This window comes from Eucalyptus grandis, chromosome 10 (assembly GCF_016545825.1).
Source record: "Eucalyptus grandis isolate ANBG69807.140 chromosome 10, ASM1654582v1, whole genome shotgun sequence".
Classification (NCBI taxonomy): Eukaryota; Viridiplantae; Streptophyta; class Magnoliopsida; order Myrtales; family Myrtaceae; genus Eucalyptus; species Eucalyptus grandis.
In genome coordinates this window covers 26,867,219-27,009,317 of record NC_052621.1, presented here as the reverse complement: position 1 = coordinate 27,009,317, position 142,099 = coordinate 26,867,219, and the positions used below count along the sequence as shown (strand labels likewise).

The window sequence follows — 142,099 nt, the reverse complement described above, 5'->3', positions numbered from 1 at the left end:
ATCAATACATTTATACGAGAACACATTTTCGACTTTTTGCGAAAGAAAAAGTCGAGATATATGAGCAGTGAAAATTACAAGAAATAGTAAATAAAAATAGAAGTCGCTCCAAGCCATTTGGATCTACTTATGAATTTGATTCCATTATAAGATGTTCAAGATGGGGAACAGCATTTTATGAACAAGTACTGCTAAGACTTATAATTAAGCCATTAATCCATCAATTGAATGAAAACCAATCCTCGTCATCGCCTCCTGATTACCACCATCATCGCCACCGCTGTCCCGAGTCGCCATCCACTAACTGGCATCGGCTTTGAGAAGTATTGTTTTGTATAAGTCTAGAATTCTTACAATCCAAACAATTGAAAAGGGATTTAGGATACCTTCTCTTACAACCAAACGTGGCCAATTTTTAATCTTGACTCTTGGTGAAAAGAAGTAAAGAGAGTATTAAGGTCCTTTTTATGGACAACTGTCAAAGGCTTCTTTGTTTCGCAAAACGAAAAAGAATTATTCGAAAAATATTTTTCTAATTATAATAACTCATATCGCTTATAAAAATGAATGAATAAGACATAGATTGTTATAAATAATGCAAAATTGACTAATTATTTCAAGCAACACAATCGGCCATTTTTAGAAAAATATTTTATAAATCATTCATTTTTCACGAAATAAATGAAACTTTAATAACATTGTTTTCTAAGCTCAACCTTTTTAAGTACCCATGAAGTAAAGTACTTTAAGGTGTGATTTTTCAAATGACTTGGATTTGGACACCAGGAATGGGATTTTCATGCTTGAGCATAAAGTTCCGGATTCAAACACAAATTCTTAGTCGTATTTTAGAAAATGATTATTTTTCTGAATTTAAGTATAATTTGAGATTAAGAAAATCATTAGCAATCACTTGTCAAAATGATCGATAATTTTGTATTTCATGAATGATCCAGGTTTTCAAACTCCCGATCAAATTCAGTTGTGGAGGGTTGTGATTTGATTGAGTCTTCTCTATCTCTCTCTCTCTCTCTCTCTAAAAGGTCAAAACACTTGTTGGCAAGAGTCTGAATACAATCGTTTCCTAGAAATTCATAGGTTTGATCCGGTCCACTAGCCAACCGATCAAGAAGAATCAAGGGCCTCCTCAATTAATCAGTCTGTCAAGAGGACCCCAACCAACATTTTTGGATTTGGATATGAAAATGGCAAACATGAACTTACCTAGATAAGGAAAAGAGAAGGGGAACTTATGACGTCATTCACGAGCCTAGCTCCTGATGTTCACATTGAGCACGTGGAAAATTCTATTTGGAGTATTGAGTTTAGGAGTCGTCACATGCTCTTCACGAGGCGGTTTTACTCAATATCAAGTCCCCGTTTTCTTTTCTTTTTTTTTCAGGATACGTGCTTTCTCCCACTTGTTAAAAAGATTAAACGGTAAGTGGTCATAAAAGTTTATCCTTACTCGAAATTTCAAAGTGTCATCATTCTAATCGATTTAAAGTATCTTTAAATATGCCTTGATATAGTAAATTCTCGCGTGTATGATTCATTGTTAAAACGTGACACGTAAACTTTTATATGAGTTCCTAAGTCAATATTATCACCCTAATCTTTTTCTCTATTTTGATAAAGACAGGCACCTCACAATGAGGTCCGACGGATGGCATGAGTTAGCTGATGTGGCTTTTTGCTGCATGCGGTACGTACGTGAATTTGATTTTGAAGAGAGCATCCTTCTTGGAAAGGACTGTCGGCCAGCAGAAGTCCAGCGTAAAGTGGACTCCCGCGCAAGTCATGACTCAGCTATTGTTGATTTAGTACGACCCATTGCTGATTTGAGGGGAAGCAAAAACAGGAGCGCGATGGTGATCATGTCTCTGATGTGACAACAACAGTAAATTCATCATACATATGCCCAAAAACTAGGAATAATATAAAAAATCATAAAATAAAAATTTTAATTTAATCAATTTAGTGTTAATCATTTTAACAAATTAAAAACGAAGTTCATATGGTTAATTTTAACCAGAAAATCTGATGTATACGTCAGCTCTCCTACGTAACACGCCTAATAAGCTGTCAACATAAACAATTTTTAATATTTTTATCTTTCTTCCCCTTTTCTTTTTTTTTCTTACTTTTTTTTTTTTTTTTTTTAAAGGAGGCTATCAACTCTTACCAATGATAGTGACTTGCATTAGCTATCATTGAGCCAGTGATCTGGCCAAGAGAAATAAGAGAAAAGAAGTAAAAAATATATATATATATATATATATATATATATTAAAAATTGTTCCCATCATCACTAATAATGTCACGTAGGACAATTAACATTTACATTTGTGATTTTGGGCCAAAATTGGCCAAATGGACTTTATTGGCTATATGTTAAAAGATTTATAACTAGATTGGTTATATTAAAATGTTTAAGGCTAAATAGACATAAATATAATAGATTTAGATTTTTTTTAGTAATTTTCTCTGTATTAATTCATATCCCAAATAGTATAATTTCCATCCCGTATATTAGTCAAGGATGTCCAAACCTTTTGAACACGCTTAATTTGTCTCTCCGTTAAAAGGTTCCACAGAATTTTGAGAACGACCATCGGTTTAACTTTCTCGTGCGCGGACTTTTTTCTTCATTAAGCTTTAGTTAACTAATCTACAAACAGGTTTCTCACTTGAGAAAAAAAGGCATAGGACTTTATCGTGCATTAAGATTCGTTTGTTTCGTAAAAAATAATTGATTTGAAAAATATTTTTGTAAAAAAAAAAAAAAAAATCATTTGTATTAATTCAAATAATCAGGTAATTAAAAAATTTCATTGTCAATAATAATTCATATCTTAATATTTTTGTGGATAATGAAGATATTGTTTGTTCATTTATTTTTGTAAGTAATACAATCATATTTTCAACAATATATTTTAAATTATTCATTTTTCGCTAAATAAATGCATTGATTGTGAAGAGTTGGTCACTACTACCAAGAGACGAGGGAAAAGATTAGGATACCATTAGCTGTAGATTACAGGGGTTGGGCTTTCACCTCGTATTGCTCCAACAACTACAATTTCTGCATGGTCTTTGTTGATGACCACTTGTCCCTTTCCTCTTAGCTTGACTACCTAACGCACTTTCTTAATCTCAATAGGGACGGACACCTCGCAACGATGTCGAATGAATCACATGAATTAAATTAAATTATAGGAAACTCGTTGAAGCGCACAAAAATTACTTATAAGATAACAGTGTTTGTAACAAGAATTTAACTTTTTGTTACAATTTGAATTTCAAGAGAGCATTTTGCACAATAAGAAAAGAATATTCAGCTAGCAGAAGTCAGTCTAGTCTGCACTCTCGCACAAGTCAACAACTTAGATAGTGTTCACTTGGACAACATTTGGATGTTGCCACTTATGTGACAATAACGGTAAATTCTCTACTTCATCAAATACAAATATAATTTAATGTTTGAGCCACTTCCCTGAATTTATGACTTGCCTTTTGAGATAGCTAGTATAAGCACCTAGAGGGGGTGAATAGGTGCACAAACAAATTTTCGAGATACGGAAGCGATTCTAGGCAATCGATAGAAAATAAAATACGATCAAAGTAAAGTAAAGGTTAGGGAAGAGAAAATTGAACACAAGATTTATAGTGGTTCGGCTTATCCCAAGCCTACGTCCACTCTTCCACACCGACAGCCCACCGGCTGGATTTCACTATGAACAAAAGAGAAGTTACAAGCACAGCTTTTCCTTGATTCCACAAAGTGTAGATGTTCTACCACACTTCCTCAAGGTTTCTCACGAATATAGACTCTCTTTTGTTTACACGATTTTGCTCAACAAGTGAATTGACTAAGAACAAGGAACTTCAGACTTTGGAATTCTTTTATCGTGCACACACTCGAACAACTAGAACGTCTTCCTTATATACTCCTTCATGCCATCATACCCGTTGGCACTTACCAAAGGAATTCCTCCAATCTACCCGTTGGACGGAATCAATTAGGAAGATCATTCGAGCTATTAAAGGAACATGTCGATAGCCCATCAATCATGTTCGCCCATACAATCAGGATCTCGGTTTCTATAAGTAAAACCTTCCAAGTATACTTTGCCAATCATCGAATCCTTAATCTTCGAATCCATTATGATCAAATAAAGGATTCCGTTATGTCATATCCAGCCAAGAGATCTTCTCCAGTCGATAAGGCCACATCCTTAATGAAACATCCAGTTCGGATAGCCTTTCTTCAACGGATTAGAAACCGTGTAATGAGGATAGACTTTGAGTCTTGAGTCTAGCTGTCCGGAGGTCTTCAGACTTTAAATAGCAGAGTCTGCAAGCCTTCAGACTAGACTGATGGAAACGTTTTGTCAACTTCAAAACACTTCAAGAGGATTTCTCCAACAATCTCCCCATTTTTTATGGTGACAAAACTTTTCTGCAGATTTGGAAAACTTTGACCTGCAAAACATTTCTCAAACACATATGCATATCTTATAGAGATGAATGGCTAAATGAATAACACTAGAATCTGCAACCACAGAAAATAGGTTAGTCCAGTATGCAATAAAGCCATCCATAAGATATCAATAGTAGTTAATAAGCAGTCAAATCAAAATCCCAAATTTAGTCCACATCCAGACACACATGACTCACAAGTCAAGTCAAAACAAACCACAAACCAAACAAACAAAAGATTGACAAATTTAAGTTCAAAGTTTTTCAAGTCTCACAACTTTCAAGTCTCGCAACTCTCGCAACTCTCCCCCTTTTTGTCAGCATAAAAAAGATTGAGATGAAAATGGAGTCAAGAATGCTTGGGAACACGAACAAGCTGGAAATCTCCCATCGACGAACGATGCCTTCTAGCCTTTTCAAGTCTTCCTTCAGTTGTGCAACATCCTCACCCTTAGCATTAGCCTGAATCTGAAGAGAAAGGGCTTGGATTTGATCATTCAATGAACCCGAAGAAACTTGACCTGCATTCTGCAATTTCTGAACTTCGCATCCCAATGCATATATCTGTCCTTGCATCTCCAAGAGAAAATCCATCACTCTGCGAAAGTCTGCTGAATTGTCGGTCTGCATACTGGCGTTGGCACGATCTGATGGAGTAAATGTAGACGATGGTAGATCAGCATAATCACGCAAATTTGGCGAAGAAACATCATGACCTTCCTCAGGAAACTGAGAGGCATAAATATCCTCTGGATCTGCTGGGGATCGACTAACTCCCTCACTGGTTGCAGGATTTGAGGTCATTCCTCTTTTCTCTTGGTCTCCCCCTATGTTCATGCCTTCAGGTGGAGAGTGCTCCTCATGTTCTCCTTCTTCTTGATCTCTTTTCTCTTCTTCTTCTTTTTCAACTCTCTCTTTCTCAGCATCTCTTTCTTCTTCTTCTTCTCTTTCCTCCGTTTCTTTTTCCTCTGCTTCTTTCTCTACTCTTTCTTCTGTCTGCTGTTCTGACTCTTTCTCTGGAACAGATCGACTAAGATTCTTCAAAGAAAAAATAGTGATGTTTTCCTCATCATCTTCATCCCCAACGATGAGAGCTCTTCTTCTCTTGGATGGAGCATCCATGGGCTCCTTCCCTTTTCTTTTTCCTGCAGAAGAGAATTGATGAGATTTGACTGGAGTCTTCTCCTTAAATTTCTCCAATGCCTTGCTTAGTTCCTTCGAGACGCATCTTGGTCACCATTTTCAGTCCTACCACCATATGATCGCATGATCGAGCACAAAGAATTTGCGGAGGTTGAATGTTCGGATGTCCGAATAACTTCGTCACAAGACTGGATAAGGAAGTTGACCTCTGTCCTTCATCACAGCTCTATACATGTGGAACATAACAGTGTGAGGAAGTGAAAACCTTTTCCCAGTGATGATTGCATACATTAGCTTTGCCTCTGAACTTGAGACATCGTCTTGGAAGTTGATTTCGGTCTGAGGCAATTGATTACAATTTTGTGCAGCAAGATGTTGAATGCACTCATCCTTGAATAGGAAATCTTTTCCTCTGTTCTCTTGTCCTTAACCAATTCCAATGTAGTACGAGCAATAGAAACTTTGATCCGTTGATATCTTCATCTCTCAACTCCTAACACATCTGCCAGCATATCCATATCCACTACAAAGTCTTGATCTTTGACACTGAAGGAGAATCTATTCGCATGCAAGAAACTAAGATTTGAATAGAAATATGCAATTAGTTGAGGATAGGCCTCTGTGGTGTCAGAGCAGAATTTTTCAAGTTGAAGATGACCGAACTTTTCCCTCAAGTTCACATTCACAAAGATCCGAAAAGTCAAAATCCACACTCCTAGGGTTTATCACCCCACGCTTCAGCAATTTTGAATATAGATCCTTATGTTCCTTCGATCTAAACAACTCTCCCATTTTTCCTCGATTTTCAGCCGCAACTCCCATTCTTGGTTGAAATTGGCTGTATAATTTGTCATCATCATTTCCATCTACCGGATTAAATCCCCAATCACGAGGATCACTTGGGATATTCGCAAGGGTTTCTTCGCCACCCCTTTACGAGCAATTCCCAAACTTTCCATTTTTCGCAAAAAGATATATTCATTTCCATATCCTTTGTCCTTAAGAAAATCATCGACATAGTTCAATGGAGTACCGGTCCCTTTTAAAGCACGATACATCTTATAAATAAAAGAGGGCCTTTGAACTCTTACAGGTCTCGCATCTTCAATGATTTCTTCATTTTGATTATGATCAACATCTTGAGGACTAGATGGAGGAGAATGACGCTGTTGAGAATGTTGTGGGCTCTGCTGCTATTTGGAGACACTTCTTCTTCAGTGAGATCGAAGTGCGTAGGCCCCTCACTCATTCGCCGTGGTCCCCTGCTTGCGATCCTCGAAAACTTTCTTGAAGACGACATCTTTCTTAGTCTTTGAAAGATTCCTTGCTTGACTTTCCCAAGAAAGATGACAACTTTTTCGAAGATTAAATAAGAGAGGAAAACAGAAATGGAAGATTGGTGCTTTTTAGGGTTTTGGAGTTAAGCGAAGAGAAACTGACTGTATATAAGACAGTCGAAAGGAGGGGATACCAATCGTCGTAATGGAAAGTGAAAAGATGCCTTTAAAAAAATAACTGCCTTTTTCGAAAAATGGTCATTTCAAAATAACTCATTTTTCTAAAGGAAACGTTGCAATAATCTCGTCAATTAAAGATAGCGGTTGAGATACCAATAATCAACACGGTTGATGAACGTACCTTTTCAAGATGAGATTAGAGAGAGAGAGAATAACTTACAGTCAAAGTCTTGCAGTCAAAGTCTTAATTGCCTAAGTCTAAGAGTCTCTAGACTTTAACTTCTTCAAACCTCAAAATGTTGAGTCTGGAACGGATAATTTCAAATTGATTTTTCTCCAAAGGCTTTGTAAATATATCCGCCAGTTGGTTCTTTGAGTCAACAAACTGAATCGAGATTTCTCCATTTTGAACATGATCTCTAATGAAGTGATGTCGAATCTCTATATGCTTTGCTCTTGAGTGAAGAATTGGATTTTTGGTGAGATTGATTGCGCTAGTGTTGTCACATTTAATCTCCGTGCATGAATCTTCAATTCCAAAGTCTCTTAGCTGTTGTTTTATCCACGTAATTTGTGAACAACAACTACCAAGAGTTACATATTCTGCTTTTGCTGTAGAGAGAGCTACTGTACTTTGCTTCCTTGAAAACCAAGACACTGTCATGCCTCCAAGTAATTGACAAGTACCTGAGGTGCTCTTTCTATCAACTCTGCATCCGGCTAAGTCTGCGTCTGAGTACCCAAGAAGAGTAAAGTCTCCCCTTTTAGGATACCAGAGACCAAAGCTTGAAGTTGATGCAATATATTTGATAATACGCTTTGCAACATTTAAATGTGATTCTTTAGGGTCTGCTTGAAATCTTGCACAAATGCAAACACTAAACAAAATGTCAGGTCTAGAAGCAGTAAGATAAAGAAGTGAACCGATGATACTCTTGTATAACTTTTGGTCGACTTTCTTTCCTCCTTCATCTTTATCTATCTTCAAGGAACTTGACATTGGTATATCGGCCTTTTTGCAATTGTCCAGACCAAACTTTTTCACAATATCATTAGCATATTTTTCTTGATAAATAAAAGTTCCTTCATTCAGTTGTTTCACTTGAAGCCCAAGAAAGAAGGTTAACTCACCCATCATGCTCATTTCAAATTCATCATGCATAGTCTTAGAGAATTTCTTGCACGTAGACTTTCATTAGAGGATCCAAAAATAATATCATCGACATATATTTGAACAAGTAGAAAACTCTTGCTTTCTCTTTTAATGAAAAGAGTAGTGTCTACTTTACCTTTAACAAATCCATTTTCAATTAAAAACTTACTCAGTCTGTCGTACCAAGCTCGAGGTGCTTGTTTTAAGCCATATAAAGCTTTTTTGAGTCTAAATACTGAGTCTAGTTTCCTTGGGTCTTCAAACCCAGGAGGTTGTTCCACATAGACTTCCTCTTGGATGAATCCATTTAGGAAGGCACTTTTGACATTCATTTGGAATAACCTGAAATTCTTATAATAAGCAAAAGCAAGTAATAATCGAATTGCTTCTAACCTTGCTACTGGTGCGTAAGTCTCGTCATAGTCTATCCCTTCTTCTTGTGTGTATTCCTTGGCCACGAGTCTTGCCTTGTTTCTTATAACTTTTCCTTTCTCGTTCATCTTGTTCCTAAAAACCCATTTAGCTCCAATAACAGATTTACCTTTTGGTTTAGGAGTCAATTCCCAGACATCATTAATGCTGAATTGCTCGAGCTCTTCTTGCATAGCTTCAATCCAGCTTTCATCGATAAAGCTTCTTCTATGCTTTTGGGTTCTATTTCGAAACAAGAGCCACAAAGACTAGACTCTTCGCGCCTTTTGGATCTTGTGTGAATTCCTTCATTGATGTCGCCAATAATGAGATCTTTGGGATGACTGGACTTATGTTTCCAGTTGCTGGTTAATTTATCAAATTGATGGTCACTTCCTTCACTTGAATCTTCAACAGTCACTTGTTGCTGGTCCTTCAAAGTCTAAGCTATTTTAGACTTTGTAGAGTCTGGAGCAAGTTCAAATTCTTCAAGATGAGTCTAAATGGATTCATTTTGCATAGAATCTTGGAATTTAACATTCATTGATTCTTCCACTGTTTGAGTCTTCTTGTTGTAGACTCTGTACGCTTTGCTTGTGGTTGAATATCCAAGGAAGATGCCTTCATCTGACTTTTCTTCAAACTTACTAACTCGATCATTTGCATTTTTCAGTATAAAACATTTGCATCCAAATACATGAAAATATGAAGTAATAGGCTTCTTTTCTTTGAATAGTTCATAGGGGGTTTTTTCCAGAATAGGCCTTAGACAAACTCTATTTATAATGTAACATGCTGTAGAAATTGCTTCAGCCCAAAAACGTGAAGAGATGTTACTTTCAATTAAAAGAGTTCTAGCCATTTCTTGAAGTGATCTATTCTTTCTTTCCACAACTCCATTTTGCTCTGGAGTATATGGAGAGGAGAATTCATGCTGAAAACCAGATTCATCACAGAATTTTGTAAAATCATGATTTTCAAACTCACCTCCATGATCTGTTCTTATACTCGAGATAACATACCATTTTTTTTTCATTTTAACATTTTTAGCAAACTTTTCAAAGTAAGAGAAAGTTTCAGACTTACTTGCCAAGAAATATACCCAAGTAAATCGTGAGTAATCATCCACAATTACTAGGCAAGTATTTCTTACCTCCAATGCTTTATGTTCGGTTGGTCCAAAAAGATCCATATGCGAAGCTGCGAGTACACGGTTAGTGGAAACTTGATTTATTGGTTTAAAGGAATTTCTTACATGTTTTCCCAATATACATGGTGTACATAGATCAGACTTTTGGTATGATAAATTGGGTAGACCATGAACAAGCTTCTTTGCTGAGATTTTGGCTATTTGCTTCATATTGATGTGCCCAAGCTTTCTGTGCCATAAGTTTGCTTCGTCTTGGATTGAGATTAGACATTGTGATTCATCTGGTTTCACATCCAAGAGGTAGATATTTCCATGTCTTCGACCCATGAATGACAGAGTAGAATCTTTACTAATTCTGAACATATTCTCTCTTGAAAGTTGATTTTGAAACCGGTATCACATAGCTGACTAATACTGAGCAAATTGTAATTAAGCCCTTCCACTAATGAAACATTGATGATTGTGAGATTTCCAATCTTTACAGTTCTAAATCCCACGATTTTTCCTTTGCTGTTTCCTCCAAAAGAGACTTTTCCACCATTTAATCGAACAAGCTTTATGAAGTAATTTGAGTCTCCTGTCATGTGTCTTGAGCATCCACTATCCAGATACCATTTTACATTTTTCTTAATAGTGACCTGCATTTAAAAAAGAAACTCAAACCTTCTTTGGTACCCATATTTTCTTAGGTCCATTGGTGTTAGTATGATATGCGGTTTTTGTCCATACCTTTTTAACAGGTTTCCAAATCATATGACATTCTTTTTCAAAATGATCTGCACTATTGCACTTTGAACATCTGAGAGCATTGCGACCTACTGGTTTTACAAAGATCCTTTTAAAATGATTTTTGTAAGCATCTCTTGTGGGTCTTTGTTTGATTATTTCCTTCACTTTAGGAAAATCAATTAAAGGAATGGTTTCAGCAGTCATTCCCAAACCAGATTTATTGAAATAAGGTCTTTGAACAGAGAATTTTTTCCAATTTCTTAGATCCTATAGAAAATCTTTTGGAAATATTTGAGATATCACTTTTCAAGAATGCATTTTCTTTTAAAAGATTATCTTCATTTTCTTTAAGAGAAGAAACATTCTTGTCTAAACAATTCACTTTTTCTTTCAAAATATTTTCCTGTTGTTTTAGAGCAGAATTTTCCTTCTTGAGTTCGGAAATTCTTTTAAGAGAAGTCTTAAGACTAAAACACAATTCATCAATATATTTTGAAACCTTAATAGGGATTTTGAAGTTACTTACCTCAAATTCGCTTTCGAATATGAATATGTCTCGGAATTTGAATCAATCCGATTGTGCCATCGACATATATTGGCATAATCATCATCACTTTCTTCACACTCGTATCACTCCATGTTTCAGCTTTAAGAGCTTTTCGGTACTTTTCAGTTTTTCCTTTCTTCTTCCTCGAAGAGGACAATTGGGTCGATGTGTCCATTTTTCTTACATTCAAAGCGGACTACATCTTTGTTTGATTCATCATCCTCAACAGACTTAGTGTGTTGCTTTTGAGAACTTTTCTTTGGATTGAATCTTCTTCCTTTTCTGTTTAGCTTTCTGAATCTTCTTATCATGAGAGCAAGTTCCTCATCATCCATATCGTCTTCGAATCAGTAACATCGAATCATCATTAGATTTTAATGCAATGGATTTCTTACCTTTAGGGTCTTCGTCTTCATTGATTCGTTCCACTTCATAAGACCAAGAGTCCCAACCAACTCATCAACGAGATAGAGGCATGATTCTTTGGGTCTCTCTGATTAAGGTCTTTATGTGATTCCAATCCTTAGAGAGTCCACGCAGTAGCTTATTTACTTTCATGGGATCAGAAATTGGTTGACCTTGATTTTCAAGACCATTCACAATATCTGTAAAACGACTAAACATATCAGTTATAGATTCGCCTAGTTTCATTTTGAAGGCTTCATATTGGCTGAGGAGAATGTTGATTCTAGTCTCTTTCACTCGATCGGTTCCTTCATAGGTAATATGTAATCTATCCCAGACTTCTTTGGCTGTAACACAAGAAGATATTCTGTTATATTCAAAAGGGGATAAAGCACAATATAAGGAATAAATTGCTTTTGCATCAAGAGCTTGTCTCTTGATTATCTCTTCCCGAGTCATTTCGCTAGACTCAACAGATCTTTTCCTCTTTCGAGACAGATGCAGCTTTAGGAATGATTCCTTTTTCTACAACGTCCCATTCCGAGGATCATTTGATCTTAGGAACGCTTTCATCTTGTTTTTCCATATGTTGTAATCATTTCCATCAAAGTAAGGTGGTATGGTATTGTTTTGCCCTTCTACCAGCCCTGGAGACAACATACTAACCATGGATCTTTAACTCTGAAGTAAAACACTTCAAACAAAGCGAGTACACAGGCTCTGATACCAATTGAGATAGCTAGTATAAGCACCTAGAGGGGGTGAATAGGTGCACAAACAAATTTTCGAGATACGGAAGCGATTCTAGGCAATCGATAGAAAAGAAAATACGATCAAAGTAAAGTAAAGGTTAGGGAAGAGAAAATTAAACACAAGATTTATAGTGGTTCGGCTTATCCCAAGCCTACGTCCACTCTTCGGCACTGACAGCCCATCGGCTGGATTTCACTATGAACAAAAGAGAAGTTACAAAGACTTTTCCTTGATTCCACAAAAGTATAGATGTTCTACCACACTTCCTCAAGGTTCTCACGAATATAGATTCTCTTTTGTTTACACGATTTTGCTCAACAAGTGAATTGACTAAGAACAAGGAGCTTCAGACTTTGGAATTCTTCTATCGTGCACACACTCGAACAACTGGAACGTCTTCCTTATATACTCATTCATGCCATCATACCCGTTGGCACTTACCAAAGGAATTCCTCCAATCTACCCATTGGACGGAATCAATTAGGAAGATCATTCGAGCTATTAAAGGAACATGTCGATAGCCCATCAATCATGTTCGCCCATACAATCAGGATCTCGGTTTCCATAAGTAGAACCTTCCAAGTATACTTTGCCAATCATCGGATCCTTAATCTTCGAATCAATTATGATCAAATAAAGGATTTTGTTATGTCATATCCAGCCAAGAGATCTTCTCCAGTCGATAAGACCACATCCTTAATGAAACATCCAGTTCGGATAGCCTTTCTTCAACGGATTAGAAACTGTCAATGAGGATAGACTTTGAGTCTTGAATCGGCTGTCCGGAGGTCTTCGGACTTTAAATAGCAAAGTCTCGCAAGCCTTAGACTAGATCGATGCAAACGTTTTGTCAACTTCAAAACACTTCAAGAGGATTTCTCCAACAATCTCCCCATTTTTTATGGTGACAAAACTTTCCTGGATTTGGAAAACTTTGACCTGCAAAACATTTCTCAAACACATATGCATATCTTATAGAGATGAATGGCTAAATGAATAACACTAGAATCTGCAACCACGGAAAATAGGTTAGTCCAGTATGCAATAAAGCCATCCATAAGATATCAATAGTAGTTAATAAGCAGTCAAATCCAAATCCCAAATTTAGTCCACATCCAGACACACGTGACTCACAAGTCAAGTCAAAACAAACCACAAACCAAACAAACAAAAGATCGATAAATTTAAGTTCAAAGTTTTTCAAGTCTCACAACTTTCAAGTCTTGCAACTCTCGCAACTCTCCCCTTTTTGTCAGCATAAAAAGATTGATATGAAAATGGAGTCAAGAATGCTTGGGAACACGAACAAGCTGGAAATCTCCCATCCACTGAATGATGCCTTCCAGCCTTTTCAAGTCTTCCTTCAGTTGTGCAACATCCTCACCCTTAGCATTAGCCTGAATCTGAAGAGAAATGGCTTGGATTTGATCATTCAATGAACCCGAAGAAACTTGACCTGCATTCTGCAATTTCTGAACTTCGCATCCCAATGCATATATCTGTCCTTGCATCTCGAAGAGAATATCCATCACTCTGCGAAAGTCGGCTGAATTGTCGGTCTGCGTACTGGCGTTGGCACGATCTGATGGAGTAAATGCAGATGATGGTAGATCAGCATAATCACGCAGATTTGGCGAAGAAACATCATGACCTTCCTCAGGAAACTGAGAGGCATAAATATCCTCTGGATCTGCTGGGGATCGACTCCCTCACTGTTGCAGGATTTGAGGACATTCCTCTTTTCTCTTGGTCTCCCCGTGTTCATGCCTTCAGTGGAGAGTGCTCTTCATGTTCTCCTTCTTCTTGATCTCTTTTCTCTTCTTCTTCTTTTTCAACTCTCTCTTTCTCAGCATCTCTTTCTTCTTCTTCTTCTCTTTCCTCCATTTCTTTTTCCTCTGCTTCTTTCTCTACTCTTTCTTCTGTCTGCTGTTCTAACTCTTTCTCTGGAACAGATCGACTGAGATTCTTCAAAGCAGAAATAGTGATGTTTTCCTCATCATCTTCATCCTCAACGATGAGAGCTCTTCTTCTCTTGGATGGAGCATCCATGGGCTCCTTCCCTTTTCTTTTTCCTACAGAAGAGAATTGATGAGATTTGACTGGAGTCTTCTCCTTAAATTTCTCCAATGCCTTGCTTAGTTCCTTCAGACGCATCTTGGTCACCATTTTCAGTCCTACCACCATATGATCGCATGATCGAGCACAAAGAATTTGCGGAGGCTGAATGTTCAGATGTCTGAATAACTTCGTCACAAGACCTGGATAAGGAAGTTGACCTCTGTCCTTCATCACAGCTCTATACATGTGGAACATAACAGTGTGAGGAAGTGAAAACCTTTTCCCAGTGATGATTGCATACATTAGCTTTGCCTCTGAACTTGAGACATCAGTCTTGGAAGTTGATTTCGGTTTGAGGCAATTGATTACAATTTTGTGCAGCAAGATGTTGAATGCACTCACCCTTGAATAGGAAATCTTTTCCTCTGTTCTCCTGTCCTTAACCAATTCCAGTGTAGTACGAGCAATAAAAACTTTGATCCGTTAATATCTTCCTCTCTCAACTCCTAACACATCTGCCAGCATATCCATATCCGAGAGAAGGTAGAAAAAAGAGAGCACAGGGGCTTTCAGGCATGCAGGTCGTCGTGATGAGCTGGTCGACGCGACAGCTACAGACAAATGGCTGGGAAAGATGGGCGAATCATTAGCAGTACCCTGTAGGCGGTAACTATCTCAACGATGTACTAGTCCATTAAAAAAGATCCCCTTTAAGAAATGCTGCCCCAGTTGCACCTAATATTTTCTTGTAGAGCTTTCTAGAATAATAATTTTTGGGCCATAAATTGTTCAAGGAACGAACCCTAATTGTTATGGGTCTGCTTCATTAACTATTTCTACTGCTGATGATTTTCCCATCTTTCCAGCCATTTCTCAAGAAACACGGTTTAACGACTGTCACCCAATTCTCTCTCTAATCTGCACAGTTCATAGGAGCTGATAAAAAGACATCGATTTACACACATCAAAAGTAGTAACACCAGACATGCTGAGAAAAGGAAAGAGGACCAGCTTCTTCAAGCCATCGCCCTCCAACTGTGCCGTGAGGCCTGCTACAGGCAGCGAGCCTTTCGCCGACACGTTAATGGAGGAGCGGATCGCTAGCCTGGAGCCTTTGATCAAGAAGTGGGCCGCCGACTCCTCCAGCAACTCCGGATATGCTGCCGCCGCTTTTCTCTTCCATGAAGGGCACCACGAAGCCCCGCTCTACCTGAGCCACGTCAAGGACCTGCACTCCGCAATGATGCGCTGCACCGGTGAAGTCTCGAACTCGGGCGTGATCATGCGAGCTCATAAGCTGTTGCAGACCGCAGTGAGGCGGCTCTCCCTAGAATTCCACCAGATCCTGTCGTCGCATCTCCCGTATCCTGACCACGCCGAATCGTTGTCAAGCCAGTCTTCACGATCCTCTACCCTATCGAGCTTCTCGGACTTTGAATACGAGTTGGAGGGCAAGTTATCGACGAAGAAGTTCGCAGCCGAGCCAGTAATGCAGGAAGAGGAGCGAGTTCCTAATGCAGCGGTTTTCGATGTAAAGACCATCGCAGACTGCAAGATTGCTTGCGGGTACGGCAAAGAGTGCATGGATATCTACAAATTCGTGCGAAGATCAGTCGTCGACGAGGAACTGTATCATCTAGGGTTCGAGAGGCCGATAGACTCTTAGCAGATGCAGAAGATGGATTGGAAGGTTTTGGAAGCGAAGGTGAAGAGCTGGCTGAAAGCTGTGAAGCCGGCGGTCCAGACGCTCTTCTATGTTGAAAGGATGCTCTGCGACCGGGTCTTCACCATTGCGCCCCCCTCGGTCGGGGAGTCCGTCTTCTCCCACGTTGCGCGGGACGCCGCAGTTGCGCTGTTTGGGTTCGCAGAAGGGGCGGCGAAGGCTATCAAGAGGTCTCCCGAGAGAATCTTTTGCCTGCTCGACCTCTACGAGGCCATTGCCAACCTCTGGCCGGGCATCAAGGCCACCTTCTCCTACGACGCAACATCCGCCGTCAGATCACATGCGATCAATTCACTTATCAAGCTTGGCGAGGCGGTCCGCGTGACGCTCAGCAACTTTGAGGCGGTCATCCAGAAGGACTCCTCCAAGAAATCAGCAATCCGCAGTGGCGACATCGACCCGCTCACGGTCAACGTCATGAACTACCTCGCCTTGCTCGCGGACTATGGCGGTGTCCTCAAAGACATACTCGTCAACTGGCCCGTTGATGGCAGCCCCAAGCACCCGGGGTTCCCAGACTCCTACTTTCCCAGCTGTGACCCTGCCACCTCCATCACTGCCGGAGATAGCGATGCGTCGGCGAAGTTCGCACGGTTTGCACAGCTCGTTGACGTCCTACTGTGTAAGCTCGACGTGAAGGCCAAGCGGTACAAGGACGTGGCTCTCTATTACCTCTTCCTCGCCAACAACCTCCAGTACGTCGTCAACAAAGTGGCTCAGTCCAGCCTGAAGCACCTCCTCGGCGAGCACTGGGTGGCGAACCACGAGACCATGGTGAAGCTCTACGCTAGCAACTACGAGCGGAAGGGATGGAGCAAGGTCTTCGCTTCCTCACCCGGTCCGAGTGTTGAGATTTCTTTGGGCCAGGCGAAGGAATCGCTGAGGAGGTTCGACGCGGCCCTGGAGGAGGTTCAGGCCAAGCAGGCGAGATGGGCCGTGACCGACCAGAAGCTGAGGGACGACATCGCGCTGTCACTGGCGGAGGAGCTCGTGCCTGCTTATCAGCGACTCTACGACGGCTGTCCGAGGGGAGATCCGGTGGTCAAATTCACTCCTGATGATTTGGATAATTACTTGGCTGGCATGTTGCGCGCCACTGGCGGTGGCTCCGCGACCGTGTCCGAGGCGGCATCGCGGTCATCCAGCCGCTGGAATGGAAAGAGCATTCCATGATATTTTAAAAAAATCAGCTAAAGTATTGTACAGTTATATGCTTTGGAGATTCGAACATGTTTGCGAACGTTCCGCGTTTCTTCCAGATTTTTGCGGCGGGATGCTTGGATTCTAACTGCTGCCTGGGTCCCTTCAAAGCACTTGATGGAATATTAAGGTTGTTGGGTGTATTCGATGTACTACAGAACGGGAGTTTAACATGGCGTGACGACGAGCTCCTGTTTCTTTCGAGACACTATATAGGACACACGACACCAATCTTCGGCACTCGAAGTCCTTTTAGGGGCGGAGGGTGACGAGAGATGAAGCGATGGCTGCCGGGGCAAATAGCATTTGAGGATTTCTCGTCATGGAACGGTCTCGTTAATAATCTCGACTCTTGTAGAGGAAATTAAAGGAAGTAGCGTGTTAACGTTTAATATTCTGCTATGGACAGTGGACATCCATAAGAAGTATTGAATTAAAGTGGAGTGCACTTGATTACTTCTTATAAGCTCTAACTCTTGGGTTACCCCATAGTACTCATGAAGCAAAGTAATTTAGGGTGTTTCCCTAACGACTTTCATTCTTTTTCTAACTCGCTTTTTTCATTTTAGCGTTTGACATCGGATTATTGTGCATGCCTGTACAAAGTTCCTCAAATATCAAAAGATTTGTAAATATTTATGAAATTTTACGGCACTCATTTAAAGGGAAGAATTGACCCGAATGATTATATTGGAATTTCGAGCAAAAATTTAATACTAAAGTGGAAAAATCGAAAGATTTAGGATTTTGTTAACCTTTGTACAACTTGTCTAATGCACTATTTAATTTCACTTACCATCAAATTAAGGGTTGATAAAAAGGCTAATGGAAATTTTTGTTTATTTGGAATGGGTTAATTTTACTTTTCCAGAAACAAATGAAAACGAGTTTTGTATTTTGATAAGAGTTTAGCGCCGCCCCCTGCCTTGATCCTTGTTTCGCTTTATTGCGTGTATTTTATAAATCATGTCGTCGTCCATGGGTCCTTTTACAATCCCGTCAGAGAAAATGGACCGGATCTTGCTTAATTGATTGTAACTTTCCTTTGGCATTCGTAATCTCCTCACTAATAGTGATACCCGTTACATATCATATCATAAACAGTATATAACTTCCCTTTTTCTCTCGCAAGTTCCTTGGATCATATAGATCGCAATATTCCAAGGAAAAAAAAATCTGCCTAAGTCCATAGTGAATTTCTTTCCCTATTGTTAGTAAATTACCTAATGAATCATACCTCGGTGTAGTAATTAATTTGCTTCGTAACTTTTCTTTAGAGGACATAATTTCCATGTGCTAGTCATCAGTTTTCTGAATTCTATGATTCGTAATATAAAAGAATAAACACTAATCTATCTAAATTAATAGGGAATCTATTCTTAATTGTTAGTATCTCAAACGAACAATGGAAGTGAAATATGCTTGCCCTGTTCAGAAAGTGAAGCTACCGCTTTTTACTTGAAATAATAAAAAAAGTTGTTCCAATATTACGTAATAGGTATGATTCATAATGTATATATATTTTGATCCTTGATTGATTCCTAATTGTGATTCCAATCTCATAAATAATATAGTACATCGTGGGCACAAAATATTTCAAGGAAGACGATATTATGTATATTCTTTCCATTTTTCATTTCTTGTATTATAAATACAGTCTTAGGCTTGTATAATTTACAGATCAATAGAAATACAAATACATTTTCCTTATTGTTCCACGTTTCCTGTCATGATATCAGAGCATCGATTCTGACCTAACTTCCACAAATATTTTTCCGAGTTGCCCCCAATTGTCTTCTAGTTTGTTGCTGCAAATCCCATCCTGCAAACAAATTATGGGGCTGTTTGGTTGGGCATTCCCAAGGGGCTTTGGGCCCCCAAAGCCCCTTGGTGAAAAATTTTAGCGTTTGGCAAATTTTTTGGAAGCTCCTTTGCGCAAATATGAGCATTTGGAATGTGCTCAATGCTCAAAGTTGGGGAGGGGCAGCATTCGGCATTCGGCATTTAGGAAATGCCACGATTATTGTTCATCATTTTTTCCCCGTTCTTCTTCTTCTTCGTCTTCTTCTTCTTCTTCCCGACCACCGGGCTTCTCCGGCAGCCACCATCGCTACCGCCTTAGGGTCGCACATCGCCGGTGACCACCGTCTGGGGGTGTCGCGACACGCGACGACGCGGACCTCAAGTGGCGTCGACCGGTTCGCTCGGTTCACTCGGAACTAGTCGACGCCGCCTAGGTCCGCGCGACCTCGAGCCACCAAATCTGGCGATCCGAAGGCCGATCTAGCCGCCGACGGCCAGATCTGGCCTCTACGACCTCAGTGCCTGAGGTCGCACCGCCCGCACAACCTAAGGTGCCGCGCGCGACCTCGAGCCGCCGCCGCCAGATCTGGCAGTCCGGAGGCCAGATCTAGTCGCCGAACGGCCAGATCTGGCCTCTACGCCTCCAGGCGCCTGAGGTCACGGCGACGGCGTCGCCTGAGGTCGCGACCTCAGGCGGCCAGATGGCCAGATCTGGTCGTCCGGCACGCCGGCCGCCGGATTCGATTTTCAGATTTTAAAAAAAAAAAATTAAAAGCAAAAGCCCATTTGGAATAAGTTTTGCCAAACGGTATTTTTGCACAAGCAACTTTCCAAAGTGCGTAATTTGCCAAACGGCCGAGCATTCCGGAAAACCCCTTTATCCTAAAGATATTTGCATTTGGCCAAAGGCATTTCCCCAAAGCCGAACATCACCTCGGGTTGGAATTCGATTTTGTTCAATATGCAAAATCCAAACAACAATTGAGGCAAAGATCCGACCCTACCTACAAGGGAGGAATCGTCCAACCACATCCGAACATATTGATCACGCACAAGAAGAGAGAGAGTCTGACCAACCTCTACTCCAACCACGTCGTATTTCCCTGTCTCAGCCCAATGGCCATTCATACCATGGATTCCAATCCAAGGCCCATGGATTACCGGCCTCAGTTAATAGTGTGCGAGTTACGGCCCACCAGGACAAGAAACCAATTCAAGGCTCTACTCGAATGGAGATCCAAACCCAAATTTTCCGGGTCACAAACCCGAATTAGAGCCGAGAGGAACGAATCCCTACGGGAGTCTTCAACCTGATTTCGTGCTGTTTGCTTTTCCAGCCATCAGCAGCCGACCAAAACCGAGAGACCCTCTTTACACATTGCCGACGAATAGACCGAAGCTATGGTTGATAAAACTTCAACTCACAAGACCTAACCACTATATTTTTAGGGTGAGAGACTTCTGGCGAGCTCTCATGACTAAGGACAATGATGGGTTCCTCAATGGAACTATCCCCTTTTGGGCCAACAATCAAATGTAGTGACATAGTGGTCGATTAGGCACAAGAAGAGAGAGAGAGAGTTTGTACCAACCTCTACTACAGTCATGTCGTATTTCCCTACCTCAGCCCAATGGTTATTCATACCATGGATTCTAGTCCTGGGGCCATGGGCTGACGGCCTCAATCAACAATGGGCAAGTTACGGCTCACCAAGACAAGAAACCAATTTAGGGCTCCACTTGAATGGAGATCCAGACCCGAATTTGCCGGGTTACCAACTCGAATCAAACCCAACAGGAACGAATCCTTACCCGAGTCTTCAACCCGGTTTCGCGCCGTTTGCTTTTTTGACCATCAACGGCCGACCAAAACTGAGAGAGCTTCTATACACATCACAAGCGAACGAATCGGAGCTATGACCGATAACACTTCAGCTCACTGGACCTGACCACTTTGCTTCAACTCACTGGACCTAACCACTATGCTTCTTGGACGAGAGACTTCTGGTGAGCTCTCATGACTAAGGATAAGGACAGGTTCCTCGACGGAACCTTTCCCTTCCCAGCCGATGAGCAAATGTGGCAACATTTGCGCAAATGCAACCAACTTGTCCTGATGTGGATTGGGAATTGCATGGCCCCAAGGTCGCGGTCGGCCTCCCTCCAACCGAATGTTCCTGAATATCTCCTGCATGAAATAAGAGAATTAGTGATTTTTTTTTATTTACAATGTTTATAAGGTGAATTAGGTTTTGGAGAATCCTTCCTTGCTTTCCACGCTAAGATCAGTGAAGAAGGGAATCGTCCCTGCCCATTCAATGCCGGTCTACGCTTTCCACGGCCACCGTGTTCATTTTCAATGGAGAGATTTTTATGAACGTACCGATCGTGGAAGAAAGAATATTAACAACGGTGATTTGTACATGATCAACGCGTTTCTCCATCCCCGATACAGGGTAATTCCCTTCAACCATATATTAAACATCGTTCATTTTTAGCGAGATGTCAATTTTTGCACATGGACGATATGCACAACATGTAACCAACAGTATAATTGACAAGATTGGAGGAAAATACGGCTCTATATTGATTTCAGAATTGTCCATAATTAATTTGGTCTTAAGAGTGTCATAAAATAACGCGGGAGTTCTTTCTTGTCTCATAAAATATGTAGTCATTTGACATGGATTGGTTTTCATTCAATCGACGGATTAATGGCTCAATATATTCAAAGCCCAAACCATATGGGTCATAAGGCTCAAATAGTCATAATGGCTGAAATTATAGTGGATGGCTTTCAGGAACATACTAAAGCATGGTCTATTCACACTTTAAAATAGTCCTAAATCTAAACGTGGAAAAAGAAAAATTAACTCATGTCTTAAAAAATCATGAGAAAAACATGTATGATTTTACATATTAATATATTTACATGAGAATACGTTTTTGAATTTTTACAAGAGAAAAAGTCGAGATATACGAGTGGCGAAAATTACAAGAGATAATAAATAGAAATAAAAGTCGCTGCAAGCCGTTTGTATCTACTTGTGAATTTGACTAAATTATAAGATATTCAAGGTGGGGAACACATTTTGCAAAGAAGTACTGCTAAGGCTTATAATTGAGCCATTAATCCATCAATTGAATGAAAACCAATTCATGTCGCCATTGGCCCCCACCCCACCCCAGTCGCTGCCGCTGCCCCAATTCGCCATTCGTTGACCACCGTCGGCTTTGAGAAGTATTCGTTTTTACAAAGTGCAAAAATTCTTATAATCCAAGCAATTGAGAAGGGATTTTCATTTTTCCATTCGAGGATTCCTTCTCACGGAACCAAACGTGGATTCCTTCTCATGGAAGTAAACGTGGCCAAATTCTAATCTTGACTCTCGTTGAAAAGAAGTAAAGAGAGTAATGTGTTAACTTGTAATATTAAATAAGATCCTTTTACACACAACTGTTAGAAGTTTTGAATGAAAGAGGGGTTGCACTTAGGCTTTGTTTGTTTTGCAAAAACAAATGAATAATTTGAAAAATATTTTCCTAAATATAATCACTTGTATCGGTTATAAAAGTGAGTGAACAAAAATATTTTCATCATTCACAAAAATATTAAAACATAATTGTTATAAATAATGCAAATATTTTTTTATTAACTAATTATTTGAAGCGATACAATTAATCATTTTTAGGAAAATATTTTATAGATCATTCATTTTTTCGCAAAATAAATGGAGTCTTAATATGATTGTCTATAAGCTCTACCTCTTTGGTAAGTACCCATGAAGTAAGTGCTTTAGGTTCTTTTCAAACGACTTGGTCATCAACACCGGAAATAAGGTTTCATGCCCGAAGCATAAACTATCAAATCCAAACATGGATTTCTAGTCATATTTTATTTAAAGAGGAAATCGTTTTTTAAAATTTAAATATAGATTTTTTGTTAACTCATTTTCTTAAGCTAACGAAAAATGAGGAAAATATTTTTTATCGCAAAACAAATAGATATAACCAATAAGTTACCGATAGAAAATCTCAAAGTAGAACGAAATGAACATATTTCCCCACCCCCCCCTTCCCCCTTCCCCCCCTTTATCATAACAGTTCACGTAGAGCGCGGGGACCGTAAAAATTACTGATAGAAAAACGAGAAAAATATTTTTCTCGTGAAACAAAGAGATATAGCCAATAAAAGTTATTGATAGAAAATCTCAAAAGTAGAAATAACCAACCATGTCCATGTCCCCTCCCCCTCCCCCTCTGCCCTTTTTATACAGGGCGTAGAGCGCAGGGACCATAAAAATTTAACGTGAATAAAATATTTTTAAAAATATTTTTTTTCTTAAAATAAATCGATAATGCTAATAAAGTTTACTGATGGAAAGTCTCAAAGGAAACCTAACCCAATGGAGTTTGTCCCCCACTTTTTCGTACCGGTTTAGAAGTTGACGTCAACCCATACATAATGTTGATTCTATAGTTTTGATCAGCGCAACTTGGGATTAAAAGAAACATCAGCAATAGCTTGTCAAAAAGGCCGATATTCTACTAGAATGGTCCCAAATCTGAACGTGGGAAAAGGAAAAATTATCTCATGTCTTGAAAAATCACAAGAAAAACATATATGATTTTGCATATTAATATATTTAGAGGACATAATTTCCATGTGCTAGTCATCAGTTTTCTGAATTCTATGATTCGTAATATAAAAGAATAAACACTAATCTATCTAAATTAATAGCGAATCTTTTCTTAATTGTTAGTATCCCAAACGAACAATGGAAGTGAAATATGCTTGCCTTGTTCAGAAAGTGAAACTACCGCTTTTTACTTGATATAATAAAAAAAAGTTGTTCCAATATTTTGTAATAGGTATGATTCATAATATATATATATATATATATATATATATATATATGTGTGTGTGTGTGTGTGTTTTGATCCTTGATTGATTCCTAATTGTGATTCCGATCTCATAAATAATATAGTAAATCGTTGGCACAAAATATTTCAAGGAAGACGATATTATGTATATTCTTTCCATTTTTCATTCCTTGTATTATAAATACAGTCTTAGGCTTGTATAATCTACAGATCAATAGAAACACAAATACATTTTCCTCATTGTTTCACGTTTCCTGTCATGATATCAGAGCATCGATTTTGACCTAACTTCCGCAAATATTTCTCTGAGTTGCCCCTGATTGTCTTCTAGATTGTTGCTGCAAATCCCGTCCTACAAAACAAATTATCACCTCGGGTTGGAATTCGGTTTTGTTCAATATGCAAAATCCAAACAACAATTGAGGCAAAGATCCGACCCTACCTACAAGGGAGGAGTCGTCCAACCACATCCGAACATATCGATCAGGCACAAGAAGAGAGAGTCTGACCAACCTCTACTCCAGCCACGTCGTATTTCCCTGTCTCAGCCCAATGGCCATTCATACCATGGATTCCAGTCCAAGGCCCATAGATTACCGGCCTCAGTTAATAGTGTGTGAGTTACGGCCCACCAAGACAAGAAACCAATTCAAGGCTCCACTCGAATGGAGATCCAAACCCAAATTTTCCGGGTCACAAACCCGAATTAGAGCCGAGAGGAACGAATCCCTACAGGGGTCTTCAACCTGATTTCGTGCTGTTTGCTTTTCCGGTCATCAGCAGCCGACCAAAACCGAGAGACCCTCTTTACACATTGCCGACGAATAGACCGAAGCTACGGTTGATAAAACTTCAACTCACCAAACCTAACCACTATACTTCTTGGGTGAGAGACTTCTAGCGAGCTCTCATGACTAAGGACAAGGATGGGTTCCTAAATGGAACTGTCCCCTTTTGGGCCAACAATCAAATGTAGCGACATGGTGGTCGATTTTTTTTTTTTGGTCGAAACATAGTGGTCGATTAGGCACAAGAAGAGAGAGAGAGTTTGTACCAACCTCTGCTACAGTCATGTCGTATTTCCCTACCTTAGCCCAATGGCTGTTCATACCATGGATTCTAGTCCAGGGGCTGACGGCCTCAATCAACAATGGGCAAGTTACGGCTCACCAAGACAAGAAACCAATTTGGGGCTCCACTTGAATGGAGATCTAGACTCGAATTTGCCAAGTTACCAACTTGAATCAAACCCAACAAGGACGAATCCTTACCCGAGTCTTCAACCCGGTTTCGCGCCGTTTGCTTTTTTCACCATCGGCGGCCGACCAAAATTGAGAGAGCTTCTATACACATCACCAGCGAACGAATCAGAGCTATGACTGATAACACTTCAACTCACTGGACCCGACCACTATGCTTCTTGGGTGAGAGACTTCTAGCGAGCTCTCATGACTAAGGATAAGGACAGGTTCCTCGACGGAACCGTTCCCTTCCCAACCGACGAGCGAATGTGGCAACATTTGCGCAAATGCAACCAAGTTGTTCTGATGTGGATTGGGAATTGCATGGCCCCCGAGGTCGCGGTTGGCCTCCGTCCGACCAAATGTTCCTGAATATCTCCTGCATGAAATAAGTGAATTAGTGATTTTTTTTAAATTTATTTACAATGTTTATAAGGTGAATTAGGTTTTGGAGAATCCTTCCTTGCTTTCCACGCTAAGATCAGTGAAGTAGGGAATCGTCCCTGCCCATTCAATGCCGGTCTACGCTTTCCACGGCCACCGTATTAATTTTCAATGGAGAGATTTTTATGAACGTACCGATCGTGGAAGAAAGAATATTAACAACGGTGATTTGTACATGATCAACGCGTTTCTCCATCCCTGATACAGGGTAATTCCCTTCAACCATATATTTAACATCATTCATTTTTAGCGAGATGTCAATTTTTGCACATGGACGACATGCACAACATGTAACCAACAGTATAATTGACAAGATTGGAGGAAAATACGGCTCTATATTGATTTCAGAATTGTCCATAATTAATTTGGTCTTAAGAGTAAATGCGGGAGTTCCTTCTTGTCTCATAAAATATGTAGTCATTTGACATGGATTGGTTTTCATTCAATCGACGGATTAATGGCTCAATATATTCAAAGCCCAAACCATATGGGTCATAAGACCCAAATAGTCATAATGATTGAAATTATTGTGGATAGCTTTCAGGAACATACTAAAGCATGGTCTATTCACACTTTAAAATAGTCCTAAATCTAAACGTGGAAAAAGAAAATTAACTCATGTCTTAAAAATCATGAGAAAAACATGTATGATTTTACATATTAATATATTTACATGAGAATAAGTTTTTGAATTTTTACAAGAGAAAAAGTCAAGATATATGACTGGCGAAAATTACAAGAGATAATAAATAGAAATAAAAGTCGCTGTAAGCCGTTTGTATCTACTTGTGAATTTGACTAAATTATAAGATATTCAAGGTGGGAACACATTTTGCAAAGAAGTACTGCTAAGGCTTATAATTGAGCCATTAATCCATCAATTGAATGAAAACCAATTCATGTCGCCATTGGCCCCCCACCCCACCCCAGTCGCTGCCGCTGCCCCAATTCGCCATTCGTTGACCACCGTCGGCTTTGAGAAGTATTCGTTTTTACAAAGTGCAAAAATTCTTATAATCCAAGCAATTGAGAAGGGATTTTCATTTTTCCATTCGAGGATTCCTTCTCACGGAACCAAACGTGGATTCCTTCTCATGGAAGTAAACGTGGCCAAATTCTAATCTTGACTCTCGTTGAAAAGAAGTAAAGAGAGTAATGTGTTAACTTGTAATATTAAATAAGATCCTTTTACACACAACTGTTAGAAGTTTTGAATGAAAGAGGGGTTGTACTTAGGCTTTGTTTGTTTTGCAAAAACAAATGAATAATTTGAAAAATATTTTCCTAAATATAATCACTTGTATCGGTTATAAAAGTGAGTGAACAAAAATATTTTCATCATTCACAAAAATATTAAAACATAATTGTTATAAAAATGCAAATATTTTTTTTATTAACTAATTATTTGAAGCGATACAATTAATCATTTTTAGGAAAATATTTTATAGATCATTCATTTTTTTCGCAAAATAAATGGAGTCTTAATATGATTGTCTATAAGCTCTACCTCTTTGGTAAGTACCCATGAAGTAAGTGCTTTAGGGTTCTTTTCCAAACGACTTGGTCATCAACACTGGAAATAAGGTTTCATGCCCGAAGCATAAACTATCAAATCCAAACATGGATTTCTAGTCATATTTTATTTAAAGAGGAAATCGTTTTTTAAAATTTAAATATAGATTTTTTGTTAACTCATTTTCTTAAGCTAACGAAAAATGAGGAAAATATTTTTTATCGCAAAACAAATAGATATAACCAATAAGTGACCGATAGAAAATCTCAAAGTAGAACGAAATGAACATATTCCCCCCTCTCATTTTCTTAAGCTAACGAAAAAATGAGGAAAATATTTTTATCACAAAACAAATAGATATAACCAATAAGTTACCGATAGAAAATCTCAAAGTATGAACATATCCCCCTTCCCCCTTTATCACAACAGTTCACGTAGAGCGCAGGGACCGTAAAATTACTGATAGAAAAACGAGAAAAATATTTTTCTCCTGAAACAAAGAGATATAGCCAATAAAAGTTATTGATAGAAAATCTCAAAAGTAGAAATAACCAACCAATGTCCCCTCCCCCTCCCCCTCCGCCCTTTCTATACAGGGCGTAGAGCGCAAGGACCATAAAAATTTAACGTGAATAAAATATTTTTAAAAATATTTTTTTTTCTTAAAATAAATCGATAATGCTAATAAAGTTTACTGATGGAAAGTCTCAAAGGAAACCTAACCCAATGGAGTTTGTCCCCCACTTTTTCGTACCGGTTTAGAAGTTCACGTCAACCCATACGTAATGTTGATTCTACAGTTTTGATCGGCGCAACTTGGGATTAAAAGAAACATCAGCAATAGCTTGTCAAAACAGCCAATATTCTACTAGAATGGTCCCAAATCTGAACGTGGGAAAAGGAAAAATTATCTCATGTCTTGAAAAATCACGAGAAAAACATATATGATTTTGCATATTGATACATTTACACGAGAACACATTTTCGACTTTTTGCGAAAGAAAAAGTCGAGATATATGAGTAGTGAAAATTACAGGAAATAGTAAAAAAAATAGAAGTCGCTCCAAGCCATTTGGATCTACTTATGAATTTGATTCCATTATAAGATGTTCAAGACGGGGAACAGCATTTTACGAACAAGTACTGTTGAGGCTTATAATTAAGCCATTAATCTATCAATTGAATAAAAATCAATCCATGTCATCGCCTCTTGATCACCACCATCATCGCCACCGCTGTCCTGAGTCGCCATCCGCTAACTGCCATTGGCTTTGAGAAGTATTGTTTTGTATAAGTCTAGAATTCTTACAATCCAAACAATTGAAAAGGGATTTAGGATACCTTCTCTTACAACCAAACGTGGCCAATTTTTAATCTTGAATCTTGCTGAAAAGAAGTAAAGAGAGTATTAAGGTCCTTTTTATGGACAACTGTCAAAAGTATTGAATGAAAGGGGGGCTTCTTTGTTTCGCAAAACGAAAAAGAATTATAACGAAAAAGAATTATTCGAAAAATATTTTTATAATTATAATAACTCATATCACTTATAAAAATGAATGAACAAAAATATTTTTATAATTCACGAACTATTAAGATATAGATTGTTATAAATAATGCAAAATTGACTAATTATTTCAAGCAACACAATCGGCCATTTTTTGAAAAATGTTTTATAAATCATTCATTTTTCACGAAATAAATGAAACTTTAATAACATTGTTTTCTAAGCTCAACCTCTTTAAGTATCCATGAAGTAAAGTACTTTATGGTGTGTTTTTTCAAATGACTTGGATTTGGACACCAGGAATGGGATGCTTGAGCATAAAGTTTTGGATTCAAACACAAATTCTTAGTCGTATTTTAGAAAATTATTATTTTTTTAATTTAAGTATAATTTGAGATTAAGAGAATCATTAGCAATCACTTATCAAAATGACCGATAATTTTGTATTTCACGAATGATCCAGGTTTTCAAACCCCCGATCAAATTCAATTGTGGAGGGTTGTGATTTGATTGAGTCTTCTCTATCTCTCTTTCTAAAAGGTCAAAACACTTGTTGGCAAGAGTCTGAATACAATCGTTTCCTGAAAATTCATAGGTTCGATCCGGTCCACTAGCCAACCGATCAAGAAGAATCAAGGGCCTCCTCAGTTAATCAGTCTGTCAAGAGGAACCCCCCAACATTTTTGGATTTGGATATGAAAATGGCAAACATGAACTTACCTGGATAAGGAAAAGAGAAGGGGAACTTATGACGTCATTCACGAGCTCAGCTCCTGATGTTCTCACTGAGTACGTGGAAAATTCTATTCGAAGTATTGAGTTTAGGGGTCGTCGCATGCTCTTCACGAGGCGGTTTTATTCAATATCAAGTCCCCATTTTCTTTTCTTTTCTTCGGATACATGCTTTCTCCCACTTGTTGAAAAGATTGGACGGTAAGTGGTCATAAAAGTTGATCCTTACTCGAAATTTCAAAGTGTCATCATTCTAATCGATTTAAAGTATCTTTAAATATGCATGTATATAGTAAATTCTCGTGTGTATGATTCATTGTTAAAACGTGGCACGTTAACTTTTATATGAGTTCCTAAGTCAATATTATCACCCTAATCTTTTTCTCTATTTCGATATAGACAGGCACCTCACAATGAGGTCCGACGGATGGCATGAGTTAGCTGATGTGGCTTTTTGCTGCATGCGGTACATACGTAAATTTGATTTTGAAGAGAGCATTTTTCTTGGAAAGGACGAGAAAATATTGGGTGGTCCGGGACCACCACGTCAGCGTGGTCCCGGACCACTCATATGGCGCCACATATGAGGGGAGGGGGACAAAAGAGAGAAAAAGGAGAGAGAGCGTCGGAGAAGTGGGCCCCGGTTTTCGTCCTTTGTCTGCGCTCCCCATACACGTGGCGCCGTGTGAGTGGTCCGGGACCACGCTGACGTGGCGGTCCTGGACCACCCAATATTTTTCCGGAAAGGACTGTCGGCCAACAGAAGTCCAGCGTAAAGTGGACTCCCGCGCAAGTCATGACTCAGCTATTGTTGACTTAGTACGACCCATTGCTGATTTGAGGGGAAGCAAAAACAGGAGCGTGATGGTGATCATGTCTCTGATGTGATAACAACGGTAAATTCATCATACATATGCCCCAAAATAAGTATAAATATAAAAAAAATCATAAAATAATTATTTTAGTTTAATCAATTTAGTGTTAATCATTTTAACAAATTAACAATGAAGTTCATCTGTTAATTTTAACGTCACGCCTATCCTACGTAACATGCCTAATAAGCTAGCAACATGAACAATTTTTAATATTTTTATCTTTCTTCACCTTTTCTTTTCTTTTTCTTTCTTTCTTTCTTTTTTTAAAGGAGGCTATCAACTCTTACTAATGATAGGCGAGGGCATTGCAACTCTAACCAACTTTGGGCAATGGCCAAAATGCCCTCACAAGATCTAGGGCAAGTGAGGGTGTAGTAGCTCTCGCCTGTGGCTAGTGACTTGCATTAGCTATCATTGAGCCAGTGATCTGGGCAAGAGAAATAAGAGAAAAGGAAGAAAAGAAAGAAATATATATATATATATATATATATATATATATAAATTACTAAAAATTATTCCCATCATCACTAATAATGTCACGTAGGACAACTAACATTTACATTAGTGATTTTGGGCCAGAATTGGCCAAATGGACTTTATTGGCTATATGTTAAAAGATTTATAACTAGATTGGTTATATTAAAAGGTTTAAGGCTAAATAGACATAAATATAATAGATTTAGATTTTTTTAGTAATTTTCTCTATATGAATTCATATCCCAAATAGTATAATTTCCATCCCGTATATTAGTCAAGGATGTCCAAACCTTTTGAACACGCTTAACTTGTCTCTCCGTTAAAAGGTTCCACAGAATTTTGAGAACGACCATCGGTTTAACTTTCTCGTGCGCGGACTTTTTTTCTTCATGCAGAAATTACAGATAAAAATAGAGTTTCCTCGTCCTTCCAACATAGTCGTCATCATGTGCCTTCATTGAGCTTAGTTAACTAATCTACAAACAGGTTTCTCACCTGAGAAAAAAAGGCATAGGACTTTATCGTGCATTAAGATTCGTTTGTTTCGTAAAAAATAATTCATTTGAAAAATATTTTTGTAAAAAAAAATCATTTGTATTAATTCAATAATCAGGTAATTAAAAAATTTCATTGTCAATAATAATTCATATCTTAATATTTTTGTGGATAATGAAGATATTGTTTGTTCATTTATTTTTGTAAGTAATACGATCATATTTTCAATAATATATTTCAAATTATTCATTTTTCGTGAAATAAACGCATTGATTGTAAAGAGTTGGTCACTACTACCAAGAGACGAGGGAAAAGATTAGGATACCATTAGCTATTGATTATAGGGGTTGATCACCACTTGTCCCTTTCCTCTTAGCTTGACTACCTAACGCACTTTCTTAATCTCAATAGGGATGGGCACCTCGCAACGATGTCTAATGAATCACATGAATTAAATTAAATTATAGGAAACTCGTTGAAGCGCACGGAAATTACTTATAAGATAACGGTGTTTGTAACAAGAATTTAACTTTTTGTTACAATTTGAATTTCAAGAGAGCATTTTGCACAATAAGAAAAGAATATTCAGCTAGCAGAAGTCAGTCTAGTCTACACTCTCGCACGAGTCAACAACTTAGACAGTGTTCACTTGGACAACATCCGGATGTTGCCACTTATGTGACAATAACGGTAAATTCTCTACTTCATCAAATACAAATATAATTTAATGTTTGAGCCACTTCCCAGAATTTATGACTTGCCTTTTACCTAATCCATGAAGGTTATAAGGGTATTCGATGAGTGCTAAACCATCTAAATTATAAATCTCATTTTCATCTATCAACGTAAATTTTTATAATAGCTAGCAGCAATTCCATAAAAAAATTCACATGGTATTAGAATAGAGAGCCACTAGTAGAATATTCATACTATTTTGTGAACATATGTGATTTTCAAAGGCAACTTCCATCTCCTACACATTTTCTAGAATATACAGAAAAATGCACGTACTCTTGGAGCGAGGTAAATACACGCACATTAGTTCATACCTTCTCATTAATCAATCAATGAAGTAATATGTCGATGATTGTATATATGCCTAGAAACATGACCGTTTTAATTCATTTACTCATGAATGTAGTTACAACTATTATAATTTCTCATTGAATTGTAAGAATTAGTATCTAAATTCTATCTCGAAACACAATGGTTTAGTAAAATCTTGTGATTAAAATGGTCCTCTTACAATACAATAAGCTTTTCTTGATTTAATTACAATCGATATAAAGATTGTAACGATTCCCAATTTTACTATACTAAAGCCGCACTTTCAAGGAAAATAATAATACATGCCAAGCTACATCTCATATTGTATGAACTCAAACATCTTTGAAAGTCCCTTAATCTGTCTCTACATAGAAAGGTACTCACGAAATTCTACAAACGAGCTTCCCATGTGATATTTTCTCCCGCCCCACATCTTTAGACAGCTTTTCTCGCTTTACGGGGTGAGATCAACGCACGAGCTTTGGTGGGGGTTGTGCCTCGGAGAGAAGGTAGAAAAAAGAGAGCACAGGGGCTTTCTGGCATGCAGGTCGTCGTGATGAGCTGGTCGACGCGACACCTACGGACAAATGGCTGGGAAAGATGGGCAAATCATTAGCAGTACCCTGTAGGCGGTAACTATCTCAACGATATACTAGTCCATTAAAAAAGATCCCCTTTAAGAAATGCTGCCCCAGTTGCACGTAATATTTTCTTGTAGAGCTTTCTAGAATAATAATTTTTGGGCCATAAATTATTCAAGGAACGAACCCTAATTGTTACGGATCTGCTTCATTAACCATTACTACTGCTGATGATTTTCCCATCTTTCCAGCCATTTCTCAAGAAACACGGTTTAACGACTGTCACCCAATTCTCTCTCTAATCTGCACAGTTCATAGAAGCTGATACAAAAGACATCGATTTACACACATCAAAAGTAGTAACACCAGGCATGCTGAGAAAAGGAAAGAGGACCAGCTTCTTCAAGCCATCGCCCTCCGACCGTGCTGCGAGGCCCGCTACAGGCAGCGAGCCTTTCGCCGACGTGTTAATGGAGGAGCGGATCGCAAGCGTGGAACCTTTGATCAAGAAGTGGGCCACCAACTCCTCCAGCACCTCCGGATATGCTGGCGCCACTTTTCTCTTCCACGAAGGGCGCCACGAAGCCGCGCTCTACCTGAGCCACGTCAAGGACCTGCACTCCGCAATGATGCGCTGCACCGGTGAAGTCTCGAACTCGGGCGTGATCGTGCGGGCTCATGAGCTGTTGCAGACCGCAGTGAGGCGGCTCTCCCTGGAATTCCACCAGATCCTGTCGTCGCATCTCCCGTATCCTGACCACGCCGAATCGTTCTCAAGCCAGTCTTCGCGATCCTCTACCCTATTGAGCTTCTCGGACTTCGAATACGAGTTGGAGGGCAAGTTATCGACGAAGAAGTCCATTGCTGAGCCAGTAATGCAGGAAGAGGAGCGAGTTCTTAATGCAGCGGTTTCCTATGTAAAGACCATTGCAGACTGCATGATTGCTTGCGGGTACGGCAAAGAGTGCATGGATATCTACAAAATCGTGCGAAGATCAGTCGTCGACGAGGAACTGTATCATCTAGGGTTCGAGAGGCCGATAGACTCTTGGCAGATGCAGAAGATGGATTGGAAGGTTTTGGAAGCGAAGGTGAAGAGCTGGCTGAAAGCTGTGAAGCCGGCGGTCCAGACGCTCTTCTATGTTGAGAGGATGCTCTGCGACCGGGTCTTCACCACTGCGCCCGCCTTGGTCAAGGAGTCCGTCTTCTCCCACGTTGCGCGGGACGCCGCGGTTGCGCTGTTTGGGTTCGCAGAAGGGGCGGCGAAGGCTATCAAGAGGTCTCCCGAGAGAATCTTCTGCCTGCTCGACCTCTACGAGGCCATCGCCAACCTCTGGCCGGGCATCAAGGCCACCTTCTACTACCACGCAACATCCGCCGTCAGATCACATGCGATCAATTCACTTAGCAAGCTTGGCGAGGCGGTCCGCGTGACGCTCAGCAACTTTGAGGCGGTCATCCAGAAGGACTCCTCCAAGAAATCAGCAGTCCCCAGTGGCGGCATCGACCCGCTCACGGTCAACGTCATGAACTACCTCGTCTTGCTCGCGGACTATGGCGGTGTCCTCAAAGACATACTCGTCAAATGGCCCGTTGATGGCAGCCCCAAGCACCCGGGGTTCCCAGACTCCTACTTTCCCGGCTGTGACCCTGCCACCTCCATCACTGTTGGAGTCAGCGATGCGTCGGCGAAGTTCGCACGGTTTGCACAGCTCGTTGACGTCCTACTGTGTAAGCTCGACGTGAAGGCCAAGCGGTACAAGGACGTGGCTCTCTACTACCTCATCCTCGCCAACAACCTCCAGTACATCGTCAACAAAGTGGCTCAGTCCAGCCTGAAGCACCTCCTCGGCGAGCACTGGGTGGCGAACCACGAGTCCATGGTGAAGCTCTACGCTAGCAACTACGAGCGGACGGGATGGAGCAAGGTCTTCGCTTCCTCGTCCGGTCCGAGTGTTGAGATTTCTTTGGGCCAGGCGAAGGAATCGCTGAGGAAGTTCGACGCGGCGCTGGAGGAGGTTCAGGCCAAGCAGGTGGGATGGGCCGTGACCGACCGGAAGCTGAGGGACGACATCGTGCTGTCACTGGCGGAGGAGCTCGTGCCTGCTTATCGGCGACTCTACGACGGCTGTCCGAGGGGAGATCCGGTGGTCAAATTCACTCCTGATGATTTGGATAATTACTTGGCTGGCATGTTGCGCGCCACTGGCGGTGGCTCCGTGACCGTGTCGGAGGCGGCGTCGCGGTCGTCCAGCCGCTGGAATGGAAAGAGCATTCCATGATATTTTTAAAAAAATCAACTAAAGTATTGTACAGTTATATGCTTTGGAGATTCGAACATGTTTGCGAACGTTCCGCGTTCCTTCCAGATTTTTGCGGCGGGATGCTTGGATTCTAACTGCTGCCTGGGTCCCTTCAAAGGACTTGATGGAATATTAAGGTTGTTGGGTGTATTCGATGTACTACATAACGTGAGTTTAACATGGCGTGACGACGAGCTCCTGTTTCCTTCGAGACACTATATAGGACACACGACACCAATCTTCGGCACTCGAAGCTCCTTTTAGGGGCGGAGGGTGGCGAGAGATGAAGCGATGGCTGCCGGGGCAAATAGCATTTGAGGATTTCTCGTCATGGAACGGTCTGGTTAATAATCTCGACTCTTGTAGAGGAAATTAAAGGAAGTAGCGTGTTAACGTTTAATATTCTGCTATGGACAGTGGACATCCATAAGAAGTATTGAATTAAAGTGGAGTGCACTTGATTACTTCTTATAAGCTCTAACTCTTGGGTTACCCCATAGTACTCATGAAGCAAAGTAATTTAGGGTGTTTCCTCTAACGACTTTCATTCTTTTTCTAACTCGCTTTTTTCATTTTAGCGTTTGACATCGGATTATTGTGCATGCCTGTACAGAGTTCCTCAAATATCAAAAGATTTGTAAATATTCATGAAATTTTACTGCACTCATTTAAAGGGAAAAATTGACCCGAATGATTATATTGGAATTTCGAGCAAAAAATTTAATACTAAAGTGGTAAAATCAAAATATTTAGGATTTCGTTAACCATTGTACAACTTGTCTAATGCACTATTTAATTTCACTTACCATCAAATAAGGGTTGATAAAAAGGCTAATGGAAACTTTTGTTTATTTGGAATGTGTTAGTTTTACTTTTCCAGAAACAAATGAAAACGAGTTTTGTATTTTGATAAGAGTTTAGCGCCGCCCCCTGCCTTGATCCTTGTTTCGCTTTATTGCGTGTATTTTATAAATCATGTCGTCGTCCATGGGTCCTTTTACAGTCCCGTCGGAGAAAAATGGACCGGATCTTGCTTAATTGATTGTAACTTTCCTTTGGCATTCGTAATCGCCTCACTAATAGTAATAGCCGTTACATATCATATCATAAACAGAATATAATTTCCCTTTTTCTGTCGCAAGTTCTGTGGATCATATAGATCGCAATATTCCAAGGAAAAAAAGAAATCTGCCTGTGTCCATAGTGAATTTCTTTCCCTATTGTTAGTAAATTACCTAATGAATCATACCTCGGTGTAGTAATTAATTTGTTTCGTATCTTCAGGGGACATAATTTCCATGTGCTAGTCATCAGTTTTCTGAATTCTATGATTCGTAATATAAAAGAATAAACACTAATCTATCTAAATTAATAGCGAATCTTTTCTTAATTGTTAGTATCCCAAACGAACAATGGAAGTGAAATATGCTTGCCTTGTTCAGAAAGTGAAGCTGCCGCTTTTTACTTGAAATAATAAAAAAAATTGTTCCAATATTACGTAATAGGTATGATTCATAATGTATATATATTTTGATCCTTGATTGATTCCTAATTGTGATTCCGATCTCATAAATAATATAGTAAATCGTGGGCACAAAATATTTCAAGGAAGACGATATTATGTATATTCTTTCCGTTTTTCATTTCTTGTATTATAAATACAGTCTTAGGCTTGTATAATCTACAGATCAATAAAAATACAAATACATTTTCCTCATTGTTCCACGTTTCCTGTCATGATATCAGAGCATCGATTCCGACCTAACTTCCGCAAATATTTTTCTGAGTTGCCCACGATTGTCTTCTAGATTGTTGCTGCAAATCCCGTCCTTCAAAACAAATTATCACCTCGGGTTGGAATTCGGTTTTGTTCAATATGCAAAATCCAAACAACAATTGAGGCAAAGATCCGACCCTACCTACAAGGGAGGAGTCGTCCAACCACATCCGAACATATCGATCAGGCACAAGAAGAGAGAGAGTCTGACCAACCTCTACTCCAACCACGTCGTATTTCCCTGTCTCAGCCCAATGGCCATTCATACCATGGATTCCAGTCCAAGGCCCATGGATTACCGGCCTCAATTAATAGTGTGCGAGTTACGGCCCACCAAGACAAGAAACCAATTCAAGGCTCCACTCGAATGGAGATCCAAACCCAAATTTTCCGGGTCACAAACCCGAATTAGAGCCGAGAGGAACGAATCCCTACGGGGGTCTTCAACCTGATTTCGTGCTGTTTGCTTTTATGATCGTGGAAGAAAGAATATTAACAACGGTGATTTATACATGATCAACGCGTTTCTCCATCCCTGATACAGGGTAATTCCCTTCAACCATATATTTAACATCATTCATTTTAAGCGAGATGTCAATTTTTGCAATTTTTGCACATGGGCGAGATGCACAACTTGTAACCAACAGTATAATTGACAAGATTGGAGGAAAATACAGCTCTATATTGATTTCAGAATTGTCCATAATTAATTTTGTCTTAAGAGTATCATAAAATAAATGCGGGAGTTCCTTCTTGTCTCATAATATATGTAGTCATTTGACATGGATTGATTTTCATTCAATCGACGGATTAATGGCTCAATATATTCAAAGCCCAAACCATATGGGTCATAAGGCCCAAATAGTCATAATGGCTGAAATTATCGTGGATAGCTTTCGAACATACTAAAACACGGTCTATTCACACTTTAAAATAGTCCTAAATCTAAACGTGGAAAAAGAAAAATTAATTCAAGTCTTCACAAATCATGAGAAAAACATATATGATTTTACATATTAATATGTTTACATCAGAATACATTTTTGAATTTTTACAAGAGAAAAAGTTGAGATATACAAGTGGCGAAAATTACAAGAGATAGTAAATAGAAATAAAAGTCGCTCCAAGCCATTTGTATCTACTTATGAATTTGAGTAAATTATAAGATATTCAAGGTGGGGAATACATTTTGCAAAGAAGTACTGCTGAGGCTTATAATTGAGCCATTAATCCATCAATTGAACGAAAACTAATTCATGTCACCACCGGCCCCCACCCCACCCCGTCGCCACCGCCGCCCCAATTCGCCACTTGTTGACTACCGTCTGCTTTGAGAAGTATTCATTTTTATAAGTGCAAAAATTCTTATAATCCAAGCAATTGAAAAGGGATTTTCATTTTTCCATTCGAGGATTCCTTCTCACGGAACCAAACGTGGCCAAATTCTAATGTTGACTCTCATTGAAAAGAAGTAAAGAGAGTAATGTGTTAACTTGTAATATTAAATAAGATCCTTTTATGGACAACCGTTAGAAGTATTGAATGAAAGAGGGTTTTTTTTTTTTTTTTTTTTTTTACTCTATGCCTACTCTACACTCACTCGCGACTTGTGCCCTGTCTCGTGCGGGGCATGGGAGTCGCAACCCACTCGAAACTTACGCGTCCCTACCCCTCATCCCCCGAAAAGGTGGGGATTTAAACCCCTCACCTCCCCTTCCATGTTGGAAGTTGTTGCCAGGTTGCGGGCGAACCCCCAGCCAGTGGTTATGAAAGAGGTTTTTGTACTTAGGCTTTGTTTGTTTTGCGAAAAAATAAATAATTTGAAAAATATTTTCCTAAATATAATCACTTGTATCGTTATAAAAGTGAACAAACAAAATATTTTCATCATTCACAAAAATGTTAAGACATAAATTATTATAAATAATGTAAATATTTTTTATTAACTAATTATTTTAAGCAATACAATTAATCATTTTTAAGAAAATATTTTATAAATCATTCTTTCTTTTTTTGCAAAATAAATGGAGTCTTAATATGATTGTCTATAAGCTCTACCTCTTTGGTAAGTACCCGTGAAGTAAGTGCTTTAGGGTGCTTTTCCAAACGACTTGGTCATCAACCCTGGAAATAAGGTTTCATGGCCGAAGCATAAACTATCAAATCCAAACATGGATTTCTAGTCATATTTTATCTAAAGAGGAAATCATTTTTTTAAAATTTAAATATAAATTTTTCGTTAACTCATTTTATTAAGCTAACGAAAAAATGAGGAAAATAGTTTTTTCTCACGAAACAATCGAGCGCACGGACCATAAAAATTACTGATGGAAAAACGAGAGATATATTTTTCTCATGAAACAAAGAGATATAGCCAATAAAAGTTATTGATAGAAAATCTCAAAGTAGAAATAACCAACCATGTCCCCTCCCCTCCCCCTCCGCCCTTTTATACAGGGCGTAGAGCATAGGGACCATAAAAATTTAACGTCATCCCTTAAGTAAGGTGTGATCTACAATTTTGATTAACGCAAACTTTGGATTACGAGAAACATCAACAGTTGCTTGTCAAAAAGGTCGGTAATTTCTTGTTTAATGAATTATTAAGCTTTTCGAACCACATTAAATTTGATGGTGGGGGGCCACGGCCATGATTCGACCGAGACCACTTTCTCTCCTTATCTCTCTATCTAAAAAGGTCAAAACACTCAGAGAGAGAAAATTATCATTTTCTTAAATTTAAGTATGATTTTTCTGCTAACTCATTTTTCTATAAAATAAACCGATAATGCCAATAAAAGTTACTGATGGAAAGTCTCAAAGGAAACCTAACCCGATCGAGTTTGTCCCCACTTTTTCGTACCAGTTTAGAAGCTGACGTCAACCCATACATAATGTTGATTCTACAGTTTTGATCGGCGCAACTTGGGATTAAAAGAAACATCAGCAATAGCTTGTCAAAAAGGCCCATAATCTCATGTTTCACGGACAATTGAGCTTTCTGCCGAACCTGATTAACCTCATGATTTGATTGACACCACTCTCTCTCTCTCTCTCTCTCTCTCCCCCCTTTTCTGAAAGGTCAAAACGCCCGTCATCAAAGACAGTCTGAACACGATCGTTTCCTGGAAATTCATAGATCCGTTCCAGTCCTGCCAATCAGACAAGAAGAGTCAAAAGGCCGCCCAGTGAGAACTCGCGGTCCACTTGAGACCAACTTTAAGATTTGGACCGACTGATTTATGACAGTGACTCGCGAGTCAGCTCTTGGTGTTCACACGAATATAATTACCTGGAAATTTCTGTCCCCTTCCCATGCGGCGCTTTGCTCTTTCTCCGTCAAGAAGAACGTATCTGCTTCACGTTAGAAAAGTAAGTACAAGATTTGGCTGTCATAACAATCATTAGGCTACGGTTTAGAATAATGATACGATTTTGTAAGTCATAAATTTTTTAAAAAATAAACCTCGTGATAATTTTAATCTATTATGAAAATAATATATGTTATTAATCACAAAAAAACTAAATAATCAATAATTATAAATTATTATGAGATCCGTTCTTTCAATGAATTATTATTCTTAGAATGACTTAAAGATTGTTATGCTAATAAAGCATTTTCTTAAAAGTATATCACATAAAGGCATCTTATTTGGAGTGTAAGGGTGTTTTTTTTTTTTTTTTTGGTCGAAAACGGGTGATTTCTTTCATTCATTCATCCGAGAATTACAAGACAAAGGTAAATAAACTTCAGAACATAGAATATCCCTAAGAGTCTGGGGATGGTAAGACATCCAATTGAGGGGGAGTTTTTTGGTTCGATGTGCTTTTGCTATCCAATCGGCGGCTCGATTTCCTTCCCGAGGGCAATGGGTTGTCTTTGCTTGGCTGAATTGGGCTAGAATGCTTTTTCCTTCCTGGACTAGATTCCTCACTTCCCAAGATGCCTCTTCACGGCCCAATAGGCTCTCCACTACAGTTAAGTTGTCACTTTCACATACGTAATGTACCGTTTCCTTTTGCCTTCCCCACACGTGAGTCTCTTGGATTTGCTTCAGAAATTTCAGACCCTTTACAGCAGCTAGGATTTCAGCTTGAAGAGGAGTTTCCGCTCGAATCTCGCACGCGAAGCCTGCCACTCGAGTTTCTGAGTATTCCAGCAATCGAACTCGGGATTTCGCCCCCCACCCATGACGCATCTACGTTTAATTTCAGGTTTGGGTTTGTTGGGGGCAACCATCCTGTATCTTCCTTTCTAGATCTGGATCTTGATTTGCTGTTGTGTGGGTTCCATTTGATGTAGGTGGTGACGTGGGCTCTCACCTCCTCTAAGATGGCTATGGGATTCGGTTGAAGTCCTCGGAAGACGGCGTTATTTCTCGCTTTCCACATAGACCAGAGGATTGTAGCAACTTCCTCTGTTTCTGGTGAGATTCCGGTTGCTGCTATTGGAGTTCGGTTGCTGTCTTCGAAGAGATCAAGCAGCCACTTGTCTGCTCTGGGGACATTTTGTGAGCTGTTAAGGTGTTGCAAGGCTGGGTCAACCCATATTCCTTCTGTCCAGCCGCATGAGAAGAGCAGGTGTTCAATTGTCTCCGTGTACTTGGCGCAGAGCGGGCATATTGGGTCCGGTAAGACTTTTTTCTTGTAGAGTTTTTCACGCGTTGTTAGGGCGTCTTGACACATGCTCCATAGGAAGGTGCGAATTTTGGGGGGTGTTCGGATATTCCATAAGCTCATCCATAATTTTCTCGGTGGTTGGAATGATGTTGAGGCTGTGTTTGTGGCTGCCTTGAATGACTTGGATCGCTCTTTGTTATAGCCGCTCTTGACTGTATAGCCCCCAGTTTTGTTTGCTGTCCAGTGTAGGGCGTCTGCCTTGGGGAAGGGACTAATGGGGGTTGCTAGTATCTCCTCGACAACCTTTTCTGCATAGAGGTTCTGCAAAGTTTGCTCTTTCCACGTTCTTGAGTCAATATTTATTAGTTCAGCCACTTTGTGCGGCTCATCTCTATTTGCAGGCCCTCCAATGATGCCAGAGGGTAGCCACTTGTCTTCGCGGATTTTTATAGTATTGCCGTCCCCCACAACCCATCTAAGCTCGGGTTCGATAACTTCTCTCCCAGTTACTATACTCTGCCATCCCCATGACGGTCTAAGCCCTTTTTTGGCTTTCCAAAAATCCCCATCTGGGAAGTATAAACCTCTGAAAATCTGACTCCATAAAGCTGAAGGATTCTGATGTAACCTCCAAGCTTGTTTACCCAACATGGCTCTATTCAAGGTTTGCAAATCTTTAAATCCTAAGCCTCCTTCATCTTTTCTGAGTTTCATCACTTCCCATTTTTTTCAGTGCATGCCTTTCCTGACGTCGCTTTGTTTCCACCAAAATGATGCCATTCTTCTCTCTATAGCATTACAAATAGAGTTTGGTATCTTAAAAATCGACATGGCATACTGGGGGATGGCTTGCACTACGCTCTTTATCAATGTTTCTTTTCCTGCTTTTGAGAGAAATTTTTCTTTCCATCCTTCCATCTTCATGTTGATTCTAGCCAAAATCCAGCTAAACATGTTTTTCTTAGATTGACCCCAGTCCGATGGTATTCCAAGGTACTTCCCGGTCTTTTCTATAATTGGAACACGTAGTTCTTGGGCCATATTCCCCTTCAAGCTTTGTGGACAGCCACTACTAAAAGCGATTCCAGATTTGTTTAGGTTGACGGCTTGACCAGTTGCATAGCAATATTGGTTTAGAATTGCTGCCAGCTTTGACATTCTCTAACCGTTCCATCCAGAAAGAAGATTGCATCATCAGCAAATAACAAGTGGGATAATGTTGGGCAGTGCCTGTTTAGAGTGATTCCCTTTAGGCTTCCATCCGCTTGTGCTTTGTGCATCAACCATGATAACACATTTGCCACTAATATAAATAGGTAAGGTGATAGTGGGTCTCCCTATCTAATGCCTCTTGTGGGGGTAAAAACCTGCGTGGGTTCTCCATTTACTTTCACGCAAAACGACACCGTTGTGACACACTTCATGATTAGATTGACCCATCGTTCGCAAAAGCCCATTTTCAGCATACAAGCTCTCAAGAAGTCCCATTCAATCCTATCATATGCCTTCTGCATGTCTAGTTTAAGAATGGCTTGGAACTTCTTTCTTCTCTTTTTAATCTTCATTTGGTGCAATACTTCCTGTACGATGAGGATGTTGTCTTGGATTTGCCGGCCTTGAACAAATGCGCTTTGTTCTGTCGCTATTAACTCATGGAGCCATGGTTTTAGTCTATTTGCCATCACTTTTGAGATAATCTTGTAGTTGAAATTGCATAGACTAATAGGCCTAAACTGGCTGATTTCCTCAGGATTTTTAACCTTAGGAATTAGAGAGATATGAGTCAAATTCAAGTTTGGGTCCAAAGTACCTATGTCAAAGAAATTCTGGACCATGTGGAGTGCATCTTCCTTATTTCTGCCCAATAGCTCCTGTAGAATTGCCCATTCATTCCATCCGGCCCCGAGGCTTTTGTTGCTCCTAGTTGGAATATAGCTTCTTTAACCTCCTCCATTGTGATGATGGCCATCAATCTTTCATTCGCCTCTTCTCCGATTGGGCTCAAGCATTGATCAAGGATAGGTTGGAAGTTCCGGGGTCCTACCGATTCATATAGGTTTCGATAGAAGTCCCTTATATGATTTTTGAGAGAATTTGGTTCTCTACACCAACTCTCTTCATCTGTCTTTAGCATTGTTATCCTGTTGCGATGCCTCCTCTGGATTGTTGTTGCGTGAAAATATTTGGTATTTTTGTCGCCCCACTTCAGCCACTCAATACGTGATCTCATCCCCCAGTACATTTCCTCTTGTTTCCATAGCTTTTCAATTTGTTCCACTATCTCCTTGCTTTCTTCTTTGCTGGTTTTAGTTCCTGGTTTGTTGTTTATCTCTGTCAGTTTCCTTTTCAGCCCTTTTATCTGGTATGATGCATTGGAGAATTTCCCCAGACTCCATAATGCTAGTTTTTTTTATACTTCTAGGAGTTTTCCTGGGAGACTTAGCTGCTAATACTTGTTCCTCTTGCCATGTGCTTCTTATTATTTCTCCACATTCCTGTTCTTCCAGCCAATAGGCTTCAAACTTGAAAGCCTTTTTCCTTTTGTTTTGCAACGGGTATAAGCGGAGCAATAGCGGGCTGTGATCAGATCCCACGGCAGGTAGCGCCACCACTTCGCATTCGGAAAGGCCACCCTCCACTCCATGGTACATAAGACTCTATCTAGCCTTTTCCTTACTAGTGCATCGCCTTCTCTCTTGTTTGTCCACGTGAAGGCGCATCATTTGCTTTCCATGTCCATGAAGGAACAGTTGTTTGTGAACTCCCGGAAAGCCGTAATTCTGTGATGATCAGCCTCTCGCCTTCCTTCTTTCTCCCAATTATACATAATTTCGTTAAAATCCCCCATACATATCCACGGGAGTTGGTTCACAATATGAAAACTTTTTATTTGTTCCCAAAGTGCTAACCTTTCTTGAAAATTCGTGGATGCATGGAGGAATGTGATTCTCATATGTTTCCCGCTTTTCGGTTCTATGCAATCTAAATCAATGAGTTCTTTTGAGCTGAAATTCACATGGATTTCTACCTCTTCTAGCCACATAATAAGCAAGCCTCCTGCAATTCCTACCGGCTGTACAAGATGGGAGTATGGGAACTTGAGCCGTCTTCTTACCCTTTCCACCAGCAACTCTTTGTTTTTTGTTTCCATTAGAAAAACTAGGTTGGGCCTTTCTTGAGCCACTAAGGCTCGAAGCTCTTGAACCGTCAAGGGATTGCCCAGCCCTTGACAGTTCCAGCTCAACACCCTCATGTCGTTGTCGGTGGCTTATTCGGGCTAGCCACCAGAGCCCATTCCTTTCCTTCTCTAACCACCTGAACAGGGGTCTCTAATAGATCCTTGTCGCGACCCAATTTTTCGGGGTGTGAACCACCTAGGGTTTGGCTAATGGATTGTTAAGCCTAAACTTAACTCGGGCTCTCCCAAGCCCATACCAATTCGCGACTTTAGGTTCAAGTTTTTTTAACATGCAATTGATTTTTAATTAGGAGTCGCCACTAATCTATTTTTGGTGGGTCGATTAGAAACCCAAGTAAAGTAATGGGAGATTTACTTTACTCCTACGAACCAGAGATTTATGAGTTCGGGGACTTGGTTACGCTAGATTTCTCTAACGCCCTTTCGGTACCTTTTCTTTTATTTTTGAAAAAATGTTTGGCAAGCAACTTGAATTGATTTTAAATCTATTTTCCTAACATGTGATGTGATCATGCGGGTGTGCAAACCACCAATTTAACACCCAAGAAAAGCAATGAATAAATTGCAGGACTTACCTCATAGCAACGAAAGCATCTGCGTTGTTAGATCAAATTCACATCATCAACCCTAGATATGATTTCTAATTAACACGCAATTTCTTTTTTGGTTTTCACTTTATTTAATGTGAATCATGCTTTATGCAATGCATGCCACTAATTTAACATGAAATGATATGACATGGCAACATGACTTTAGCTATATGACCTAAGCGATATGACATAAATAAGCATGTAATCTATCCTAAAGCATGAGATGGATTTATTCTAAAAATAATTTTTTTTTGTATTTTCCATGAGATTCAAAATTAAAGAAATGCAACACTTAAATATGCAATCTAAATTAATCTAATGACCTAATTCTAATGACGGGCAATTTCTAATGAACCTAACAAAAATTACTAAATGACGTGCATTGTATGAACCTAATTCTATACGACGTGCACATGATTTTTATTTTCCTATTCTAAACATGCAAGATAACCCTAAAACGAGGAATATTCTAAAATGAACCTAATCTAACTCAGTTTTTTTTCTTTTCTTTTACGGGAGCAATCAAAATAAGACATCAAGAACAGCACGGCAACAAATCAGGCAATATATCATCCATGTCCATTTTGGAAATAAATTGACGAATCGTATCTCGTGCATGAGATCGGATTGGCCAATTTCAAATAAAATCGCGAATCGTATCTCGAGCGTGAGATCGGATTGGCGATTTTTCCGTGCGATTGCAAGTCGTATTTCGAGCGTGAAATCAGACTGTCAATCATATGCACGTTGCGAAATTAGGAAAATTTCCTAATTCATGAGGGATCAAGAGATCTTTTGGATATAGCAATATCGATCAAACATTCAAAGAAAGATTGCGATATTACGAATTAGGCAGCGAGATATATGAAAATCAAATTGATCAAGAGTCTTACCTAATTCAAGGATATTCTTTCCAAATTTGGACCAAGCGCAATTGGACCGGGATCGCAACTGGCTCCTTGACAGTGAATGGCGGCAAGCGTTATGTGCATGGTGACGATGCTTCACGGTGGTATGGTTGGTGGCGACGACGGACGGCTCACGGACTAGGACAGCAAGGCATGGCTGGACTTTCGCTGCTGCTCATGGCATGGCTTATAATGACGTTGCGAGGATGGCGGACAAATATAGTGTGGCTATTTTTCTTCACTGAGATTTGCACATAGCCACGTGCCCAAGCTGCTCACGCTCATCTGGCCAAAGAAGATTCTTTTGCATGCATGAAGTAAAATCACAAAGAATCACACGTTTTATTGTCCAATCCGGACAACATGCAAAAGAAGATAAATTCACCACTTGGAATTATTCAATCGAGATTCTAGTAATTCTTTTGATCATGAACTTTAGGCTCGCCAAACGGGTCAGCGAATTTGGCACAGCAAGGGGCTGACCAATTACCTACAAAACAAAACAAAAACTCATTCGTCTGGCTCGATCTGGGGACGGGCTCAATAGTGGTGCAAAAATCAGCAGGTGCTCGACGGTTGCGTGGCCGCTCGTCGAGGACAGCAGATTAGTCATGAAAGAGCAACGGCAACGTCACGGCATCAGGCCTGAACCACTACAGAATTGTCGCAGGGGACTCCACCAATGTTGGACAACGACTGACTTTGACTGTGGACTGAATTTTGCTGGACCGTGGCAAGATCGTTTGAAAACCTGCAAAATTTGGTCAAAGAAAATTTGTTTGGACTGCCTTCAACAGATCATGCACGAGAGAGACCACATCTTGTGCTTTTTATCATAAGCTCGTGTTCAGCCTATAAGGGCTCCCTTTGTGCACGTCCACTCTTCTCCCTCTAGGTGAAAGTGCTTGACTTTGTGGACAAAAATTGCAGAGATTGAAAAAAATTCCCCCTTTTAATATATGGCCGTCTCATGGCTTAACAGCGAAGCTCCATGGCTTCGGATGAAGCTCGCCACGAAATCTTGATCTTGTCGAGTAGTGATTGGGCTTTGCTGAGGATTGCTTAATTGGACGAAGACCTCGATGGAATTGCTGGAACTTAAGAGTATAGGGCTCGTGGCACGTCTGGGCAGCAGCGACGGCAGTAGTTGGGGTAGCGGTAGGTGGTGGTCGATCGCGAGACCGAGCTTCACGCTTGAAGATCCCCACTTCTCCCCTTTTCGTGAATGTTCTTCTAGCGTCCGCGAGAGAGGTGGAGCTGTGTATCCATTGATGAGGGGATGAGATCATGAACAAATATTGGAGAGAGAGAGAGAGCTCTCCCTTGCGAACGTGTTCTCTTTTCCTTCGAGTGGTGGCCGTTTGTATCGATTGTGTGGCCTCCTAAACTTCGTGGTTGTTGATCAAGGCTTGACTGGAAGTGAACGCTGTTGCTCTATCATCGGGGAAGATCACTGGAAAGCTGGTCGTTGTCAATGCAACAAACGATCGGCAGCAAGATCGGTGTCAAGGTGCGGCCACGAACTCAGCAAAGTCACGGCCGTGAAGAGCTTCTGGCGGAGCTCCCTCTCCGCTCTCGATTCTCACGTGTTTTCTCTCTCGTATGAAGAATGCCCCCTCTCAAGACGTCCCATTGTCTTTCCTTTATATTCATGAGAAGATTGAGCTCCAAGACAAAAATTGAACTTCCACTTTCCTTTACTGAATTATGCACGATTCCCCTCTATTTCTTTCCACCTTTGACCATGCAAAATATATTCTCCTTTTTTGGCCTTACGTAGTCAGGCCATATGTAACCCATCCGCATCCTTTTCTTTCCTTTTTTTTTCTTTCCTACAAACAAGAGAATCGGCCGCTGCAATATTCGAAGAATTATGGCCATATGAAATATTATGCTGATGATAGCCTAATTAATTTCCAAGTTGAGCACAATGTAATTTTCAGTTATGGACTCAGCTTAATTAATCTCATTTCATGGACTCAAACATGGTAATTAGGCCCGAAACCATACCTGCACCGATCCAATTATTTCAATAAGCTCAGAACTATTTGCTCAAGCTCATATACCTAAATCCACCTCTCGCCAGTTCAATTTATATGCAAAATGTATTTAATACTCTTAAAAACTATATGCTATGCAATTTAGTATTTTTTTTTAGGGGTTAAAATTAATCCCTAATTTTTAATGCAATAAATAAATGACTGGGTCGCCAAAATTTAGGTGTCAACAATCCTCCTCATCTATCAGTTCTATGGCAGATTCTTGGATCCTCTTTTGTTTCTTTGTTCTTTTAAAAGTTTGGTTTTTCTTGACTCTTGGCACCTTGGCCTTGTTGGCTTCAGCGACAGATGGTTCAAATATAGTTATTTGCTTGCCTTTGGTTGCTTCTTCTTCTGCATTTGGGGTTGCACTTTCCACGTTCTCAGCTAGTACAAGGCATTCAGAACGTTTTTTCCTTCTAAGTAGATCTGGCATTTGAACTATTTCCACGTTCTCAGCTTCTACAATTTCCATGCCCTCTGATTGGAATTGCGTTTCAGGGACCGATTCCTCTTCTTCTTGCTGCAGGTTAAGCGCTCCATAGAAAGCCTCCCAATGTGGACTTTTCTCTCTTACTTCAGCCTTCAGCCAAGGTCCATATTTCCCTGGTTTGTTCTCAGCCCATTTTGTCGTCTCATATGGGATTTCTTCACAATCCGATGCAAAATGGCCTATTCTCCCACATGAATAACAGTAGTGGGGTAATCGTTCATACTTAAATTCCACCCACAGCATTTTTCCTCCTAATTTCACAATGGTTCCAGATCTCAAGGGAGCCATTAAGTCCACTTCCACCTTCACTCATCCTGTTTTGTAAGTTACTCCCTTTGATTGGAGTTGAATTTCTAGGACCTTTCCTATTTTCGCAGCCAAATCAGAGTAAACCTCTCTTATGATCCATCTTGGGGGTATCCCTACTATTTGAACCCAGAATGCACACTTGGTAAACTCATAGCAATGCTCTGGTATATCAGCCACACACTGTTTCAGCACCAGTAAGTTGTTAGCAAACAACCACGGTCCTTGACTTAGGACTTTTTCTTTTTCAGCTTCTGTTTTAAACAAAAACGAGTAAAACCCTGGTGCTTTTTGGTTATAGGTTACTGTGTCGGTCTTCCAAGCCTTCTTCATGGTATTTTGGAGAGCCTTGGAAGTTCACATTTGGCTTGGAAAATTTTTTGCCATAGAGGGTCAGCGTACATTCTCTTCTTTTTTCAACTGGCATTTCACATCTCACATTTACAATATCATCTTCCGACCACAAATGGCCCAAACTTCTACAAAGCGCTGCTAGACGTAGCTCAGTTTCATTTTCCTTCTCCATATTTCTTTCTTGTGGGCGATAAAGGGAGGAGACTTACTGTTGAGATTTATGTTTACAATTTGCTTTGAGGGGAGCTCTTGGGGCAAAGTGTCGCTGAGATGCTGCAGCCAGCGCTCAAGAGGATTTCCGGTGTGGGTTTGTACAGTCGCTCAATGGAACAGTGCCACTTGCCAACCGAAGTCTTGGGGTGTCGTATTCTGCTTTCTGGAGAAGCTCAACTGGGTTTTGGAGATTTCCTTCCAACCACGATCGTGATGCTTTCACTTCGTAGGAGCAAAAGGTGCTGGTGCAAACAGAGGAGGGAGCAATTGGTATTTGTGCGTTAGGGTTTGGGGTTTTGGGGCTTCACGAGTTTTGGATGGGAAAAAGGTTTCCCTTTTTTGATGAGGGTGATGTTTCTCTCCATTGGAAAGAAGGTTACGGAAGATCAGGAGGGTTCTTGAGGTTTGTTGATACTATCACCCATTACAGGGATAGGGATGTTACTCTGCCCAGGTGGAGAGGGAAGAAGCTCTTCCGAGAGAAGAGAGAGTTTTTGCCCACCACGGTACGAGTGTAAGGGTGTTCATAACAAAAATTTTGGAACAGAAATCAATTTTTGACTAAAAATAAATTTTTTAATTTCTATTCCCTAGATGAGTTTCTGAATAAAGGAACATATTTGATAACGACTTAAAATTTATATTTCTTGAACAAATTTTTTTTTAATAACAAAATAAAATTTCTATTTCTAAGAGAGCAGCAATCGGTGGGCGATCGACGTCCGAAATCTGGCATTCGACATCCGACAACAAGCAAACGATGGCGAGCATTTGGTGTCCAACGAACGACGGGTGGGCGACGAGTAGTGACAAGAGTGAACAATAAAAAAAAAAAAAAAAATTCTCACTTTCATTCCGGATATAAAAACGCTACAAATTTTAACTTTTGATTTTTGCTCAAAATCTCTATTTCAAAAATAGAAAAATGAAATTGTCTTGTTAAGCAAATTTTTGTTCCAAACATATTCTGAAAAATAAAAAAATAAAAAATATATAAAAACGGAAATTTTGTCGCACCATAAGAGTTCAAAGGTCTTACCTGCCTTTCAATACAAGGTTTTATTTAGTGCCAAGTCCCAGTTTTTTTTTCTTTTTGCGAGTGCTTTATTTGATTAGTTAAAAAGACTCGATGGTAAGTGGTAACGAGAGTTGATTCTTACTTGAAATTTCAAAGTGTTTCCACTCTAATCAACTTAAAGCGTCTATATGTAGTAAATTCTTGTGCGTATGATTCATTGTTATAAATACTCACTTATGATAAGACGCGTTAGCTTTTATAAATTCAATATTATCTCCCTATTCTTTTTCTTATTTTCGATAGAGATGGGCACCTCGCGATCGTGTCGAACGAATTGCATAAGTTAACTGATGCGGCTTTCTGCTGCGTTGGGTATGTATTTAAATTTGATTCTTAAGAGAGCATTCTTCCTGGAAAGGTTAGTCGGCCAGCAGAAGTCACTGTAATGTGGACTCTCGCACAAGATTCATGGCTTGGATACTGTTGACTTACTTCGATCCATTGCTGATTTTTTGAACAGACGATCCACTGCTGATTTGAAGGAAAGCAAGCAAAATAGAGGAGTGTGATGGTGCTCCCTCCCTCCATATGTCCAACAATAAGGATTATGTCTCTGATGTGACGACAACCGTAAATTCATCATATATATATGCCCAAAAACAGGGGTAATTATAAATAATAATAATAATTCATATATTTATTACGTCATGAATATTTTAATTTGACTAATTTAATCCTAATTTTTTGTATTAAATTGACAACGAAGTCCATCCAACCAATCTTAGTTAGAAATTACTGACATATATGCATGTTATCCTATGAGGACATCGCGGCCTCTACTAGCTTTGGGCAAGGACCGCAACACACCTCGCTGGCCATTGGGCGAGGGCTTGTGGCTCCTCACACAGCTCATAAGGGCTGCGGTGCCCTTGCAAGATCTAGGCCAGGTGGGGACGCTGTAGCCCTCACCTATGGCTAGAAACCTTCACTAGCTATCGTCAATGCAGCGATCTGGCAGAGAGAGATAAGAGAAAAAGAAAAAAAAAGGTAAATATATATATATATATATATAGAAAAATGATTAATAATTATCCATGCTATAGAATGGTTGGCGTTTGCGCTAGCGATCTCGGGTTAAAATTAACCAAATGGACTTTATTAGAAAATTGTTAAAAAATTTGAGACTAACTTGACTAAATTGGATAGCCTACGACTAATTGAGATAAGCACAATAAATTAAAGATTTTTTTGGTAATTTTCTCTATACTCATCCGTATCCTAAACCATATTACTCACGGAGGTCCTAAATCTTTTCTAAGCCCTTGACTTGTCTCTCCATAAGAAGGTTAAACAGAATTTTACGAATGAGTATTGGTTTAACTTTCTCCTACACGGACTTTTGTCTTCATGCAAAAATTACAAATAGCAGTAGAGTTTCGTCGTCCCTCCGACATGGTCGTCATCATGCCCGTCATCGCGCGTCTTCATTAAGTTAAGTCAAGTAACCTACAAGCGGGTTTCTCACTTGAGAAGAAAAGCATAGGACTTTATTGTACATTAAATTTCGTCTGTTTCGTGAAAAAAAAAATTAAAAAAATCATTCATACCACTTAAAATAATCAAGTAATTAAAAAATCATTATCAATAACAATTTATATCTTAATATCATCGTGAACAATAAAGATATTATTCACTTATTTATTTTTATAAGCAATACAATCATAATTAAGAAATTATTTTCAAATTATTTATTTTCTATAAAATAAACGCACCAATTATGACAAGATTGTCACGGCTATCCTAGATTCGTAGGTCGCTCTTTCACCTCGTATTGCTCTGACCCACAGCGATTTCTGCCGTGTCTTCGTTGATGACCACTCGTCCCTTTCCTCTCGGCTTGACTGCTTAAGGGGCTTTCTAAATTTCAATAAAGATGGACACCTCACAACGATGTCAAAAAATTACATAAATTAAATTAAATTATAGGAATCTCGTTGAAATGCACGTGAATTACTTTTAAGATAATGGTGTTTGTAGCAAGATTTAATTTTTTGCCACGTAACAAATACATATTATACACGTAAATTTGAATTTTAAGAGAGCATTTTTCATGGTGAGAATATTCAGCTAGCAGGAGTCAATCTAATATGAACTCTCGCCCGAGTCAACAATTCAGACTGTTGACTTAGCATTATGCATCGTTGATTTCAAGGAGCACAAAAATAGGGATGTTGCCTCTAATGTAACGAAAAGGGTAAATTCTCAATATCATTGAATACAAATAATTTCATACAATCAAGTTCTAAAACTTTGAAAAAGTGCATTCAAGTTCTAAAATTTATCATAAAAATGAAATCAAATCCTAAAATTTTTTATAAAAAAAAAAAAAATTGCATTCAATGAAAGGACTTGATTGAACTAATTTGATAAATTTTATAACTTAATTGTACTTTTTAAAAATTTAATACTCAATTGCACTTTTATGACAAGTTTTAGGACTTTCGGTGCACTTATTCCTTGATCAATTAAGATGTAAGATGTTGAGAATCGTATATATGCCCAAAAACACAACCGTCGTATTTCATATACTCATTAATGTAGTTAATAGTTTAATCCTATTATGATTCCTCATTGAATAGTAGGAATTAGTATCTAAGCTCTCTCGTAAAAGACCATCGTTTAGTAAAATCTCATAATTAAAATGGTCCTCTTACAATACAATCACATTTTCTTGTTTATAGCACGATTAATATAAAGATCGCATCGATTACTTTTAACAAAAATAACGGTACGTAGCAATCTGTATCCCAGATCGTATAACTTCCTTCTCATATATTATTAACAGAAACACAAAGCATCTTCAAAGTCCCTTAATTCGTCTCTCCATGCGAAGGTCCCGCGTAATTCTACCAACGAGTTTCCGTTCACGTGCCTTTTGCGAGGGCTTTGTCGTCACGCGAGCATTACAAACGTGGATACCAAAGAGGTATCGGTCGCGCTTCCACCTTCAGTCGTCGCTCGTCGTGACGACCGTCGTCGCAGGTTCTTTTTTGAATGAGTCGACTGTTATCTTCGGACAGCTTTTCTCACTTCATGGGGTGCTACCCGGGGACGGGGCTTTTCTCGAACGTCAGGCGCGCGAGTCGTCGTGCCGAAAGCATGTCGCACGCAGCTACAAGGAAATGGAAGGAAGAGCATTTTTATTGTTTCGTTCGTTTCTGTTTTGCTTAATTAAAAACGAAACAAAGATTTAGAAAAAAAACAATAAGAAGAACTTATTAGACTTTGAAATCGATATTAGAACCAATGACAGAATAAGTTTCAAGTTCCAAAAATATGAGAAACGTGTACTCACGGATAGGCGGCCGGTTCTAGGTGAAACCATTAAAATGCTCACCCCATAGTGATTTATGTCAAGTCTTTGATAGCGACCACTCATCCCTTTCCTCTTGGCTTGACTGCTTTATTGGCTTTCTTAATTTCAATAGAGACGGCCACCTCGCAATGATATTGAATGAATTACATGAATAAAATTTAATTACAAGAAACTCATCAAAGTGCACGTTAATTACTTAAAAGATAAAGGTGTTTGTAACAAGAGTTAACCTTTTACTATGCAGTAAATACATATGTAAACAAGTAAATTTGAATTTTCAAAGAGCATTTTTCATGGTAAGAATACTCAATTAGCAAAGGTTAATCTAATTTGAACTCTCACTCAAGTCAACAATTTGTCCATTGTTAATTTCAAGGAACACAATAATAGAAGTGCGTGAGTCCTTATCAGGCTCCAAATAAAGAAATAGGAATGAGATTTGCTTTAGGATTGAAAGCCCTGCAATGTCACCAACGTATTTCTACTCAATCGGGAAAAAATAGATTGACTGAGAATTAGAGGACCCATCAAAGTTTCAATCTTGGCTACTATCAAGTAAGTAGGTATAATATTAGCTTCCTCTTAGGCAAGTCAAAAATTAACCGAATACTAGTTCTTGTGCGCCCAATTAATTTGACTTGCCCTACAAGCAAGTCATGATGTCACTGATGTGACTAAGAGGGTAATTCTCTGCATCATCATATACAAATAATTTCATGCTTGAGCCACGTCCCTCAGTGACTTACTTTTAACATAATCCGTGAAGATTAAAAGAGTATTCAGTAAGCATTAAGCCATCTAAACTGTAAATCATATTTTTATCTACCAACTTAATTTTTTATAATATTTAGTAGCGATTCCATCAAGTTTTCACACGATACTAGAGCATGGAGTATTTGTTCATGTCTCTATTAGTAGAATACTCAAACTATTTCGTAAACATCCGTCATTTTCAAAGGAAACTCCCGTCTTGTGCACATTTTTTGAATATACAAAAAAATGCATATACTTTATTTCATACCTTTTCATTTATCAATTAATGATGTAAGATGTGAAAGATCGTATATATGCCAAAAAAAAAACATGACTGTGATATTCCGTATACTCATAAATGTAATTAATACTATTATGATTCCTCATTGAATAGTAGGAATTAGTATCTAAATTCTCTCATAAAACATTATCGTTTAGTAAAACCTTGTAATTAAAATGATCCTCTTACAATGCAATAAGCTTTTCTTGTTTATAGCACAATCAATTTAAAGATCGTAGCGACTCCCGATTCTATTATACTAGAGCCTCACTTTTACCGAAAATAACAATACGCACCAATCTATATCCAGGATCGCATAATTCCCTTCGTACATATCATTAGCAGAAACTCAAATACATTCAAAAGTCGCTTAATACGTCTCTCCACAGAACAATACCCATAGAATTCTACAAACGAGCTTCCCACGTGGCGCCATGAGTCATCCATCGATTGGCCCGGGTGCTGTGACTTGGCATGGCCTGATTGGTCCACTTAATATTTTCTTCCGTTCACATTCCTTTTCAAGTGGACATTGTTGTCGTCGCGCTCTGGCTACAACATTAAATGTACCAAGTAGGGATTGGTCAGAGTCGTCGCTCGTCATGACCGACCGTCGTCGCGGGTCTTTTTCTTAATTAAGTCTACTCTCGTCTCACTTTACGGGGGGAGATCAACGCGCGGAATATGGTGGGGGATGTGCCTTTTTTTTTTTTTTTTGAACAGGGGGGGGACGTGCCTTCGAGAAGGTGAAAAAGAGCACAGGGGGCTTACTCGGAAATCGCGGAAATCGCGCACGCGGGTCGTTGTGATGGGCGCGCGGGTCACGCAACAGCTACAGAGAAATGGACGGAAAAGATGGGGAGATCAAAAATAGTACGATTTCGCTACCATAACAATTTTTTGGCCATGGATTCTTAAAAATGTAAATCTCATAATTAGTGAATTTTGATAGCATAATAGTCTTTACATAATCATGTGAAATAGCAGCTTGTTGTGAATCGAGCACAGGGGCTTACTCGGAAATCGCGCACACGGGTCGTTGTGATGGGCGTGCGGGTCACGCAACAGCTACAGAGAAATGGACGGAAAAGATGGGGAGATCAAAAATAATACGATTTCGCTACCGTAACAATTTTTTGGCCATGGATTCTTAAAAATGTAAATCTCATAACTAGTGAATTTTGATAGCATAATAGTCTTTAAATAAACATGTGAAATAGCAACTTGTCGTGAATTGCAAATTTTTAAAGGAATGAACTCATAATAATTTATATTTGACTTTTTATAATTCTATTTTAAAAATCGTCACCTAAGATTTTGTCAATATAACAGTTCTTTTGTTATTTTTGTGAAAATAACGGTTTGTTGTGAATCATAAATTTTTCACTCCCATTTGGTTTATTGTAGATCTCAATAAATTAAAAAATTCACCCAATTATTTCTTTTTATAAATCATTTATATTAGAAAAATAATTGTGTGATAGTTTTTAATAAGAATAATAGTCTATTATAGATTGCAAATAATTATAAATTATTATAACACCACTTTTCAAGAATTTATGACTCACAAAATATTATTATTTAGTTGATACCCAAAAATTATTATGCTAACAAACTCTTTTATACTATTCTCACCATCCCCCAATCATTTCTCTTGGGTGCAAATTAACGCGGGTCGGGGCTTTTTGTGTCTGTTCGCGGAAGCTTTTCAGGCCTTTTGGAGGCATAACACCATGCCAAAACGACACAGTTTATGCAGTCGTTCCGCGTGTCCAGTCCACACGATTCCCAAGCAGAGACACACGTCTCAAGTCAAACTTCACTCGCCCCGCTCCCTCTGCCTCTGCTCCTCTGCAATTTCCTGAGAAAATATTGGGTGGGTTTAACCCAACACGTAGGCGGTGGGTTAAACCATTCAGCGGTCGACACGTGGCTCCACGTAGGCGACGGTGTCAGACGTTCAAAAGCGCTCCTGGGCCCACCACTCTGACGCCCCTCCATCTTCTGCGCTTCTATCTCTCTCCTCTCTCTTCTCGCTCTCTCCGAAATAAATGGCTGGTGGCTCGGCTCGGCTCGGCTGGCAGAAGAAAGGACGGATCAGAAGGGTAATGAATGCGCTGCGCTCCCGCTAAATTTTCTCTCTCCCCACTTGAATTTTTTTGGGTTTTGTCTCTCTCTCTCTTCGTCAAAGAGCAGACAGAGAACGAGCTGCACTTCCCTCTCAGCGCATCCCACCACTCCGCCTCCGCCTCCGCCTCCGCCTCGCCGGTCATCTACCTCTGGCACGTCGCCTCCTCCAAGAGCCCCGCCTGTTGCAGCTGGTTCCCGACCGCCTTCGCCTCCCACTGTTTCCAACGCGTAAGGTTTGTGCTCGCGTTGGTCTCTCGGCAACTTCGGGCCTCCGTCCGATTTCCTCCCTCCGACGAACTCGTCATCAACTCCGACTCCGAGCCACCGCGCCGCCGAAGAATCCGCGCGCGCTGCTTCGGGAGGTCGAAGAAGTCTCTGGAGCCTCGCTAGACCGTCGATCTTTCCCTCGGCTATTATGCTCTGACGGCGCCGGGCGTCGAGGTTTGTTCTTAGTCACGTTCGCGACGGCTCTGTTTCCGGGATGTACGGAATGAATAGGTTCGTGTTCTGTCGCGCAGGATGTCGCGGCGGCGGAGTCGAGGCCGAAGCACATATCGCCCTCGGACGTGAGCCGACTCGGGTTCACGGACGAGTCCGTGGAGGAGATAGAGCCTCGGTTCCAGCCACGTTCAAGGTGATGGAGGAGCCGGGGAAGAGTGCGATCGCAAACCCTGCCCAGACGAGGGCTGCATGGTCGGGCACTACTGGTTGAGGAAGTCGGAACTCGCGCCGGCCCGGTTCCTGAAGGCGCAGATTGAGAGCACGCTTGACGCCGTCTGCAATTTCGCTGCCGACGTGGTGAGCGGTAAGGTCAGTTCTGGAATTCCGGTCGTTGTTGCTCTGTGTGGTAAGAGAGTCTGTAGTTCCCTGCGTTTTTTTTTCTTGGGAATCGGTTTGCTGTTGTAAATGCCTGTGTCTGTTTTTTAGTAAATGCCAGCATTGTCTTAGTCGCTCGAGGAAGCGCGAGCCGAGAATAAATTGAATCGGTTTCGGTCAAAGAGATGGAGAGCTCGTTTACATATTATTCACTTGAAATGACCATGTATGGAAATTTCTGACTCCAAGATGTAGTAATTTCAAAATTTTCTTCAGGTTTTCCGATTAATGTCATCATGAAATTCAGTTTCTGATCGTTGGTTTTCATTTAGTGTGCTTAACTGATTGCATTGGACACGGAAGGATTGATTGACTTGATTATGTTTGACGCATAATTTGCAGATTAAGCCCCCTTCTACTTCTCCCTTGGATCGCTTTACTCAAGTACCTTCGCTGGAATTAGATGTTCAGCTCTTGGGCCACGGTTTGTTGCAGAGGCATTGGCCAAGTGTAAGGAGTGCTACAAGACCAGGAAGATCTTTGTTTCTGTATGTGTTTGCCTCTTTGTACTTGGGCTAACATTTTAGTCTGACAGTCATGGATGTTGAGTACACTAAGGATTGCAGTTGTGTCTGAAGAATCTATACTGGGTAAATGTGTTGATGCTAAGTGGCAACTGGGCAGGTTGAGTTGCGATAAACTGCTTGTGATGTTAAATTAACAGATTGATCTTTGTTCTCTTGTGATAGGAAGCAAGATGCATGGCTTTTCTATTTATCTGGTTTAATTATGTTGTGCTGCTGATGCTTCCTGACCCTTTGCTATTGATTAAATAAGGGTTTGTCTTTTCTTCTTGTCAGCTCGATAAGCTTAGTGACACACAATGCCAGCTGAGTCACAGTTGAAGTTCATCATAGAGGCCTGGCAACAGGTTTTATTACTTAATTCAACTTAAATATGATTTATGTGATTTTCAGTTTGGAATGTAAATACAGCTATTATATATGTTAAAATCTGATGGAGTGTTTTTGATTTATTATCCTAACCTGCTTCTGTGAAACTAAATTAGGCTCCTTTGATGTTTGTAGATAGTTGAGTGTAGGCAAGTGCTCAAGTGGACATATGCATATGGTTATTATCTACCAGAATATGATCATGCTAAGAAACAATTTGAGTATTTGCAAGGTTTGTATTGGAGAGTAGGATTGTGGATAGACAATGGCCATGCATATTTTTGGAATGTGTTATTGCACGTCACATGTAAATATAGACTTCCCAAGTAAAATATCTCTTTGGTTGTCACCTTATAGGATATTGCTCACTTTAGGCCTGATATGAAGTTGCTTATTTTAAGTGCCAAACTAGATGCAGAGAAGTTCAGTGATTTTTTTTCACTCCACCCGATATTTAGATATGCGGTAAGGCGGTATCCAATTGAAATTCTTCACACCAGTGCACCCCCGCGATTACTTGGATGCAGCTATTCAAAGTGTAAATAAGACAAGTGTACTTTTTATTTATTATAAGACAAATGCACTTTGGCCAATCAACTAACACTATTTTACCTTCATATCATTTCAATTTGGGTGCATCTAAAACAGGTTCATTTCCTTTTTTTTTTTGTTTCGACTTGAATCGCTGCACAATATTGTTAAGCTCTGTCATCTGGAGAATATGTTGGAAAGAATGACAGCATGTATCTGCCTTTTTCTTTTTTTCCATAGGTATAGCAGCATGTATCCATTAGACTAGTTATTGAAGAAAGCATGTATCTGTTGGCCTGTGCTTATGCTTACCTGTCATCCCTTCAAATTATCAAATACTCTACAAAACCATCTGTTGTCCCTTTCATTTGCTGAGTGGCCATCCCTTATTCTTCTGTTTACTTCTTGTCATTTATTGCTGTCCATCGGATTCTCATCGTGAGAGTATAAAAGTTCACATTTGTAATGATTGACCCTACAAGCTCCGGAAGTTGTACTTAGCTTTTTGTTTGTTTCTGCATGTTGGTTGTGCAACCGTTGGATGAATTCATCAGGAATGTAACCTCAAAGAAATCTCCGATGATGATGAACCCCCAATAAAAGGTTCCAAGGATAAAAAATCAAATGGTCCAGACTCTGGAAAAGGACCTGGTCTTGTCTTCAAGATAACTAGCAAGGTTCCTCACAAGACAGTACTAAAAGGTACTTATTCTTTCATACATTATGTCTTTTATCTTTAGGATTTTGACTATCCCTTCAAACTGCCAATTGGATGTCCCGCTTCCATGTTGTAGCTCACAAAGTGCGGTGGTATTGAAGGCCGAGACTATGGCAGAGAAGGTTGAGTGGTTGAACAAATTAAGAAATGTTGTCCCGCCTTCTACCGGAGGTCAAATGAAGGGAGAATCTGGCTCCCCCTCCGGCAAAGCCTCTCCGATGGTTCTCTGGTGAGTCATCTAATGGTATTGCTTGGTAACAAATTCCCTTCCTTTCCCTTCTTCCGCAAGGGGGAAAAAAGAAACAACCATCAACCCCTAAAGGGAGATAGAAAATCAATGGGTTTGTTTTATCTTTAGCGACTGCAAGCAAGATCCATCTGTTTCACTTTCCACTCTTCCAACTGTCCAGTGTTCCTGTAGGAGTTCTTTGAAGATAGAACTTTGGTGGATGTCCCAAGAAGTTCGTGGTTATGTCGAAGCGCTTCTCATGACCCTTGGTGCTAACGTTCCAAAAGTCGTTTTCTTTACTTGGTGCCGTTGTTCTTATGTTTGCTGAGACGGTGGCATTGCTTTTTATTTCACTAGCTTCTTATGTCCCTGAGCAGGCCGTGGTACTTTGCCAAGTAGTGAAAGCCAAAGAGGACACGCTCAATCAATTATACAGTTCGATCGGAGTTAGCTTGAAGATCACATTGATTGTTTGTGTTTTTGGTGAATCGATTTTTTTTTCTTTTGAATTTTTCATAGTATGCTCGTGTTCCTTACTACATGGTGCAAATGCAAGGTATTCGAAGCATTCCTTTTAGGAGTGGTGGTTTGTTAAGACCACTGCAAGTAGCATCTATTGCATCTGAGCATATGTTGTTGGAAATGGTTCCCTATAATGAAAACATATATTAGAATATTGCATTGACCACATATCTATTGTGTTCTGTTTTGTAGCTACGGTTTCCAATTCGACAAAGACTAATATGCTTCATATGTAACCTTTTTACACTATTCAATATCATTAATGAAGGTTTATTCTTGAATGATTAGTCATCCTTTTTTGTTTACATTGGATTGTAGTGCTCAAAGCATAGCAAGAATTGAAGAACTGCTTCTAGAGGATTAGAATGTAAAACGTAAGAGGGAAAAATGCCGAAACAGGCCTCCCTCCCCCGAAACTCACAAGACAACTCAGCATTCAGGATAATCGAGCATCTGCTGCCTCTAGCTGGTCCGATGCAGCGTAGTCCTGCGGGTAATAGCTAGTGCGGTTTTAGTTAAATGTGCAGTGCATCTTTAAAATCTGAACAGCTTATGGAGTAGGACTTGTGTGCCATGGCAGTATAATTCTTATAAGTTGTGTCTAAAGGGGTTAAGAAAACTAATTTCGTAAAGGACTTTCTGTTTCCAAATTGATTTCTCTCTCGCTAGTATGCCTTTTGGCATTGCTTATGCTGTAAAGTTTAATGGAGCTTACCCTTCGGGAGAGTTCTTTTTTTTTTTTCTTCCCTGGTTTATAGTGATAAAATGGTGTGCCCAATGCTTCAGAATTTAATCTCCAACTGGCAGTCTCAAGTGGTTTAAATGCTGAAAGTTTCTCAAATCTTATGTTTCTGGAAATGCGGAATTGTGATGTTAGAAATCACTGACTGGTAAAAGCCTCTCCAATCAGCATGAAACTTCAAATTGGGAATGGAAAAGGATACTGGTCTTTATTGTGATTTAAATGGCGAAAATTTCTCGAATCTAATAATTTCTCTGTATGTGGAAGAATGGTGTTGTGATTTTAGAAAAGGTAAGCTTTTGCAATTTGCATCAAAATTCAAATTGGGAACTGAGAAAACGTTAGTTTGTGGACTAAAGTGCAGTTTAAATTAGGTTTCTTGAATCTGAATTTTCATGTATTTATCTTGGAAAAGCGAACTTGTGATTTTGGAAACCATTGGTTGGTAGAATCCTTCCCATGATCATTTAGTACTTTGTGACGTGAACCTCTTCCTCTTCCTCTTTGAGATGTTTTCATAGAAGCTTCTTGATTGATTCTCGATTTACTATCAGAGACTTGACTGCAGTGCTTCCTATCTTGCACTCATTTCCTGGTAATTGAAAAAAGAAGGAAGAAAAATCTACCTCAGCTGCTGAGTTTATCCATATCTATATTGCGCAGAAAGCCCAAGAAGTAATGGACCCTCATCTGGTGATGACTGGAGGAGCGCATTCGATGCGGCCTCCAATGGACACACTGATTATCTCGGTTTGGGACGAGCCACGTCGGTGGAACAAAGTGACCCTGCTCAAAATGGTGACGTTAGCTCGGCATCAAATCCCGTGGCCGACGTACACCGAATCTATTACCGCCGCACACCCCCACAACGGGTTCGACTTACGGATACTAGATGTTTGAAGATCATGATGGATAATGACTCTCAAGGCATTCTTGTTGGATGGGTGTCTTTGCTCCTGGTGGTTTGAGTATTTAAATTGAATCACATGTCGTTGTATATGCTTCATAGAGGTGAGAATGAGTATTAGGTGGTCATGTATAAAAATTACGCGATTAATATCGGAGCCTGCCCGTCTGTCATCCGGAGCTTCATTAGTTCCTTTCATCGGAAGGATTGGTTTGTTAATTTTTTTTTTCTTTTCAGTAGGGTTGGGGGGGCGGGCTGCGGGGGCAAGGTAGGGATAGGTTACAATTTTTGCTCACGCATGACATGCTTTGGATGGAGGATTGTATACCATGTTTTGCTGGTGAAGTGCATTATCCGCTTGAGTACAGACCTATTATTCTAAAATATAAGCTTCCAAGAGTACGAGACCTATTATTCTGAAATATAAGCTTCTGAGTTTCGATTAAAGTGATGCTCATGCCTTTTTTAACTATCGTCTTCACTGACTGAATCAAACATGTTCATGGAGTTTGAGCCTTTTTAATCTAGACTTCTTGTTACCTCGAAATTGTAAGCCCAATTTGCGTCATTTTCCCTATCTTATTTAAAATTTTGAAAAGGTTGTAATTTATGGATGCAAAATTTCATAATATCATAATAGCAAAATTATGTATCATTGAATGATTCCTCTTTTTTCTTTCTTTTTTTCTCAAAAAAACTATGTAGTTGATCTATCCATTCTATTGTATAGCGCCAATCTTTTCCAGGGCTATGGTACAATGTAATACTACAACTCATTTGTTCATGAAGCTTGAAATATATATTTTTTGTATCATTTATAAAAATAAATAAATAAAAATATTTTTATTATTCACGAAAACATTTAAATATAAATTATAATGAATAATTATAAAAATTATCTACTAATTAATAAAAGGGGTAAAAAAAATTACTATTAAGAAAGTATTTGTGATCATTTATCTTTACCAAAATAAATGCAACTTAAATATACAATCCATTTATTTTTATCTTATTTGGGAACTTTACATTAGCAATTGCGATCCTTTGTTGGCATCAATTTTTTTCCGTTGGAGGCACCCATATATGGGGCAAACCTTATTTTTAACAAGTAGAGAACAATCCAAGTGAAGAAATGGCCGATCGTCAGCCTTCCGCAATTGGAGAACTTTGGAGGCCTGGCTGACGATTTGATGATATATGTTTTCACTGATGATGTCATGCACTGATGATGTTATGCCTCTTTAAGATCATCAGGAGCTTCGAGATCAAGTAGGGAGGGTCTCCATATCGACATCACACCAAGGCGGCCAGATCGCAAAAACCCACAAGCATTGTTTCTATAGCGACTCTTTTACTAGAATGAAATGGTCGACTAACGGATCTGTACATTAGAAATGGATAGATCTTTCCTTCATCAAGATGTACATACCACAACCATACAGACATGGACTTCCTACCTGCATGTGTCTACTGTATGCCTTCTTTAAAGGGTCCAGAATTGCGGATCAAATTCATCACAAGTTTGACCTGCAGATAAGGCAAATGTTCTGATTACGCTAACAGGAAATTTCAGATCATATACGTGGTTTAATGTTCCTTTTCTTTTAACTAAGAGTTAGAGGTGATATCCAATATAGTGGCGCAATGGAGTTATCCGCTATACAGGAAGAAGAAACTCCTTTTAGAAAAGCAAACGTAAGTCCTAAAACATTGTCCAACTTCACTGCTGGGACCTTCCTTATATCTACTTTGCTAAAATGCATTAGGGAATGAAGTGTGCTGGAACAGATAACGAAAATAAGAAGGCAAGGGTTCGGCATCAACAGTGATCATCTACGACACAGATAGTTCAGTTGAATACAATGTCTACTGCTACCTCCTTTGTGACTGCATCACTGGGCCAACCACACAATAAACATAGGAAGCGAAAAATGTTCTTGCGTTCGCAACATATGAGAAGGATCGAATGTTCACCACAACACGATGATAGTGCTATTAATAAATGAGTTGTTCTCGCCTGATGGCATTTTAGTAACATACCTGAGTTGCCTCGCGCACTACAAATTCTTCTATGGCCTTGCTGAATTCCTCATCCAGAAGGTAGTGGTAGCTATAAGTGGGTACAGGCATATAACCTTGCTGAATTTTATGCTCACCCTGAGCCCCTGCCTCCACTGTTTTCAAATTAAGCTCTATAGCAGCTTCTATTGCTTGTTATGTAGATAAAAGTAAATAGTTATATTGTTCCAAACATGACAAGCGCATGCTTCCATATCACAAGAACTATTATCCTCACATAGCAAATCTGCTTTTCGCTAATATTAGTTGATCTACCACTTCCTCTTTCCTCTTTGTTTCTGCAACTCCACTGCAAATTCCTTGATGGGAAATTTTTCATTAGCATATGAGGACTATTATAATGTAGAGAAAAGCTTTGTCAACTTCTGGAATGACATTTCTAGAACGTATAGAAAGAACCCCAGTGCTTAGCCTGCACACACAATCAAAACCAAGAAGCTCAAGTCCTTCATGTTTCACAAAGTGAAGGTATTAATTTAGGAGTAAGTTGTAAGAGAACAGGAGTCACATGTGGATGATCACATCTAAGGACTACTCATCTAAAAGCTCAAACCGGTGGACAGAAAGTTGCTACTAGCATCTAAATTCAAATTAATAGTATTACTGGGAAGTTGCGACTTGATATACTTATTTATACTTCTCTGTACAGTTAACCAACTAGTCTCTATTCACATTGATATCAAATTGAACCGGCTGGATTACATATATTATTAAACCTCACATATTTTGGGTAGGATTGGCTTAAAATCTTCCCCGAGACACTTTGCCATGATATTTGTACTCATTACCTTTATTTCATTCCCTCGAAGCCGCTTCATTGTCAAGTTTTGGGCAGAAATCTGCAGAAAGGATTCGATCCAATGAGTAAAAGCTTGTGTGCCCAAAAAGATGCAACGTAAACTGGCACTATGAGACTATAAGATGCAACAGATAAAAATGCAAACTGATTTTTGATAAGATACCATAGTGCACCAGCAATGAATTCTGATAACTTAATGGGGAATTTAATATTCTGTCTGTGCTATTAGCAAAATTGATTTTAACAGGCAAAAAGGAAATTAGTACTACATGAAAGTTTATGTGTGTTTTTTTCCCCATTAGTATAGGTACAAATACAGTTGATACACTGCCACCGATATATTTGCATTAAACATTTGTAGAACGTAACAGTGATAGGCATTTGTAAAGATCAGTTCATATAATACTTCCCCATAACTCATGTCATCATAAAGAACGACCAATTCGTTACTCAACTGTTCATATTTTACTGCTTTGAAGCATCTTCAGCAATTAGTTAGTTTTCCAGTTGTCCAAGAAGCTCAACTACCAGTATAACACTTTACTTCAGCAGAGTGAATTTCAGCAAATGCATAAGGTCAGTCAACATTATATCCGAAATTGGGAATGCAATCCCCATGAAGCATCAGTCTCAGAGTGTTAGTAAAAAGTTCTACGAGCATTTAGTGAAGATTGTAGTAACATATATCGTTCCATAATAACTACTTTCTTCATTTCCCGTGACAAGCATATGTATCAACACAATTTACTAAAAAAATTTATCGAATTTTCAACCATATATTTAAGGAATAAAGAACTAAGAGCAAGATTTAAAAGAATTTCTAGGTGGGAGTATCTTCCCAAAATAAAGGAAATTCCCAAATAAAATAACATTTGGAAAAACTAACCTTGCGCTCCTGACATATATTTTTCCTTTTGTCCTGCTTCATGTCCATCAAAAAGTCATCAAAACTGTGGCACAGACAGTGAAACTTGAAGCATCTACCTTTTGCATGCAAGATAAACACAAGAAACGTAAAAAGATCAAAAGTTGGCAATCCAAGTAAATTTAAGACACCACTCATTCAGAGAAGTAATGCTGCAATCATATGCTAACTGGCAGGACTATTGCATAGGAAACTAATGCATGCACAATATCAAATGGAGAAAATTGACAGCAGCATTACGTCCAAGTATATTTTTAAGCAAAAGTTGCATTTGACCTAGATAACATTGTGAGGCATATACCCCTTGACATGCTATCTAGATCAAAAAGAGACAACTCCATTCAACTCCCAAATACTTTCAACCCTCACTGACAATCAAGAAAAGGGGTCAAAGGTGTATGATAGCTATGATGTAATTGAGTGAGTCTTATGAAATTTCAAACTTGGTCAAATAATACTTTGACCGAGAACCTAGAAATATCACGAGATGCCCATTTTCATTAACATTGAGTCTAAAGTTTCAGCACTTGTCCGCAATGCTTTACTTGATGTGTCTTTGTTTCCCTACTCCTATTATGAAAGAAGATATAATCAAATACTTATCTTGACCATTAAGAAATAAGCAAATTGCTAGAGGTTTGTCACCATGTTATGTGATTTTTACTTCAGATGGCTTTGGCTGGAGCCCACAAGGAGCTCAATCATGAAAGTCTACGACTCATTGCATTAAACGGGGCGAGAAAGTACTCCCAAGGTTTTGTTAAATTGTAAAATCACCCTTCAACCTTTTCTGAATCTACTAATACACTTCAGATGGAGATGAGTCTCCGGGTTGTTTTACTGCTGAAGGGGAAAGTGAATAGGGAAAAACCAAAAGTTATTGTCAATGTATCCAGCAGCAGTAACATCAGGCCTAACTGTAATTTCAGCACTCATTTTGCCACTCACCATGTATAGTTTCGATTGGTCCAATGGTACTGCATTCCTATCCTCTGTAGAAAACCCTTATCCTTGTGGTTTTGCCATTCATTCTCAGAAGAAAATGTGATGTGGACTAACGAAACTTGGGACTGTTGTCAAGGATATAAAGCAAATTCAAAACTACGCAAATTGAAACATCGATTCACAGTTCAGGAATTTTCATCTTTAAGTAAGCCACAGCTAGCCACAACTTCCCCACTTGTTTGGCGAATAACCAAGTTATTTCGTTTTCCATGAGACCATACATATAGAGATCAGCCCTGAAAACATTTTAACTCTACTGCAACTCCAGCCAAGGGAAAAGGTCCAAACAATTGATGGAGTGTAAAAAAAAAGCCCAATGATGAAAGAAAAGTGTGATAAAATTCTGGCTATTTCATGGATGTAGCATCATATTCACTATGGACAGTCACACATCTGTTATCACGTACCTTAGCTTTCAAATTTTCTTAAGGCGTCTACTACAATGTCAAAAACTTGATCCTTATATAAGGAATCACGAAGTAGAATCCGAGGACCAATTACGGGGGTAAAAGGCACACAACACTGGTACTTTGGATAGTATCTTGAACCATAACTGTAGTAAGCGTCCGCCCAAGAATGGTCAAAGACAAATTCACCATACAAGTGACTGCACATCAACATGAAAATGAGTGAAACCATCTCCATAAAGCTCCTCGAAGATTGTAAAAATTGCTCAATATATAGCTATTTACGAGGAGCATAGAAGAAACTATCTATTTGAAGTTTCGTGAGAAAATAAATCTAATCCTAAGAACAAAGAAGAGGATAAACCTTTTCGGATAAAGTGGAACAACACCTACAACAGTCCCAGTTCATCCTTAGCACCAATGTGCCGCGGCATCCATCCTCGTTTCCTAAAAGCAATTAAATAGATCAACGAGTATCCAAGAGAAGCTATTCAGCTTAGCAGCATGGTAAAACTGAAAGAACTCCGTTCAGGAACAATAGGAAGAGAAGCCAAAACCTAAAGGTACCAAGAGGGCACCAATCCATTAAAAAAACTACTTCACTAGGTAGACATCAAATTCTACAAAACTCAATAGTCCCTCTTCATTCAAAGAGAAACTTCGCGGCAAATACCAGAAATAAAAGGAACTTATTTTTTCCCCGTCTGTTAGAGCATCAGAAGGAGAGACATCTCTCTAGAGACGAGAAACCTATGGAGCCGACAAGCCGTCGGACGTAAAAGCATCGTGGACACCCCACAAGCGAGTGTGCAACCAACTTATCAGTGAAAGCTTATGCACGAAGGAACCAAGGGATAATTATGCCAGGGACTCCAATATCAATGAAGCAAATACCAATCATCCAATCCTCCTCTCATAAGAACGCAAAAATTACGTTGATGAACGACAATCTCAACCCCTAGAACGCGAAATCTCACCTTCACAACAGAATTAGACTCCTCCAAACTTGAAAGGAACCCGTGCGAGAGAAACGGATTATACTTCTCAGGGCCAGCAGCATCAATAGCACACGCATCCCAATCATCCGCCGAAACCTCGGAGATGGAATTAACAACCGAGGGCGATATGTGCTTCGGCCTCGACTCCGCCGCGCGACATCCCGCGCGACGAACACGAACCTATTCATTCCGTACATCCCGGAAACAGGCCGTCGCGAACGTGACTAAGAACAAACCTCGACGCCCGGCGCCGTCGAGCATAATAGCCGAGGAAAGATCGACGGTCTCGCGAGGCTCCGGAGACTTCTTCGACCTCCCGACAGCGCGCGGATTCTTGGCGGCGGCGGTGGCTCGGAGTCGGAGTTGATGACGAGTTCGTCGGAGGAGGAAATCGGACGGAGGCCCGAAGTTGCCGAGAGACCAACGCGAGCACAAACCTTACGCGTTGGAAACAAAGTGGGAGGCGAAGGCGGTCGGGAACCAGCTGCGACGGCGCGGCGGGCTCTTGGAGGAGGCGACGTGCCGAGGTAGATGACCGGCGAGGCGGAGGCGGAGGCGGAGTGGTGGGATGCGCGAGAGGGAAGTGCAGCTCGTTCTCTATCTGCTCTTTGACGAAGAGAGAGAGACAAAACCCAAAAATTCAAGTGGGGAGAGAGAAAATTTAAGCGGGAGCGCAGCGCATTCATTACCCTTCGATCCGTCCTTTCTTACGCCAGCCCGAGCCGAGCCGAGCCACCAGCCATTTATTTCGGAGAGAGCGAGAGAGAGAGGAGAGAGATAGAAGCGCAGAAGATGGAGGGCGTCGAGTGGTGGGCCCGGGAGCGCTTTTGAACGTCGACACCGTCGCCTACGTGGAGCCACGTGTCGACCGCTGAATGGTTTAACCCACCGCCTACGTGTTGGGTTAAACCCACCCAATATTTTCTCCAATTTCCTCCCACAGTAGTCCCCCTCTCTATATATATCCCCCTTCCAAGCCATCTTCCCCTTCCAGATCAACCCTCTGGCCATCTCAACTCTCTCTCTCTACTCTGCAGAGTTGAGAGAAGCTGATACCAAAGACATAGATTCACACACATCATAAATAACAACGCAAGACATGCCGAGAAAAGGAATGAGGACCATCTTCTTCAAGCCACCGCCCTCCGACCGTGCTGCGAGGCCCGCTACGGGCGGTGACCCTTTCGCCGACGCATCAGTGGCGGAGCGGATTGCGAGCGCAGAGCCTTTGATCGAGAAGTGGGCGGCCGACTCCTCCTCCGGCACCTCCAGGTACGCCAGCACCGCTTTTCTCTTCCGTGAGGGCCGCCACGAAGCCGAGCTCTACCTCAGCCGCGTCAAGGACCTGCACTCCGCGATGCTGCTCTGCATCGGCGAGGTCTCGAACTCGGGCGTGATCGTGCGGGCTCATGAGCTGTTGCAGACCGCAGTGAGGCGGCTTTCCCTGGAGTTCCACCAGATCCTGTCGTCGCACCTCCCCTATCCTGACCACGGCGAATCGGTCTCGAGCCGGTCTTCACGAACCTCTACCCTCTCGAGCTTCTCCGATTTTGAATATGAGTCGGAGGAAGAGTTATCGAAGAAGCAGTCCGCTGCTGAGCCGGTAATGCAGGAAGAGGAGCGAGTTCCTGATGCAGCGGTTTCCGATCTAAAGGCCATCGTGGACTGCATGATCGCTTGCGGGTACGGCAAAGAGTGCATGGACATCTACAAAATCGTGCGAAGATCAGTCGTTGACGAGGAACTGGATCATCTAGGGTTCGAGAGGCCGATCCACCCTTGGAAGATGCAGAAGATGGATTGGAAGGTTTTGGAAGTGAAGGTCAAGAGCTGGCTGAGCGCTGTGAAACCGGCATTCCAGAGGCTCTTCTACGGTGAGAGGATACTCTCCGACGAGGTCTTCACCGGGGCATCCGCCTCAGTCAGGGAGTCCGTCTTCTCCCACGTTGCACGGGACGCAGCGGTTGCGCTGTTTGGGTTCGCAGAGGGGGCGGCGAAGGCTATCAAGAGATCTCCTGATAGAATCTTCTGCCTGCTCGACCTCTACGAGGCCATTGCCAACCTCTGGCCGGGCATCAAGGCCACCTTCTCCTACGACGCAACATCCGCTGTCAGATCACATGCGATAAATTCACTTATCAAGCTTGGCGAGGCGGTCCGCGTGACGCTCAGCAAATTTGAGGCGGTCATCCAGAAGGACTCCTCCAAGAAATCAGCAGTCCCCAGTGGCGGCATCGACCCGCTCACGGTCAACGTCATGAACTACCTCGCCTTGCTCGCGGACTATGGCGGTGTCCTCAAAGACATACTCGTCAACTGGCCCGTTGATGGCAGCCCCAAGCACCCGGGGTTCCCAGACTCCCACTTCGCTGGCTGCAACTCTTTCGCCTCCATCGCCGCCAGAGACAGCGATGCGTCGGCGAAGTTCGCATGGTTTGCATGGCTCGTTCTCGTCCTGCTGAGTAAGCTCGACGCGAAGGCCGAGCGGTACAAGGACGTGGCTCTCTCTTACCTCTTCCTCGCCAACAACCTCCGGTACGTCATCGACAAGGTGGCTCGGTCCAGCCTGAGACACCTCCTCGGCGAGCAATGGATGGCGAAGCACGAGTCCAAGGTGAAGCTCTACGCGAGCAACTACGAGCGGATGGGATGGAGCAAGGTCTTCGCTTCGTTGGCCGATCCGAGTGTCGAGATTTCTTCGGGCCACGCGAAGGAATCGCTGAGGAAGTTTGACGCGGCCCTGGAGGAGGTTCAGACCAAGCAGGCGGGATGGGCCGTGCCCGACCAGAAGCTGAGGGACGAGATCGCGTCGTCGCTGGCGGAGAAGCTCGTGCCCGCTTATCGGCGACTCTACGACGGCTGTCCGAGGGGGGATCCGGCGGTAAAATTCACCCCCGACGATTTGGATAATTACTTGGCCAGCATGTTGCGCGCCACTGGTGGAGGGTCCGCGACCTTGTCGACGGCGGCGTCTCGGTCGTCCAGTCGCTGGCCGTCCCCGGTTTGGCAGGGAAAAGGGGTTTTTGAGAAAAGTCGGCCGTGTGTAATTTTTTTTTTTTTTTGTCAAGTGTGTAATTTTTTGTTCGAAAGAAGAAAAAGAGACAGAAATTTTTTGTGGAGGATAAAAATGATTCGCAACATCATTTGATTCTCTCTTTCTTTTCTTAAACGGAAAAAACATTCCGTGATGTTTAAAAAATCAACCAAAGTGCAGTATAGTTATATGCTTTGGAGATTCGAATATGTTTGCGAACATTCCGTGCTCCTACCAGATTTTTGCGGCTGGACGCTTGGACTCTTATTGCTGCCCGGGTCTCTGGATCTCTTCAAAACACTTAATCGAATATTAAGGTTGTTGGGCGTTTTCGATGTATTTTAACGTAGGTTAAAACATTGCATGACTACGAGCTCCTGTTTCATTCGAGATACTAGTTAGGACACACAACGCCCATCCTCGGCAAACAAAGCTCCTTTTAGGGGCGGAGGAGGGCAGCGAGAGATGAAGCGATGGCTGCTGGGGCAAATAGCATTTCGAGGATTTCTTGTCATGGAACAGCTAGATTAATAATATTGACTCTTGTAAAAGAAATTAAAGAAAGTGATGTGTTAACATGTAATATTAACGTGTAAATTAGACTCGTCAAATGGATGAATCGGATTAGGTTTGAGTTAGGTCAACCCATATTTGACCCATATTCATATGTAAATTTAGTAGTCATACCCGATCCGATCCATTTTCAATTCATACTGATCCGGTCCGTATTATTAAAACCTATTAATATTCTAAAAAAACCCATACCTATTATATGCTAATTGGATTAAAACTTCAAATTATTAAAAAAAATAAAATAAAATAAAAAAGAAATATTTATAAATATTCATTACAAATACACATGTTTTTTTGTTTGAAGTGAACATTAACACCTAAAATTTGATTAGATTTTTAATTAGGCCTTAGTTTCTTTATTTATGTTTTTTTCCTCTTCCGCTTACTAATCCTCCAGTTTTACTCGCCGGTGGACTGTACTGTACGGTTCCTTAGTAAAAAAAAAAGAACATAATAAAGACAACAAAAAACTTAATTAATAAAAACAAAAGGAACAAAAAAAACCCGGCCTCCTTTTCCCCTCATTTTCTTCCTTCTTCCTTCTTCTTCCTCGCTCCTTCCTCCTCCGCCTCTGTAAGCCACGCGCAGCGACGGCAACGCGCTCGAGGATGCCTACGACGAAGAGGGGAGAAGTAGACTCGCAGTGATGGGACACGCAAGTGGGTAGCTTGGAGTGGACGCCGGTTCGGCCGCACCCAGGGCCGGTCGGCGTGCGTCGGCCGGCGGCCGAACCTCCGTCGACCGGTACCCTTTCGCCTATAAATAGGCCCCTCCCGACGACGTCAAAGGACAGACCACGAAGGACGGAGGCCTGCAAGCTTCGAACCTCCCACTGAGAGACTTCAGGGGAGGCCCGAGCACGAGCAGGCCGAGATCCGAGGACGGCCGAGATTGGAGGAAGACCGGAGGAGCTCGTCAGCAAAGCCAAGGCCGAACGGCGAGCAAACTCGGAGAGAGAGAGAAAAGTGCCAGATCTGATAAGCCGAGGACCCGCCGTCGCTGCCGTCCCCCCTGACGCCATCGCTGCATCGGACTACCGTCGTCGCCCAGTCGCCACCGACGACTCCACCCGATCCCGCATCCCCGACGCCGTCCACGACGACTCGCCGAAACCCCCTGCCGTGTTGGACCGCCATCTCTCCTCACACCGCCACCGTGCCGTCGCCCTCCGCGTCACCACCGTCGCTGTGTCGCCGCCCTGCGACATCCCGGCCATCCTTCATCGGCGCCGTCAAGAGGTAAGGAGGAAGAGAGCCCCAAAAGCGGGTCAGCACCGGGTCGGACGAAAGCCTCCACTGGGTAGGGTTTTTGCCGAAAGCGGGTCGGGCGTGGGTCTCAGCCGGGTAGGGCTCTGGCCATCTTGGGTCAGTTGCGTGTGGGCCAAGTTCCTTTTAAAAGAAATAGCGAAGCCCGTTTTCGGACCCAACCCTGGATCCGACCCGGTTCATTTTTATAATGTTATAATATAAAATAATATTTTTAAAATCAAAAATAAAAAAAAAAAATATTTTCCAGAAAATCAAAAAAATCGAAAATAAACTCATGTTTTCCAAAAAAAGCCAAAAATTCAGAAAAAAGCCAAAAATAGTTTATATTTTCAGAAAAAGATAAAAAAAATCCAAAAATGCTTTTTATGTCCAAAAAAAAGAGAAAAAAACTCAAAAAATGTTTTTCCTTCACCAAGAAAATGTTTTTCATACATGGAAAACTCTTCAAAATCCAAAAAGCCTTAAGGTTTAAACAAAATTAGGTATCAAAATGAGATTAGTGATTAATTAGTGTAATTAAGTCTCCGATCCTAATTTCTCCTCTAGTTGCGTAGGAGCGAGTATTTCTCCCAATAGTTCTTAAGTTTCTAATCAACCTACCCCCCTAAATCGATTAGTGGCGATTCCGTTTTAAATCAACTTACAGGTTAAAAACATCAAATCATTAAGTTATCAAATCATTAAGTTGTGAAATGGTAGACTTGGGAGAGTATGGGTCAAGCCTAATAAACTTAGTCGAAAGTGCCCGCCTCGATCGAACGTCGAAAAAAGAGGTCGCGACAAACATACTATTGAATAACTGAAAATTGTAAGATGAAATTTTTTAACTAAACCTAAGAAATCTCATTTTTATGATTTCTTATTTTTTTAAAAAAAAGTATTGCTAAAACACTTTTATACAATGCAAATTTAATGGAAAGTTTTTATAATTATTTTTAATTTTTTTTTAATTTGAATTATTATTTTTTTTTAAAATATATATTTTTAAAATATAATTTTTAATTATCTTTTCTTTTTTTCTCTTTTCTTTTTCTTCTTATTTAGTCGCCGCGCCAAACCACAAGTGAGCTCAAGCTTGCTCAACATCGGCAAGATCAAGGCAAGCCCCTCTTAATGCCAACGGCCTCGCCAAATCGGCAAGATCAAGCCTCGCCGGTGTCGGGCAAGCCCGGCCTCACAAGACTCGAGCTCACCCAATGCCGTGAGCTCGAGTCTCACCGGCATCTCAACGACCAAGGCCGAGGCTTACTCGACATCGGGAGGCTCAAGCCTTGCCAATGCCGACCACAAGCTCGAGCCTCGCCTCGACCTCTAGCCATCACCGTGTCGACCACCAGAAGGAATGAGGAAAAGAAAGAAAAAAGAAAAAAATTAAAAAAAAATTGAAAAATAATTATAATTTCGATTTTTAATAAAAATATATATATTTTATAAAATTAAATAGGGAAAGATTGTGTGGGGCTTGGGTTGTAAATTTAGAAATGGGTTCTAAGGTTCTAACCTACTTGATATTTTAAATTGGTCAAAAATAGGTCACAAGTTCTAACTCATTTTCAACCCATTTAAATCAAACTCACTTTTTTGACCCATTTTTAGTTGAATTTTTAAAAGCCTCTTACCCATATACAACACATATAAATAAAATATGAGTCAAAAAATGGTTTTGTTCGTAAAATTTTAAACACAAGTGAACGTATTAAATAAGTAATATAATGATAAGAAAGAGTATCATCCCACGGAGATCGATGATTGATAAATTAATTAAATACTAAAATAGATTAATTCTAAAATTTATCTAACATATCAAAATATAATTGAGAATAAATTAAAAATAAATTTTGGAGACTCGAATGCAAAATCAATCAAATAAATATGTTAGACGTGGCTTTGATTTCACCATAATCACTATCGGACGATGTGAGATAAGTAAAAAAACTAATTCTAAAATTCATCTAATAGGTCAAATAAATTGAAAATTTTAAATGGACTAAATTAATTCCTATTATATCTCGATTTTTTGATATGAATTTCAGATTCTTATGGGTACAAGAATAATATCAAATATGTGATAGTGTAATTTTCTATTCTATTTACTATCATATCTCTAGATATAGCAAATCTACTCACTTTATTAATCCATTATATCTCTATATGAATTAAAATAAACATAAGTGCATTAAAAATTATGAATATTATCAGCTTACAATAAGTCTTTTAAATTACCTTATCACCGAAAGCTACACAAATAACACAGTATATCTCTATCCACGTTTAATTCATGACTATATAATTGCATATTATCACTCCTCAATTTCAAACATGCACATCAAATTATTCAAGTGGTAACTAGTCACTCAAAAGCATTATACACAATAATATATAATTCACATGAATGAAATCAATTGCAAAACATAAAAATCATGAAATTCACATCATCATGATTAGGCTACATCGTAGCCTTAATAAAAGAAAATTATAACATAATAGAATAAGAAATAAAAATATAAATCAAACCTAGCATCTTAAATCAAAGAACAATAATTATGTCACAGTTTTTGTCTTCTCTTCAAAATATTTGAAAAATTCACAAAACAATTAAAAAAAAACGATCTAACAAAAACCTAATTATTGTCTCAGGCTCTCAATGTTATCCTATTTATAGGATATATCAAAGATCCTTATCTCAAAGCAATTGCGCATAAAATTAGGGAGTAAATCAGAGTTTTTGATTTAATATCTATCTCTCAATACTTGCAAATAATAGGAAACAAAATAAATGATTCCCTGATTTGATATCCATCTTCCACTGTTTTTTGATTTAAATTCCTAATTTTTACCATTCTCTTCCTTATCTTCTCCATATCTCATTATTCTACATAAACAAGGAAAATTCAAATAATTAGAAGGAAATCTAAATATTTTTTCATAGATACTGCATTATTTGTTGCCTAAAATAAGTAAAATAACTCTATTTTCATAGAGTTATCAAGGTCCATAACCCTATTTTGAAACCTCTACGTGTAATGATCTTTTAAGAGTTGGAAAAGAGCTCGCCAATCACCTTTGGCGACCAACCAAAGGAAGAAGGAGGACAAAAAGAGAGAGAGAAAAAAAAAAAGGAAAGTCAAAATTCATAAAAATAAAATATTATTAAAAAAATTGTTAATATCGGTGTTAGCCAATTTAAATTTGATCGAATAGATTGAGTTGACATGATTATAAAAAGATTTAGAACTTAATTTATTAAAAAATAAGTTTACCAGAGCCACCACGGCCAGTAAATTTAATTTGAAAGAATAAGTTTATGACATAAATACAATAAATTTTTGACATTTTTAGTAATTCTCTATATTTCCATTAATTGTCAGTAAGTCAGGGCAGAAAATCGATGTTGTGGAGTAGATAACAAGGACCCCGTTTTCTCCTTTTCATGATCTAGTGATCTCACGTTGAACGTGGGCACAGGCCATAGAATTTTGTCATGATCCATAGGTTGAGTCGACGCAACTTGGTTACACGCGGAACATCCTTCATCACCGCCAGGAAGGCCGATGATTTCGGACTTGACAGATGTTAGGCTTTTCAAAACTGGACAAATTCAGTGGCCGAGGGCTGTGATTTGATGGTGACCCCTCTCTATGAAAGATCAAGAGAAAATATTGAGTAGCCCTAATTTTCCACGTCTGCGACAGATCATTCCATTTACAATGCAAGGTGGGTCCCGCTTGTAGAGAGTCTGAACAAGCTTGATGCTGATGTTCTTGACGGAAAGAGAGCAAAAACACGGCATGTGAAAGAAGGCAGAATTTTTCAGCACAATTACTTAATATTAAAATTCAAGAACTGACTCATGAATGACGTCCTAAAATTACTCTCCTTTTCCTTCTCTCTCTCTCTCTCTCTAGGTAGTCTATGTTTCCCATTGTTGGGTCAACATAGACTCGGAGTTCTCACTGGGGGCCTGGCTCTTCTTGGCTTCTTGGTTGGTTGGCTGGACCTATAATTTCCAGGAAACAAGGAGAGTCTATTTTGAGAGGTCTCACCAACATTAGATTTTGACCCAACAATGGGAAACATAGACTACCTAGAGAGAGAGAGAGAGGAAAAGGAGAGTAATTTTAGGACGTCATTCATGAGTCAGCTCTTGAATTTTAATATTAAGTAATTGTGCTGAAAAATCCTGCCTTCTTTCACATGCCCTGCTTTGCTCTCTCTCCGTCAAGAACATCAGCATCAAGCTCTGTTGTAGTAAGCGACTTTCAAACCTTTTGACACCAGCTGTTAACGAGAATCTCACAGTCAGTGTTGATCGAAAGGAGATGAATCTCTTTATGTAACCTTTTGAAGCACGTGGGTATATCATTTTGTGTTACCAAGTGATTGGAAGAGTATATTGCAATAGACTCGTTCTGTCTAAAGTAGAGAATCTACAGTCTTTACATGCTCTTCAAAACGATGTTTACTTACTGGCCAAGTCCTGAATTTTTTGTTAAAAAATGTAATTTACAAAATCCGTTAAAAAGACTCGACATCAAGTAGTTTACTCCAAACTAATTTATTCGAATGTCGATTTTAAATTATGACAAACGAAAAATCCCAAATTGTGCCTCAAAGAGTCTGAAAATGCTAGATATGTAAGGGACCATTGATTTTTTTTTTAAAGAAAAGTATACAATGATTTATTTGAGAGATTGGCATGGCAAGTTCTTATGAAAATGATATGTTGATATAGATATTCACTTATAACCTATTGTGTCATTACTCTATGAATTCCACCGATTCTATCTCCCTAATCTTACTCTCAAATTCAAAAAAGATGTGCGCCCTCACGAACGCATTGAATGAACAACATCAATCAAATTAAATCACAGAAAACTCGCCGAAGTGTACAAGAAATCGCTTAAAAGATGATAGTGTTTGCACAAAAACTAACTTTTTGATACGTTGTGGGTGTGAGTATTTCTTGGAAAGAATGTTTTAGCCGGCAGAAGTCAGTTTAGCCGGCACTCTGCACAAGTCAACAATCTAGATGATGTTGACCTGGTTCGAACCATTTGCCGATCCAAAGGGAAGCAAAAAGAAAAGTGCGATAGATGCATCTGATGTCCCGCGATGGGATGTTGTCTCCGAACAACGTGATGATCACGGTAACTTTCTTTGCCTTTTAGGGCTTCTTTTGTCAACGCCGAAAGAGGGGATGGACGATCTTTTCTTTCCTTTTCCCCCAAGTTCGAGGATGACGAGACTGCGTGCGTTAGCAAAATGCTAAACTAAAACAGACGACCATGTCCGCCCACCGCTACTGTTAGTGGTCCAGGAGCAGACGTCTTTATACGTATGCCCGAAAGATGTGACTGTTGCATTGTCGTATTCACATAATTAATATGATATTCTTGGGATTTCCTTATTGAATAGCGCGGATTTATCACGGGATTCGGTCACGAGATGCGATCTTTTTTATGAAAATTCGTAATTCTAATGGTCCTGTCAGAGGTTCAAACATTTCCAAATCACTCAATTTGTCTATCCACAGACATGGCCAATGAGCTTCACTCACTCCGTTTTTACACGGACTTTGTCTGTCATGAAACAACTGCCGATACCCACAGGCTTTGGTCGTCCTCCCGTCTCGGCACGGTGGTCACGACGGCCATCATCCAGGGTCATCATCAGCTGGTTCAGCTCATCTACAAACAGGGTGTCCCGCTTGAGAACAAAGCACGGGGGTTTCCTCATACGTTAAGCCCACGCGGTGGCGGAGAGTTGGCTCCAGCTGCGGAGAAACGGAAGAGTAAAAGATGAGGAGGATCATTAGCTGTAGTAGCGTAAGATTACGCTGCTCGGGCTCTCAGTCTCCGCTTGCGCTCGTCGTTTTCCCATCTCTCGTCTCGTTACGTCTCTGGCGTCTTCGCCTTGTATCGCTCCGAGACCCGCAACGATTTTTGCGGTGTCTCTGTTGACCCGCTCGTCCCTTTCCTCTTGGTCTGACCACCGGACAAGGTGCTGCCGTGCGGCCGCGGCTGACTTTGGGCGGTTCGAAAGAAGTTCGTAATCAGTCGCCCGCCGATCGAGAAAACTGAAAGAGGATGTTTCCAAGCACCTCCTTATTAGCTGTCAAGTGGGCACGCAATTCCAAAACCATTAATTCTTCTTCTTCATTTTTTAAAAAAATTTTTACCATTTTTTTGGGTAGTGTTGTTTGCTTGTGTAGGCCCATTTGGATACACGACTCTAACTTTATTTCTCGCTTTTTTAAAATTTTTATTTTTAGTGGCCATGCGGCATCGAACGGAATGTTCCCGAATATCTCTCCTGCATGAAATTAGAGAAATAGCGTGTTTTGTTTTTCTTAATTTACAATGTTTATAGTGTGACTTAGGTTATGGAGAATGCCTCCTTGTCTTCCACGCAAAGACCTGTGAAGAAGGGAATTCTCCCTGCCCAATTAATGCCGGTCTACGCTTTCCACGGCTACCCAATTCATTTTCAAAAGTGAGATTTTTATGAGTGTATCAATCAAGGAAGAAAGAATTTTAAGTACAGTGATTTGTGCATGAGAAGCGCGTTTTCCGATTCCTAATTCAGGGTAATTCACTCTAATCATACATTTAATTAATAGGTTATAAACATAGACATCATTCATTTTTGGTGAGATGTCAATTTTTGAAAATGCCCATAATTAATTTGGTCATAAGAGTCTTATAAAAGAAACATGTGACTTACTAATATTGGTTTGTTGTGTGTACTTCCTATTTTGTCATCACAATTGCCATGATAACTAGTGGATTTTTCGAACTATCGAATTAATGGCGATAAAAATAGGTCGTGTAAACCCGGACTCTGTTGATCATCTCTTCTTTGGGTGTCGCACCATGTCTTCTCTGGCCTTCTTTTGGGCCGCCAGGTGCAACATCCCCTGGAAGAACAGAACCTGGAAGGAGCTGCTTACTTGGGCTACAAAGTTTTTTAGTGGTAAGGACTTCTATTACAAGATAGTTTGGTTCTCCTTTGGGGCCTTATGTCATCTGATCTGGAAGATGAGGAATGCTGCCATCTTCCGAGGTGAGGAGATAGCTATCCCTACCATTAAAAATCATCTTATTAAGGCGGTCAGGGACAAAGCCATCTCCTTCTCCAAGGTCCCGCCTTCTCCGAGGAATCAAAGGCTCCAAAGATGTTGGGGATTCGATCTGGTGGTATTCTCTACTCACTGATTGTCCAGCCACTCGCTTTGCCTTTCGTTCTCCGTTCTTTGCCTTCTTGCTGAATTCGGAGGGTCGCCGTTGCTGTATGGTGTCCCGCTGGTTTGCTGGTTGTTTGTTTTCTTGTTTCTTCTTGTTCTCTTTTACATCGGATGCCCTTCCCTCTTCGTTTTAGAGTGTAGGTTATGGTTCCGATCTTTTGTATTGGCATTTATCTTTCTATATGATTACCTTTTACCAGAAAAAAAAAAAAAAAAAAAGGTCGTGTAAAAAGAAAAGATACACAAACTTCGTACTTGAGAGAAATAATATGAAAGCGGGTCACTTTCTTCAAAAGAATCCCCTCCGACGCCCCTAGACTAGACTAGGGCAAGCTGTCGTCTTGCCTTGCGTAGCCTTCATGGCGGGGCCTTTTGGTGGCGTAACTCCATGCGACAGCAGCACAGTTTACGCAGCCGCGTACCGCGTTCCGACCCTCCACTGCGATCCCCACCCACGCATTGCAAAGTCAGACCTCACTCGTCATTCCTCCAATCACCTCTCGCAATCTCTCCGCTTCCCTCCTCCGCACAATCCTCACTGTCTCTCTCTATATATCCCCCCTTCCATTCTCTCTTCACCGTTCAAACCAACCCAACCCTCTCAGCATCACAGTTCTCTCTCTCTCTAAAATCTGCTGAGTTCAGAGCAGCTGATACAAAGACACAGATTTTCACACTTTGACAGCAACACAAGCCATGCCGAGGAAAGGAATGAGGACCATCTTCTTCCGGCCATCGCCCTCCGGCTCTCCGGCGAGACCCGCCGCCCCGATCCGCGGCGACCCCTTTGCGGACACGTTAATGGCGGAGCGAATCGCCAGCGCGGAGCCTTTGATCGGAAAGTGGGCCGTCGACTCCTCCTCCGGCCCCGAGTCTTCCCAATCCCCGTCCACCTCGGGATATGCCGGCGCTGCTCATCTCTTCCATGAGGGCCGCCACGAAGCCAAGCTCTACCTCAGCCGCGTCAAGGACCTGCACTCCGCGATGCTGCTCTGCATCGGCGAATACTCCAACTCACGCTTGATCGTGCGGGCTCATGAGCTGTTGCAGACTGCAGTGAGGCGGCTCTCCCAGGAGTTCCACCGGATCCTGTCGTCGCAACTTCCGTATCTCGATCACCCAGAATCGGTCTCGATCCCGTCTTCACAAATTTCTACCCGGTCGAGCTTCTCGGATTTTGAATATGAGTCGGAGGACGAGTTATCAGCAAAGCAGTTTGCTGCTGAGCCAGGGATGCAGGAAGACGAGCGAATTCCTAATGCAGTGGTTTCCGATCTAAAGGCCATCGCAGACTGCCTGATCGCTTGTGGGCACGGCAAAGAGTGCATGGACATCTACAAAATCGTGCGAAGATTGGTCGTCGACGAGGAACTGTATCATCTCGGGTTCGAGAAGCTGATTGGCCCTTCGCAGATGCAGAAGATGGATTGGGAGGTCCAGGAAGTGAAGATCAAGAGCTGGCTGAGCGCCGTGAAGCCGGCGGTCCAGAGGCTCTTCTCTGGCGAGAGGATCCTTTGCGACCAGGTCTTCGCGGCTTCGCCCACCTCGCTCAGGGAGTCTGTCTTCTCCAACATTGCACAGGACGCCGCGGTCGCGCTGTTTGGGTTCGCAGAGGGGGCAGCAAAGGCTATCAAGAAGTCTCCAGAGAGAATCTTCCGCCTGCTCGACCTCTACGAGGCCATTGCCAGCCTCTGGCCGGACATTGAGTCCACCTTCTCCTCCGACGCAACATCTGCTGTCCGATCCCTTGCGATCAATTCGCTGATCAAGCTCGGAGAGGCAGTCCGCTTGACGCTCGGCAACTTCGAGGCAGCCGTCCAGAAGGACTCTGCCAAGCAGTCCGCTATCTCCAGCGGCGGCATACACCCGCTGACGCGCGACGTCGTGAAGTACCTAGCCCACCTCGCCGACTATAGCGGTGTACTTGCCGACATACTCGCCGACTGGCCCGTCGACAGTAGCCCTGAGCACCCGCGGTTCCCGGACTCCTACTGCGCCGACTGCGACTCCGCCGCCTCCGTGGCCGCCGGATATGGCGATGCGTCAGCAATGTTCACGCATTTTGCGTGGCTCGTTCTTGTCCTGCTGTGCAAGATCGACGTGAAGGCCGAGCAGTACAAGGACGTGGCTCTCTCTTACCTCTTCCTCGCCAACAACCTCCGGTACGTCATCGACAGGGTGGATCGGTCCAACTTGAGGCACCTCCTCGGTGAGCACTGGGTGAAGAAGCACGAGTCGAAGGTGAAGCTCTACGCGAGCAACTACGAGCGGACGGGATGGAGCAAGGTCTTCTCATCGCAGGCCGATCTCACCGTCGAGATATCTTCCGGCCAGGCGAAGGAATCGCTGAGGAAGTTCAACGCGGCGCTGGAGGAGGTTCGGGCAAAGCAGGTGGGATGGGCGGTGCACGACCCGAAGCTGAGGGACGAGATCGCGTCGTCGCTGGCGCAGAAGCTCGTGCCGGCTTATCGGCGACTCTACGACGGCTGTCCGAGGGGAGATCCGGTGGTCAGATTCACCCCTGACGATTTGGATGATTACTTGGCCGGCATGTTGCGTGCCACCGGCGGTGGCTCGGAGAGTTCTTCGACGGCGTCGTCCCGGTCGTCCAGTCACTGGCCGTCCCTGCTTCGTCTGGTCAAAGGGGGCGCCGGGAAAAGTCGAGAGCCGGCGATGTGTAATTTTTGTCAGAAACAAAAAAAAGAAAAAGAATTAGCAACATTATTTGATTCTCTCTTTCTTTCTTTCCCTATGGAAAAGAACATTTTTTATATATGTATATATTTTATGGAACAAATATACTACTGAACACTTACATGCTTTGGAGATAGAAGATGTTTGCAAACATTCCGTGTTCCCTTTTAGATTTTTGCGGCTAGGTACGTACACATTTATTGCTGCTAGGATCTCCTCGAAGCGCCTAATTCATTATTAAGGTTGTTGGGTAAATACGATGCTCAAACCTTCAATATATTATGTAGGATAAATTAAACACCGTGACGAGCTCTTATTTAATTTAGCTCTTATTTAATTTAAGATACTACATAGAACCCGTGACACTTTCCGTTAGTGGACGAAGCTCATTTTGGGGCAAGAGGGGGGAGCTGGCCACTGAAATTAGTTAAAATTAAGAGTCTCCAAATTAAATGATGTTACAATCTTATTAATTGATGATGTATAATTTAATATCTAGTAATCAGAACTGACCATGTGAATCAATAGTTCTAGATATAGAATATGCGGAGTTGACAAAATGATAACATTTAATTGATCATTGTGAGAAGAGCTAGCTCAATAATATGAAATTGCACGTTCACATTGACTCGTGCTTAGTGTAAACACATGCTATAATGAGAACTCGGAAGGATCGGAGTACAAACACACGAAGAAAAAAAAAAAAAAAGGATAGGAGCACACCCCATTGGCCAGCCAAACCACACCAACCTCGCTGTCACGTCGGTTTTTTAATATTTCTCGTCTTTTATTTGACTTTCTCCCATGGAAAACCCTTCAGAAAGAGGAGAGAGAAGCAGCATTCTGGCTGCCCAGAATGTCAAAATTCGAAATCCACTTCGATCTCATGTGGCGGCAGCTTTGATGCTGCGGCGGTCGGTTGGTCAGTCTGTTGCCATTATCCAGAGGATCCGAAATGAAGAGTCAAATAGATATAAATGTTAATTCTGTGGGAGAACAAGCAACAGAATGACCGCATAGCGCAGTGGATTAGCGCGTTTGACTTCGGATCAAAAGGTCGTGGGTTCGACTCCCACTGTGGTCGATTCTACCTTTTTGCTCTTTTTTTTGCCCCCTTCTTTTCGCTTTTGAATGTCTTTTTCTTCCCAGCACAGACAATAGAGAAGGACAATGAATAAATCACCGGACGATCTCCAGTTGAAAATTTTGTTCAGATTGAGATTTGCTGCAGTCACGAGAAGCACGAGAACACCTCCGACAAGAGAGAGTTTCTCTGTACTTTACTTGAGAAAAAGTATATTAAGCGAGGTATAAGGTGAACTCGAGCAGGGTCTCCGTCTCATCGGTAATTTGCTGGTTCGGAGGAGCTGGGAACGTCTTCACCGTGGCGTACCCTCGGGCGTCCACGTACTTCCCGGTCCCTCCCATGATGGCAAGCTGCGACTCCGACACGGCGGTCCTGTGCACCCCAAACAAGCTGAGGCTGTCGACGTAGCCCCCGCCCTCGAACATGGCGGTCAGGGCGATGGTTTGGCTGTGCCCGTCCTCGGAGCTCGCCACGTAGAACCCCTGTGCCTTGCCGACCAGGCCGGAGCCGAGCTCGTGGCCCTCGGTCAGCTCATCGTCGAAGACGGTGAGCGTCCCGAACATCAGCTTCTGAAGGGTCATTCCCTGGGGGAGCTGGCCTCCGTTCAGTACCGGGAACCCGACCCCGCCGTTGATCAGGTTGACTCCGTTGTTTTGAATGACGTTACCTGAAACACCAATCGCTTTTAACACTAGCACACTATGCTATTTCTATCTTTTGTAAGGATTTTTATAACCATGATTTATTCATGATGTAATATGATCAAATTCATCCGAATGCATAGAAGTCTCTAATTTGGAATAAATGTTACCAAACGGGGATTGCTCGGAACATAAGTTTCCGGTTCAGTGTCGTGATTCTAAATCACGTTACCTGTATTTCCACTCAATCCGGTCAGGAACGGAACGTTGTTGTTGTTGATGAGTCCGTTATTGGCGCTGTTCTGTGGAATTCCACTATTGATAGGGAGGTTTGCGCCGTTAGGCTTGGCAAAGGGGACTTGAGCGCTTAGCGCTGGGTTGGCCACAATGCCGGTCACGGCCCGAGCTGATGGGTTTGAGCCGCCGAGTATGTCGTGCATGTAGAAGGTCAACGGATGAAGCTCGGCGCCACCCACCGTGGTGCTGGTGGTGCTGGTGGTGCTGGCTGTAGTCACAGCCGGTGCCACAGGAGCAGCCGGATTGAGGACAGCCAACTGAGCTGGATTTGCTACCGATGGAATGGCATTATTAGGAGCGGACGAAGTTACATCCTCGATGAGTGATCGAGAACACGCAACGCATTGGATGGCGAGAGCCAAGAGAAGGAAAGAGGCTGTGGATTTTAGTTGCGCAGGCGCAGACTTGCGAGTAGTCATTGAGCAAAATCAAGAGGGATTACGCAAAAATGGCCCTGGAGAAGTTATTTCTCTTCTTCTCTTTTCTGTGTGAAGGAGATGATGGTGAATTGATGATGATTGTGAAGATGATGACAGTAGGGAGAAATTGTTGGGTTTATGTAATGATGTCCTGTCCATCTCAAATGCTAAAATGGAGTTGTTGAGTTGGGTTTGGTGCTGGCAATGCATTACTCTTTCCTTTGTGTCTCTGCTGGTGCTTTCGTTTAAAAAATAATTGCCAAGAAGACCACCTAATCCTCACACCAGACCATTATTAATTCCCTGACTGGTCTGGAGCTAGCTTCTTTTTTCCTTCTTTTAGCCTTGTCTTTGTGTTGGGTATGTCCCCAACGAAGTTTCCCCAAGAACGGATCAGAAAACGGTTACAAACTACAGCTCGGTTAGGCAGAAATGATATTCGATGTATTGTCCAAAAATGGATAATCTGCTAACATAATCAGCTCAGTCAACTAGATCTAATACTTGGTCGATGGAACTATATTTCTGTGTAGTTTGTGTTTATACACACATACGCCGATGGATCCATTCGATTTTGTTTGTCAAGTACAGCCCCTTCAAACTAGTTTAGACATTCCAAAGCTAGTTTATCTGTTGATATGTTCTTCATGATTTGCATAGGAAAGGCTTGCATTGCAGTCCCAAAAACAATTTGGAAAGAGGTCAACCATTTGACAAGTTACTGTTAAAAATGTGATATCTTGAATCAAAAGACTCTTCAGAGTGATCTGAGACTGTTTAGACAAGCATTCAATTAGGTAGGTTTTTTCAAGCCTTCTCAGGATTTCATCCCTGGCAATCAATACAAGTATGCCTTTTACTTGTGTTAATGCCAGATTTTCAGATTTGACCTTTGGTTTCTTCTTGTGCCTGGATTGACTGGATCTCAAACAAACTGCCTCCGACAATACTGATGTCGGCGAATTGGAAGTTTATCGATATGATAAATATTGAAGGAACTGGAATGTTGATTTCCTCCTTATCCAAACAACCGGCATCTATCTGTTTTAAGAAGATTTCTCCTATCAGTAAATGTCTGCAGTTACCATTGAGGATTTGAAAGAAACATTACGACAATTCATTAGCAAAGTTGCAAGTAAATCAGAGAATTCTACTGTATATGGTGCGATTTGTTGAAATGAAATGTCCAGAACCAATACCATTTTCTTTTAACAATCGACTTACTTCATGAACAGAGATGCTAATACAAAGGTTAAACCCATTTCTTTCGAACGGCCTTTCCGATTGAATTGCCAAATTAGAACCACGACGACTCAAGCAAACACACAGAATTTCAGATACAATCACTCTCTCAGACAGATATCACTATGCCAGATATACAGTGAACTCGAGAACAGTCTCCATTCCATCAGTGTCATGCTGGTTCGAGGCTGCGAAGGTCTTGACCGTGGCGTATCCTCTGGCATTCACATACTTCCCGGTGCCTCCCATGATGGCAAGCTGCGATTGCGAAACGGCAGTCCGGTGGACGCCAAAGAAGCTGATGCTGTCGATGTAGCCACCACTCTCGAACATGGCTGTGAATGTGATGGTTTGGCTATTCCCGTCCTCGGAGCTCGCTACGTAGAACCCTTGTGCCTTGCCAACCAATCCAGAACCGAGCTCGTGCCCCTCGGTCAGCTCATCATCGAAAACAGTGAGGGTCCCGAACATCAGCTTCTGGATGGTCATTCCCTGAGGGAGCTGACCGCCGTTCAGGATCGGGAAACCGGGTCCGCCGTTGATCAAGTTCGCTCCGTTGTTCCCTCCGTTGTTCTGCAGCACATTGCCTGTGTTCCCGCCCAGTCCGGTTAGGAACGGGACATTGTTGTTGTTGATGAGTCCAGTGTTGGCACTGTTTTGCGGAATCCCGCTGTTGATGGGGAGGTTAGCTCCATTCGGTTTAGCGAAGGGGACTTGAGCACTCAGCGCGGGGTTTGTAACAATGCCGGTCACGGCTCGAGCCGTGGGGCTAGAGCCGCCAAGTATGTCGTGCATGTAAAAGAGCATCGGGTGAAGATCGGTGTTGCTTCCCGTGGAAGCAGGACCTGTGGCCGTTGATGCAGCCACAGGAGCTGACGGGTTGGTCAGTGCTTGAGCCGGAGTGGGTAACGGAGGCGTGAATGCAGGAACGGAGGTTGCGTCCTCGCTGAGAGCCCGAGAACAGGCTACACACTGAATGGTTAGAGCCCAGAGAAGCAAGAACGCCGCGCATTTGTGTTGGACGAACGCAATCTTCGGCGATGCCATTGCTTCGATGGTCTGTGTGAGAAATTTTGCTAGCGCAAAGAGCTGGGAGATGTTTTTTGTTGGCTTGGGATTGAGGATATCTGGAGGACTAGAAGGTTTATATAGCATGAAGAGGAGAGAGGACTGAAAGTAATGTGGAGTTGATGAATTGGAGTAGGTGCTCGAATAGGAGTCTGAAGTGTTTTGGTTCAGGAACAAAAAGAAAACCTGAACCACCTCGTGTTTTTAATTACTATATATTCAGCTGAAAGCTTAGCTCATCAAATTAGCTAATGCACGTCCCAAAACTTATCTATTCTGCACGATTCCTAAATGTCCCGAAACTCAACTTCGGCTGCAATGTGCAAATCGATTGAGTTGGGTGAATTCCTTTCAGTTATTTTTCAGCTGTGTTACGGAATCCCACATCAATTCCAAAAAAATAATGCACGCCAACAATCTATCTAGGCAAAATATAATAATAAAGAGAAAATTGGAAAAACACACTAGAAAATTTATTATCGAAGTTCATTCAAATTTGAACTACGTTTCTGTACAAAGGCACTTTGCGAATTCACTAAACTTCAAAGAAAGTTAAAATATAATGATGATCTTCTCTTTAGATCAAAGTACAAAGAGATTAGGAATCCTCAAAAAAAAAAAAAACCACTCGTGTTTGTGTTCATTGAGTGTAATGCTGACCGCTTATATAGGGTGTGGTTTTTAACCTAAAAGCAAAATTAATAGAAAAGACAAAGCCCCCAAAAAAATTTGGCTTCATCCGCCAGCAGTAAGCACATCTAAACCAATGTTGAACAACCAGTTGGTGTATTTGATCTAGCCAAACAACAAAAGCGCCGAGTACATCTTGAATACGAATTGGCGATCAGCATTACACTCTCAATGAACACAAACACGAGTGGCTTCGACACAAACTGCATTGGTGTCACTGAAAAAATTTACAAGATTGGTCTATTTTAAGGGGCTTGATCATTATACATTCTTCTGAATGGTCAATAAATCGCTAACTGAGAAGATACATTTCACAAAATGCATCTCCACAACTCACACTTTGTTGCTCGTCCGTAAATTTGAAAGTGTGTTTAGTCGTTGATGATAAACTTTGCTGCCTTACCAGAAGCCTGAAAGAGAGTGCAACGCTTTAGTCTTCACGAGGATCATGTCCAAAATACAGAGAAAAGCAATCTATTTCTAGATATTGATGGTGCCAGAACAAAATCACTCTACTCTTGTTGAGGCCATCTTTGCCACGGATCATAGTAATTCATGATTGATAAATGGATGTGATGCAATAGAGGGGGAGGATTTTAAGATAAATAAATGCTTTTATTGATGGGGCAGACGAACTTACGATGGATGGATGTTTAAGTAGAGACACCTGATACGTATTGCTCCCACAATCACGGGAGAGCAGAAGCCTCACATGGGGGAGGGTTTTCCAGCTCTCCCCAAGAGCCGGTTTAGGAATACCTCCATCTCCTCCAACAGTGTGATTTGTTACCTGAAACAATTGCTTCCCTTTTCAGCCAAAATGATGATAAAACCTCTCATTCTTCCATTAAAAACACAAGTGAATTTCTAAATTTCACTCATCTTTATGCAGCATTACTTTATTGGAAAAAGTGAAATTAAAGAGTTGGATTCAGGAAGAGAGACGTGAAATCATGGGGAATATAAAATTAAGGATGCATCACCAATTGAGAACTTCTATGAATAAGCAACTGCAACATTAATCACCATGAAAATGAGTCAAAATAGTGCATCATGCATCATCCTCCCTCTTTTCATGCTTCTGAATGCTTAGTGGTTCTAAGGCAAAAATAACCAGGCCAGCTGCACTCATTTTAATTTTCAAGTAACAGAAACCAAAGCCACCAAACCCTGTGAGGATATGGAAAATAAAATACATGCAATTCGCAGTTATATTCTCGACCTTTTCTCTCCTAAGAGTATACCATTGGGGGATGAGTACTTCAAAGAATGAACATGCAACGATTTACAGGAAAAACTCACCAGAACTGCAAGATTGTATTCATGGGCCAACTTCTTCAGAAGAGACATAGCAGATACCATCAAAGCACGTCCTGGAGTCATCCCATATATCAATATAAACAAGTACAACCGGATAATGCGAAAACCAAAACCCAACTGCAAACAGAAATTATTTAGAAAATGGGTGGACAAACAAAAGAATATTTCTCTAAGCTTGAAAACTGAGAACCAGTTTTAATAGCAGCCTGATGACCCATTCAGTGTCAAACAATATATATCAGTAGTTACTCTTTCCAGAAGCATCAACACAGATGGGCAAGCGACGGAATCCTCCACTGGTCAGTTTACTGATCAATTAAAAGCAATTTGATTCAGATTAGCAGGCAATCTTTCTACTGCATGAGATTTTTTCTGAACTTCCTTTGCGAAGCATGCCCAGTGAACATCATGGTGAAATAAAACTGGAACATATTTCTAAAGCTGAAACAGAATACAGCTACAGTACCACACAAGTTCTTCCATTCTCAACTGTTCCAGATGTAATTAAAAAAATAATCTTAAACTAATAGCAATTATTTGTTCCTGTGAGTTGATTCTGTATGAAGCATACAGAGCCAACCAATAAACATTCGATATCATCATTCTTCTTAAAATAATGGAAAAAACAGATGAAAATTTGCCTAACTTACTAAGGGAGCATAAGCTGGCCCAAAAATTGACAAATTATTCATCTAATGGATTTTGATTCCTAGAAACTTGCCTAATCTTAAAATTAGCATGTTCAGCATTATTATCTTTTGGTTGACAAATTAGAAGAACATAGATGAGTAATAGTCACATATTGTAGAGCATAGCAATACACAAAACATATCAATTCAGAGCTTTAGAATACATGGAAACTGCGCATACATTCAAGAGTGTGTACCCTGTGAACCACTGCTGCCAAGAATTGGTGTGATCAGGGATGAAATCGAATCAATGATTATTAATCTTTCATCATTGTCTCCTCTGCACATCTGCAGCAGACACTCAAACTTTACAATTTACATAAACTAAAGAGTTCTACCATTGTCAAGCAATTAAACTTCTTCATTTTCACAACAACCTGATACTTCAACTTGGACTCCAAACAGTGTAGCACATCAAACATAGAAAAGATGTCATATACAGAGTGGCACAATATGCTGTTCATAACTTCTTGAAGAACTCTTGGTTGCATCTGCAAACGGAAATAGCCCAACATTTAAAGGACAGAAATTTCATCAACAAACAGCTAGAAATGCAGCACTCCTTTACAAAGAATAGCCATTATTGGCTGCTAAGACAGACAAACACCATTTTCCCCGTGATCAATGTTAATGATACATCATTTACTCGCATAAATCTGAGTAATCTGTGCTAAAAAGTGCTGTTTACGAAAAAAACATGGTTAGACTTAATCAAAAACTGAAGAGTTGGATGCTCTTGAAACAGACTAAGAGAAGGGCACCGCTGTACTCAAACTATTGTCTGGGCACAAATGATGTCACAAACAGCACTTCCATTCTGGATATAGCACTAAACAGGTGATTTCAAATGAAAACATTTAGGGAAGAAAGAATAACACGAAAAGGGAGAGTAGCAATAGCACATTGATATGCACCTCCTCAGAAGCAGGACATGAAATCTGGTTCAGAAAGCGTGCAATGCGCTTTGCAGAGAAAGAATTTCCTGTATCTATGTATATAACGCCACCCATATGCTTGTAGGCAACAGTTGATGCGGTCAGTAGACAAAACTGACACAAAAGAGCAAAAACGTGTCAGCACATCGGAAATAGTGGTTAATGGTAATATTCGGTTAATACAGCAAATTAAACTAATGTTTTGTGATGTACATTTTTAAATCATACATGGTTGAAATGGACTCATGATTGGTTGCAATAGGCGGTTAAGGAGTATGTCCTCGAGCATTTTGCACAAGAGTCAATGGCGAATTGCCAATTAGATGGAAGGCAACAAGATTCAGGGGCATTCGGGTATAGTCATTGTCCTGATAGTGTCCAAGAAGAGTTAATCCATACTTGTGTTTTACCAGAAGAAGATGGCCCTGCTAGCTCAGTCACTTGCCCCCTGCGAAGTCCACCTCTAAGTAGAAAGTCCATCCTGATTCAAACAGCCAAAAATGTAAGTAAGTTCATAAATAGCATCGCTCTCAAAATTTGATGGAACTGAAAGGTATGCTTTGGCGGTGATCACCCTTCGCATCCAGTAGACAATACATGCTTATTCTTTTGAGCATCTTCCATTAGGTCCACTCCATTCAACCATGGTTGGTGCAGGCCATCTATGACATAGAGGACCTGGTTTATCGCCTTCCCAAGCAGAAAAAGCTATTTAAGTGAATAACAAGAAGACCCAGATAATCTTTTTTCTTCAAACACGAGGTAGCCCACATCGAAACTTGGCCTATGAATTTCCCCACTCTCTGAATTATTGGTCCATGGGGAGAATCCAGAACGTGCTATAGCTTCAACACATACAAAGTCCACTCCTTAACCACTAATCCAACACGGGTAATTGAGAGACCTCACTAAATATTAATCCCGAGATAAGAACAAATAGTTCATGGCACCCCACTGCAAAACAGCTTGGAAAGGAAGAATCCGTGAGAAACCTGACCTGCATAAATCTCTCCGACGAGGGTTGTTGCTCCGCGTCCGCCACTAAAGACTGGAGGTCGCGAATGAGAAAATCTTGTACTGAGGCAAAGAAAAAAAAATCCAGAAAGAGAGTCAAAATTCGGTCTTCCACACTACCCATTTCCATTCCCGGCAAAACCAAACTTCCCTTTTGGAATTTTTCTGATCTTGGGACGTTTTCTTCCTTTCTTTCCTCTGTATCCAAACGGGTAAGAACAGAGAGAGTGGAGGGGGTCGAGGAACCTGTGAAGATGCCGCGAAGAGCGCAGAAGCTCTGGAAATCGGGGTCCAGGATCGGGAATTCCGTCTCCAGCCGCTTCAAGGACGCCATTCCCTGCACGATCGTCACCTTCCCGAAGCTGGCGACGAGCAGAGCAGAGCAGCAGGAGTGTGATTCCTGAGCTCGTCGCTGGCCTTCCTTTCGATTGACTCTTCTTGCGGTAAAGCGCCTCCCAATTTCGCTCATTTATGTAAATTTTTTTTATTTTAATAATCACGAGCCGTATATTTAAATTTTAAACTGTGTAATTTCAGTTCATTTCAACATTCCCATGACAGTGATTAAAAAAAATAAAAATTCCCATGACTTTTTTTATTATTATCTTTTTAATTCCAAAAGAAAAAAGAGTCATATAAATTCTTAGTATACTAAAATTTAATGGAGTCATGGAAGAACTCCATAAGTTTTGAAATTTAAATGCATGAAGGGAATGTTTAAAAATTCACGTGCATTGTCGTGATAAATTTTAAACTTTTTCATTATAACTTTTTCTTATTTTTTTAAGTCACATTTAGGAGCATAGTTTTTGTGTTTTCATTGTTTCCAAAAGTATGTGAGAGAGAGAATACCGGATGATGGAAATAAATTGAATTTTATGGAGTCTTTTTTTTTGGTCGGAATTTTATGGAGTCTTCAAAACTCATAATTAGTTACGATAATCCAATAGAAATGCAGAAAATAAATTAGAGTCTTCAAACAAAAATTTTCTGATTTTTGATATATTGTTTTTTCTAGAGATGGAATTAGCCTTCAAATAGTACATTATGCACAACTTCTATGATTTTTAGTTGAATCATAATTGGATATTCGCTTGGAGTAAATATCTTGTCAGATAAAAGAACATTTTAGACTTTTTTATGTTAAATAGGGTAGTAAAAATTAGGGTCGGGCTTTTTAACTTCTCCTTTGACTTAGACAATATCATTTTTTAATGTTTTGCCATCTATTCCTTGGGAGACTTAACTTTTTCGTACAATTCTATCAAAGTGATTCATTTTTTTTATAATTTGATCAACTATTTTTATTTTGTTTCTTTTTCTTTTTAGGTCTCATTTTCCTTACTCTTCTTTCTTTCCACGCCATCTCATCAATTCTTCTTTTTTGTAAATTGTCTCTCTATTTTCTCTCTTACAGGCCATTTTCTTCTTTCTATATTTTCTAGGAGTGTGCAAAGGAATTAAGAAATGCCCAAATCGTTTGGAACATGATCGGATCACCCAAGAACCGATGGTTTATAAGGGAGCCGATTCCAATTTCCAATCTATTGGGACTAACGTGTACCGATCTAGTTCTCTGTTCCATATATGGAACCGCTCACTCGCCCGCTTAGACCAAACTGATAATATATAATATATATTTAATTATTAATTTAAAAAAATATAAATCCCTTGGCTATCGACTATTGTTTATGTGGGATAAATGTTTGCTTTTTCCGATTCATAACAAGTTTAGTAAGTGTGCTTTCTTGCTTACACACTTCTTAACATACTAACATTGTTGATTTTTTTGCTCTAACTAGGTGTCTCTTTCATGAGGTGATTCCATTATATAATTCTTCATTTCACATTACAACGTTAATGTGTGAAGTTTAGTAGTCTAATTCTCGGGTGAATCTATGGAATTAAGGGGCGGTTCTCGATTCCAATTTTTCGGAATCAGTTCTTAGTAGGCAGTTCCTAATTATATGGTGGAAATCACCTATACGTGGAAACCATATACTTGGACCATGCTCACCTCTAACGCCTCCTACTACTCCTTGTTCTTTTTCTTCCATAAACCCATTGTCCTTTGTTTTCTATCGATGATGCCAACCTCGTCATCCTCAACATGTCCACTTGCACCAAACATGGCCTCCCTAGTAAAAGTTGAGGGCAATAGGTGAGTTGTGTTCTTTTAAGTAATATGAAGTAGGATCCAAATTAGTAATTTAATTTGATTGCAATTTTCAATGTCGTGTCTGATTGTTGAAACCCTTTTTTTGATGGATGTTAAGTTCTAAATGTAGGAGTGAAACACAATATCAAGCATTTCCATGACCCCAAACTCAAATTAACTTTTAAGAAAATATGTCAAGAAACTGAAAAGGAAAAAAACAAGCTTTCACTAGAACCGAACCTCCACTAGCAAATGAGGAGGACATGAATTGTTGAAGGAAGCAATTCTTATGGGGATTGCAAATGCAAAAGAGAATTGTGAAAGAAGAAGAAGGAGTGGAAAGCGTAGAAAGAACAGATTGATTTTCAAGAGAAAAAATTAGAGGTACAATATACAAGAGTAGAGCAATGTCAAAAGCATGGAAAGAGAGTAGAAGGAGGAAAGTAAACGAAGAAAAAAAATAAAAAGAATTGATTAGAAGATTAAAATAACTTACATTTATAGAGTGTACGAGGAGAGATGGACCCCCACCCCACAGGGAATAATATGGTCAAAACATTAGAAAAAATGAAGTGTCTAAGTCAAAGGAGGATCGGTAAAAGCGCAACTAAAAAATTATGATGAAAAAGTAAAGAATTCTTTCTAAAGATTCGAATTTTAAAGTTATATTGCGATGATCAAATAAACTAATGTGTGATATAGAGTTAGGTACAACAATAAGCAATCGAATAGAATACTATTATCTAGGGTACCAACTTTTCCTTTTCACTTGAAAATGAAATATTAGGTATTAAATGCATCACTTTATAACTCCAACTGATATTTTCTTGAAAATAACCACTTGTGTAACTACAAATAATCAATTAATGAAATTTCTTTTATAATCGACGACAACTATGCCTAAATATTTTAATTTCCCGTTCATTCATTTTTATAAACGAAGATTTTTAATTTTTAATTTTTTGGCCGGAGTATGAAGAAAACATAGCCATAATAAAGAAATCGAGTATCCGCAAAGAGCAGCCGCTGGGCCAACCACGGGCGCGACTGCGCCTAATTTGGCCCTTTTTTCAATAGTGGAAATTTTGACTTCTTGCCCGAAGTGCCAAGGCAGTAAAAAGCAGAGCCTTTCCTCTTTCGAGGGTTTCTAAGCTTGGATAGAGAGATAGAGAGAGCGAGGGGAGAGAGACGGCGATGGAGGATGAGGAAGAAGAGACGACGACGACGACGATGATGCGCGGACCATGCCGATCCAGAGACGGCGGCGCAGCAGCAGCGGCGGCGGCGGCGGCGGCGGCGGGGCCTTCCACCGTGTGTTGACTTCTCTCTCCCGGCCCTCCCGACTCCGCCTTCGGGCTCGGCGGACTTGATTAGTCGGGTGCTTCCTTTCTCTCTCTCTCTGTCTCTCTCCTCGTTGCTTCGTTTCCGTCTCTTTCGCTCGGCGGCGGCGGCGGCTGCTGCTGCGGGCAGATCTTGATTCCGTGGCTGTTTATCTGGAGATCACGGGATTCCCGACCTCATCGGCAGCTCGGTTTTCCGTGTTTCGGATTGCGCGAGATTTCTGTCCTCTGGGTCTAGGTCAAGCTTCTCTGCTCTCGCTATTTCGCCATAGGATTTTCCGTTTCCTTCTCTCCACGCTGCGCCGGTCTTCTAGAAGATTCCTTTTCAGCTGGAAGCTGCTATCGGGCGTTGCCTCCCGGTTGATCGCCGTCGGGGTGGGTGATCTCGCTTGGTTCGGACTGGGCAGTGGATTGACTCTCCGTTTCGGGTTATTTGATGAGGTAAGGAGGATATGGGCTTGCCTTGCGGACCGGTGAGAGTTAAGTGCTGTGCGGGCAATTCCATGTCGGGATTTTTCCATTGGATTTTACGTGATGGGTTTGTGTGTCTTTATCGAACTTAGAGGGAAAGAGAGCTCGTGAGGATGGCCTTGTGGATTGTGGCGGGGATAAATAGTGGTAACAGAGTGTGATCCCCGCCTACATATTTAGAACCTGGGCGACTCGGAGCTGGGATGGGGAATGTATATAGATTGCGAGCAGGGAAGTTTTAGGTTGTTTCCGTCAGAGCGTAACACCTGATTTGTAAGAACTCCAAGGTTACTCTGTTTTACAAAATTCTCAGTTTCCAGAAGCTATTTTTCTGTTTTTTGAGTTTCAGTAGGTGGCAAATTTTGTTCATCATATTTGCTAGGCCCAGCAATAGATGGCTTTGATTAATCATGATATAATAAGACATGGGATCTTAGTAGTGGTTATCAGTAGGAGGAAGAATTGCAAAGTATCTTCTCTTCTTTTAGGCTTTGTTTTGGAGTGAATGGAAGGGAAGAATTTGAAGTTACTGTGAGAAGGATTTCAAGGGAAATTGTTAAAATTTTCATCACCCACCCTTTATCCTCCTCACCTGTCTGTCTGCCGAATGAAGGCTTAAAGAGCTTTTTGTCAGGGTGCCAATATGCATCAGAAGACTGACATTCTTAAGTACTTTATCATAACTTTGGAGAAACTTAGCTTAAGAGACTTATATTTGTTTGACTGCTTGGAGACTTCTTTGTCTTTGTTTATACATGGTATTCTGAGACCGATGTGCATGTAACTTCTTCTAGGGGGAGGGGATAAAAGCAATTCTTTGTAATTACTATTGTTATGACCTTCATTTTGGGGAAGGGAGGCGTGCATCCAAACGTCTATAAAGTATGCTTAACTAAAGACGAGTTTGTCATGAAGAGTCAAGCAATGTCCCAGTATCTAAAGATGCATGCCATGTCCTTAAGCTTTTGGATTTTGCATTTTTTGTTCCTCCCTAACAAAAGAGGCCACAATGTGCAAGTAATTTCTGTTTCCAAATTCCTTTGTCAATTTTATTCCTTTTGGCTGTCTCCAGCAACTTCACAAATCCGTCACATAGGCCTAGATAGACTAGCTTTTCAGAGTGTATAATTTATGACATTATGTGGATATTATACATTCCCTAAATTTGGTTATGCCTTCATTTTATATTCTATTTATAGCTGATGATTGATTTGTAATTCTTGTCCAATGTAATGTTTGGATTATCCACCAGAGATTGCAAGTTAATTCTGATCTTCATTACACCTTTTCTCTGTGTGCGATCCATCGATCACTGAATGGTTATGTTTGCCAATTCCTTTACTTGTTACGTGATTAATCATGATACAGATTTTTCTTAAGAAATCATGGCACTTAGAAGGTGAAACTTTTTGGTTGCAGGCATGTGAAAAAGAATCTTTGACTGCTCAGATTGTTGAACAACGTGATGGAGTCCTGCAACTGCGTTGAGCCACAGTGGCCAGCTGATGAGCTTTTGATGAAGTATCAGTACCTCTCAGATTTCTTTATTGCTCTGGCGTACTTTTCCATCCCTCTAGAACTCATCTACTTTGTCAAGAAATCTGCTGTATTTCCCTATAGATGGGTTCTTGTTCAGTTTGGTGCCTTCATAGTTCTGTGCGGAGCAACCCACCTGATCAACTTATGGACATTTGCCATACACTCAAGAACTGTAGCATATGTTATGACCATTGCAAAGGTTTTAACTGCTGCGGTATCATGTATTACAGCTCTCATGCTTGTGCATATCATCCCCGATCTACTTAGTGTGAAAACCAGGGAACTATTTCTGAAAAACAAGGCTGCAGAACTTGACAGGGAAATGGGCTTAATTCGTACTCAGGAGGAAACTGGCAGACATGTCAGGATGCTAACGCACGAAATCAGAAGCACTCTTGATCGACATACTATTTTGAAAACTACTCTGGTTGAACTGGGCAGAACTTTGGGATTGGAAGAGTGTGCCCTGTGGATGCCAACACGAAGTGGCTTGGAGCTTCAGCTATCCTACACTCTCTGTCAGCAGCAGAATCCAGTTGGATACACAGTACCCATTCATCTTCCTGTGATCAATCGAGTGTTTAGTAGCAATCGTGCGTTGAAGATATCACCCAATTCACCCGTTGCTAGAATACGTCCTCTTGCGGGGAAATACATTCCCGGTGAGGTTGTCGCTGTGCGGGTTCCTCTGCTGCATCTCTCTAATTTCCAGATAAATGACTGGCCTGAGCTTTCAACGAAACGGTATGCTTTAATGGTGTTGATGCTTCCATCCGACAGTGCTAGGCAGTGGCATGTCCATGAACTGGAGCTCGTTGAAGTGGTAGCTGATCAGGCATGATACTTGATCTTCTCCTGATGTTGTCATTTATTAATCAGTCCAACGTATTTACAAAGAAATGTTGCCTCTCTTCAGACCCATTGATAACTTAGGACATATGCATTAGCCAGTAGAGTACTTGCGTAAGCTTTAGGATTTTGGCCAATGGCAAATTATTATTTGCATATTGTCTCGGGAAAATTCACTTTGCTTCCTTATCTGGATACACGTGTTGGAGAATTTACAAGATTGTATTGTGAATCCAGGTTGCAGTTGCTCTCTCCCATGCTGCAATACTAGAAGAGTCTATGCGGGCAAGGGATCTTCTCATGGAGCAAAATGTTGCACTTGATCTGGCCAGAAGAGAAGCGGAAACAGCTATTCGTGCTCGCAACGATTTTTTGGCTGTTATGAACCATGAAATGAGAACTCCCATGCATGCAATTATTGCCCTTTCTTCCTTACTGCAGGAAACTGAACTGACCCCTGAGCAGCGTCTAATGGTTGAAACGATAATGAAGAGCAGTAATCTTTTGGCTACTTTGATAAATGATGTACTAGATCTTTCGAGGCTTGAAGATGGAAGCTTTCAACTTAACATCGCCACGTTTAATCTTCATGCTGTGTTTAGAGAGGTATGATTTGCATTTGTTGGGAATTGAGTTTGATTGCTTCTGACTGCTTCATGATCTTCGTGAACTTGCACACTTTTCCTCCCTTCTGCAGGTCCTTAATTTGATTAAACCGGTGGCATCTGTGAAGAAACTGCTCATCACATTGAATTTAGCCCCAGATTTGCCTGAGTATGCTGTTGGGGATGAAAACGCCTCATGCAAGTCATTTTAAATGTTGTTGGTAATGCAGTTAAATTTTCTAAAGAAGGTGGCATTTCGATAACCGCCTTTGTGGCTAAAGCAGAGTATCTAAGAGAAGCCAGACCTCCTGAATTTATTCCAGTGCCAAGTGATAATCACTTCTATTTACGTGTACAGGTGCATTTTTCTTCTTCACTTGCTTGAAATGCTCATGCTTTCCTATGCCCAATTGATTGCTCTTACGTGTACAATGGTTTCTACCTTGTGCAGGTGAGAGATTCTGGATCAGGTATTAACCCTCAAGATATTCCCAAGTTATTCACAAAATTTGCACATAACCAATCATTAGCAACCAGAAATTCTGGTGGGAGTGGACTAGGTCTTGCAATTTGTAAAAGGTACTCTTGGTTGTTAGTTATTTACCTCTTCAGGTCTCATCACAAGTTCAGCACGTTTTTGTACTTGTTCTATAAAATTGCTTGCATATTTCGAGACACAGTCAGATGGCCTCAAGAGTTGTTAATAAAATCCTGTGGGACTGTACTGAGATCTACTTTTATGGATGGGTGTCCAGGTTTGTAACTCTCATGGATGGACACATATGGATTGAAAGCGAAGGCATTGGCAAAGGATGTACTGCCACGTTTATTGTAGGGCTGGGAATCCCAGAGAAGTTGAATGAATCTAAGTTCCCTGTATTACCCAGAGGGTCATCAAATCATGTCCTGGCCAATTTTTCTGGGCTCAAAGTGCTTGTTATGGATGACAATGGGTCAGTTACATATCCTTTTATTTTAAGCATGCTCTCTCCCATGACGTTAAGGCTGAGTTCTGTATTAGCATGTTATTGTGACCAGTGGCTGCTATATAGCATATACTTGCTTGGAAATTGTCAATATAGAGAGCTCATAATCCAATGTACCATCTAATGTAAAATCTGACTAGGGTTAACATTGGATGGGTGCTGGATGACTCCGGAATATGTGGGATCATATGTTTCCTCAGTATTCTAGAATGCTTTGAAAGCAACACAAAATCTTCCTTGTTCCTTGTCTGTGTTAATTATTTTGATATTAGTTAATGATCGATCACAGACATGGGTTATAGAAAGGTGAAGATTTATCTAATTAGCTATTGATGTAGAGGTGGGGCAGTCACTTAGTCAGGTCAAGTGAGCAAATAATTTCAAAATGCAATTTTAAGAGCTAAACTGTCTAGTGTTAAGTTCTAGAGGATAGAGTAATTATGGAATTAAACGTCTGTGTAAAAACTACAGGTGAGATTACTCATTTGTTTTTTCACGGAGATATATAGTGATGTCTTGCTGTTTGATGATAACAACTTATCCTTGCCATTTGATTCACTCAATCTCTTTCCTCAAATCCATGCAGTTTGATGGTTTTATCCAGTGATCTTGTGGTGTAAAACATACTTGTTCATGTCATGCTTACTGTGGTCGACTTTTTTTATGATGCTCCAGTGTTGGCAGGGCAGCGACCAAGGGACTTCTCCTACATCTGGGATGTGATGTGACAACCGTAAGCTCGGGGGATGAGTTGTTGCATGCTGTCTCTCAGGAACACAAGGTAGTTCTTATGGATATTTGCACGCCTGGTATAGACAGTTACGAAGTTGCTGTCCAGATACACAGGTTGTATTCACAACATCATGAGAGGCCACTCTTAGTGGCTATCACTGGAAGCACTGACAAGGTAACCAAAGAGAATTGCATGAGGGTTGGGATGGATGGTGTTATCCAGAAACCTGTGTCGCTTGATAAAATGAGAAACGTACTGTCTGAGCTACTGGAATGTGGACATCAAATGTCTAGTTTGGCCCGTGTTTGAGAAGAACGGAGAAAATAAGACTGCGATAAAGTTTCTTGCGGCAAATGATTTGTAAATACTGCATGCAGTGGAACATTGGAGGGTTATCAAGCAATGCTACAACAACCCCATGTAATACGAGACTCATACCGATCATTTTTATCCAAGAATGACCAAGGTCATCAGATGATTGAACAAGCCGGAGCACCATAGTGGAGCTGCTAGTAACTTCACGGGATGATGACAAGTCTTATGTGTCGTCGACAAAGTTGTGATGTCGTTGCAATTGTAAGATATTATGGTCCCATCAATGATATCTCTTTGTTTGAATCATCTGCTTTTGGATTGGTAGCAGCCCCTGTAGGCTATAGGCCACGTAGTTTGACCAGTGTGTTAAGTTTTATACTGTGTAGTGTATTGGGGCATGGATGTGGGACTTAGCCTGTCCGTTGGAAACACAAGTTTTCATTCATATAAGAAGCATACCCGGTACATGTGTTGCTTGATATCAAGGCAAACAACTAATGGTTATCTCAAGAAGCATACTCATGTAGCAGCAATTTGGTTTGAATGTAAATGCAGGAGACGCAAAGATAATCCTTAGTTCGGAGAATCTTAGGTAATAAATTGGCCCATTCGTACCATACAATGTAGTTGGCAATAGTGTCGACGCTTCAAATTCTTGGTTTGATCTTTTGCAATAGGTTCTTCCCAAGAATTAAAGCTTTGCCCTGCTGTTGTTTTCTCACGCACGATTTTGGGAAGTGTAATTTCAACCCTACGTTGTGCTGTGAGGTTGATCTCGCTTGGCATATTTGTATCCCTTGGAAATGAATCTAACAATCGCGTTTTCCTCGGATTAGCACGCTAATCATCTCCGATGGCGATGAGGTACAGTTTCTAATTGTAAAAGGACAGCAATTGATTGCAGTGAGTTTTTATTTCGTCTTTCCAATTTTTACGTCCGGCAGGTAGAAAAGCCTTATTCGCACGGTGCGACTGGTTCCATATATAGTTAACATGTTTTAACTTCTTCTTGCGGAAGAGTCCGACTTCATTGGATGGTCCATCCCCCTTTCACCATCATCAAGCACGTCGACAAGTCCCGAGAACGAAATATTCAAACCGTGGTGATATATTGAAAACAGAGAGGCGATTGGCAAATTAGCAATACGCCTGTAGTTACCGCATGAAGACCCTAACGAAAAGAGACATCCTCGAACCGGGCGGGGGTTGGGTTTATGTTATTAGACCTTTAAAGACCAAAACAAACGTTTATGTATTCTTCGCCTGACTCAGTTGGGAGGGAAGAAGATCTCCGAATCCATCCTTTTGGAGCTGAAGGCCTTCTCCATGTCCGGGGGAACGTTGAAAGATGCTTGGAGCACTTCAAGCGATAAGGCCTTCCAAACCGAGGTTCTCCCACCCCCGATGAGTGAATATAGGACCGCAATACACAACCACACAGAAAGCATTTTAGAGTTTGATGTGTATAAAGAGGTGACGAAATTTATCAGAATAAACGCTCACTTGGGAGTTGTAATGATAGAGAACCAGGACATCCCATCCAGATCGGCAATCTTTGAGACAACAAAGAACCTCAGCACGATGAACAGGTTCCCGGCCTTCACGGTGCTCTCCAGGACCCTTTTGCCATTGATGCCAACGACCTGGGCACAGCCACCGCCGCTGACAATGTAGGTCACCTGCAGCACTGAATCGCAAGAAAAGCCCGGCGAGCACATAGTGCTTCCATCCAGCCTGATGAGATTGGCCCCGAGACCAACCTGACTGACCAGAGGGAGGTTGTTGGTGTTCAAAAACGACGATTCGCCCGCCATTCTTAATGTCAACCTCCAACGAAGCCTCCTCGCAGTTCAGGACCATGCCATTCTGGTGCCCCTTCTTCAGCTCCGGCATCTTGAAGCCGGCATCGACCTTCATAATGCCGCTGCCCGGTTGACTGCCGACGAGCATCTTGACGACGTCTTCGCCCAAGTCCCACGCTTGCTCACGAACTTGGTGGTGAAGCCGGTGAAGATGCCGTTGGAACCGGTCAGGAAGAAATCGGTGAACTGCCCGGCCTTGTGCGCCTTCAACGTGTAGCCCAGGAGGAGGACGACTAAGGGGTGTTTGGTTGGGCATTACCAAAGCCCCTTGGGCCCTCAAAGAAAATTTTAGTGTTTGACAAATTTTTGGAAGCCCTTTGCCCAAGAATGAGCATTCGAACAATGCCCAATGCTGGGAGGGGCAAAGATTGGGCATTTGGCATTTGGGAAATGCCACGCCTACTGTTCATCATTTTTCTTCGTCGTCATCTTCTTCTTCTTCTTTCCGCCACCAAGCTACGCCTACTGTTCATCATTTTTCTTCGTCGTCATCTTCTTCTTCTTCTTTCCGGCCACCAAGCTTCTCCAGTAGCCACCGCCGCTACCGCCTGAGGGTCGCGTGTCGCCGGTGACCACCGTTTGGGGGTGCCGCAACGCGCGACCCAGGCGGTGCGGACCTCAAGCGGTGTCGACCGGTTCCGAGCGAACCGGCGACGCCGCCGAGGTCCGCGCGACCTCAGCGATGCCGCTTGAGGTCCGCGTCGCTGAGGTCGCCCGAGGTCGCGCGGACCTCGGCGGCGTCGCCTGGTTTCGCGCGACCTCAAGCCGCCAGATCTGGCGGTCCGGAGGCGGCCGGCCGGGATTTGATTTTCAGATTTTTAAAAAGAAAATTAAAAGCAAAAGCTCATTTGGAATAAATTTTGCCAAACGGTATTTTCGCACAAGCAACTTTTCAATGCGTACTTTGTCAAACGGCCGAGCATTCCCAGAAATGGTATTTGCATTTGGCCAAAGACATTTCCCAAAAGCCGAACCAAACGGGCCCTAAAGCCGTGTCGTCCTTGTTGTACCACCAGGTGACGACGTCAAAAGGGAGGGCGATGCCATCGCCCTCCTTGATCGCTATGACCATCTCGGATTCAGGGAGGATTATTCCAGCAACTCCACACCATGTGGGATCACACCGCCACAAGAAAAACAAATGAAAAAAAGAGGCAAATTTCTCCGTAGACTCAAATCAGGGAGAATTACCAAAAAGTCTTAAACCTATTGCATTTGTGCCAATTCGGTCCTAAACTTTTTTTTTGGCCAATTTAGTCCTAAACCTTTTATAATTGTGCCAATTCAGTCCTTCCGGCCAAAATTGGCCGGCCGGAGCTGACGTGGACGCCGGCCGGAGACAGCTGGCCGGCAAACAATTTTTTAATAATTTTTAAAAAAAAAAAATTCGAATTTTTTAATTTTTTTCGATTTTTTTTTTTTTGAATTTTTTTTTTTTTTACCTCCTTCTTCCTCTCGGCGCCGGCCGGGGCGAGGGCCGCGAGGCTGACCTCGCCGGCCACCGGCGAGGCTCGCCCGCCGCCACCGGCGAAGCGAGCCTCGCCCGGCCATGGCGAGGCGAGCCTCGCCGAGATCTCGGTTACGGCCTCGCTAGTGGCGGTGAGGCCGCCGTCGCCCGGATCTGGCGAGGCTCGCCTCGCCATGGCTAGGCGAGGCCGAGCCTCGCTTGGGCGGGCGACGGCGGCCTCGCCGTCGCGATCCGGCGAGGCTCGACCTCGCCATGGCCGGGCGAGGCCGAGCCTCGCCTTGGGCGACGGCGGCCTCGCCAGCGCCGGGCGAGGCCGAGCCTCGCTTGGCCGGGCGACGGCGGCCTCGCTGTCATTGGGCGAGGCCGAGCCTCGCCTTGGGCGAGGCCGAGCCTCGCTTGGTTGGGCGACGGCGGCCTCGCCGCCGGGCGAGGCTCGCCCGGTGGCCGGCGGGGGCGAGCCTCGCCCGGTGGCCGGCGAGGTCAGCCTCGCCGGCCCTCGCCTCTTCTTGGCGGCCGGCCGGCCGAGGAAGAAGGAGGAGGTCAAAAAAAAAAAATCGAAAAAAAATTTAAAAATTATTAAAAAATTGTTCGCCCCTGCCAGTCCGGGCCGGCGTCCACGCGGGCTCCGCCGGCCAATTTTGACCGGAAGGACTGAATTGGCACAATTATAAAAGGTTTAGGACTAAATTAGCCCAAAAAAAAAGTTTAGACTGATTGGCACAATTGCAATAGGTTTAGGACTTTTTTTGGTAATTCTCCCACTCAAATCATGATGACAAAAGATAGTAATCAAGCGTGTCATTTTAACATTTCCATGATAAAAAAGGGATCGCCCCGGAAGAGAGCCCGATTCCCAATCACTGTTAGAAGAACCACAGCCCGGCGAGCGATCCATCAATGCACAGTACAATCAACCTCGCGTAAGAAGCCGCGGTGAGAATATGACAAGCAGGATAGGGCATTGGAAAAAGATGACTAAAGTTACAAAATCATCATCCAAAATGGAATTTTGAGTGCATCGTAACGACTCTGTTGAAAGGCTCAATTATGCTCCTATTTTATCTTCCCCCGAGAGGTTGCCACAGGTGTAGACGACTTCTCAGCAAGGAAGGCCTCCATAAATGGGCTCTCTGTGGTTTAAAAGCCCTTACAGCTTGAAGACGCTTGAATAATGTTTACGACTTAAGAGACATTTCTGCCACCTTATGCTATTTCTACATCCCTTTGCTACTATCCACAAGGGGTCTAAACCTGATCTCTGAATTCTCAGGGTTGGCTTATACCCACGAGGGAAGAAGCATGCGCTTGTGTTTTTAAGCTTGTGCTTTTAGGAACCCTCAGACGTTTCTAGGATTCTGATTGTTGTCATCAGTTGTTTCCGATACTTTTTGACGAAGGTATGACTCCAAACAAAGTCTTCTGTGGTTTATGCTGTTGCCACTCTTGCCATTCCAGAGTCCTCTATCATTCCAGAGAACGCGAGTGTTGAAACTTCTTTCCACGCTAAGGTACTGCTCCAATGATTTTCAAGAACACCTATTCTTCATAAACAGTTTTTTGGACTATATTTTAGGAGCTTCCTCAGTTGAAAAAGCCCCTCCAAAAATAGGCGTATGCCATTGAGTGTGACGAGCACACGGTATTCTTTAGTAAAAGGCGAAAGAATAGTTCGCTCTGTGCTCACCACATGGCTGCGTGATTATTCTTCGGATACAACCTCGTGTTTTTGTGACTGGCTTTGTTAAAATGCCCAAGCCTCTTTTCCTATGTGGGACGTTCAAACTGTTCGTATTGCCACCGCCGGTGGAATCATCTTGGAATATTGGAGAAAAGCACTTCATCCATTTAACTTATATCAGAACCTATCGGGTCCTTTTTGGTTTCTCAAATAAGAGCTAAGATCAGAAACCATGGTGGTAAATCGACAAGATCATATTGACAGTGAGTATAGGAAACGAAATGGGGGCCTCCCTTTGCTTCGAGTGAGGTTTGCGTGTTCAGAAGCACAGAGCCTTCAGATCCAAGATGAGTCCTCCATGTGAGTTTGCACGGTGTTCAGATCAGCAGAAGAAACTCGGTTTCTTGCTGCATTCAAGATTTGCAAGAGACTTAAGGAACTAGGAAATCAACTGAATTGTATCCAGAACCTCCTCCTTCAATAAATTCTGGACAAGTGTTGCAGAAGCCCTTCCAAGAGTGGTATGGAGTCAGATACAATAGAATTCACATGAAGCGTGGTTAAAGAGCTGAACTTCTATATGTTGGAGACGGTTTTGTCATCTTACATCATCTATACATGCCCAGCTACTCCAAAATTGGGACAAACCTGATGTTTACACGCAAAAGTTGTGCTCACTCATCATCACATCGCAGTCTCCAAATTTTAATATTCAACGAATCAAAACTAAATACTCCATTACAATTTCCCATGGACTTTGCTGTTTGAAATTCAGGGCCTATAGCTAAAGTTTCCTCAATTTCTATTGAAGGTTTGTGCTGCATCAAATAGTAGAGTTTGTGGAAGAAAACAAAAAGGTAGCCCAAAGGCAATGCACAGTGCGGAGATATCTAATCTGAAAGCAAACTTGGTGCCACTAGTCCATTCTCAAGTTTCTGTGAAAGTGTCCATACGTATGAAGAGATGACGGAGCTTGCACATATTCGAAACAGATTTGCATTCATTTGAAAGGTGAACCATTGCAAGGAAAGCACAACAACACGGCCTTATTGGCCTTATGGGACATTTGAATAGTTACAGACATACAGCCTATATTACTTTTCCCAATGGCCTAGCTGTACTCTATTCATCTTAAAATCTCCCTCAGGCAATTTCCATTTCCATGAAATCATGAATATCAATGTGCCAACATCCTTCCCTGCCTTCTGGTGCAATTTTTTCTCGTTTCATGTCGACAGATTAAACGTGTGGCTGAAATCTCCTGTTCTCCTTGATGAGATTTCAATTCACACTTGATTCTCTGTTGAATACTTACCACTTTGTTAAACGTTTCTACATTAAAACGTTTCTGCAGTTCCCTAGGTGCAGAACTCAACCATTTACCAAATGCCAGCCCCAGGCAACACTGGAAATGAAGCGTCTGTAATCAACCTGTGATATACAAAGTGATACCAGTGAATAATCAAAATATGGCTCTGACTCTGCAAATGAAAATGAGGACATTGCTCCAGACCAAGGCATCGTTTCCAGCTGCTATGCATCGAAAGCTTTCAAAGCACAAGATGTGGGAAAAGTCCAGGAACTCCAGGCTCAATCCTGTGAAGGAGTTGACTGTTTGAAGTCTTTGAAACATATTCTTTCTCAGCACCGTGATGAAGCTCACGCGTCAACTCCTTTGACTTTGCAGGTTCTGATTAGGCAGAGGAAATGTCTACTAATCACAAGAAGATATATTCCATTGTTGCCCTGGATTTCTCATGCTTGTTATCCTAAGAGAACCTGGAAGAGATAGGTTCTCCGGTAGACAAGCTCGCAAGCAATCCATTCTTGACTGTTGAGTGACTGCTTAAGTTGAAGTCGACAGAAGAAATCCCAGATTGCCGAGCAGCCTAACAAAATTTTCAGAGATCTTCAGGCCAAGAAGGACAAGTATTTGTCAGTTGAGGAAGAGTCGAGTGAGCTGAAGAAGAGAGGAGGGAATTTGAAGTCTCAAACAGATTCCAAGTCGTCGGTTGCGTAAGAAATGTATGAACAAATTCTCAGCTCCAATCTAGGTGAGCCGAAGTTGTTAGTTGCCTCAAGTTGAACAAGACGGCAATAGCTGGGATGATCTCTGAGCAGAAAATCGGGGCAGACCTGATGTCCGTGAGACATTCAGACTGCCACTGCTGACATCCCGGGATTGAAACTGAAGAAGAAAACTTCTGCCAACCGAGAGGGCTGAAATCCTCGATAAGTATGCGCTGCTCAAAGGCTCTTCCGTTGAGAAATCTGTCTAAAGTTCAAATTTATGACGTGGAAATGTGTCCCAGTTTCTACTGCATAGTTTCGGCGTGTCAGAACCTGTCACAAAGGCGTCCAAACCCAGCCAACTATCTCATGCGCGTTGTTTATTAGATTCACTGTATTGTGCGAAATGTATAGGAGCATAGAAGCATAGCATGAACGTTTTTGAATAATGACAGTAATGGAAGATAGCATAGGTAATACAATAGACCCGTCAATTCGTTTCTTTACGAGAGTAGCAAACAGATGACTAATGCTCCGTTCGTTTCACGGAAAATTGGCCAATTCTGAAAAATATTTTCCTGGAAGTCATTTTCTAGGAAAATGACAATTTTTCGGTGTTCGGCTAAAAGTTAAAAATGTTTCGGAAAATGTTTTCCGGTGTTCGGTAAATAAAATATTTTCTAACCATTATGCTTGAGAATAGTTTAACATGGTTTGGATCCCAAATAAGCTTTCTTTGAAACCCTAGGCATGAACAACATTTCAATTGAACCACCCCAGAAAGTCACAGAATGAATCTGCGAGTCAATGCAACCCCCTCGCCTGACACTACTCGACGATGTTACCAAATCCAACCCTCAGGTTACCTCCACCTTCATCTTCAAATCCCACAATGACCAGCACAACGAACCGAAAGCTAGCCACAACACTACAAGATCTCCACACAGATGAAACGCCAACAGACATTATATTCAGATTCCATGTCGAGAGATCATTCCAGAAAATATTCGAACATCACCGAGCGTATTCAGACAGCAAAATCGAAAAAAGAAAAAGAAAAAGAAAAAGAACGGACGGATAAAACCAGGAACGCCATCTTGAGGAAAATCCACTCATCTCGCGGGGGCGGGGCGGCGGCGGGATCAATCGCGGGCCTTGAGCCGCTCGAGCCGCTGGCTGAGCTGCTCGATGCGGACGACGAGGTGGGTGACGGAGTAGAGGAGCCAGTAGAAGACGAGGGCAGCGGCTATGAGGAGATCTGAGGTCGGCGTGGGTCGAGAGCTCTGCAGATTTGGGCTTTTGCTTTTGGGGTTTTTTATTTGTCGATCGAATTGCAGGTGCGCTAAATGGGGGAGGCTCCGCTGCTGCTAATCATCGGCGTCGAAGGAGGAGGACGAGATCACAGGGCTTCGTGAGGGCGGAGATCCAGCACCGCCGGCCCTGCTACTGCTAATCGTCGGCGTCTAAGGAGGAGGACGATGAGATCAGAAGCCTAGGTTTTGTGAGAAAGAGGGCAGAACGAGAAAGAGGGCAAAACAGAGTAATGAAAGATGAAAGCACGCGACGCGAAAAGATTTCCTCCGGAGCATAAGTAGAAAATTCATTTCAACTGGGACTTGGTGGGGTGCGCCAGGCAAGGGCAGCTAGGGGTGAGCATGGTCCGGGTTGGCCCGCCACCCCTAACCCTGTGACCAACCCAGTACAAGTGTCGGTCCCTCACTTTAGGGACCAGAGGCCGACCCTCTGCTTCTGGACCAGACCTGACCACCCGTGGGTTGGCCCGGTTGCGGCAAACCGACCGATCGATAATTTATTTCGTCTTGTTTTTATATTCCCTAAAAATGTAAACTTACAAATTCAAATTACACATCCATCGACAAATGCGGTATTGTGCAACTAAACTATAAATACCAATACAAGATCTCAAATGAAGCACAAAGTAGATATCACTAGTCAAGTTGTGTTTGGAAAGTAAGGGCAAGCTGAGCATTAGGGTTTCTAATTAGGGCTTCTTCTTTTTCCTTTTGATTTACTCGGCGATAAATGAGGCGGCCAGACGAGTGGCGACCGCAAGCGTCAAGTGTTGAGTGGGGTGAGCGTCAGGCGGTAAGCGGCAAGCGTTTAGTGAGGCCACGGCAAGCGGCAAGTGGTGAGTGGCGGCGTTTAGCGAGGCGACGCAAAGAAAGGGAGAGTGGTGAGTGGCGAGCGCGACGGCGCGCGCACGGTCAAAGGTGAGTGGCGCGGCAACCGAGAGCGAGCAGGATGTTGCTACTTTTGATTTTGGCAAATTGAAGAATAAAGAAGACAAAATGGAAGAGAACGTACTTTAGGGAAGAAAGCCGTGAGGAGATTTACGGCATAAATTTCGCGCCATTTTGGACATCGCGAGTCCATGACTATGAGGAGTCCTTGGTCCTCACGGTGAAGAATGTACTCTGGAGTCTAGACTGTGGATGAGGAGGCCGTGAAGACCTTTACGGCGTAAACTTCACGCCTTTTGGAATTGGATGCCGTCTGTCCATGACTGTGAGCATGAGGAGTCAACAACTTTTTAACATCATTTTACTTAGGTTTGAATATATAAAAGAATTATATATAATATAATATACATAAATTTTACTTAAGTTTGAATATATAAAAGAATTATAAATAATATAATATAATATAATATACGGGGTTGGTCGGGGGTTGACCCAAACTTCCGGTGACTGGGCCCACTCAACCGCGCAGTGTTGGTGCTTGAATTCAGGGCACCAGGAGGTTGGTCGGTCGGGTCGATCAGGCTTCAGCCTAAACCGCTGCCACCCCTAAGGGCAGCAGTGCAACGCCTGAGCGACGTGCTAGAGGCCCAGTAGCAAGCTACTGCGACGGCCTCACCCCCTGAAAAAATTAATTTAATATCATGTGGACCGATGGCCCACGTATCAGATATTAAACTGATAAGAACAGATATTAAACTGATAAGAACAGATACTACACTTGATCTTAGCCAAAAGGCCGAGAAAGGTATGCTTTTGTTCTTTGCCTCACCTTGTATTTTGTCCCCAGCCCTGGTCCGTGATTCTTTCTCTTGCACGATGTGGGACTCCATTTCACTGTTTCTCTCCCCAAGAAAGAAGAACAGTAGCAGACTTGGAAGACTATGAAAACCTCCTCCGTTAAGACTTATCAAATAAACGTTATTATTTCATCGAAATCTAATCCAAACCAGGTCATCAGTGGAGTTGATATAAGAGAGGATTGAAACAGAACATGCTTCGGAGATGGTAGCATACTGATTTTGGTTCAGAATACGGATCCCATCATTGGAAGAAAGCTTTTGCAATCGCTTCGCTTAGAAGAGCAATTGATCTGCATTGTTTGTTAGTTGGTCACAATTGAACATTAATCCATCTACTCACAATGAGGCAGAGAACGGAGGGAAAACTCGGAAACTAGAAACGCAAGGCCTGGCTTGAAGCAAGAACCTATGGTCCTATTACTCCTGCTCTTTCGTTGTTCATTCTTTTCTATTAGGACAGCAGTTGCAAGAAACAATTGCTCCATATGTTCTACATTTTGAAGCCTGAACTGGTCCAGTGATAACATTGATTTGAAGCTAATAGTCCAGTTTTTGAGCCTGAAAGTTATGAGGATTACAAGTGCACGGTCACAGTTCTTTAGAGAAAGGCGAATGGACATGTAGAGATAGTCACATATTTCTTTTCCTCTTAGCCCGACATTGCCACAGTTGTTGGCTACCTTTTCCAGAAAGGAAAAACTCCATAAATAGGCTCTCTGGAGTTTTAAGCACTTGCAAACTCCAAGATAGTCACATATAACCTTTAGTCAAGAGGGTAGTATCATTTGGTGCTCAGCAGCGCTGTGGTTCTGACGTGGTCGAACATGGTCGCTTGAACAATGGTTAAGACTTAAGACTAATTCAACAGCAGGGCAATTGACTTAAGGAACTGAATCCATAACCTGAAAACTTCGAATGACTTGTGAGCATGCTGGTATGTCGGGGTGGAATCATTTGCATAGCTCAGTATCTGATGCTAGTGACCTCGTTCGAAATTCATAGTGAATGGAAGTAGTGTGTGGGCTGTGGGCATGGCTCCTAAAGATGCTGAATCGGTCTTTTTTAGAATAGAAACGAGATTCTTCTTTTCCTACTCCACAGCAACAGCAAAACATACCTGCCCTTTTAAGAGATCGAAGAGTCGGCGGGTTCGCTAAGAAGTAGAAAGGGGGATCAGTCTGCAATGGGTTCAGCTTCAGAAGAGGGTTGCTACGAATCAATTGACAGAACCTGCAATGGCTACAAAGTTTAACTTCATCTCTATTTTAGGAACTCCCCCAGTTAAGGAACTCGTCCAGAAATAGAACATATGCCACTAGTTGTGACAGGCACGCGGTATTCTTTAGTAAAAGGTGAAAGAATAGCTTGCTCTGTGCTCATCACGTGGCTGCGTGATCCATGCCATGGCACGGCCCCATCTTTTGTGACTTGCCTTGCTGCCCATGTTCTTCCCTTTCATCCTATGGGGGACGTTTCATAAGAAGAACTAGGGTGGGCTCTTTTAGGTCCATTAAATTAACTTCTATTTGAACACAATGAAGTGCTGGGCACGAGCGGAATCGAGCCAAGGTCACATTTCCCATCCCAATGAGACTGCTCTTTACCCCACCACCACCCCATGCGTCACGTCAGGCAGGGCAGGGCGGGGCGGGACAAGGCCTGTCCAGGCAAGGGATAGGGCGCATCCGTGAGAAAAAGATTTTCATTAATTCCTTTTGAAATAATATATCAAAAACTAATTATTGTTTAATTTTCAAAATAATTATAAATTATTTTACTTTGAACTCATTTGCATTAAAAATTATTAAAAAAAAAACGCAATTTCACGAGTAACGCTACTTATCTATATTAACGTGTTTGTAGTAAGTTATAGGACATAAATACTTGTAATTTTGATATATTAATTGTACTTTATAGTTTTTAAAAAATATACAGAAGGGGCGGATTATCGGGGTTGGGGCAGGCCCCTCTGAATGCCCCTCTGCATCTCTCCATGAAGGGGCTTACTTAGCCTGTGCATGGGATGGGACAAAAGTTTTCGTTCATATAAGAAGCATATCCGGGACATATGTTGCTTGATATTAAGGCAAATAACTAATGGTTATCTCAAGAAGCATACTCATTTAGGGGCAATTTGGTTGAATGTAAATACGGGGGACATGAAGATGATCCTTAGTTCAAAGAATCTTAAGCAATAATTGGCCCATTCACACCATATAATGTAGTCAGCAGAAGTGTCGACATAACAAGTTCTTGTTTTTATCTTGGATTAGATTATTCTCACAAGTTATATCTTCGCCTACGGTTGTTTTCTTGCACTCGATTTTGGGAAGTGTAATTTCAACCCCCAGTTGCTGTTCAGTTGACCTTGAACAGCTTCTAGATTGTCTGAAGTGAGTTGGAACCTATGTTCACTTCCCAAGTACACTTTAGTTCGTGCACTTATGTCCTGTTCGGTCTTCTTCAGCCAAAGTAACGCTGCTCTCACTGCAAGGGTTTCGGGGATTAAGACTGAAGACACATGGATGGGTTTCGCAAAGCCGTCGACGAGGAGTCCGCAGCTATTTCGAACTACCCCAGCTACCGAGCCCAACATCATGAAGCTGCTCCATGCACTATCGACGTTAATTTTACGGATTGGCACGTTCATTGTCTCCGTTGAGGTCCAGTTTCTACTAGAACGACAGCAATTGATTAGGATGCGTTTTATTTCGTCTTTTCTATTTGTCATCAGATAGGTAGAAAAGCTACATTAGCACATTGTGGCCAGTTCTTAGTTTACATGTTTTAGGAATAAAACTCAATTTTCTTGAACGCCAAATAATGAACAAGGACATTGTACGATTTTATGACGAATTTTTATTTGTAACATAATTTTTTTTATTTGGTAGTGCAAGTTGTCCTCCAGTTAAGGAAGAAAAATCTTCTAACATCTTTTCATGGGAAATCCATTCTCCAAACTCCAAAGTAAAAACCAGGCAGCCGAAAATCTCAGCTTCTCCGAAAAAGAAGAAGATGTCCAATCGAACTAAGTTTTGTAGTCCAGAACATTTCTTTTCACAAACGGTAAAAAGCTATACTTTTTGTGATTTTCAATCGAACACTCGAAAACTTTTTAAAATTTGGTCCGGACTTACTTTTGTCACAGAACTTGCTTTTGTACCACGACCATTTTCACCGCTAAACATTCGTCCAACAAGTTTAGAAGACCACTCTATAAATTTTTCCAGCTCAGATTAAAATTACGATAAGTATATATATATATATATGTTACCCGGGTTACAGGCAGCTGACCAGCCCAGTGAAAGGTCTTCTATAAAGGATCAGAGATGGCAATAGCCCTTTTGACTGTGGGGGAGAGACCAGCTCCATCTGACGGTCCATTCCCCTTCACCATCAAAGCACGGTAAGAAGTCCCAAGAATGTCAACCGCGGTGATATATTGAAAACGGAGAGCATTAAGCAATTAGAATATCCCAGTTTTTACCTCATGAAAACCTTACAAGAGACCCCCATCTTACTGACTTTGAAGGGGAAAATAGAAAACGATGCAAAAGAGACATCCTCGAACCATGGGGGGTTTTTATTATTAGACCCTAGAAACCAAAGCAAACGTATACATTCACTCGACTCAATTTGGGAGGGAAAAATATCTCCAAATCCATCCTTTTGGAGCTGAAAGCCTCCTCCACGTCCGGGGGAACGTTGACAGATGCTTGGAGCACTTCAGGCGATGAAGGCCTTCCAAACCGAAGTTCTCCCAGCAAGATGAGTGAATATAGGACTGCAACACACAACCACATAGAAAGTATTATAGAGTTGATCTGTACGTATGTCAATAAGATATAAATCTTGTGATTTTCCTAGGCTTCAAGCGCATATTAATCCTGTCTCCCAAGATAAAACATTTTCTTGTAACAGTCCAATTTAGGTATTCAACACGAGGATTAGCAACCTTTCCTCAGAGAGTCTTGCGTATTTGATATTAATATCCAGTAGCAAAAGAGAATATGGGGGCGAAAACGCTGACTCTGTACAGAGGTGACAAAATTTATTACGACAAACTTACTTTGGAGTCGGAAAAATAGAGAACCAGGACATCCCATCCTGATCAGCAATCTTCGAGACAACAAAGCACCTCAGCACGATGAACAAGTTTCAGACCTTCACAGTGGTCTCAAGGACCCTTTTGCCGTCCACACCAACAACCTGGGCTCTGCCACTGCCCCTAACAATGCAGGTCACCTGCAGTGCCTAATCACAAGAAAAGCCTGGAGAGAACATAGCATTTCCATCCAGCTAAACAAGATCAGGTCCAAGACCGACCTGACTAACCAAAGGCTTCTTGTTGGTTTAGAAAACAACTCCTCATCCGCCATTCTTAATGTCAACATCCAATGGAGCCTCCTCGCAGTGCAAAAACCATACCACTTCACTGCTCCTTTGGTTCTAGCATCTGGAAGCTGGCATCAAGCTTCACAATGCTGGTTGACTACCAACGAGCCACTTGACAATGTCTTCTTCCAAGTCCCATGCTTGGCTCACAAACTCAGTGGTGAAGCCAGTGAAGATGCCATTAGAACCAGTTAGGAAGAAATCGGTGACTTGCCCAGCTTCGTGAGCCTTTGATGTATCACCCAGAAAGGGAACAACAAAATCTGTGTCATCCTCGTACCACCAGGCAAAAACCAAAAGGGAGGGCGATGGCGTCGCCCTTCTTGATCGCTATGACCTTCTCCTCAGATTCAGGGAGGACAATTCCAGCAACTCCACACCCTAAGGAATTACACCACAAAAGAAAAAAAAAAAGGCCATTTCTCACCATAGGCTTATATCATGATGACAAAGGCAACTGCTAATAATCAACCACTATATTAAAAACTGACATGTATGTAAATTTAGCGATACAAGTATCCTTGAAATCTACCAAAGGCTAACAGATTATCTAGTAACTTTAGCAATTACAAAATTCCTGTGTTTCGCCTGTGACAAAAAGTTCTGATAGGGACCAAAAACAACTGTACAATCAATAATTGCATAATCGATAATCAGGTACTTTATAGCCAAAAAAATTGCATGTTAGAAACAGATCATAATATAAGAAGACTACAGAGTTCCACACTAGGAAGCAATCATGAAACTCTTTCATATCAATTGAAGAAACAAGCCTCGAACGTGCACCTTAACCAATATCCGGTGCGACGCATTCTAGCACGGATTGACATGATTATAGCTCACAGATGAACACAAAGGATCCAACATCTTAACACGGGCACACAAAAAGAACAATGTGACCATCCACTGAGAAAACTAGGAACGGAGAAATCAACCAGCCTGAAAAATATTGACTATGAAAAAGAACTAATTAAGCGACTTATACTTAAATTTTTCCATAAAAAAGAAAAAGAAAAAGAAAGGATCACCACTAAAAAGAGTCCGACTCCGAGCAATCCATCAATGCACAGTATAATCAACCTCGCGTAAAAAGCAGGCAACGAGAATACGACAAGCAGGATAAAGCATTGAAAAAAATAATCAGAGTCACAGATCATCATCCAAATAAATTTAAGTGCCTCATAACATCTTTGACAATTCGACAGGGTGGAAGCTTGATCAAGATCAGTCTAAGAAACACAACCAACCAACCGATCCATCCACACACAGTAAAACCCAATCAACCTCGCGTGCAAATGGAACACTGCAGCGAACTAAAGCATGAAGGGCGAAAAGCATGTGAAAATTCCCGCGCTACAGCCTTCTTTCTGGCACTAGAGTTGACTGATTTGATTGTCTCGTATATAATCAGTTTTATCTTACTTAATTTGCATGGTAAAAGGAAAATTCCCAATCTATTTTCAGTGGCAGAATACGTGGGGTGGAGAATTAAGACCTTATAAGTTTCTTAGGTCAAAGCGTCAGTAAACACATAGCTTCATTTTGGAGTATAGAGAGACGTGGAAAACACGAACAAAAAAAAAAAAAAAAAAAAAAAAAAAAAAAAAAAGGACCTCCGGATAAGAAAGCAAACTCGAAAGACTTCTAAATTGCAATCATTCCGGAGATTACAGCCAAAATCAATAGTTCTTTTACTCTTCGAAGCTAAATGACTATGGTCTCAGAAGTGATTTCTGGTCTCCCAAAGTTTATCTTCAACGACACCCCAGTGGAATGTTTCAGTTACACTTAATCCAATCAACACGGATGAGAGGCCCTACATGATAATGCCAACGGGAATAAGATGGGGTTGGAGAAGCTGAGCTGTTTTCTTATAGGAAGATGATAATGTTGTGAGAGTGTTAGTATGAGCAATTCTGAGACAATATATCAGTGACAGCAATAGCTTTCAATAATCATTTGTCATTAAGTTGGAAGCACAAGTTGCCATTTCGAATAACTTGTGATGGCGTACACTGTTCTCCTAATTACTCAACCAAATATGGAACTGCAATCATCTAAGTACAGTAAGGAGCATACCTCAACCCTCCCGTATAAGGGGTCAAGACTTCTAACTGCATCTTTTCCTTCTACAAGAACCAAAAAAATCGTTACGACATTACTAAGGAGGAATAGATCACATTGAAAATGCTAATCTATACCAGCTAAACTTCCCAACCTGTTTCCCACTCCCCACCCGACTTTCCCACCCACCCGCTTCACCATCCCATAATAGATGTCATTTAGATATTGTGAAGATGCAAACTTACATCATGTCTAGCAAGATCAAGCCGATTTCAGATAACCATCAAGACAAGTTCCGTCAGTTCTCCTCTCTCGGCAGCTTCCTCGATTCCCTGAAGAGGGGGAATAAGACAAATCAGCAATCAGGCATGCTTTATTCACAGATCTACAACTCCAATTAACATTACCATTGACTGGCAGCAACAATGAAAGATGCATAATAATGGAGGAAATGGGTTCTGGAGAAGAAATTGAAGGGAAAGTCAATGCATGAAATTACTCAGGCTAAATGACTGAATTAAGAATTGAACAACTCAGCAAAATGTTTTGAATCGTAGATAAGACTACTTTCCACGCATCATCAAAAAGACTACCAGGAACTAGCGTGACAATGGTTAAGTTGCTTGGCTGTCCTTATTTAACTCTTTCACACTGCAATGGCTTTTCCTACAATGAACAGAACAAAAGCATCCCAATAAAACTTCTAACTTAGTCATAATGCGGCCATGGCTATACATCTGCTCAAAACAGTCTGTTATTGGTCTGAGGATTCTACACAAACTAGCAAGTAGGCAGGAACAGTTGGATAAAAAAAAAATATCCATGTGATTCATGCTTATAATCATCCAAAGTCTCCAGACAATTAGAATGGACCCAAATAACAAACTCCAAAAGAATACCAAAGCCCCTCTTCAAATTCTTCCTCCAATCAGATAAAGCTTGACACTAATCTCCTCGCCTTTAGAACATCTGTTTCAGGATAACCTTTTAACTTCATTGCAATTTCACTATGCTTGGTTCTCTCTTTGACAGGCTTCCCATTCCTGGCACTGAGAAAACCTTTATAGATTTAACAGAAAAAGTAAAAGATGGTCAATAGCAACAAGTTTCCAGTTGCTCCTAGGTTATCCATTTAATAAAGCAAAGACTCGTAAAGAAACCAGAAAATAAGATGAATCACCTATTCCTTGACAAGATTTCATCAGCACTTCTATTTGCAATCACAGGAACGTCTAATAGAAATTGATTATTAGACGAGTTCTACCAACTCAATCTGGACAGCATTCTAAGCTTAGCCTATACCATCACAGAAAGCTTTTGTCTAGCCAAAGACTCTCACAACTCCAACATGCCTGACAACGTGATTCCAGATCTACAACATCAGAATCACTTCCACCTGTCATTCTTAGCTTTGCAGTGCCTGTTATTATGACATTATAGTATTTCCCTCCTATCGTTTATGCCATGTTTCAAGAACTCAAACCTCCCACCTCATACTATATAAAAAGTACTCTTGTTGAGCACACATTGATACCCTCTTTTTACATGGTCCTTGACCCTAAAGAACTTCCTTTCACAAGTTCCAGGTATAATGGTTTTCAAGATTATGCCTCGTCATATTAGAGAGCAAGAATCACACCTTTCCATGAATTCCAGAAATGAAGAAAAGAGAATTTAATTCCGAGGAGCAATCCTACACTTGTGCCAACTATTTCATGTCAAAATGATTAAAAGGCCAAGGTTCTGAATGTCAAGTATGTTACAAGTTAGCTAGCTTTTTACGGAATGTCCTAAATTATCTTTGCAACAAGATTTTAGAATAGCTCAACAGCTTCCCAATCGTCACTTTTGGATACATAATTTACTCATGTCAGACTTCAAGTAGAAAGAAAAGCCAGTAAAACTTATCTCAACAAACACTCAACAATCAAAACTCCATGACAATCAAGAAGGAGAAACAGAGGGACAAAATGGCAACACACATCATCATAGTACTCAGGAAGCCCATCAATAAGAGTCTCATCTTTGCTTTCAAGCACTTCCTGAAAACTGCCCATCAAAATTCAGAACGAAAAACTTCACAAATGAGTGAATATTTTATGAGCACTGCAGCTTGGAGTATATTTATTGAGCGAAGGACATGATAGAACAGACCTACAGAGAAGGTGTGCTTGTGGCTGAATCAAGAGATCGGAAAACTCAAGACTGAGGGAAGAGCTGGTACCTGATCAAGACTGTGTACTTCAATCATTTCCGCATTACAAATTCGGACTTTGTCTACAATTGAGGGCCCGCTTCCACATGATATACACCCACCTGAGGTTAGTAAATAAACCTTGTCATCTATGGACGTAAAGGTTATGTAGAATGTATTGCCCGCCTAGACTGGACCATGCTAAAAAATTCTACATTGGGGTTCTGCATCACCATTGTCATCGTCCATTTAAATAAGTTAATCATTGAAAAGATGAGTCTTTTTATTTTCCTTTTCTGATGATAATGAAGGAGAAGTTTTAACATGGAAATGTCAACAGATCTGGCACTTCCTGCTTACAAAAGAATTTAACTGAAAATAGAAACGTCTCAGCCATGCCCAACTCAGTCGACTGCAAAACATTGAAGCTTGAGACATGACCTAACAAAGCCATTTTTATGCAGACATTTTTCATGTCATCTCAGCCATGGACACCAAATTGAAAGCTGGTTCCTTAAGAAACAAAGATTCTTTTGTTGGTTAAGGAACCAAATAACGGAATGGCACCATCACCCCAAGCAACCTCAAGAATTTCCATGAGAAGTCTCCGAGTCCTCCACTGCACTTGTTTTAGTAAACCCATTATTATTCCTTTTTTCCTGTCCAATTTCCAGATTCATTCTATTTTAAATGCTTATGCAGTTTTATTAAATAAATTTATTAGTTATCTACAAGAAGACACCTTATGATCAAACGAGATTCCTGTTTTAATTCAGAGTAAAGTGAAGACTAAAGAGAGAGCATACTAGACTGCTCATGCATATATAATGTCCTCACACACCTGAGCTTGCCCTGTTAATCCAGAGTATGCTAATTGGAAAGTTGAGAATGAAAAGGAGCACAACCTGGGAAAAAAAAAGGAAAGAGAAGTTACCAGCATATTTTCTCTACCAAAGGAATCTCATTCTCAGGGAAGCTATAAGCAAACAGGACAAGGTGAGTGTTGTCTACCCGGCTCATAGGGGCGAATGGTGTATGGACATTGCCTTTTGTCTTTGTGACTCCAGCAAGGGCCATTGTGGTTGGCTAGCTTAACAGCAAGGGCCATTGTGGTTGGCTAGCTTATCACATCTGTCAACTACTAGATGACAATGTTTGAGAGCTGCCGGAGATAGAGAAGGCAATTTTTCTAACGATCTGCAGGATATAAATTCCATGGTCTTCAACTTCTTCAACTTCAAGAGTTTAGGCAACCTTACTAGGGAGCTGCACTCGTCGATCCTTATACTTTCCAGCAATTCCAGTTCTTCGAGACCTTGGATCTCAACTAGCCTCGGGCAATTCGACAAGCACAACACTCTGAGCTTCTTCAAGCCTGACAGACAGGACAACAGCCGCAGATATTTGCAGTTCAACACGGTCAGTTCCCTCAGATTCTCCAATTGTCCAAACTGACTGAGTGGAATTTCTGTCAGCAACGATTTACATAACTCCAACCTCGACATATTTTTCAAGTCAGAACAGGGCGGTAATTCTGCCAATGAGTTTAAGTTTATAAACTTCAGCTTGGAGAGTGTGGAAGGAAGTGGCTGAGTGAGGCATTGCAGGTTAAAACAAGACAGAACTAGTTGCTCCAGGCGAGGAAGGGAAGCTAACTTAATTGGCAGTGAACTGATGCTTTTATGAACCAATTTCAAGCTCTCCAGTCTAGACAACTTCCCAATCCACTCCAGGTTTGGAGACTGGCTAAAATTGGCAACCCGAGGGCTAGAAAGAGATTCCTCAGAGCAGTCAGATACAATTAGATTGACTAAATTGGTCAGGTTTGCGAGGTTTGGGACTCTCTTCAATGAGCAAGACTCGACATACAGGGTAATCAAACTTGCGGGAAGCTCTGGGATTTGTTTAATTTTATGGCAACTTTCCAAATAAAGTTCTTGAAGATGAGAAAGCTGGTTGATTGTTGTTGGCACAGATCGAATGCAAGTGTGAGATAAGTCTAGGATTTTCAGAAAGGATAGGAGCCCAATTCCTCTAGGAATATCTCCCTTTAAATGCATGCATTTTTTGGCATGAAATTCCTCTAGCTTTTGCACCATTCCTATAGTCCCCGGGATCTTCCTTATCTTGCTATGATCTATCCTTATCACTTCTAACTTCCTCAGGTTTCCAATCGAATCAGGTATTTCTGTTACTTTAGTATGAGACAGATCCAACTCACGTAGTGATTCCAATTCCCCAATCGAGTCTGGAAGCTTTCTTAGCTCATCACATCTGGAGAAACTCAACCTTTCAAGGTCCTTTAGCTGCCCAATTGATCTTGGAAGTTCACCAATTCCAATACTTTCCATCTCTAGCCTTGTCAAACACTGTAGATTACCAATCGAGTGGGGAAGATATGAACCAACGGGACCAAGTATTGTCCCTCTCACAATCAGCTCTTTTAAAGCCTTTAAACAACCAACTTCTTCAGGCAACTCTCTCAGACAATTGCACACATCAATTTCCAAGTAATTCAGGTGTACTAGCTTACCAATTGATTTACCAATTTCAACTAAGCTTTGGCAATTTCGTATGGTCAGTCTTTCCAATGTTGAGAGGGCAAAGAGGCCAGGCAATCTAGTTAAGTGGCTGCATTCTCCAAGTTCCAGTTCTTTCAATTTGGATGATTTCTGTTGGTCACCAGAATATCGAAAGGGGAATGAGCAATTGCAGGCATGTTTCATAAAAAATAAAAATAGAAATAGATGCATGTGTAACTGTTCATACCAGGATTTGGTGCCATCCAGGCCAATCATCTCTAAGTTCAGTACCAGAAAGCTTGAGAACAACTAGATTGCTTGGAGAGAAATTGATCGCATCAAAGTCTGCAGGACAACAACTCCAATATAGCGATCTTAATTCTCTGAAAACATTCTCATAATCTCCTGTGAAGTTTCCCCCTTCAACATGAAGAATCCTTAGATTTGGCAGAGCAGCAAATTGTTGACTTGTAAGCGTCTGTCCCTGAGGGACTTTTAAGCTAAGTAATTGAACACTACTCTTTTGTCTGCAATCAATCTAGTAAATATAGCAAGCATCAGTGAACTCTAACATCAAACAGAAAACTTATAAAAGAACAGAATTCTGTCAAATTTTTACAAACAAAATTGCAGTTTTATCATATCAATGACTTTACCGGATCACAAAGGATGCGAAGGCATTCCTCTGATTCCCACAATCTGCTTCGACTTCCTAGACTCAGATAATTCTCCTCTCAAACAATTTCCCTTCCAAAATCTCTGATCAGGTCAGGCATCCGAAAAATATTGTGATGGTCTATATTCAACAGAGACAAAGCAGTGAGAGTAGCAAGTCCGCTTTCAGGGAAATAACCACAACTTTTCCACATATATGTTGCAGTTGTGCTATCCATGCCGTCATAAAAGGTTGCAATGTCTAAAAAAATTTGCTTCTCCTGAAAGCTTAATAATGCCTTATAAATTTTCCTCAACTCCTCTAGGACTACCCTATTAGGTACTTTCCTTGAACGCTCCAATTCTTCTGACCATATCCTGAGACTTTTGCCACGGAGGAAAGAACCTGAAGCTTCAAGAGCCAAAGGATTTTCTCCGATTGTGGCTGCTATTTCACTGGAAATATTTTCGTAATCATCTGGAGGTAGCCTTTCTCCAAAGGCATGCTTACTGAAAAGTTGAAGAGCATGCCAAGGATTCAACTGTCTCATCTCATAAGCAAGATGCTGTTTAGGCAGAAATGCCGTAAGACCCACATTTCTAGTTGTGACAATCACCTTGCTTCCAGGGCCGAGTGAGTCACGGTTCCCCATCAGTTTCAGGAGCTGCTCTGGCTTATCCACATCATCAAAGACAATGAGGACCCTCTTGTTGCAAAACTTTTCTCGTATCATGTTGATACCATCATCAACGTCCTGGACATCTATGTTCTTCTTCAGGATATCGGATAACAGCTGTTTTTGAAACCTTATGATGCCACCAACTTGTGGGCTTTTTCGGATGTCTGAAAGGAAGCTACAACCATCAAACAGAGGAGCTATCTCGTTGAAAACTAACTTGGCAAGAGTTGTCTTGCCAATTCCTTCCATACCATGCACAACAAGTAATTGTACGTCCAGGGAGCCGGGGTCCAACTGCCACACCACATCTTTGACTCGATCATCAATTCCAACTAAATGATCGGGAAGAACCTTTTGTCTCTTCTTCAGCTTAATATAAATCTTTAGAACAATATCTTTGATAAGTCTACCATGCCTGCCACAAAAATAAATCATCATCTTCAAAGAAAAGAGGAGCAACTGTATCAGCAGTATACGAGGATATCTAGGAATTCTCCAGAACATACTTTCAATCTTTATTTGGCTGGAAACACTCCCTAACAGCATCTCTATCTCTCTCTCTCTCTCTCTCTCTCTCTCACAGGAATTATGATGGTGATCGAACAAACAATTTCTATTAACCATTCAGCTGAAGGTATTGTAACCCCCTAGTGCATTGGTATTGTTGATAATCAGCAAAGTGGATCATGTTGGCTTGATAACTACTTCTACTTTTTGAATCTCAGAAATAGCATGAAACAAGCAACACAGACAGAGACTAGCTCAAAGTTCATTTCTAACATAGCACATTTGACCATAACACGAAGAAGCTTTATAATGTCTTTACCATACCTTTCAATATCATTACGATTGACCATGATATGGAACCTTAAATTGCCAATTAAAATTACCTTGGTTTTTGGATTGCAATATATATATATATAGAGAGAGAGAGAGAGAGAGAGAGTAAATAAAAGGGTGTAATGGCCATAAAAGTTTCTAAATTTTACTTACTCTAAAGTGTTTGCGTCCCATCCTGATAGATCTGCGACCTCTATTAGAGCCTCCTTCCACTCTCGCACCGTCTCCTTGCCGTAATACCGCTCATGCTTAAGCAGGTCCTCGCCGTATGAACCCCTCGTGAGCCTGACATCTGAAGGACTCACTCCATAGAAAATAGGATTGATTTCGTGTCCCACGGATTCTTTCCGGCGCTTCACCATGTACGCTCCCTCCTGGAGGCACCAAGAGCTAGATGCGTAGCCTTCCGAGAAAATCGGCATGTGGATTGTTGAGTTGTCGATAGCGCGCTTGAGCTCCGGTCCAATTTCCCCGCCTACAGGAAGCTCTTTGTCATCTTTGAAGACAGTTATTCCAGAGTCAAATAGGCTGTGGTAGAGGCAATCCACGAACGTGCGGCGAACATCAGGCCCTCGGAAGCTCAAGAACACATCGTACGTGTAGCCTGATGATGGCGTGCCATCCCCAGAAGTCTCCGCGATCCGTTTCTGTGCTCCCCGCCGGTTAGATGACTTTTGTAAACGAGGAAAAAAAAAAAACATTTTTCATGTAGTAAAAAAATTTGAAATCAAAGAGAAGTTTTCCCTCCGACGTCTAAAATGTAGAAATTCCTTTCATTAGATCTTGTTTTATGGTTTTCAAGATTATGCCTTGACATTTCAGAAGAGAAAACGGACAATTTCCTATGAATTCCGGAAAGGAAGACCAGGGAATTTAATTCGGAGGATCAATCCTTCGCTTATGGCAACTATTTCACGTCAAAATGATTGCAAGGCCCCAGTTCCGGGTGTCAAGTACAATACAAGTTACCTACCCTTTTACAGGAAATCCTCGACTATCTTGGCAACAAAATTTAAGAATCCGGAATTTCTCAAATCAGACTTAACTCTTCATTTGTTTTGTGAAAAATGTGGCAATTCTAAAAATATTTTTCGGAAAGTTATTTTTAAGGAAAATGTAATTATTTTTTGATATCCAGCTAAAACCTAAAAACAAAATGCAAAAAAAGTTCTCTGTACACTCTTTTTCAATGATTTTTTATTATTTAAATTTTTAATTATTCTTTATTATTCTCTTCTTTCTTTTTATCTTTTTCTTCCTGAGGTGGCTAGAGTCTCCCCAACCTTTGGCCACCTCGAGCCAGGCTTGAGCCCTGACCGACTCACCGGATTTGGCGAAGCGTGAGCTCACTTGACAGCCTTGAGCGAGGCGGTGCAGGCCGCCGGCCGTTGCTAGCTTTTTTTCCATCGGCGGAAAATGTTTCCCCAACCACTAAAATGGACAATGGAAAAAATTTTGCCAAACTCCTCGGACAGAAGAATGAGCAAAAATAATCTCAACAAACACTCAAGAATCAAAACTCCACAAAAGATCACGAAGGATAAATTCAGAGACCAAATGGTAACACGCACCTCGTCATAGTATTCCTTGGGAAGCTCATTAATAATAGTCTCCTCTTTGCTGAGAAGCCCATCATTGCGAGTCTCCTCTTTGCTCATCAAGCACTTCCTCGAAACTGCGCATTAAAATTCAGAATGAGCGAAAGTTTTCTCAGCACTGAACCGAAGGACGGGACAGGACGGGACAGGACTGACCTAAGTATGACCGGAAAATACTCCATCGTCCGATATCCAATCGATCAAAGTTTTGTTGTGTTGGGATGCTTGCGACTCCTTGTTCCAAGATGGGCGATCGAAATCGGTACATTGCAGGCCTCACAGCACCGTGAAATGAGGGCCGCCCATCCCGAAGGAAGGAGGTCGGCTCGCAAAAGGTCGAGAACGAGTGAAGCGACGGGAGACGAGGCGCCAATCTAAGCAGAAACTCACTTTTCCTCGTCATCATTTCTCGAACTTGGGTAAGGAAGAGCGAGAGGCTTTACTATGGTTAAGACGGTAACGGGCAATATCTCGAATGCAAGGGTGCGGAATAGACGAGAGAGGCTTACCTCCGGTTAAGAAGGTGGATGCTATATATATATATATAGGGCAAAAGGCTCGGCTCCTGTTGGAATTCGGATTTAGTGTGGAATTGTTGAAAATAATCCTGCGTTGATAGTCACTATCCTTCGCCAAGAAAATAATCCTGTGTTGATAGTCACTATCCTTCGCCCAGAAAATAATCCCGCATTGATAGTCACTATCCTTCGCCCAGAAAATAATCCTGCGTTCGCCAAGAAAATAATCCTGCCTTGATAGTCACTATCATTCGCCCAGAAAATAATCCTGCGCTTATAGTCACTATCCTTCGCCAAGAAAATAATCCTGCGCTTATCCGCTCCTTATCAACGCAACCCCGGATCAAGCGAGGCTACCCATTTGCGAAATAATCCTGTATCCTTCGACCAAAAAAACACTCCTGTCACTATCCTATTAAAGAAAGACAAAAAAAACTGCTTCTGCTCAACTCCTGTCACTATCCTATCAAATTCATCATACCGATTTTCTTGATTTTCCTCGTAGTTTCTAAACCGTAGAGTACCTTCTTAATCCTAGTAAAGTCTCTCTTTTCCTTACACACCCTTGCATTCGAGAAATGACGACGAGGAAAATCGTGTTTCACACGAAGGAAAATTTGAAGAATGGATTACGCAGGTTAGTGACAGGGAGCCGAGCCTTTTATGAAAATGATTTAAATGGGTTGCAAATGAGTTCATAATCTAACCCATTTGCGAAATTTTAAGAGGCCGTTCATAAACGAATTTAGGATCATTTAGTCACTTCTTGGTTCTACTTGACCTAAAGGTGATCGATTCCTAGTCCAGAGAAAGGGATTCTTAGTTTTCGGAATTGGAGACCGATCCATTTCTCGAGCAGTCTTGTGGAATCGATCTTGAGGCATCGCCACTAATATTTGAAGCCCTTGATGGTGCAGAGAGTCTGGGCAACCAAGACGTAAAGAGATGAGGGGCTGAGGGAGATCAGGGCCAGTGTGGCGACGTCGGAGGTGAGACAACAGTTGGGAGAAGGCGTTAAAGAGGAGGGCGAGGAAGATGAAGAAGAGGAGGAAGAGGTGGTGGAGCATTGGAGCTCCTTCTTCTGCTGGTCAATGGCGTGCTTCTTCTCGGCGGCCCTCTCAAAGTGGAGCTGGATTTTGTGTTCAAGGGGCGAGGAAGGGCTCACATCTCTAGGTAATGAAGAGGAGTGAAATCAGATGAGAAAAAAAGTAAGCAAATGAGGTGAAGGGACTAGACGATGACTTTTGACGACAATACAACTACTTTAATGAGGTTTATTGCTAGCTTGGCTTAGATTAGGATTCTTAGGTTTAATTTTAAATTTTTTTAAAAAAGTGAAAAGTTATCGGTCCGATTCTTCTCTTAGAATTGGGAACCGAACCGTCTAGACATTGGTTCTGTTTTTAGGAATTAGGACTCATGAGAACTGGATCAAATCGGCTGATCTAATGATCCGCGATTCAAGTGATTCCCGTTACACACTCTTAATTTAGATTCAATTTCAATGGCATTTCATAATTCAAGAGAATAATTTGAACAAGAAAGCCTTAACTCCAATTGTAACGAAAGAGAATTGTTTATTCAAGCAGGGTTTGCAGATTGGGCTGCATCATTGTCTTGTTCATTTCATCTTCGAGGATTGGGTTTTCTTTTCCACTTTTTTCCAGTTGTTTTCTTGCTGTTTATCTTATCATGTCCTTGTTCAATGGAAGTAACCATGCTATCTATAATTTGCTTACTTGGTTGATTTGGACACAAGTTTCAAAACATAATAAATACATTTCATTAATAACTCTTCCTCACTAACTCGACTCCCGAGCTCCCTTACTAATTTGGTGAGTTGGTTCATAGAGCAATCTATTCTTCAAAGACAACATTATAAAGAGAAAAACGTTTAAAATAAATCTCAAGATAGATTGGGTATGGGTCGATTTAGATGTGGGTTGAGATATTTGCATTTCAATAAATCGATCATAAACAAATTAAATTAGTCGATTTATGTCAAACTATTAATAATCCATCCGAATCTAAACTGACCCAACCCATCTGTTTAACAAGCCTAAGTGGAGGTGTCAAAATGGGTTGTGGATCCATTTTTTGACTCATATATTTGAGACGGAGTTATAAATGAGCTGTTAGACATTTGAATAGTTGGGTGAAAATGGGTTTAAAATATTGAAATTCAACTAAAGTGGTTCAAAGTGGCAAAAACTAAAGTGGGCCATAAATGGGTTTTCTAGGAGCCCATTCCGAGCGTGCTCTAGTTTATGTGTGGGGACCGTATCATCGTAAAGTGGCTAGAAGAAGAGAGAGACTCTTCTTGTTATGGGGCGTCCGCATCCTTGTGATATCAGTCGTCGTCGATTCTGCTTCGCTACCCTTCCATCCTCGCTTGCGCGCGTTGAAGCTAAGACTTGTGACTGGGCCTGGGCCCTCTTTCTACAACAATTTTATAGGCTATGTAAAAAAACGGATTGGCCTCATGAAGTTCCATGGGTGTGCTCTCTCTCCTTCGGCCCCTCTTCAGATTTTCTTTAAATGGGCTCCTTAAGCTTTATGGATTAAATTCCCTCATCCGATCCGAGCGTGGACTGACATCACGAACTTGGGCTGCGGGCGCCCATCTTGAAGAAGGAGCCCGAGACTTTATTATTCCTATTTTTTATCTTTTAAAATATGAAAAAAATTTACATATCAACAAAACCCAATTGCAAAAACCGCACAACTCGACAAATGGGTGAGTTTGGGGAAAATTTTGACTACCGGAATTTGTTGACCCAAAGATATGTATATTACATCACTCAAGCGTGTCTTCTCAAAACCTAAAATCCATGAGAAAATATTAGGTATGACTTGGATTCCAGCATGGCAAAATCCTATCCTATTCACTAAGTGACATGTGTTGCTCGAGCCCTATCATGGTCAGAAGCCTTATCCCTCTCTTAATTTCACCTAAAAAGTACGGACACTCTCTCGTCTCCTCTCCCTCCCTCCCATTCGAGAAAACTTCCAATCCTCTTCATTTCCTAAAAAATTTCAAAGGAGGAAGGCCTCTTACTCTTCCTTCCATTACTATGAGGGCTTCTCTCTATTTGGGGATGGACCATGCTGCCGCCATCGCCTCTCAGAGCCCCATCAGTGGCTCCAACGAGCTTGAGTTGAACCTTCCATGTGTTGTGCTCCTTTCTCTCACCTAAGTTTTGGGAAATCAAGTGCCGAAGAAGAAGCTTCTCCATTTTTTCTACTATTTATTGGCAACATTTCTTCTTGTTTTCGCCCAACCCGTATCCCTATTTTGACCCCGCGATTTGAAAAGCTCCTTTACTATTGGTAAGCTCAAAATGTTCTTATTCTTTTATTACCACATTCTCTGTTGAAGAAGTTCATTTCTTTTGAAATTATACAGAAGCACTCTTGAAAGACATTTTATTTTGAAAACTACACTAGTTGAACTGGGCAAAACTTTGGCACTGAAAGAGTATGCCCTATTGATGCCAGCATGAAGTATCTTGGAGCTTGAGCTATCCTACACTCTCCATCAGCAGCATAATCTAGTTGGATACACTGTACCCATTCATCTTCCCATGATCAATCAAGTGTTTAGCAGCAATTGTGCGGTGAAGATATCACCAAATTCACCTGTTGCAAGAATATGTCCTGTTGCTAGAAAATCCATTCCTGGTGAGGTTATTGTTGGAGTTTACAGAACATGCATAGGTAAAATAAACATAAATGCAGTAAAAAAGGATAAAATTTTACTATACATGTATCTCCAAAGGCATCGTTCGTGCTTTTTAATAAAAAATTAGAATATCAAAGGAGGTTAAACGGATTACCTCTTGTAGCGTGCCTCAAATGACTTAATTCGAATGTTCTTCAGTTTGAGCCTCACAAACATCAGACCTCTAGTTCCAATCGCACGTTGAACATAAGAAAGAACTCACAGGTAATTACCACTAAAATTGTGCTAGCAATCTTGTGGAGATCACTCGCCGTACTCTCAATATTTAAGTCACGGCACATTAAAATGTGTCTACTTTGGGCGTGCATGTGCACCATATGCACGTACGCTCATGACCAAAATAAAAATTAAATTAAATCTCATTTAATTTAATTTCAACTCTACTCAATTCAATTGCTATGATTACAAATATATTTGCAATATTATCCTTTTCGTTCAACGTTATCTTGAATTGGTTTTGGTGTGTGACATCCCCAAATTCATCATTGAACGAATAGTAAGACTTGCACTGACACATTAGTATTACCAAGAGACTTGATTGTCATGGTCAATCTCCAAATTCTACAAGTCATAATTGACATCTAGCAATATGTTGTGGCTACCTAAACAGTGTGAATATTTTAAGAATATAATAAACATGTCAGCTTTAGCTAGTAATTCAATCCTTCTGTCTTACTATGTCCCGATCAAATAAAGATCACAAAATATTTGTCAAGTCATCAATTCGATCATATGTACAAGTACAAACTTAATTGACATGCATTTTATATGAGACATAAATAGTTCATTCTCTATTACAATCCCAGCTGAGGATTTTAATGCAGTATCACAATTAGATCGCATAGGACATCATTATTGTAACTTACATGTAACAAGGAGACGTATTCTATATTGCACACTCATGTAACTTCGTATGTGAATGAACTATGACCCAAACTATGACCCTCAAGCATATAGATGGATCAATGACCCGGCAATATGCACACCCGTAAACCATAGCTGTCCTACATATAAGTCAATATTGTGCCTCAAGTCTAAGGATTATTTACACAAGACCAAGGCATGAACGATTAGATATTGACCACATTTAAAGCTTCCATGTCATTAACCATTTTATACGTGTCACGTTCAGTGAACTTGTCTATTACAAGGACTTGTGTTTTAACTCAAACATCATAATACCCAATGACTAATGACTTGTTATTTCCTTAAGCATCTAATACTTAATGGTGAAGCTAAGAACATACTAATCTCAACAAAATTATTAATATCTATTTAATGATCTATCAACTTGGAACGGTTTAAAGATTCAGTCTAACTGTGAACCTGTTATACATATTCTTAACGTTTCAAGAATAAGTTAGTCACAATTGATCTTATGGAATCATTCATATATATATAATTAGGTAAATGAATAAATACGTTTTTGTCATTAAATAATAAAATTGATAGTACTATTGAAATCCCTAACATGTAACAACTATATGGTAACTTTAGAGCATACATCCAATAGTTGTCACTGTGCAAGTTCCTCTATTGCATCTTTATAATTAGGCTATTAATGTAGAGGTAGTCACTTAGCCAGGTCGAGTCAAAATGCAATTTTAAGAGCTAAACTATCTAAAGTTCTATGGGATAGAGTACTTACAGAGTTAAAGTTCCGTGTAAAAGCTACAGGCAAGATTACTCATTTATTTTTTCACCTAGATAATATGGTGATGTCTCGCTGTTTGATGATAACAACTTGTCCTTGCCATTTGACTCACTCGATCTCTTTCTTCAAATCCATGCAGTTGGACGGGTCTATCCAGTGATGTTGTAGCGTGAAAGTACTTATTCATGTCATGCTTACTGTTGTCCATTTATTTATTTATTATATGATGCTCCGGTGCTAGCGGGGCAGTGACCAAGGGACTTCTCCTACATCTGGGATGTTATATGACAACCGTAAGCTCAGGAGATGAGTTGTTGCATGTTGTCTCTCTGGAACACAAGGTAGTTCTTATGGATGTTTGCACGCCTGGTATAGACAGTTATGAAGTTACCGTCCAAATACACTGGCTGTATTCGAAACATCATGAGAGGCCCCTCTTGGTGGCACTTACCGGAAGCACTGACAAGGTAACCAAAGAGAATTGCATGAGGGTTGGGATGGATGGTGTTATCCAGAAACCTGTGTCGCTTGATAAAATGAGAAATGTACTGTCTGAGCTACTTGAACGTGGAACTTAAATGTCTTGTTTGGCCCGTCTTTGAGAAGAATAGATAAAATAAGACCGTACGATAAAGCTTCTTGCGGCAAATGATGTGTAAATGCCGCATGCAGTGGAACATTGGAGGGTTATTGAGCAATGCTACATATACCCCATGTAATGCGAGACTCATACCGATCATTTTTTTTCCAAGAATGACCAAGGTCATCAAATGATTGAACAACCCGCAGCACCATAGTGAAGCTGCTATTAACTTCACAGGATGATGACAAGTCTCACGCGTCGTCGACAAAGTTGTGATGTCGTTGCAATTGTAAGATATTATGGTCCCATCAATGATATCTCTTTGTTTGAATCATCTGCTTTTGGATTGGTAGCAGCCCCTGTAGGCTATACTGTGTAGTGTATTGGGGCATGGATGTGGGACTTAGGTCCTTTTTGGTTCAGCATTCCCAAAAGATTTGAGCCCCCAAAGCCCATTGGAAAATTTTTTAGGCGTTTAGTTTAGAATTTAGAGGTCTCATTGGCCAAATGCTTGCATTTGAAATGCTGAAAGCCCAAAGCAAGTAGGGATCTGCTTTGGGCTTTTAGCATTTTTGGAATGCTAGATAGGGGTTTAATGATTTTTTTTCTTCCAATATTGCCCTCGTTGATAATTGTGTTTTCCTCTTTTACCCTAAAAGTTTACTATTTATCATCTTCCTCCTTGGACTTGCCAGCGGAGCGCCGCCTGGGTTCTGCGACCCACACACCGCTATCACCTGGGTCGCGGTGACGGCGGTGCGTGAGTCGCGCAACTCGCCGCCTCCCCACCACCATTGCCACTAGCCACCTCCCCCACCACATTTACCAGCTCCGGGGGTGACCCACGCACCACCGATCACGCGGCCTCAGCTGACGCCACTTGGGTTCCGTGATCCACACATTGTCGTCGACTGCCACCAGCCACCTCCCCCACCACATTTACTAGCTTCGGTTGCCTCCCGTTCGTTCCCCTGCATCTCCTTCTCCTTTTTCCTTATCTTTCTTTTTCTTTTCTTTTCATCTCAAAGCTAACTAATGGTTATCTCAAGAAGCATACTCATGTAGCAGCAATTTGGTTTGAATGTAAATGCAGGAGACACAAAGATAATCCTTAGTTCAGAGAATCTTAGGTAATAAATTGGCCCGTTCATACTATACAATGTAGTTGGCAGTAGTGTCGACACTTTTTTTTTTTTAGTCGGTAGTAGTGTCCTTAAAAGTTCTTGTTTTGCTCTTTTGCAATAGGTTCTGCCCACGAATTAAAGCTTTGCCCTGCTGTTGTTTTCTCACGCACGATTTTGGGAAGTGAAATTTCAAACCTCTGTTGTGCCGTGAAGTTGATCTTGCCCGGTATATTTGTATCCCTTAGAAATGAATCTAACAATCACGTTTTCCTCGGATAAGCACGCTCATCATCTGCGATGGCGATGAGGTACAGTTTCTAATTCTAAAAAGACAGCAATTGATTGCAGTGAATTTTTACTTCGTCTTTTCTATTTTTCCGATGAGGTACAGTTTCTAATTCTAAAAAGACAGCAATTGATTGCAGTGAATTTTTACTTCGTCTTTTCTATTTTTCCGTTCGGTAGGTAGAAAAGGTTTATTCGCACGGTGCGACTAGTTCTATGGGCTTCAGCATTCCCAAGGCCCCTTTGGGAAATTTTCAAGCGTCTGGTTCAGCATTTTGAGGTATACTTGGGAGAATTTGGAATGCTCCCCAAAGCAGGTGGAGACTTGCTTTGGGCATTTAGCATTTTCGAATGCTGAATAGGGGATTAATGAATTTTTTTCTTCCAATATTGCCCTCATTGATAATTGTGTTTTCCTATTATACCTTCAAAAACTACTGTTCATCGTCTTCCTCGTTGAACTTATTTCTTCAAGAGTGAAGCTTAGCTGGCGGAGCTCAGCCGGCGCGACCCACGCGACCAAGCACCTATGGTGCTCGGTTTAGCTGGCCGTATCCGGTCGCCACGCACCGTTGTCGCCACGCATCGCTGTCGCCAAGTACCGCTGTTACCACCCACCGCCTCCCCACCACCACAGCCACCTCTCCCACCAGCTCCACCAATCGTTCCCCGCCTCTCCCACCAGCTCTGGCTGCCTCCCAATCGTTCCCCTCCTCTGCTTCATCATCTCCTTCTCCTTTCTCCTTTTTTTTTTTTTTTTCTTTTCTTTTCGGCTCAAAGCTCCTTTGTAAAATGCACCAAAATAAAAAGAGTTTTCAAACACTTGAGCATTCACAAAATACCCATTCTTCTAAAGATACTTGGGGAAATGCAAAGGCATTTTCCAAAAGTTGAACCAAACGGCCCTATATAGTCAAACATGTTTTAGGAATAAAATCTCAACTTCTCCTCGCGGGAGAGTCCGACTTCATTGGTTGGTCCATCCCCCTTTCACTATCATCAAGCAAGTCGACAAGTCCCGAGAACGAAATATTCAAACCATGGTGATATATTAAAAACAGAGAGGCGATTGGCAAATTAGAAATACACCAGTAGTTACCGCATGAAGACCTTAACGAAAAGAAACATTCTCGAACCGGGGCGGGGCTGTGGGTTTGTATTATTAGACCTTTAAAAACCAGAACAAACGTTTATTTGTTCTTCGCCTAACTCAGTTGGGAGGGAAGAAGATCTCCGAATCCATCCTTTTGGAGCTGAAGGCCTTCTCCACGTCCGGGGGAACGTTGAAAGATGCTTGGAGTACTTCAGGCGATAAGGCCTTCCAAACCGAGGTTCTCCCGGCAAGATGAGTGAATATAGGACTGCAATACACAACCACATAGAAAGCAATTTAGAGTTTGATGCGTATATAGAGGTGACGAAATTTATCGGCACAAACGCTTACTTGGGAGTTGTAATGATAGAGAACCAGGACATCCCGTCCGGATCGGCAATCTTCGAGACGACAAAGAACCTCGGCACGATGAACAGGTTCCCGGCCTTCACGGTTATCTCCAGGACCCTTTTGCCGTCGACGCCAACAACCTGGGCGCGGCCACTGCCGCTGACGATGTAGGTCACCTGCAGCGCGGAATCGCAAGAAAAGCCCGGCGAGCACATAGCGCTTCCATCCAGCCTCACGAGATCGGCCCCGAGACCAACCTGACTGACCAGAGGGAGGTTGTTGGTGTTCAAAACGACGACTCGGCCGCCATTCTTAATGTCGACATCCAACGGAGCCTCCTCGCAGTTCAGGACCATGCCATTCCGGTGCCCCTTCTTCGGCTCTGGCATCTTGAAGCCGGCATCGACCTTCACAATGCCGCTGCCCGGTTGGCTACCGACGAGCTTCTCGACGACGTCTTCGCCCAAGTCCCACGCTCGGCCGACGAACTCAGTGGTGAAGCCGGTGAAGATGCTGTTGGAACCGGTCAGGAAGAAATCGGTGAACTGCCCGGCCTTGTGCGCCTTCGACGTGTCGCCCAGGAAGAGGACGACTAAACCCGTGTCCTCCTTGTTGTACCACCAGGTGACGACGCCAAAAGGGAGGGCGATGGCGTCGCCCTTCTTGATCGCTATGACCTTCTCCTCGGATTCAGGGAGGACGATTCCAGCAACTCCAGAACCTAAGGGATTACAACACCACAAAAAAGAAGGGGAAAACAAAAATGCAACTTTCACCATAGACTCAAATCACGATGACAAAAGAGAGTAATCAAGCGCGTCATATTAACATTTCCACGATCAAAAAAGGATCGCTGCGAAAGAGAGTCCGATTTCGACTGATAGAACCTCAGCCGAGCGAGCGATCCATCTACGCACAGTACCATCAACCTCGCGTGAAAAAGCGGCCAACGAGAACACGACAAGCAGTGATCAAAGTTAAAAAAATCGTCATAAAAAATGGAATTTTAAGCGCGTCGCGACGACTCCGACAATTCGACAGGTGGCAGGGGACCGCGATCACATGATCAAGTCTAAGAAAAACAAAATCGAACCTCGCGTGCGAAAGCAGGCGAACGGAATAACCGCGCCGAACGAAAGCGGGACAAAAGCACGGACGAGAGAAAAGAGAGGAGGAGCGGGGCCGATCGATGGGGCGCACCTTGGAGGACGTAAGCGACCTTGGCGGAGTCGGAGTAGCGGGGGAGGGCGAGGCCGTCCTTCTCGAGGGCGAGCTTGGCGGCGCCGATGTTGCCCTCGCGGAGCATCGGGAGCTCGGACGGGCACCACGCGAGGTACGACCCGCCGTCCCCGCCGTACACCTTCTTCGCGACCTTCGGGGAGAGGTCGAGATCCATGGCGGCTGGCCGGACGGAAGAGGAGGAGGAGCCGAGCGCGGCGGAGGAGAGACAGAGAAGGAAGAAGGAAAGCGAAAGGAGAGCGGAAGCGGATCGAGTTGACTCAGCGAGTTGGGGTAGGGTCAGGGTGTGAATTTATAGTGGGGGAAGGCTTCCGTTCCGTTACCGGATTCGTAGCGGATGACGACGGTGACGAAGACATGACGTCACTTAGAGTGCGAGAGCGAGAGAGACGTCGGCGTCGGCGTGCGTGGGGACCCACCCAACTGCGTCCCCTTCTTTTCCGCCGGGGGAGTGAAAAACCGGTTCGATCGGTCTTTTGGATTTTATCGGTTTTTTTCTTTTTTTTTTTTTTCATCTTGCGTCGAAAAACGGGGGAGAATTTTCCCGAATCTGTTTTCGAAATCGTCTGATAAGGTTAGACGGTCTCGTCCGCTCCTCGCAAAAACCAGATGGCTCGAATAAATCGCGGGCGAGAAATGAATTTTCTTCGCCTTCCGAAATAGTCCTTGATATATCGAAAGTAAGTTTTCGAATCGTTTGACTAGAAATGGTCTCTTATCCGTAACGACTTGTGATGATATCATTTGACTAAATAAGGGTCTGATTCTGCTAGGAGATGAAGACAGCGTTTTTTTGCATGAGAGACAGGTCGGCATGTGTGGGACCCAGCTACATCCTTCTTTCCCTCCCCTAGAGTTCATCAGATTTGATTGTTTCGAATGTAATTGATTTTGTCTTTACTTAATTTGCATAGAAAAATTGGGGAATTCTACACTCTATTTTCAAGAACTGTCTATAAAATTAATGGATCTCATCCACGCCTCGAAAAGCAGATAATTACTAATCCGGCTTAAAGAAATCACTAACGAGAAAATGAATTTTGTAAGCTTTAAAAATAGTCTTTGATATATCTAGAGCCGTTTTTAAATCATTTGATTATGAACGATTTCTTATTCGTAACGATTCATGGAGATACCATTTGACTAAATAAGGGTCAAACTTCACTAAGAGATGAAGACAAGCATCTTTTGCATGAGAGACAGGTCAGCAGGTCCCTCTTCAAGAGTTAACCAGATTCGATTGTTTCGAATATAATCGGTTTTATCTTTACTTTTATTTTCTTTGGTCGTATCTACTCAATTCCTACTCTAGCACTCACCCTTAGACTTTTGTCCTTGCAGGGTGTAGGAGTCAAAATCCATTCCCGAAACTAAATTATCCCCACCCAACCCCTTAAGAATATATTCGAACCCCCCACTGAGCAAACCCCAATGGTTGTTTTATCTTTACTTAACTTTGCATGGAAAAAGTGGGAAATTCTCCATCCTATTTTCAAAATCAGCCATAAAATTAATGGATCTCATCCACACCTTAGAAAGCAAGTAATTACTAATCCGGCTTAAATAAATCATTGGCAAGAAAATGAATTTTGTCACCTTTGATATATCCAGAATAGTTTTTCAAGAAAGGTGTCTTATCTATAACAAGTTATGGCAATATCGATTGACTAAATAAGGGTCGAACTCCACTAGACAAAAATTCACGGAGTGGTGAGTTGACTTATTTGATAATTTACAAATTAAGCACTCCTTTCCTATCCAACTCGCTGCAGTAATCACATCCAATCTCGATAGCATTCGAATGTAGTTCGATTTCTAACTACGAGTCATCACACACAAATCATCGGTCGATCGATTGTGCTCAGTACATCTCATGTATCGAGCATATTAAGCATATCAACTCGCTAACTTCTCTGTTTTCACCTAATTTGTCCAGTTAAGTTTCAGCACCTAAGTCTGACCAAATGATCTTGAAATTGAATATTTCTCACATGAAAAGAATTCCAATCTACTTATTTGCCCCAACCGATAGGTTCTTCCCATGATTCAGATCCGGTTATTGTAAAATTCAGTTAATATGACAGATTAATTCAACAAATTACAAAACCTTTTGGTTGGAAATTTTAAGATAACTAGTACAAATTCACAGTTTATTACATTGTCAAATTTGGTTCACATCCGTATGAATTTTCACATTTTCCCCATTTGGTCAGATTCAATTCTAAATACCTGACAATTCACTCACATCAAATTGAAAATTTATTAGACCTAGCAAACTAATTCGGAATTCATAAAACTAGGTTCGTTTGAAATCTTGAAGAATCTTCTAAAAGTTAACCGTTCATTTTTTTTTTTTTTCAGATTTGGTCATCTTCTTTATGAATTTTTCAAAAACCGTCCTACTAGTTGGATTAGAACTATAGCTTCTTACTAAACCTAAACCGGTGCTTGTAAAATTGATTGACCAAGAAAATGAGTTTAGAGTTTGATAAAATCGGTTTTGTTAGAAAGTTCGAGATGCCTTCTTTAATTTTCGGTTTATGACTATTCCAAAATTCGACATTAAGATTTTTTATTCTTCAGATTACCATATAAGTTTGTTTAGGGTTTTACGAACAGATTTTAGTTTTTTTTATTCTCACCGAAGTTTTGAGGTGAATTTTGATCTAAAAAACGATACTCAAATTTTTACCACAACCTATCAAATTGAAGCTAAGAATGTTAGGATCATTTCATTAGCTGACCATTTTTCGAAATTTTGATTTTATTAGGTTTATGATCTGATTGCTGAGACTACCTCAATGAACTCAAAATATAAACCTTACACAAACATGCAATCGACTATTCCTCAAGTGTTGTAATCATCAAAATAAGTTCATACAAGCTCAAAACACTCCTAATTAGCATTCTATAACATCATGAACAAGCTTGATCAAACATGCATGAATTTTCTTCGAATATGCATTGGAATTGGAATAAATTCAAACTGTTGGAGAAATCCTCGTGAAGAGTTTTGAAAGTGACAAAATGTTTCCGTCGCCTAGTCTCGAAGGTCTCGCAGACTCGTTAGTTAAAGTCTCAAGACTTCCTGACAGCAGCACTCAAGACTCAAAGTCTATCCTCATTGACAGCCTCTCGATCCGTTGAAGAAAGGTTATCCCGAACCGGATGTTTTGTTCAGATTTAACCTTATCATCTGGAGAAGATCTCGTGGCTGGAGAAGACGTATCGTAATCCTTTGATTGATCAAGATTGATTCAATGACTGAAGATTCGATGATTGTCTAAATATTATTGGAATGTTCTCGCTTATGGAAACCGAGATCCTGATTGTATGGGCGAAGAGGATTGATGGGCTATCAACATGTTCCTTTAATAGCTCGAACGATCTTCCTAATTGATTCCGTCCAACGGGTAGATTGGAGGAATTCCTTTGGAAAGTGCCAACGGGTATGATGGCATAAAGGAGTATATAAGGAAGACGTTCTTAGTTGTTTAAGAGAGAGTGCGCGATAGAAAAATTCCAAAGTCTCGAAGCTCCTATTTGTTTAGATAAATCTCTTGAGCGAATACTTGTATACAAAAGAGAGTCTATATTTGTGAGAGACCTTGAGGAGGTGTGATAGAACATCTACACTGTGGAATCAAGGCAAAGCCGTGCTGTAACTTCTCTTTGATCATAGTGAAATCCAGTAGGTGGGCTGTCGGTGAAGAGTGGACGTAGGCTTGGAATAAGCCGAACCACTATAAATCCCGTGTTTGATTTTCTCTTCCTTACTCTCTCTACATCGATCGTATTTCAATCATTGCTTCCGTATTTGAGAAAAATTGTTTGTGCGCCTATTCACCCCCCCTCTAGGTGTTTATACTAGCAATATCAATTGGTATTAGAGCCTGTGTACTTACTTTATTTGAAGTGTTTTACTTCATAGTAAAAGATCCATGGCTAGTATGCTAGCACCAGGGCTGATGGAAGGGCAAAGCAATACTGCACCACCTTACTTTGATGGAAAGGATTACAACATCTCGGAAGAACAAGATGAAAGCTTTCCTAAGATCAAAGGATCCTCGGAATGGGATGTTGTAGAAAAGGAATTACTCCTACCACCGCATCGTCTCGAAAGAGGAAAAGAAACTCAAGAATCCAAATGCGGAATGTCTCAGAAGAAATAACCAAGAGACAGACACTCGATGCAAAATCAATTTATTCCTTATATTGTGCTTTATCACCAACTGAATATAATAGAATATCTTCCCGTGGTACAGCAAAAGAAGTTTGGGACAGATTGCATATCACCTATGAAGGAACAGATCGAGTGAAGGAAACAAGAATCAACATTCTTCTCGGTCAATACGAAGCCTTTAGAATGAAACCGGAGAATCAATATCCGACATGTTTAGTCGTTTTTACGATATTGTAAATGGTCTTGAAAATCAAGGTCAACCAACTTCGATCCCATGAAGGTAAACAAGCTACT

The 142,099-nt window shown here is 41.2% G+C and overlaps 12 protein-coding genes, 3 long non-coding RNA genes, 3 other non-coding genes and 2 pseudogenes across 28 annotated transcripts; 8 read left to right on the top strand and 12 right to left on the bottom strand.

Moving 5' to 3' along the window:
* Positions 1-15,273: 15,273 nt before the first annotated feature.
* On the top strand, positions 15,274-15,954 carry LOC120288791 (exocyst complex component EXO70H1-like). Its single transcript, XM_039302946.1, has one exon. It carries the CDS (start codon positions 15,274-15,276, stop codon positions 15,952-15,954), a length of 681 nt encoding a protein of 226 aa, XP_039158880.1.
* A 3-nt stretch (positions 15,955-15,957) lies between these two features.
* Positions 15,958-17,184, top strand: LOC104423865 (exocyst complex component EXO70H1). The gene has a single exon (XM_010036304.2). The coding sequence runs from the start codon at positions 15,958-15,960 to the stop codon at positions 17,182-17,184; it is 1,227 nt and encodes a 408-aa protein (XP_010034606.2).
* Positions 17,185-33,178: 15,994 nt separating this feature from the next.
* Positions 33,179-35,089, top strand: LOC104423864 (exocyst complex component EXO70H1). Its single transcript, XM_010036303.2, has one exon. It carries the CDS (start codon positions 33,179-33,181, stop codon positions 35,087-35,089), a length of 1,911 nt encoding a protein of 636 aa, XP_010034605.2.
* A 23,785-nt stretch (positions 35,090-58,874) lies between these two features.
* On the top strand, positions 58,875-60,210 carry LOC108960069. Its single transcript, XR_001987812.2, has 3 exons — positions 58,875-58,913; positions 59,071-59,167; positions 60,021-60,210. It is a non-coding gene; the product is annotated as an uncharacterized LOC108960069 (long non-coding RNA).
* A 3,456-nt stretch (positions 60,211-63,666) lies between these two features.
* Positions 63,667-68,002, bottom strand: LOC104445470. 4 transcript variants are annotated; one of them, XR_005546955.1, is made up of 6 exons: positions 67,800-68,002; positions 67,336-67,457; positions 66,349-66,446; positions 65,452-65,502; positions 64,625-65,075; positions 63,667-64,111 (listed from the first exon to the last, which is right to left on the bottom strand). It is a non-coding gene; the product is annotated as an uncharacterized LOC104445470 (long non-coding RNA). The 4 variants fall into 4 exon arrangements; XR_005546956.1 differs by lacking the exon at positions 67,336-67,457; XR_005546954.1 differs by lacking the exons at positions 67,336-67,457; positions 67,800-68,002 and having other exon boundaries at positions 66,349-66,828.
* Positions 68,003-69,896: 1,894 nt separating this feature from the next.
* On the top strand, positions 69,897-72,136 carry LOC104423863 (exocyst complex component EXO70H1). Its single transcript, XM_039302945.1, has 2 exons — positions 69,897-71,743; positions 72,070-72,136. The coding sequence occupies exons 1-2, from the start codon at positions 69,897-69,899 to the stop codon at positions 72,134-72,136; spliced, it is 1,914 nt and encodes a 637-aa protein (XP_039158879.1).
* A 9,475-nt stretch (positions 72,137-81,611) lies between these two features.
* On the top strand, positions 81,612-83,794 carry LOC104423862 (exocyst complex component EXO70H1). Its single transcript, XM_010036301.2, has 2 exons — positions 81,612-83,592; positions 83,781-83,794. The coding sequence occupies exons 1-2, from the start codon at positions 81,612-81,614 to the stop codon at positions 83,792-83,794; spliced, it is 1,995 nt and encodes a 664-aa protein (XP_010034603.2).
* Positions 83,795-84,619: 825 nt separating this feature from the next.
* Positions 84,620-84,693, top strand: TRNAR-UCG. Its single transcript has one exon. It is a non-coding gene; the product is annotated as a tRNA-Arg (tRNA).
* A 91-nt stretch (positions 84,694-84,784) lies between these two features.
* LOC104422529 (dirigent protein 25) lies at positions 84,785-86,142 on the bottom strand. The gene is made up of 2 exons (XM_010034874.3): positions 85,570-86,142; positions 84,785-85,363 (listed from the first exon to the last, which is right to left on the bottom strand). Exons 1-2 carry the CDS (start codon positions 86,051-86,053, stop codon positions 84,909-84,911), a joined length of 939 nt encoding a protein of 312 aa, XP_010033176.2. The 5' UTR covers positions 86,054-86,142; the 3' UTR covers positions 84,785-84,908.
* Positions 86,143-87,254: 1,112 nt separating this feature from the next.
* Positions 87,255-88,424, bottom strand: LOC104422527 (dirigent protein 10). The gene has a single exon (XM_010034873.3). It carries the CDS (start codon positions 88,340-88,342, stop codon positions 87,419-87,421), a length of 924 nt encoding a protein of 307 aa, XP_010033175.1. The 5' UTR covers positions 88,343-88,424; the 3' UTR covers positions 87,255-87,418.
* Positions 88,425-89,132: 708 nt separating this feature from the next.
* On the bottom strand, positions 89,133-93,454 carry LOC104422526 (DNA repair protein RAD51 homolog 4). Of its 8 annotated transcripts, none has more exons than XM_010034869.3 (10): positions 93,258-93,454; positions 92,995-93,074; positions 92,572-92,687; positions 92,397-92,478; positions 91,977-92,111; positions 91,437-91,553; positions 91,260-91,350; positions 90,356-90,426; positions 89,694-89,843; positions 89,133-89,463 (listed from the first exon to the last, which is right to left on the bottom strand). In XM_010034869.3, the coding sequence occupies exons 1-10, from the start codon at positions 93,343-93,345 to the stop codon at positions 89,425-89,427; spliced, it is 969 nt and encodes a 322-aa protein (XP_010033171.1). In that variant the 5' UTR covers positions 93,346-93,454; the 3' UTR covers positions 89,133-89,424. The 8 variants fall into 8 exon arrangements, 7 of the variants coding, with proteins under 7 accessions (XP_010033171.1, XP_010033172.1, XP_010033174.1 ...); XM_010034870.3 differs by having other exon boundaries at positions 91,440-91,553; XM_010034872.3 differs by lacking the exon at positions 91,977-92,111.
* Positions 93,455-96,274: 2,820 nt separating this feature from the next.
* Positions 96,275-102,486, top strand: LOC104422525 (ethylene receptor-like). Its single transcript, XM_010034868.3, is given in 8 exon segments — positions 96,275-96,950; positions 98,400-99,354; positions 99,606-99,974; positions 100,066-100,156; positions 100,159-100,331; positions 100,425-100,552; positions 100,729-100,926; positions 101,635-102,486. Coding segments are annotated over 7 exon segments (2,235 nt in total). The 5' UTR covers positions 96,275-96,950; positions 98,400-98,445; the 3' UTR covers positions 102,002-102,486.
* Positions 102,487-103,188: 702 nt separating this feature from the next.
* On the bottom strand, positions 103,189-106,232 carry LOC104423861 (annotated as a pseudogene).
* A 680-nt stretch (positions 106,233-106,912) lies between these two features.
* On the bottom strand, positions 106,913-107,030 carry LOC120289284. The gene has a single exon (XR_005547208.1). It is a non-coding gene; the product is annotated as a U5 spliceosomal RNA (small nuclear RNA).
* An 881-nt stretch (positions 107,031-107,911) lies between these two features.
* LOC120288952 lies at positions 107,912-110,663 on the bottom strand. The gene is made up of 2 exons (XR_005546878.1): positions 108,529-110,663; positions 107,912-108,446 (listed from the first exon to the last, which is right to left on the bottom strand). It is a non-coding gene; the product is annotated as an uncharacterized LOC120288952 (long non-coding RNA).
* Positions 110,664-111,819: 1,156 nt separating this feature from the next.
* LOC120289265 lies at positions 111,820-112,035 on the bottom strand (annotated as a pseudogene).
* A 1,327-nt stretch (positions 112,036-113,362) lies between these two features.
* Positions 113,363-113,475, bottom strand: LOC120289287. The gene has a single exon (XR_005547211.1). It is a non-coding gene; the product is annotated as a U5 spliceosomal RNA (small nuclear RNA).
* Positions 113,476-115,624: 2,149 nt separating this feature from the next.
* On the bottom strand, positions 115,625-126,136 carry LOC104423859 (disease resistance protein RUN1). The gene is made up of 10 exons (XM_039302943.1): positions 125,589-126,136; positions 123,918-125,010; positions 123,509-123,799; positions 121,751-123,411; positions 121,581-121,644; positions 120,770-120,861; positions 118,791-118,877; positions 118,561-118,610; positions 116,156-116,862; positions 115,625-115,870 (listed from the first exon to the last, which is right to left on the bottom strand). Exons 1-2 carry the CDS (start codon positions 126,134-126,136, stop codon positions 123,996-123,998), a joined length of 1,563 nt encoding a protein of 520 aa, XP_039158877.1. The 3' UTR covers positions 115,625-115,870; positions 116,156-116,862; positions 118,561-118,610; positions 118,791-118,877; positions 120,770-120,861; positions 121,581-121,644; positions 121,751-123,411; positions 123,509-123,799; positions 123,918-123,995.
* On the bottom strand, positions 121,831-123,090 carry LOC120288790 (disease resistance protein RPV1-like). Its single transcript, XM_039302944.1, has one exon. The coding sequence runs from the start codon at positions 123,088-123,090 to the stop codon at positions 121,831-121,833; it is 1,260 nt and encodes a 419-aa protein (XP_039158878.1).
* Positions 126,137-135,965: 9,829 nt separating the features above from the next.
* Positions 135,966-137,891, bottom strand: LOC104423858 (glutelin type-D 1-like). Its single transcript, XM_039303182.1, has 3 exons — positions 137,584-137,891; positions 136,384-137,104; positions 135,966-136,300 (listed from the first exon to the last, which is right to left on the bottom strand). Exons 1-3 carry the CDS (start codon positions 137,777-137,779, stop codon positions 136,150-136,152), a joined length of 1,068 nt encoding a protein of 355 aa, XP_039159116.1. The 5' UTR covers positions 137,780-137,891; the 3' UTR covers positions 135,966-136,149.
* Positions 137,892-142,099: the final 4,208 nt, after the last annotated feature.

Excerpts from the sequence above, each read along its gene's own strand:
- LOC120288791 (XM_039302946.1), top strand. The coding sequence starts at position 15,274 with ATGCTGAGAAAAGGAAAGAGGACCAGCTTCTTCAAGCCATCGCCCTCC.
- LOC104423865 (XM_010036304.2), top strand. The coding sequence starts at position 15,958 with ATGCAGAAGATGGATTGGAAGGTTTTGGAAGCGAAGGTGAAGAGCTGG.
- LOC104423864 (XM_010036303.2), top strand. The coding sequence starts at position 33,179 with ATGCTGAGAAAAGGAAAGAGGACCAGCTTCTTCAAGCCATCGCCCTCC.
- LOC104423863 (XM_039302945.1), top strand. The coding sequence starts at position 69,897 with ATGCCGAGAAAAGGAATGAGGACCATCTTCTTCAAGCCACCGCCCTCC. Across the intron at positions 71,744-72,069 it reads TTGCGCGCCACTGGTGGAGG|ATTTTTGCGGCTGGACGCTT; the intron begins GTCCGCGACCTT and ends TGCTCCTACCAG.
- LOC104423862 (XM_010036301.2), top strand. The coding sequence starts at position 81,612 with ATGCCGAGGAAAGGAATGAGGACCATCTTCTTCCGGCCATCGCCCTCC.
- LOC104422529 (XM_010034874.3), bottom strand. The coding sequence starts at position 86,053 with ATGACTACTCGCAAGTCTGCGCCTGCGCAACTAAAATCCACAGCCTCT. Across the intron at positions 85,364-85,569 it reads CGGATTGAGTGGAAATACAG|GTAACGTCATTCAAAACAAC; the intron begins GTAACGTGATTT and ends TTGGTGTTTCAG.
- LOC104422527 (XM_010034873.3), bottom strand. The coding sequence starts at position 88,342 with ATGGCATCGCCGAAGATTGCGTTCGTCCAACACAAATGCGCGGCGTTC.
- LOC104422526 (XM_010034869.3), bottom strand. The coding sequence starts at position 93,345 with ATGGCGTCCTTGAAGCGGCTGGAGACGGAATTCCCGATCCTGGACCCC. Across the intron at positions 93,075-93,257 it reads TCTTCGCGGCATCTTCACAG|TACAAGATTTTCTCATTCGC; the intron begins GTTCCTCGACCC and ends TCTTTGCCTCAG. Across the intron at positions 91,554-91,976 it reads CATGTCCTGCTTCTGAGGAG|ATGCAACCAAGAGTTCTTCA; the intron begins GTGCATATCAAT and ends TTCCGTTTGCAG.
- LOC120288790 (XM_039302944.1), bottom strand. The coding sequence starts at position 123,090 with ATGGAAAGTATTGGAATTGGTGAACTTCCAAGATCAATTGGGCAGCTA.
- LOC104423859 (XM_039302943.1), bottom strand. The coding sequence starts at position 126,136 with ATGTTTTTTTTTTTTCCTCGTTTACAAAAGTCATCTAACCGGCGGGGA. Across the intron at positions 125,011-125,588 it reads TGGGACGCAAACACTTTAGA|GCATGGTAGACTTATCAAAG; the intron begins GTAAGTAAAATT and ends TTTTTGTGGCAG.
- LOC104423858 (XM_039303182.1), bottom strand. The coding sequence starts at position 137,779 with ATGGATCTCGACCTCTCCCCGAAGGTCGCGAAGAAGGTGTACGGCGGG. Across the intron at positions 137,105-137,583 it reads GGTCGCTTACGTCCTCCAAG|GTTCTGGAGTTGCTGGAATC; the intron begins GTGCGCCCCATC and ends GTAATCCCTTAG. Across the intron at positions 136,301-136,383 it reads TCTATCATTACAACTCCCAA|TCCTATATTCACTCATCTTG; the intron begins GTAAGCGTTTGT and ends TGTGTATTGCAG.